At 36.1% G+C, this 132,718-nt stretch overlaps 11 protein-coding genes across 12 annotated transcripts; 8 read left to right on the top strand and 3 right to left on the bottom strand.

Moving 5' to 3' along the window:
• The first annotated feature begins 13,407 nt into the window (after positions 1 to 13,407).
• Positions 13,408 to 14,456, top strand: LOC125777294 (uncharacterized). Its single transcript, XM_049451729.1, has 2 exons — positions 13,408 to 13,939; positions 14,028 to 14,456. Exons 1-2 carry the CDS (start codon positions 13,762 to 13,764, stop codon positions 14,429 to 14,431), a joined length of 582 nt encoding a protein of 193 aa, XP_049307686.1. The 5' UTR covers positions 13,408 to 13,761; the 3' UTR covers positions 14,432 to 14,456.
• A 7,750-nt stretch (positions 14,457 to 22,206) lies between these two features.
• LOC105228568 (uncharacterized) lies at positions 22,207 to 23,068 on the bottom strand. The gene has a single exon (XM_011208449.4). The coding sequence runs from the start codon at positions 22,869 to 22,871 to the stop codon at positions 22,398 to 22,400; it is 474 nt and encodes a 157-aa protein (XP_011206751.2). The 5' UTR covers positions 22,872 to 23,068; the 3' UTR covers positions 22,207 to 22,397.
• Positions 23,069 to 28,099: 5,031 nt separating this feature from the next.
• On the bottom strand, positions 28,100 to 28,855 carry LOC105228615 (uncharacterized). Its single transcript, XM_049452714.1, has one exon. The coding sequence runs from the start codon at positions 28,853 to 28,855 to the stop codon at positions 28,100 to 28,102; it is 756 nt and encodes a 251-aa protein (XP_049308671.1).
• A 5,976-nt stretch (positions 28,856 to 34,831) lies between these two features.
• Positions 34,832 to 35,444, bottom strand: LOC125777298 (uncharacterized). The gene has a single exon (XM_049451739.1). The coding sequence runs from the start codon at positions 35,341 to 35,343 to the stop codon at positions 35,026 to 35,028; it is 318 nt and encodes a 105-aa protein (XP_049307696.1). The 5' UTR covers positions 35,344 to 35,444; the 3' UTR covers positions 34,832 to 35,025.
• Positions 35,445 to 42,988: 7,544 nt separating this feature from the next.
• LOC109579771 (TATA-binding protein-associated factor 2N-like) lies at positions 42,989 to 43,471 on the top strand. Its single transcript, XM_019991488.3, has one exon. The coding sequence runs from the start codon at positions 43,083 to 43,085 to the stop codon at positions 43,389 to 43,391; it is 309 nt and encodes a 102-aa protein (XP_019847047.2). The 5' UTR covers positions 42,989 to 43,082; the 3' UTR covers positions 43,392 to 43,471.
• Positions 43,472 to 50,142: 6,671 nt separating this feature from the next.
• On the top strand, positions 50,143 to 50,718 carry LOC105228577 (TATA-binding protein-associated factor 2N). The gene has a single exon (XM_019991490.3). It carries the CDS (start codon positions 50,219 to 50,221, stop codon positions 50,528 to 50,530), a length of 312 nt encoding a protein of 103 aa, XP_019847049.3. The 5' UTR covers positions 50,143 to 50,218; the 3' UTR covers positions 50,531 to 50,718.
• Positions 50,719 to 63,188: 12,470 nt separating this feature from the next.
• Positions 63,189 to 121,457, top strand: LOC125777301 (uncharacterized). Of its 2 annotated transcripts, none has more exons than XM_049451742.1 (2): positions 63,189 to 64,094; positions 121,419 to 121,457. In XM_049451742.1, exon 1 carries the CDS (start codon positions 63,279 to 63,281, stop codon positions 63,576 to 63,578), a length of 300 nt encoding a protein of 99 aa, XP_049307699.1. In that variant the 5' UTR covers positions 63,189 to 63,278; the 3' UTR covers positions 63,579 to 64,094; positions 121,419 to 121,457. The 2 variants fall into 2 exon arrangements, with proteins under 2 accessions (XP_049307699.1, XP_049307700.1); XM_049451743.1 differs by lacking the exon at positions 121,419 to 121,457 and adding an exon at positions 96,258 to 96,294.
• LOC125777628 (uncharacterized) lies at positions 69,798 to 70,106 on the top strand. The gene has a single exon (XM_049452713.1). It carries the CDS (start codon positions 69,798 to 69,800, stop codon positions 70,104 to 70,106), a length of 309 nt encoding a protein of 102 aa, XP_049308670.1.
• LOC125777297 (histidine-rich glycoprotein-like) lies at positions 84,198 to 84,724 on the top strand. The gene has a single exon (XM_049451737.1). It carries the CDS (start codon positions 84,289 to 84,291, stop codon positions 84,610 to 84,612), a length of 324 nt encoding a protein of 107 aa, XP_049307694.1. The 5' UTR covers positions 84,198 to 84,288; the 3' UTR covers positions 84,613 to 84,724.
• Positions 95,348 to 96,294, top strand: LOC125777299 (uncharacterized). Its single transcript, XM_049451740.1, has one exon. It carries the CDS (start codon positions 95,434 to 95,436, stop codon positions 95,743 to 95,745), a length of 312 nt encoding a protein of 103 aa, XP_049307697.1. The 5' UTR covers positions 95,348 to 95,433; the 3' UTR covers positions 95,746 to 96,294.
• Positions 120,567 to 121,063, top strand: LOC125777300 (uncharacterized). Its single transcript, XM_049451741.1, has one exon. The coding sequence runs from the start codon at positions 120,659 to 120,661 to the stop codon at positions 120,956 to 120,958; it is 300 nt and encodes a 99-aa protein (XP_049307698.1). The 5' UTR covers positions 120,567 to 120,658; the 3' UTR covers positions 120,959 to 121,063.
• Positions 121,458 to 132,718: the final 11,261 nt, after the last annotated feature.

The raw sequence follows: 132,718 nt of genomic DNA, 5'->3' as shown, positions 1-132,718 counted from the left end.
CGGTCCCTTAATTGGGAAGGTGCCGCTGCCCAGCTGGTAGATGTCCTCGTAAAGATAAAGGCTAACATCACCGCCGTCCAAGAAATGCGATGGACGGGACAAGGAGAGAGACGAGTAGGTCCTTGTGACATTTACTACAGTGGCCATATAAAGGAGCGCAAGTACGCTGTGGGATACGTGTTGGGAGAGAGACTCCGACGCCGAGTACTATCATTCACTCCGGAGAATGAACGTCCAGCCATAATCCGCATCAAAGCGAGGTTCTTAAACATATCGCTGATTTGCGCCCACGCCCCGATGGAAGAGAAGGACGATGTGACCAAGGATGACTTTTATGAGCGCTTGGAGCTCGCTTATGAGAGCTGCCCCCGCCACGATGTCAAAATTGTGCTTGGCGACTTCAACGCCAGGGTGGGTAAAGAAGGTATCTTTGGCACTACGGTCGGTAACAGGCCCGTAGCCAGCTTTTCATTTCGGGGGGGGCTGAAGTAAAGACATATATAAACTTTAAATTTTCTGTTTATTAAAAAAACAATATAAATTCATATACATATTACTTAAATTATTTGGTAGTTGTAACTTAAATAAGTAATATTTTTCTTTTCTTCTTGTTTGCCATATCATTAATTACTTCATCTGGATCTATTTTAATATCCCAGTGCACTGCAATAACAGCAAGTGCACTCAGCCGCTCATTGCCCATCACACTGCGTGGTAAAGTTTTTATTCTTTTTTAAGTTGAAAAAGTTCTTTCAACGCAAGCGGTCGTCACTGGAAGAGTTGCTAAAATTGTAAGCAGGTAGTGAATATTTTTAAAATACGTTGCATCGCAATGTTGGAGTAATTTCAACACTTCTATGGTTGGATCTATTGTTGATAAGCTGGCACACCACAACCGATACTCTGATTTTAATGCTGTCATTGATATTTGCTCCTCGAAGTAAATAGTTAAATTTTTTAATTCTTCGGCATTATCAATTGCAGCAAAACCTGGGAGTAGTATTTGAAATGACGAGAGTATATCCTCATTCACTAATAAACGTTCTGTCATGTTTTGAATCAGAGCATCAACGCATGAAATAAATATTGTAACTCTGAAGTTGCTTTCAGGGGTTGTGCAAGGTGGATTAGCACGAGTAGTTTGACGCGAAGTCACTCTAGGCACTACAAGATCTGTGTCAAAAAGATCTTTAGACATTTGTGATGCTGTTTGGAAAATATCGTTGAAAAAACCATCCGCTGTTTCTCTTATCAGGTGCAGAGTTCTTATTAATTCTTTGGCTCGGTTCATTGCTGATACAAAATCCATAGATTTTTCTTGGAGTTGCACAGACAGTGGCAGCGTTAAGGGGGGAGCCTGCTTTAGAAGCTTCAAAAAATCGATTATTTTTTTTTGCTTAAATCTCTTTAAAAATAATCTAAGAATATGCCACCAAAGTTTTAAAGTGGAATTCGAAATATTTGCGAAGCTAGAAGGGAAAGAGCGACCGAGCGTCTAGCGGATATATGAGCGTGCAAACTTTGACGCGCGATTTCTCGGTTTTTCATTTTTACAATTTTTTTAAATTGGCGGGCAAAATTACAAAAGAAGTATTCAACCAATCGTATAAAACCAAAGCTTATTAGATTCAGTATCTTATTACCTCCTCTGTGAACCTAAAAAGTTCTTGAAAACAAAATTCTAAACTATTTTTTTAGTAAAATGAAGTTAGGTTTTTTGGTGAAAAATGCAACTTTTTTTTTCAAATCTAAAAAAAACTTTGATTTTCGCGTTTTTTTTGGGTTTTTTTTAGGTTCACATAGAAGAAGGACTAATGAAAATTAATTATCCATTTGAATTTTTTGTTTCAGACAAAAATTGCGACCTACATTTTGCCCGCCAATTGGACACTTCAATTGCGCGGTGGTGCACAAAAGTAGATGAAAGTGGGCTGTATTCCGATATTTTAAATTTTAAAAAATGTTTTTTGTAAGTTTAAATATGTAATAAAATGATGTAAAAATTTCATTACATTTGCTTGTTTTTTCTATCCTAAAAAAAATCACGAAAAACTGCCTTTTTTAGACGAAATGGACCATGTCTTACTCGAAATTATTTCCAAACTTAGTACAATGAATTTGAAAAGCTCCACAAAGCTTATAATGCTTTCATGCCTTTCTATAAACCTTTTTTTACTCTAGCCCTCTAGCCCCCCCCCCCCCCCCCCTGGCTACGTGCCTGGTCGGTAAATGCAGCCTCCACGAGGAAACATCCCCAAATGCGTTGAGGCTGATCGACTTCGCCGGGGCCCGAAATATGGTTATCTGTAGTACCCAGATTCCAGCATAAGAAGATACATCAAGCTACCTGGCTGTCTCCGGATCGAAAAGCCACCAATCAGATCGATCATGTTGTGATAGACGGAAGACACGCCTCCAGTGTTTTAGATGTGCGTGCGCTCCGAGGTCCTAACATCGACTCGGACCACTATATTGTTGCAGCCAAAATTCGCACCCGCCTCTGTGCAGCAAAAAACGCACGCCAACAAACACAAGGAAGGTTCGACGTCGAGAAGCTCCAATCACAACAGACAGCCGAACGATTTTCTACTCGGCTTGCACTCCTGCTCTCTGAGAGCACTCGTCAACAACTCGGTATAAGAGAACTGTGGGACGGCATTTCAAACTCCTTACGTACAGCTGCTACCGAAACCATTGGTTTTCGGAAAGTGCAAAAGAACAGCTGGTACGACGAGGAGTGCCGTGTCGCAGCGGAGAGAAAACAGGCTGCCTACCTCGAAACGTTCAACCACAACATGTGCGGGATGGGATAGATACCGAGAGTTGAAGAGGGAAGCGAGACGCATTTGTAGACCGAAAAAGAAAGAGACCGAAATGCGTGAGTCGAAGAACTTGATAAGCTTGCCGACAGGGGTAATGCTCGAAAATTCTACAGAAGGTTTCAAGACCGGAGCATACTCTTGTAGAACCCCCCAAGGTGATCTAGCCACCGATGCCCAGAGCATACTTAAATTATGGAGGGAACGCTTCTCCAGCCTGCTGAATGGCAGTGAACGCACAACACCAGGAGAAGACGAACGCGATACCCCTATCGATGACGATAGAGCAGACGTTCCATTGCCCGACCATGAAGAAGTTCGAATAGCAATTGCCCGCCTGAAAAACAAAAAAGCGGCAGGGGCCGATGGATTGCCAGCCGAGCTATTCAAACACGGCGGCGAAGAGCTGATAACGTCAGATACAGCCGATTTTGTGACGTGGCGTCCGTGTTCACTAGAATTGTCTTCCAAACTTTAATCGCGTTTTTCTCGAAACTACTTTGTGGTGGTTGACATGATATCTCAAGTTCTACTGAACCGATTCCTTTGAAATTTGGTACAAATCTTTTTTATACAATGCTCTATCGTGTCTGCCTTGGATTTTCAAAAATTTTGAACGCACCGTTTTTTTTGAAGCCCACACTCCACCGGCCCGTATCTCGACGAATTTTGGTTTTTTTTCTTGCATTTTTTTTTTTATATTGTTAAAATGTCAATAAAAAACATACATATAAAAAATGGGTTAGTAAAAATGTTTTTAAATTTTTTTATCATAATTTAAAAAATTCTTAATGTTCATACGTCTATACCAAAATACCTCCTTAAGCAGTTAAATAAAGTACCACCCATAATCGCAGAGACTAAAGCAATTTAGATGTTTTACAAATTAACCACTTTGTTCGAAGACAAATGCAATGAACACATTGTTGTAAGTGTTTAAGGAAACCAAGTATATATATTAGGGTGAGTCTAAATCGAGTAATTTTTCGCCTGTTACTCTTAAAACTAGGTTAAGTTCTTAGACACCTTTAAGAAAGTCACCCCAAGTATGAGCTCTTAATTGTGACGTGAATATCCTCCACTTTACAGTTTTCTATTTTTTTTTATTATGAAGAAGAAAAACCCAAAACTCGCTTCAAACTAACTCGTTTTAAAGTTTTTCTTAGTAAATTGAATGTTCTGCAAAAAGCCTCGTACGATTTTTTCGTAAACCTGAACCTTGTTAGTTGAAGTTTGATTATTTAAGGTAGATTTATATCCTCTTGCAACCTGTATAATAGTTTTTTTCACCTAACGGTTGTACGTATTACCTTAAACTAAGTGAGACAGAGATAGGGTTATAAATATACAAATATATAAATGATCAAGATGGCGAGAAGAGTTGAAATCCGGGTGACTGTCTGTCTGTCCGTTCGTCCGTGTAATTTAAATATCTTTATGAAACTTGCTATGCGGGCTTCTTAGTATAAAAGAAATTATGAATACGTAGAGCGGAGTAATTGGACAACTAGCACGCCCACAAATCGACATTAACCGAAAGCCTATGAATTGATATAACTAAGCACTAAATTAAAATATAAAACTGTAATTTAGCAGAGAGGATCGCATTAGCAAGGGGCACCTGTGAGTAAATATTTTGAAAAAGTAAGCGTGGCCCCGCTCTCTAATAAGTTTTATATTTCTTAAATTATTAAAGCTACAACAACAAAATAAGCTGAGCACAAATATTATAGGAACTCCTACCGGCAGTGTGAAAATGGATGTAATCAGAAGATAAGGCCGTTCACTTCACTTATAACGGTACTGTTAAAAACTACTAAAAAAAATGAATCAATAACTAAGTATACCGCAGACATGAAATGTCTGAATATGTGATCAAATTGAAAGGATAATTTTGTCAATTTCATTTCTTTTAAAGTAGTCCCGTCCCGCTGCAATACACTTATGCCAACCAATTTTCCAGTCATCATAACACTTGGGCTTTTTGAGTAAGGCTGTATGCAATTTTCATAGATATTTTAATACATACCATCTATAAAAATTCTATGAAGCCTTACTTAAAAATCCGAATATCTAGAAAAGTATTAATGATAGAGATTTTGACCTCGAACCTTTTTTATAGCAAATATAAACATATGCGAAATACATACAAAAAAATGCGAAATTCTTGGAAAAATCGGGTTTAGTACTACCTCGCTGGTGTGAGTTACGACTTTGTTGCACTAGGCACTTTTGTAGAGTGAAAAATTCTGAGAAATATGCGTCTAAACTCAAGGCGATGCCATAAAATACCTCTGTTCTGTAGCAATTTAAAGATAAAAACTCACAATTGTAGTGTATTTTCTATGGAAAACTTCTATAGGCTTTGGTCCAGTTCTTAATGTTAATACATATTAAGGGCTAAAATTTTCAGGGATTTTTTTAGGGTATTTCCAAGAAAATTTCGCTGTGCCCAAAAAATAAGGTGACATCGTATTTATTTTGAAAATTCTTTACTTATTCTTCCAAATCAATTTCATCCCCTTCAAAGTAATCCCCTCCCGGTGCAATGCACATATGCCAACGGATTTTCCAATCTTCGAAACACAGGATGTAGTCACTTTCCGAGGTGGCCTTCAGTTCCGTCTTCGTCGCGACTTGAGTCTCCTCTATCGTATAAAAACGGTGTCCCCGGAGCGGTCTTTTGAGCTTGGTGAACAGCCAGAAGTCGCACGGCGCTAGATCAGGTGAATACGGTGGTTGTGGAAAGATATGGGTTGAGTTTTTGGCGAAATGATCACGAATTTTTTCCAAAAAATTCAATGTTTTCGGTACCAGTCGAGATTTGACGCGCTTGAGGCCCAAAACATCCTTCAAAATGGTATTGGCTGAGCCTTTCGATATGCCAACTTCATCAGCAAGGTCTCTAATTGTTAATCGACGGGTTTTCACCATCAAATCTTTGATTTGTTGAACGTGAGCTTCGTCGGTTGAGATTGATGGTCGCCCTGGACGCTCTTCGTCTTCGACACGTTCACGGCCGGCTTGGAACTCACTATACCACTTATAAACATTTATTTTAGACATACCCTCATCACCAAAGGCTTTCTACACCATACTCAGCGTATCCGCAGCAGAAAATTGATAAACCCTTAAACAAAATTTAATGCAAATTCTTTGCTCAACAAATTTCGACATCGCAAAAAACGAAAAACTCAATTTTAGCAGCTCACAAAACTACACGTATCTCAAACACGAATGAATATTTTGACATGAAATTTGACATACATGTGACTGACAGTACTACCAAAAAAGGGATAATTCTCCAAATCCTTCGACACGCGCAGTTTAAATTCAAATGTCACCTTATTTTTGTTTTGTAACGGGTGATTTTGTTGAGGTTAGGATTTTCATGCATTAGTATTTGACAGATCACGTGGGATTTCAGACATGGTGTCAAAGAGAAAGATGCTCAGTATGCTTTGACATTTCATCATGAATAGACTTACTAACGAGCAACGCTTGCAAATCATTGAATTTTATTACCAAAATCAGTGTTCGGTTCGAAATGTGTTTCGCGCTTTAATTTTGTTCAGCGATGAGGCTCATTTCTGGTTGAATGGCTACGTAAATAAGCAAAATTGCCGCATTTGGGGTGAAGAGCAACCAGAAGCCGTTCAAGAACTGCCCATGCATCCCGAAAAATGCACTGTTTGGTGTGGTTTGTACGCTGGTGGAATCATTGGACCGTATTTTTTCAAAGATGCTGTTGGACGCAACGTTACGGTGAATGGCGATCGCTATCGTTCGATGCTAACAAACTTTTTGTTGCCAAAAATGGAAGAACTGAACTTGGTTGACATGTGGTTTCAACAAGATGGCGCTACATGCCACACAGCTCGCGATTCTATGGCCATTTTGAGGGAAAACTTCGGACAACAATTCATCTCAAGAAATGGACCCGTAAGTTGGCCACCAAGATCATGCGATTTAACGCCTTTAGACTATTTTTTGTGGGGCTACGTCAAGTCTAAAGTCTACAGAAATAAGCCAGCAACTATTCCAGCTTTGGAAGACAACATTTCCGAAGAAATTCGGGCTATTCCGGCCGAAATGCTCGAAAAAGTTGCCCAAAATTGGACTTTCCGAATGGACCACCTAAGACGCAGCCGCGGTCAACATTTAAATGAAATTATCTTCAAAAAGTAAATGTCATGAACCAATCTAACGTTTCAAATAAAGAACCGATGAGATTTTGCAAATTTTATGCGTTTTTTTTTTAAAAAAAGTTATCAAGCTCTTAAAAAATCACCCTATATTAATGATCAGCGTGCTGAGCTGAGTCGTTGTATCCATTTCCGGCTCTCTGTCTAGATATGCGATAAATAGTCCCTCACTTTTGGAGATATCTATTTGATATTTGGTATAGGTCAAAATTTTTATGCTATAAGAAATACACCTGTAAAGGTATATTATATATGTATATGTAGTTTAGCGATTATGGCGAAGTAACTAAAGTTGGTTATTGTCTACGTTATTTTATTAAGTGGCATTTTTAAAAGTTCACATATCTTAAAATTTTATATTAAAAAAAATGTCAAAATAATTTAGTTGTTTCTACAAAAGGTATTTCAGAGATGTACTCGTATGCATGTTTGTCGACCTATGTTAGTATGTATAGGTGTATGTATGTAAGTACACAGCCCCAGGCGTTATTTCTATGTGTTTTGATTTCCCTTTCTTTGCTTACGAGAGGTTTAGACAATGCGCATAAACAGGTATTTCAATAATTCATAAATGACGTCGCTTTTGTTGAAGTTGTAAACAAAAATCTCAAGTGGCAAAAAGCCATTTGTTCGGAAGCAAGCTTAATTTGAACATTTAAGATACTGTGGAGCAAATGTGTTGTAATTTTTCTTTTCCAAAATTAAACAATTGTAAGAATGTTTGGTATATTACGAGAGGAAAGAAATAGCAAGAAAAGCTTCTTTTTTCTATGTATTTTATGAATAGCGTGATTAAAAAGAAAATTTTTTTTTTAGTAATAAGGGCGTAATGCGGGGCTAGAACTTATGATCAAAATATTCGTATACAACTTATTTAGCTATATCTTACTTAATTGTGAGGCCAATGTTTCTATAATAACAACATATGTAATAACAAATTAAATTGTGTCTTGAAATGTCCATTTTAGAGTTAACCAAAGTTCGAAATGATATATTCGTTAGATTTTATAAATTTTTGTTATTCTTATCGAAGCCACATAAGGAGAGGATTTAAACTGTTGACAAACTTATAATAGTTTTAAAAAATACTTTTCATAATTTTAATATTTTCAAGTACCAAAGAAATAGTCTGTATTTTTTACCCAATACTTCCTAGTTATTCAATATATTTCTTTTATAATTCGGTATCAGGGTACAAAAAGAAATATTAACCATCGAACATCGTTCAATTATTTTTCGTAAGTTCGCATTATCGCTGTGAAGAGTGATCCGTCTTCGGCGGTTGGTTTTCCTAATTTCTTGAAAGACAACTGGCAAACAAATGGCTGCACAACTTTCAGAATTTACTGTTTTGCAGTAAGTGGTATGGTAGCGACATACTCAGCTTTTCCAAAAACAACCGGCAACTATTTGGTTGAGACTGCTTCGTGTGCGAACAACTTTTGTTGCATTTGGCTCATCTTGAGACACCTATACAGTTGACTGCTGTTTACTTTCGGACTCGTACTCGTAAATTCACGATTCATAGACGTGTTTCGAAACAGCGGCAAAATTCAAAAATTTGGAAAAAGCTTTCAGTAATAATTATTTGCCGTGAGCCAGTGTTTTTTATTCCTAAAAATTATTCAAAGAGAACGCGTTGACGACGAACAACGTCCAGGACGGCTATCACCATCAACTAATGACCAACACGTCAAACTATAAAGGAATTATTGCTTCAGAAACTAAAAAAATTTAAAGTAAGATAGGTTCCAAAACACTAAATTTTTCGAAAAACAATATCATGTTAACGCCTGTGAAACAATGCTTTCCAAAAACCAGTTTGTCACGAAAGATATTAATACTAGCGATGCGTCTTGGGTTTATGCTTACGACCCAGAAACAGACGATTAATTGATCGAATATCGGGGCAAAGTTGAGCCGAAGCCGACGTCAAAGCAGGTGAAAATTCAGAGTTATGTTAACAGCTGTCTTCGTGTAGTCCCAGGCTCAGGCGATCCGAATTCCTTCCGACCAGCCAAACCGTTAACAATGAGTACCATTTAAGAGTTATGGATTGTTTAGGCGAAGCTATTCGTAAAAAGAAGGCGGAATTACGGGCCGACAACTCTTGGGGTTTGCACCACGATAATGCAGCTTCACATACTGTATTGGCTCTTCGTGGGTTTTTCGCCAAATTTTCAACCAGTATCGTGCCGCAAGCTTCGTATTCGACTGCGGAAACCGTTTTGAGTCAATTGAAGACATTAAACGTGAATCGCTAGGCGCATGGAAGGCTATTCCGTAAATTGACTTTAACAACTGTATCGAGGAAAAAGCACTGTCGCAAGTGTGTTGGAGCCAAGCCAAGTGGGATTATTTTGAGGCAGACGACATAAATTTTCAAGAATAAATTTAGAATTTTAAAATTATGAACAAAGTCTACTATTTATGTTCATATTAGTATATGGACAAGTGAATCAAAAGTAAAAGTTTAACTTTTCTATAGTTACCAGAACTTTTTATCAGCATATAAGCATTTCAGTTTGGCCCACTGTACTCAATATTTATTGCAGCTAATTTCCGTACCTTTTTGTTTGGCTAAAACAAATCTCATTTAATGATACCGAAATGGTACTACAAAGTACTATTGGAGTATTAAAAAAGCAACAACAACAGCTTTAAGTACAAAAATCACCGAATTGAATATTCAATGGCAAAATCAAAGTAATTGAACTCGAAGAAAATGATCTTGAGTTCAAAATCATGACTATGCGTTATTGCGTTAAATTTTAAGCTACTCGAGGTATAAATAAAATAGCGGCTAACGCGTGAGCCTTAGTTTGCTCGGAATATTGAACGCATAAATTGTAAAAAATGCGATTGGGGAATTTTGGTATTTTGCTTTTAAGCGCGGTTTTATTATCGGCTGTCAGCGCCTTCACAGAAGAACCATTGGAGAATGTTGCTGCCACAGATCAAACACAGGTGAATGTGACCACGCTATCAGTGGAAGAACCTGTACTGTCCGGTGAAGCCCAGCCAGCAGAGCAGTTGTTGGCGGAAACTGTAGAACCACAAGGTCACGAAAATGCTGGCGAACGTAAGGCGCGACAATTCGGCTTTGGATTTCCGCCTCCACCACCACCACCACCTTTTTATGGTGGTGGCTTCGGTGGTGGTTTTGGCGGTGGTTTTGGCGGTGGTTATGGTGGCGGCTTCCAACGAACCCGTGTCGTTACGCGCACCCGTGTAGTGAATCGAGTACGCGGTGGTGGATTCTATGGAGGCGGTGGCGGATACTTTGGTTAAAACGAAAAAATGTGTGTAAATAATAATAATTGTGATACAAAAAGTGTGATTAAATAAAATCTGAAAAGTAATTATCTGTACAAATATAATGCATTATTCTTAAATAATTACTAGAAATAATAAATATGTAGTTCTTCTGTAGAAATTTTTGTTAAGTATTTGTCAGTTGATACAGTTGTTGGCGCAATCTTAAGTTCAAGTTGCTAAAAATTGTGGTGGTGTAAATATGGGTTGTCGAGAGTACAGAATTAGATATGGCGACTTAAAGTTGGATCTGCTAGTTGAAGGTGAAAGTAGTGAATCTTAACCTGAAACTGATTACCTTGTTTTTAATTGTAATTTCTTAACTCAACCCTCCAGTTTATTGCTTAATGCTAAATCTGCTGACGATTTCTTTGAACAATTAGTGGCTAATGTGTGTGAACAATCGGTAATGGTTGGGACCTGTTGATGAATCGAGCGGATTGATTTCATTTCCCAATAATTTATGTAACTTTATCTCATCGAAAGACGAATTTATGAACTAAGTGTTCACAAACATCTTTACTAACCACAAAAGCTGCTAAAAATAAAAATGCAGAAGACAGAACTACGAGTTCAGAATGAGGTCATCATTAAAATACTAGTTTGTATTCCCTAAAAAAGGACTTAATAAAATCCAAACCCCGTTTATTTGTTTCGTACAAGGCAAAACAGAGTTCGTCGGGTTTTCTAGTAGTACATAAATATTGGCAAATTTTGAATTAATTTTATTTAGATTGGACGACAAAGAATATTGTGATCAAGAAAACCTATCCACTTAGTGTCATTAAAATATCTCACATACATATATACATATGCATATGACATAAAAGAAATTAGCGAAAAGAAACATATTGGTAAGTGGAAGTTTGTTCGGGAAAAATTTTCACCTAATGTATTATTTTCACCTAATGCAGTAGAGCGCTTACGCAATTGACTGAATAAATAAATAGTTTTTTCTTCTCGCAGTTGGAAGTACCAAGCGAAATTTCGTTGATCTCCACCTAAACTTTTCAACGGAGCTGCGGACCACCAGCCTATACCGCATATAACACTTTCAAAGCTAGAGCACTTCCGTCTATTCGGACGACATAACCTAGCCAGTGGAGTCGTTGTCTTTTCAACGAATAAACTATTCTAAAGTTGTCAGTTATACGACACGTCCATCGTTCCATCGTCTGCTTTATTCGCCATCTCCAATGCTCAAAGAACTATAAGTTTTCCGCAATATCTCTTTCTTGAAGACTCCTATTGTCGTCTCTTTTACACTTCTGCACGCAAATAATTGGTTACTATTTGACAGCAGGACATATAATTAATCACTATACACTTTGGTTTCGGCGAATGAACTCATAAAAGCACATCGTCGATATGTAGAAGAATTTGGTGCGAATTATGATTAGCACTCGTCGACCAGGGTGAATGACAGAACCCTGCGATGGAATCCCTCTCAAACCACAAATTCAACACTAAATGTGCCTTCCTTTATATGGTCGCTGCATTAGATTGAACACGGACCAGACTCCCGCGGGTCTTCCCCTTCCCTCACTTTGGGTTCCAAACTTTACGCACAACCGCATCGGGTTCGACTTCTCACTTTAGCTCGCCTTCAAACAAATATTTGTTTGCTACCTTGGGGATGCTTGTTCTAAGATCAATAGTTGTAATCTGTTTGAACCACTCACAGGTGAATGGCAAAACTTTCTTTTAAATTTCACTATGTATTATTAAGATAACTCTATTGGTCGATATGTTCTTAATAATGGGAAATAATATCCGTCATAAATAAAAAAAAAATTCTATATTGGAACTTGATTTTGATCGGTCGGTTTGCATGGAAACTATATGTTATTGTGGCCCGTTCTGAAAGATTTGTTTAAATATTGTAGTAAGGCTTTAGGTAATAATCCGTACCAAGTTTTGTAAAGATATTTTGTTTGTTAAAAAGTTTCCACACATAATTTGATTCCGATCGTTTAGTTTGACTCCGACAAATGGATAGTTTCTTGGTGAGGAAAAGAACGTGCGCAAAACTTCATATCGACAATTTAAAAAAATTAGGGATTCGTTGGAGTATATACAGGGTTTTTCCGAAAGTAATAGGACTGCGTCGATTAAATAAAAAATATTGAATCTTAAAAACTTCTCCTTCTGCCAGCGCCATTTCCAAGCATTGAAGACGTCACGGAAGGCATTCTCAAAATATTTGCCTTTCATCGGCCTTTTCAGGCAAGGAAATAAAAATAGTCCGGGAGGGTCCACATCTGGGCTGTAGGGCGGCTGCGGAAGCGTTGGGATGCCGGCCTTGGTTAGGTAGCTGTTCAAAAGAAAGGCGGTATGAGCCTGGTCGTTGTCGTGGTGCAACTTCCAATCGGCTGCGATGTCTTGTCGCACCCGATTGATCCTTCGTTTGAGTCTCTTGAGGACTTTCACGTAAAACTTGGCGTTAACGGTTTGCCCAGGAGGAAAAAATTCATGGTCAAAAAAAAAAAAAACAGTGAGCATTGTTTTCACTTTGTAGTTCCTCATTCTTCCCTTTTTTGGGCTAGGAGACGCCGGCGTGAGTCACTCGGAACATTGCCTCTTTGTCTCTACTTTGACTTTGTCAGCAACATCTGGGTAAGCCTGTAAAATAATATCAAACGTCACTGTCGCAGATTTACCGAGTTTCACACAGAATTTAATCGCGTAACTCTGCTTAAAACGCTGCATTTTAGGCTGCATCACTCACAGAAACACGTCACGCGAAAATGTTTGTCCTGACTCTCCAGGTGCTCGGAGACAACTTACCGTTCGTTAGCTAGGAACGCCCTCTACCGAATCCAGTTGGGGCGCGCACGCTTCGAAGTACAGTGGCGACGGAAGAAAATTAGTCCTATTACTTTCCGGACAAACCCTATACAGACAGACGGACGCAGATAAATCGACTCAGTTCGACATGCTGATCATTTATATATGTATTTTGTAGGATCTATGACGCTCCTTTCGGTATTTTACAAATTTCGTGGCGGATTTATACGGGTATTAATTACCCTATTCATGGTATAATAAATAACGCCTCCATGATTGTTGGCATCATTGTGGTGATGAATGTATTTGAGACATTTTTTTATTTATCTTTATCACTTTCGTAACATTAAACAATTTGCTTTTCATCTTAACGGTATGCTAATATAAATTCAATGCTCCATCTACTTTTATTTCCACCAGAAACAACACACATACTAATTAGAAATATTTGGAATGCAATTAAAGAAAGCACTTCTTAATAAAATAGGCTATCTCCAATCCATTTACATTTTACGACCACTTAATAAAATTTCTACAATGTCTCAAACAATTAAAATTTTCTATATAAATAGGAGTGATCTATGATGAATGGTGCCATTTGAGAGAAGAGTAGACAACTTACTTGCATTTCTCAAATGTTCGAGAAAAGTGTGCTTAAGAAAACTTTGTTTTTATTGTTATTGCTCTTGGGTACCATATTTCAGCCGAGTCATGCTAAAGAGTTGGATAAATCGAGGTCACTTAGAAGAGAAGTACAAAGCTTGACAGCGAAAGCCAGAGAAGTTCGCGCTGACACTTCGTCAGATGAAGATTGTAAGTCATTACAAACAAAACAGTATTAATTTTACTTTTAAAAATAGTTAAGCCGAAACTATTTGCTTTTCTCATATTTTGTTTGTAGCTACCGAAAAAATATTCGACGGAATTCGTTTCAAATTAAAGAGCTTTGCTAGCAATGTACGTTTAAGGACCCAGAATACTATCAAGTATTTCGCAACAAAAACATCTATGATGAATTCCACAATGCTTCATCGAAATGACACCGATGGCTTGCTGAGACCACCATTCAAGCGTTTAAGAACGCGTTTGCAAAAGCGCCGGAAAAGTAACAAAAACCAAGCTCTTGTGCTAAATATGGAGCCAGCAAATACAACGGCTATTTACGAACCAATTAGAGTAATGGACACAGGCTTAGCAATTATTGGCACGGTTATGGATTCAACGGCAATATTTGCCAATATAACCAATTCGAATAGTACAATGCTCACAAGCACAATTAATATGACAAATATTAGCAGAAAATAAGTGGATAAACAAGAGAATTAATAAAATCTGCTCAAAACTTAAATATTTTGTCAAAAAGACATAATCAAAAAAAAAATATAATAATCGGATGTAAAAAAAAAAAATATTTATAAAATATCAAAAATTCCATAAATCATGTTATTAACTTTTCTCGCTAGTGCGAATTTCATTTTTCATTATATAAAACCGCAAACTTATAAAGGACAAATAAAAAAGTTTTGTGGTTATTATTATATGAAGTTTACTAATAGCATATTCCTTAATTTATTTGAGAAATTTTTACAGGGAGAAATGAAATATAATTCCAACCACAGGTACGATATCTAAAATATTCGTGTCGGATTGTTAGCCTGTATGCGGGAAAAGTAACTGGAGGTGCGAATAAACTTATATTAGTGGTTTGGGTTAGGACAGATTTGATCCACATTCAGCTGGTGGGCAAAAAAAAAGAAGACTTTTTCATTTAAATTTCGCGCGAAAACACATTCGTCGACATATTTTTTTCTCGATTGGTATGGCTGTCAGTGACAACTGTGTCATATTTCATATCAAAACAAGAAAAAATGTTAACTTCGGCTGCACCGAAGCTAATATACCCATCACAGGTGCATTGCTTTTAGTAACTATGTGTCCAGTTGGTATGGAAGCTATATGCTATAGTAAGCCGATCTGAACAATTTCTTCGGAGATTACAAAATAATCTATACCAAATTTCGTGAATATATCTTGTCAAATGTGAAAGCTTTCCATACAAGAACTTGATTCCGATCGTTCAGTTTGTATGGCAGCTATATGTTATAGTAGTCCAATATCGGCAGTTCTGACAAATGAGCAGCTTCTTGAAGAGAAAACGACGTTTGCAAAATTTCAAAATGATATCTTAAAAACTGAGGGACTAGTTCGTATACGAGGTGTGTTCAAAAAGTATCGCGAATTTTGTGTTTTTTCAAAAATTATTTATTTATTCATGAATATCTATTTTGTCCAACGGTTTTTCCAATCTTCGAAGCACTTCAAAAAATCATTTTTTTTATCTTCTTTTGCTCCTCCTTCGATGCCGTCTTTATCTCGTCAATAGAAGCGCAACGTCGTCCTTTCATGGGCCTCTTCAGTTTAGGGAACAAGAAAAAGTCACAGGGGGCCAGATCTGTGAAATACGGTGGATGCGGCATCATTAGTTTTTGGCCAAAAAGTCGCGCACAAGCAACAATGTGTGTGAGCAGGGGCGTTATCGTGGTGCAAAAGCCAATTTTTGTTCTTCCACAAATCCGGGCGTTTCTGGCGGATTGCTTCGCGCAAATTGCGCATAACTTGCAGGTAATATTCCTTATTGACCGTTCTTCCCTGTGGCAAGAACTCATGATGCACCACGCCCCTGCAATCGAAGAAAACTGTCAGTTACGATTCGCGATACTTCTTAAAGACCCCTCGTATATACAGACAGACGGACAGACAGATGGGCATGGCTACTCACGACTCAGCCCAACATACTCATCATTTATGTATATATATACTTTATAGGTGTCCGACGCTTCCTTCTGGGTGTAACAAATTTCGTGACAAACTTAATATACCCTGTTCAGTCACGAAACGTATTATTATTGGCGAAGAGTTTTGGGTCAATCGAACGAATATCCTGGCAAAAGTGAGCCAAAACTGAAAAAAACAGGTCTTGGCAGATCAAAAATTAAGGTTATGTTGACAGTTTTTCGATTCGAACGGCCAAACAGTTTACATGAAATACTAAGTATTTGAGTTTACCTGAAGCTATTCGTAAAAAGAAATCGGAATTATGAGCCAATAACTCTTGATTTTTGCATCACGATGACTCTTTGTGCGTTATTCGTCAAGGCTATTCCGGAAATCGCCCTTAACAACTGTTTCGAAGATTCGAAAATCTTCGGCACAAGTGTATTTGGGCAAAGAAGGATTACTGTGACGGTGACGACATATATTTAGAAGAATAAATTAAAAATTTCAAATTTATGAACAAAGTCTTACTCTTTTTTGCTCATAGTACTACTAGACATATTCATCTAAGTAAACTGTTTAAAGTCAACTGGAAAGCCTAAGAAACTGAACATGTGTACCAAGAGTCATGACAACATGGCAGTTTTAATAACTCGATCTGAATTTCTTCAGAGACTGTTCCATTGGTTAGGTCAATAGCCTTCGCCAAATTTGAAGATTCTCTTTTGGCCTTAACAGAAATATTTGTTTTTTACATTACGTTTTTAAGCATCCTGGACCTATATTCTTAACTATTTCCACAAAAAAAGGCCAGGGAGTCGAATGTCACCACTTATTGAAATCAGACTTCCAGGGAAATTTTGTTACTCTAACTTAATTCTATGATAAATTAGTGGGGCATGGCAAGCAATTTTATTGCAATCAGCAAGGCAGACATGAGAATCAGTCAACATCGACAGTCTCATTTTGTTTGACTAAATATGGCTCAAAGCAAGGGTCAATAGCGCAAATCTTAATAACATTCAGTGGATCTCTGCCCTGCTTGTCACCCTGAAAAAAATGCTAGTGTTAATTAATCCATATATTTAAGGAAGTAGGTACTAAATCAATTAAAACGAAATTTTCGAAATTTTATAACATTTTACTACAGTATATTTCATACACATATGTACATATAAAAATTATTTTAACTATTACTAAGTCGGGTTTCACTGGGATACTAAATAAGATGTTTGCACTCAAATCAGTTTGCTGCAGAAGTTATTGCTGCCTTCGCTTACGGCTCTTTTACCATATTTTGCCGAAGAAAGGTTTAAAGCCGCCACCAAAGCCGCCTCCTAAGCCCTTCAAACCGCCCAGTCCACCGAATCCACCAAGGCCGCCGAAGCTCTTAAGGCCACCAAGTCCGCCGAGTCCACCCCAACCACCGAATAAATTACCACCAAAACCGTGACCACCGCCAAGAAGCAAACCCAAACCGCGTGCCGAACGCGCCTTTCCATCGTTATCCGTCGCATCCACTGCAGATTGATCCGCATTTTCAATATCTAGCAAGCTAAGCGGCGCCGTTTCTGCTACATCAGCCACCTCCACAACTGGCATTTCCACTACTGCGACAGGCACAGCACGCGTTTGACCGGCGAGGCAGGCGAAAAATACCACAAGAAGCGCGTAAATTGTTACTGATTTCATTTTGTAGATTTTTCTAAAGCGTTCACTTTGTGTTATATAATATTATTTCACTAAACGTTACGAGTTCGGGTTGGTTGCGCGCGTTCAAGACCCTTTATCACCGGTGTCGTATGCAGTTTTGTTGCTCAAAAAGTGCGTGATGGCTTTTATATGGCACTTTTGCTGCTCGCTGCTGTCGTATTTTCTGAGCAATTACTTTCCTAGATCATTTCCCGACCATTGTTACCTACCGGCAGAAGTACTCAAACATAATACATAAGTACTTAAGTAGATGTGTATGGTAAATATGCTGTGCCTATTTGCATAGTAGCCACGCCAACATTTCTATCCATGGAATCCATGCTGCTGGCTGTCGGAGCGAATCGTGGCACCACGTGCGTTGCGGCCAAACTCGGGTGATAATTACCAAGCCAAATATTTGCGGACGCACGGGCAGCAAAAATGTTCGAGCGTGGTCGAAAAAGCAGAAGATTTACTTTCATTCATTGACGCAGCAAACAAACCATAACTGTAGCCATTTACAAATTCCCAGTCCAGCGCTCATTGATCAGATTTGCCTGTTTCCAGGGTGTTGGCAACAGACCAACATTTGCTCACTCGGCTCAGCGTTTGAGTTGCTGATCAAATTGAGCGCAAATGGCGCTTGCTTTTGAGTGTGTTTCGATATCATTTATGCACTGTTCATTTCACAATTACGCCCGCGTACTTATTGTTGTTATACTTATCGCAGTTTCTCGCCGGTTAACACGATTATCAAACTGTTATTGAGCGTTCGTTGTGATTTTCAGGTGAAGTTCATTTTATTTAGTGCCAATTTATTGACTTTGCTAGCCACGCATAATCAATAACATTATTTTTCTTTGTAATAAATCATCACTCCCTGAGATTTTTCAGATGAATAGGCACATGTCAGTTCTTTTATGTAGTTAGTGGTTGATGAAGTACACGTGACCTTGAGTGAATATGCTTTATTCATGAGGCTTGCTAATTTTAAACGCAATTCGCAACTATTTATTGCATTTTTTTCAATGCGGAGTGTCAAAAGTTCGTAAAAAGATTTGTCGCAATTTGTATGAATAGGTCGCAATCTCTCTGCAAAATTCTTAGAAAAATGTTACATATGCAATGAATATTCGTTACTAAGCAAATGTGTCAGATTTTACATCGACATTCGGCAATGCTCAATTTTTGATTGGATTCGCATGAATGCTTACTGTTCCATCCTTAAGCTTAAGTTCATTTTTATATAAACCTTAGTAGTAATTATTATTGGGATTGTCAAAAAAAGTCTTGCGGTATTTTTATTGAATTAAATTCGTGTGGCACCCATACATCGAGCTTCTTAGTGACTACAAGATTCTTCAGTGGTTTATAACGGTTTATGACTACTATGTCGGTCTCTTTCGACCAACTCAGCGATTTCATCGCAATTTTCGACGACAGGCCTTCCGGAGCGTGGCGCATCTTCAACCACCTCTACACCAGAACGAAAACGTTGAAACCATCGTTGTGCGGTGGAAATGGAAACTGTATCGGGTCCATAAACTGCACAAATTTTATTGGCGGCTTGAGATGCATTTTTGCCTTTATCGTAGTATTACTGTAAAATATGCCGTATTTTCTCTTTATTTTGCTCCATGTTTGCGACGCTATAACTCACGAACGACTTAAAAGAAAGAAACGAACGTGAAATGAGCTTTCCAAAAAGGTATAGCGTGACCCGTTGCGGCGAATAAAAACTAGAACTACGCGCTTTCAGCGCCAACTAGCGAAAATACCGCAAGACTTTTTTGACAACCCAATATAAGTTTGATATGGACATCTGTGCCAAATGTCACAGAAAATATAAGCATTAGTGTTTAGTACACGCTTGTCTTTCCGAAGTATATAAATTGCATTGGCAATTTTTACGATGAGTGAAATTATTTAATAAAGAAATTCAATTAAATTTTGAGTGCGGAATCAATTAATGATGGAAGGATGGAGTAAGTGTTTTTGTTTACTAAAAATTATTCAAAGATAATATTATTCAAAGAGCGTGAACGCGTTGATAACGAACTACGTTGAGGACGGCCATCAACATCAATTGGTGATTAACACCTCAATAAAATTAAGAAGTTGAAGCCAGAGAATCGACAACTACGAAAAGGTCACAGATCTTACTAGTAGCTTTGGAATATTCGAAGGTTCAGTGACAACCATTTTGAAAGATCATTTGTACCTGAGGAAAGTGAAAGCGTAATTGGTTCCAAATCACTCTTTTTTTGAAAATAGCGTCGAGTTTGCACTACGATAATGCATCGCTGCATACCCATTGATTCTTCGTGAGTTTTCCCAATTTTCGAGAGCTGCCCCAATTTTTCAATGAAATGTTATCCACGTTTCAAAGCATTCAATTCACTGCTTTGAGTTGAAAAATATGAAATTGTGAAAATAATATCAGCAATTTATTATTAAAATAAAATGATATTCCTAACTTTTGTTTTTTTGTATTATAAGTTAAGGTTTTTTTGAATTTTATTGTAAAAAAACCAAAAATAATTTTTACCATCCATTTTATTATTGGTACATCTAAAATTAAAAGAAAAAAATATTACGTAAATATATATATAAATCTCGCGTTTAAATGAAGAAAAAAAATACAATTTTAATTATTTAGTTAGCTTATTATCATAAAATAATCCGAAAATAGTCCAGTTTTATAATAGGGCCTGGGGTGTTCAGTACTGTCCTGAATTTTCGAAATAAAAGGTTTTCATTACAATTCACCATGCTACTAAGATAAAATTATTTCTATTATACATAGTATAGTCTAACGGTCTATTGGACATGACTAACTAGACTGCCTGCCATGTCTGTCTGTTTCTAATCTCATTTAGTTATATGTACATTCGCGTGTGTGAATTCATTTCATTAGAAAGAGATATTGTATATTAGAGAATAAAGTAATAGTTTAATTGTGTCTAAATATTCAATATATACGAGGTATGACAATTAAGTAATGAGACTGATTCCATAAAAACCGTATATTTGAAAATTATTCTACAACTTTGCCATCCCCAAACAAAAGTAGTCCACTTGGGCAGCTATACAGCGTTTCCAGCGCGTTTTCCATGCTTCGTAACATTTTTGGAACGCTTCGACTGGGATGCCCGCGAGTACCCTCGCCACGGCCGCCTGGATGTCCGTAATCGACTCAAAATGGTTTCTTTTAACCACCGATTTTGTTTTAAGAAACAAAAAAAAAGTCATAGGGTGACATGTCGGGCGGCTGTTGCAACACGGCGATCCCTTTAGAGGCCAAGTACTGGTACACGCTGAGGGCGGTGTGGCACGGCGCGTTGTCGTGATGAAGGATCCAGTTACGACCGATGTCTGCGCGCCGTGTTGACTCGTTTTCGCAATCTTTCGAGTACTTGGCAATAGTAGACTTGATTCACAGTTTTTCCCGGTGGAACGAATTCTTTGTGGACGATTCCACGGCTATCAAAAAAGGTACATATATCATATATAGCTGACTTTACTCCATATACATATATATAAGGTATGCTTATTTGTTTATTAAATTGCTTGAAAATCCATTTCTCTGTCCCCAATGATTTTAGTATATTTTAACCAGACGGGAAGTAACATAAAGTAATAAAATTAAGGGAGGCTACACCAAATTTAATTGTATTCATTAACGATTTCATCGAGCAATGAAGTTGAACACTTTCCTACATTTTTTAGTATTGCTAACACTTAAAGGTATTTAGCCGGCTTTGATCCTTGCAAGTTGCAAGAGTATAAAATGTTCGGTTACAGCCAACATTATTTATTTACCGCACGATCAAGTTTTTTTCTCTCTCAATATCTGCAATGATAAAATCAACCCGGTGACAAAAAAATTGGGAATTGTACTAAAACACAAAATATTTAATAATTCATCAATATTTATTTTGTCGCCTTCGAAGCAATCTCCACCAGATGTAATACACTTATGCCAACGATTTACCAGTCCTTGTAACACTTTTCATAAGCACTTTTTGAGATGGCCTTCATGAATTCCACGGAGCGGCAAACTCTGCTTGGAGAGCAAGAAAAAATCAAACTAATCTGGTGAATACGATGGTTGATTGATGGTATACATTGCTTTTTTGGTTTTTCGCATTCGATCATAATCAACACTCGATTCGATGGTGTATTATCATCGCGGAAAATCTATGAATTGTTAGTCCACAATTCCGCCGTTTTTGATGGATGCTCTGATGCAGACGCGTCAATACGGTAAAACAGAACACTTTATTGACCGTTTGTCCCTCCAGAACAAATTGATGATACACCAAACCAGGAATATCGAAAAAATCAACGATCACCACCCTGATATTTGTACGGCTTTGGTGTGTTTTTTTCCGGCTCGTAAGTTACAATTGGAGTTAGGAATAACCCTAAGCTTCTACCAACATTTGTGCAAAAATGCTTAATAAAATAATCTTTCAAATACATCATAATACTTCATAGTAAGAGTCAAAAAGCAATAATTATGTGTATCTTATGGAATGAAGTCGTGTATTTTATGAATAAAATTGTTTAAATAAACAATTATTCGCATAAATTTTCTAATTAGTTTATACAAAAAAATATACTTAAGTTTTAGCATTTACATTTAGATTTCATATTTAAATTTCGTACAATAAATAGTTACAATTATTGACACAATAATTATTCTTATAACAAACTAACTACCGCTTAATCAATACAAATATTTGATAATCACTACAACATAACTCATACAAACATGCCTACACTATATTCCGTTAATTATTTAACGTATTTGATTGCGTTTTCTCCTAGCTTGCGTTTTCGAACGATTCAGAGTCGACTTGCGGTTATTTCTCGATCTGTACTCTGTATGCGCAATTGCGTTCCAGTCGTTTTCCGCTGTCAATGCGCCAGTGCGACGTGCGCCAAAATGAGCCGAACTTTCCGCACGACGCTTTTCATCGCGCAAAATACCGCTTGCTGCACGATTCGAGTCGATGAAGCGTTGTTGGAATTCATAAAAGCGATTATTCAATTGGACTTCATTATTTTCACCGGCCGCTGCGGGAAATGTCGCAAATTGTCGGGGTCGACGTATATTGTCTTTGACGAAGGCGCGTGACCAAATGACCGGATCCAAGCTGGCGTCATAACCCTCATGATCGGCTTGCCAGGGATATGCCGCACCCGAGGCGATGTAATTACAGCAAAACACAACAACAAATATCACAAGCGTGCACTTTAATTCGTATGACATCGCTAATTAATGCAAAACGAGTGACGACGCGAATTTCGTTAGAACTTTAGCGCGAACACACGACAAATTGCTAACGATTTTTGATTAATTTTTGATTTTTGCTTGAAATGTTTGAGTCTGACGCCTTTTGGAATAATTTTTGTTGTTAAGAAACCATGCGCTTGTCTTGCGGTTTTGTGGGAAACTGTTACATTTCAACTGCCGTCGAGTATTCTTATATATGTTTTCATTCAACAGCTGCCATACGCATGTGTCTGTATGTATGTATGTACTGCTGTGCCAAGGGAGTTAATGAAAATTCCGGTCTTACTGGCTACAAATGTATTGGAAATAGATTATAAATGTTTATGGATTTCTCCAAAACCCTGCTGTTCTATTTACTTTACAGTGCTATTTGCTTTCGTCATGTTCTAACTACCTGCGCGTGCGCATGCGCTGTTCTTTTCTCACACATATTTTATTGCACCTTAAGGCAGGTAAGTGCCTACACACGACCACGGCGCGCAGTTATTGCGTCGTTAGAACATTGCAATAGTCAAATAGTCGTAAAGATACCCGATTGAGCGACAGCTGTGTGCGTCACAGTGTTGTGTTTGGAGATTTATGACCTTTTCTATTTGGATTTAGTTATTTGAGCAGCGCGGCAATCTAATCCTTATCCTGGCGCAGACGCACGTTGAATAGATCACGTAACTGTGCTAATGTCTCACAGTAGCACAAAATATTTTTGGCTCTATATGAGTACATTAAGAGAAGGAGATCCGCTTCTTCGCACACCAATTGCAACCATCAATTCAAAATCTAAGTCTACTGCTATCAGTTGTAGTTGCTGTTTTCGAAAAGAAACCTCTTCACATTCCGCTGCACTCGATTTTATCGCCAAATGTGCTCCGTGGACTCCGCTGACCGGCACTAGCAACAGCGGTTGAAGTGGTTTCGGTTAGCTGCAATTAGCAGCTCAGCAAACCGGTGTCACCAGCCAGCAGACTCATGAGTGTCAAATGGCAGACAAGTTAGTTCGAAATATGACGTCTTTAATGGATTATCGCACATTCTATGGCAACGTCAGTTCCGCAGAGTGTGATGACTACACTGAAAAAAATTTGTTGGTTCATTAAGGCGGAATAACTTCTCAATTGCCTACTCAGTCCGAAGTAGCAGAGTCATGTGTAGAAGTTCACGCAAGTGAGGAAAGTTCATTGAGTGCCATACACTAGTTAGAAATGATTCTTTCACACATGCTTCAAGCAGTTCACGACTTCTGGTCTTAGACCAAGGTTCTTCTGGGGAATTAAAATATGAAGCGGTACCACCCCTTCCCACGGTTGTGCGTTGGGTTTAGGACCCGCCACGTGAAAAATTTCCCAAAGAAAAAGAAACAGCAGCTGTGGAAAAGATACCTCCCTGCTCTTGATATATTCTGAATTCTTCGACATCTGACAGCTCCATTCTTCAGGTGTGTGCCGCCACCATACTGATACCGGTATGTATTCCAATCATGTTCCTATAGTTTGTTCTATCGAGTTATCGAGTGCCAGTAGGAAGTTTGTACATTTCCGATCTACCGTTTTTCGCATGAAACTGCAAAGGTCTTACACCCAAGTTGATCGAAAAATGATTACAGAGCTTGCTTATTTTACAGCAACTCGAGCATATCCATGCAGCAAATTTAATTGGAGAAGTTATAAAGGCGCTTGGTAAAGAAAGGGGTTAAATCTGCGATTAAAAAGTGTAAATTAAATTAAAATCATTAACCGTTTTTTTATATAGTATTATTAGTATGTGTGAGTAAGAAGGAGATTACAAAGTACATATGAATCAAAGTGAAACTGATACAGTACAAATTTTGCAAATGAAGAAAGTTCGAAAGGCTTCAAAATATTTCGCAAATTAATAGAAGCTTTTGATTCGATCTTGTTCTGCTAACGCTGGTAGAGAGAGGCTCACAGCGAAGAAGACTATACACTAAAACTTATCATCTACTATCAAATCTAAGAATATCAGTTCGACTTAAGCTTTCGTTAAAAGTTAAGTACTTGAAATCGGTTACATATTTGTATATATGTATTTTCGCTTTCATGAAATCCTTTTTTGTGACTGGCTGATAGCGCCGTTTATATATTTTATAAAGCTTCTCTGTTATAGTAAATTAACCGATTTTTTCTATAAGCTAAAAGTAAACAGGAAATTAGAGCCAGATGAAATTATAGCCATGTTCTAGGAGTCAGAATATTTTTGAGCAGCAAACTAAAAGTTTGAGAATTCGCCTCAGCATCGAAGTGACTCTAGAAAGTTCCATAGTTTGCGACTTTACATAGAAAGCTCAGCCAAAAATTATTTATGGCAGTACCATTTCTACACATTATTTCTCAATAACTTCGGTAAAGAAAAAATAAAGGCTTTCAACTTCACTCAAGAGCTTCAAAGTTCACGGTTATAGAACAAAATCGTTCTAACCTAAGAAAATCTTTAAATATAACGGACTGAATCTCAAAGTTCTACAACAAAATATTTTTTTTACTTCTATGTATGTGAGGAAAATGTATTTTAACATATAATTAGTTAAGAAATATCTTTTAGTTTTTGATGGGCCACGACCAGGTGCCCCATAGTTTTCTACCACGGCTTAAGGGTGCGCAAGGTAGTATTTAAGACAGTGGCACCACAAAAGAAGGCCTAGATAATATCCTGCCCGCAACTCTAATCATCTAATATTACAAAAGAAACTAAGCATAACTTAGATCTCGAAATAATTGAGATCTTAGACAGAGAATAGATTCATAAGTGAATTGATTCATATAATACTGTGGGCACAAAGTAGTAAGACTTTTTAACTAAAATTTCGCGAAAATCAATTCGTCGAAATATATTTTTTCAGCTCCAAATGTCACATAAAATGTTTAAGTTTTGTGTGCGGAATCAAATTTCTGGTGTCGAAGCTTTCAGAATGTTGGAAAAGACTTCGGTGATAATTGTTTGTTACGAGCAAGTGTTTTTGATTACTACAAACATCAACACGTCAACAAAATGAAGGAATTGGGGCTAGAAAATCAGCAATATATTGTCAGAGATTTTATTGTCATCGTTGGAATATCAGGTGGATCAGTTAAAACCATTTGAAATATCTTTTGGACCTAAGAAAAGTGAAAAAACAGCGTCACGCTAACGTCTGTGTATTAATGTTTTCCGACTACCAGAATGCCATGAAACGCACTATTATTGACGATGAGTCTTGAATCTAAGCTTACGATCCGAAAACAGACGATCAGTCAGCCGGAAATCGGGGCAAAGGCGAGCCGAAGCCAAAAAACACGTCAAAGTAGGTCAAAATTCAAGGTTATGTTGACAATTTTTTTCAGTTTTATCAACAAGGAGTATTATTTGAGTATTGTGCGTCGTTTGCAAAAAAAACTATTCGTAAATGAGGTCGTAATTGTGGGCCGATAAATTTTGGTTTTGCATCACGATAATGCACCGTCACCCACTGCATTGATTCTTTGTGAGTTTTTTTGCCAAATTTTCAAGTAATATCAACCGACCGTTCCGGGGAAACCCTTTTGAGTTAAGTAAGTGGTTCTCAAAAGCAGTATCGGATCTTACTAATGGTCAATTCATGGGAGGGGTTTTGGAGTTATTTTTCTTGTAGTGAATAAAGTGCTAGATTAAAAGTCATTTACAACTAAGAGTAATGGGTTTAATAGTATAAACTGAAGTCCTAAGATGGAAAAGCGTACTTAATTGGTGGAAGGTGAAGATTTGTTTAACATATTTTCTCTTTTCTTTTTTTTGAAAAAGATAGCAGTTCTAAGTCCGAAAGAAGTAACAGAGCCAATAAACTTCGTGCCGTCGTACTAATAAAAGCTGATGAAAACAATTTGTAACGAACAATATTAAGGTACCCATTACTAGCCACATGCACTGGGGCAAAGAATTCGAAAACAAGTTTGTCACTCTGAACGTTAGAAATTTCCCGTTTAAGATGGAATGAGTTGTTAAATAACAGTGAAATTTCAAACTGGTTGCATTGCAAGATGCAAATTATAAGAGCTGAACTCGGCTGGGTGCATGAAGCAGGCGCCGGATCATGCAATATGCATTAATATATGCAAGCAACATACGCAACATTGTGTTGCTGTTGTTGTTGTTAGGCAAATTCAACATTGCCATTGACATTCCCGTTGATGTGGGCTTTGAATTATATAAGACAGTGTAGAAATTGGCTAAAACTAGACAGACAAGAAGCGCAGAGCGCCACAGGCAAATATCAAGCTTGCAACATGTTATTGGTGTGGCAAAATATGTAGGTCAACTGATGCGCTGGTGGTAAGGTGACGAATCCTGTTAGACTGCAGAAGAATCCGGCAGAGTATAAAAGCGCTTGCAACATGCCACAAAGCCAACAGTACGCGCTGCGTCCACATTCGCAACACTTGCAACATATTTGTTGTTGTTACCACATATTCGGCAATAAAATGAAGTTAATTTATTTGGTGTTTCTGCTGCTGCCTATTTTAGAAGCACGCGCAGCTGTCTTCCAGCGACGCTACATACGCCAAGCAGGACGCTATGGCACCTCAGGCGGGTATCGCCCTAATCTCGCCTACAGCAGCAGCAATCATAGCGGCGTCAGCGCTAATGGCGGTGGCATAAGCAGCAGCGGAAATAGTTATGGCAGCGGTAATGTTAAAGTGAGTGGCAATGGCAGTGGAAATGTGCGCCTGGCCTATGCACCCGCCGGTGGCGCCATCGCCAACCGGCCGCACAGCGGCATTGGTGGCTTCAAGTATGGCGGGCGTCCATCGCCGGGTAGTGATTTCGTCGTGAATGCCTTAGGCGCTGCCGGTGCTGGACCCAGCGGCGCATACTCAGCCAATCATCCGCAGGCGGTGTACAAAAATGTGGCTGGACGTCCGCAGGCGAATACGCTTTATCGCGTGGGACCAGGCGGTGCGTTGGCGAGCGCTGGCCGACCAGTAGGCGGCGGTGGAGCTTATCAAAGTGGCTAGTTTGGTTTGGATGTTTGGTAAACTTTAAAGACAGTTGTGTTGTACAAATGATATTATATTTGATTATAAATAAATTATTTTGCGTATAAAAAGTCTGGAAAATAAAACTAAGGTTTCATAAATAAATTAAATAGTAGACGGATGTTATGATTTCTTCATAAGCAGTCTGCCCTAAGCTCATTCACATTTTATGCGAATTTTCTACGTCGCACTTCGACTTCCCTACAATAGTGGATAGCCTTGGAAACCCTGTCCATAACCACCCATTTGTCCGAAAATTCCCGACGGGAAGGGATATGCTGCGCTTAGCTGCGGCTGCAGCTGGGAAGCTTGTCCTTGTAGCGGCGTTTGCGTTGGTGGCGGCAACTGATTGCCGTTGCCAGTAACACCTTGGAGATTGGCCATATTCACGAGATTATCCAAGCTATTGGCGCCGGCTACCGTTGGTCCGAAATTGTTTTGCAGTTGAGGTAAAGCGCCGAACATATAGTTGGCGTACATATCGGGTCCATTGAATGGGTAAGGTGGCAAGTTGTTGCCCACATAGTTGCCTGTGGCTGGATAGTTCAAACCAGCAAGATTTCCCAGCTGTAGTGTGTTCACGCCAGGCAAGGCTCCATTAGCACCAGCTGGAACGCCAGGCGCGCTGCCACTTAATGGAAGACCTAATAAACCCATACCCGGTGCGCCGGTATAACCACTGCCGCCATAAGCAAGTCCGCCATAGCGCGGGTATGGCATGAGGCCAACAACTCCACCGAAACCAGCCAATCCTTGTGGTTGAGTCAAGACTTGTGCTGCGCCATTCAGTAGCGGACCACTTAAAGTTTTCACCTCCGCTTGCGTTGCGCCATCGCTGTGCGGTTCTTTGGTCTGACGCGTAGCACGCTCGTCGGCTGGTTTAGCCTCACAACAGTGATTTAGTGTCAAAACACCGATACAAAGGAGTAAAACTGCAATCTTCTGGTTTTGCTGCATGTTGCTTTCTTCAAGGCTACGTAACGTTTACTGTGCTAAGCTTCGGCAGCGTTTTGGCTATTTATTGTGCTCAAAGAGCTCTTTGCTTACATTTCTTTCGACTTTTCGGTTGTAAAACTTTCTTCGAGCCCACTCTTTGCATCGCCTGCTGTTAATCCCATTTTTATCGAGTGAAACTAAGCGGTAATAAAAGTGAAATATTTTCTTCCATTCTTCTGTGTATTCATCGTGCACTTCTTTCTTCCAGCCGTACTTAAAAAGCTGCTTACGTGGTGTGCTTTGCTTCTCAATGCTAGAAAACGAAAAGTTTTGTAATCGTTTTATAAACAATTCACACCTCACGTCTAATGGACGCGGCAACAAGGTGCCAATTGATTTGGCCCTCATTTTGTGGGACATCTCTTGTTGAAACCAAATTTTATTTCCTCCATTGTCCAATAGAGTGGTAATAAATAAATTTTTAAGCAGTCAATAAAAAGGTTTTATTGCAGTTTTGTAATCTTAATTTTCTTTATGAGTAGAATCTGTTGCTGTTTAGGCTTTACAGAACTCGGTGCTACTTCTTTCTGAGCAATAATGTCTTCAATTTTAAGAAATTTTATTGTTGTCAGGTTTTATTATTATAATAACAGATGCAAGTTGAATTGACCTAATTTTCGGAAACTGAATTTTTATAGTTTGGCGTCTAGAAGATGCTGTAAGCAACTGCATTAGAATCATCAAATTATATAGCCTCTGATTTGCATATACCTATTATTAGAGCAACTACTGCGTTTCGTAGAATGTATACTATAGGGTGATTTTTTAAGAGCTTGATAATTTTTTTTAAAAAAAAACGCATAAAATTTGCAAAATCTCATCGGTTCTTTATTTGAAACGTTAGATTGGTTCATGACATTTACTTTTTGAAGATAATTTCATTTAAATGTTGACCGCGGCTGCGTCTTAGGTGGTCCATTCGGAAAGTCCAATTTTGGGCAACTTTTTCGAGCATTTCGGCCGGAATAGCCCGAATTTCTTCGGAAATGTTGTCTTCCAAAGCTGGAATAGTTGCTGGCTTATTTCTGTAGACTTTAGACTTGACGTAGCCCCACAAAAAATAGTCTAAAGGCGTTAAATCGCATGATCTTGGTGGCCAACTTACGGGTCCATTTCTTGAGATGAATTGTTGTCCGAAGTTTTCCCTCAAAATGGCCATAGAATCGCGAGCTGTGTGGCATGTAGCGCCATCTTGTTGAAACCACATGTCAACCAAGTTCAGTTCTTCCATTTTTGGCAACAAAAAGTTTGTTAGCATCGAACGATAGCGATCGCCATTCACCGTAACGTTGCGTCCAACAGCATCTTTGAAAAAATGCGGTCCAATGATTCCACCAGCGTACAAACCACACCAAACAGTGCATTTTTCGGGATGCATGGGCAGTTCTTGAACGGCTTCTGGTTGCTCTTCACCCCAAATGCGGCAATTTTGCTTATTTACGTAGCCATTCAACCAGAAATGAGCCTCATCGCTGAACAAAACACGCGCGCGAAACACATTTCGAACCGAACACTGATTTTGGTAATAAAATTCAATGATTTGCAAGCGTTGCTCGTTAGTAAGTCTATTCATGATGAAATGTCAAAGCATACTGAGCATCTTTCTCTTTGACACCATGTCTGAAATCCCACGTGATCTGTCAAATACTAATGCATGAAAATCCTAACCTCAAAAAAATCACCCGTTATATATGTAGTAATAAATAAAAGAAGACGTGAAATTTTGATTTTTTCGTTTTGTTAATTTTGTCATTACATTTTCGATTTTCTCCTTTATTGTAAGATGCATAATGACCTCTATTGTTCCGTCTCTTTTCCAAGATATTAGTTATCGCAAGTTTTCGAATAAGCAAGCTAACACGATTATTTCGGCCATATGCGTAGAACTAAATCAAAAATCGTAATCGGCCATCAGCTTACATACAGTGTTATTTTTTGATATAAAGAACACTCGAGTCATATTAAGGTTATTTAAGGGGGACAACAACACCTTTGTGAAAATCTTTGTTTTGAGGTTGATCGGTTTGATCCTGTTCAAAATATAGGAACTATTCTTTTTTTAAGTGAGTAGCAACAGATCACTTAACTTAGATAATAATTTCACTTTATTTTTATGATATGATTTTATTTATTACTTTAATATATGCTCTTTATATAGTACTGGCTTAATTAGTTTACAAATTTCAGTAAAATCATATATTGAACTTAATAATGATTAAACACAAAGTGTAATCCAAGAATCCAAGGTCTTCCACCGAAATTGCTTGATAAGATTTACTTTGCTTGAGAATTACAAAACAGTATCCAGCAAATTCTTTTAAATTTAATTGTCTTAATTCTGAGCTAAAAATATCAGTAATGAAATAGATTTTATCAGGGCTTTCTTGGATATTAGGCTTTGAATTCTCGCTATTGTACAACTTAATTTCTAAATAAGTATGATTCACACGATCAATACAGAAATATTTGAGTTTAGGTTAGCTTAGCTGTTCGCACTCAATACACTGAAGATTAGATTTGACCCGAAAGAATTCATAAATATTTTTTCTTAGATTAGTGCAACATTTTTTAAGTTTGCGAACTAATCACTTATTTCTTAAAATATTAATCGGAAATTTTGCACACATTCTTTACGCCCTAATATTCATTTGTCGGAATTGCCGCTATCGGACGACTGTAAGATATAGCTACAGTACAAATTGACCGAACATAATCAAGTTCTTGTGTAAAAACCTTTTTCATTTGACAATTGTAAAAGTAGCATATTACTAGAGAAAAAAATTTTATCAGATTGCCAAACACCCATAAAAGTCTGGCATATTTATATGTATGTATATCGCTTTTCCAAATATGGGAAATAAAACGTCTGATTCAGTATTCAGTACAAAATTAAATGAAATTAAGAATTTGAATCTCAGAATAATTCATCGCTTTTATTGTGTTGCCTAAAAGTATGCTACGAAAAACTAAATAGCGCGTTTTTTACTTCCGCTCAGAATCTACGCACACGCTATTCGCGACATGGAAACGAATTGAATACTAAGGCTGACTTTGCATACATTTTAATTTTTTTTTACAAATTTTACAATAGTACAAGTTTCAAAGAAGTGGACACACGAGCTCAAAAACCTTTTTATTACAATTAGGCTGATCATGGAATCAGATTTTCAAGCAAAAAGGAAAAAGCGCTTGGTCTTGTGCCAGGGGATTTTGCAGAAAATTAAGGACACCGATCCAGAATTTCCGTTTTCCTCAACTTCATGGTGACTTACAAACGTATCAAAAAGAGGAATAGCACCTCAGGTGAAGCGGCGACGTCGTTGGGATTTTACTATGAACTGGATGAAGTGTATGGGTTACGGAGTGATGTAACTGTGCTGGAATGTAATGTAGACTCTTTTGTCCTCGTTACTTAACGATGTAACGAACGAAAATGCAGAGTCAGCAGATTCCCCGAACAAATGAGTACATTGATGCTCCTCCGACACGAATACGAGTTCGAAATGTTTTGGACTTTTTGGAAAAAGAAGCTTCATATGAAAAGGAGATGTTGGCTACAGGCAGCTACAAATTGTCCTTGTAAGGTAACATCAGATACGTTTCTAAACGATAAGCTGCATCATCAAGCAAATGGCATTCTGGAGGAAATGTGTTTCTTTTCGGTTGTAGTAGCTAATACTATCCTTCGACGGCTGCAGGATTTTTACATGTATGCCATCAAAACATCCCACAACATATGGGAATGGGTGTGTTCGACAAGACTCAGATTTTTCCATTTTTCTATAACTTTTATTCTGTACTGATAAGTAGTTACAAATGCTATAATCTGCTTCTGCGCAGAAATCAGTTGTATGTACTAAAAAAAGCCTCTGTAACAAGCGCCCATTCCAATAGGAAAGCGGTCGCTAACTTTGCGAAAGCAATTCTGATGGGAAAGCTTCCATATTGTCATATAAAGACAGTTCTTCAACGGGATTCCGGGATATCCAGTAGCCATTTTATTCTACAAAGGTTCGAACAGACAATGTAATTTCACGAAATTTGGAATTGGAATAAATACATATGTACATATGTTCTTTACGATGTAAATTTTTGTAACGTATTCAAATAACAGTGTTAAAAAATAGTGTGAAAGTATATACTATACTGTTAATTATAAATAATATTAAATATTGTATTAATGCAATGCTTTGTCCAAAATTTCAAGAAAAACATTAAATCTCAAATCCTTCAACTCTTTGGTTACCTTAACTTAACTTATCGCAATCAATATTGTGCGGACGCGATCTACGTTAGTTTAATGTCACACGACTTTCATAACTTATATTATTAATTCGACTAAAACTGGAAATAAATTGGTATTTGGTGAGCTAATGAACATGATATTATCGCCATTAATGTTGAAATAAATTCACAGAGATGTATAGAACATAATATCAAGTCATTAACTGAAGACTTAAGACACAAACTTGCCATCACTTGAGAATTCGCTATGAATTATGTAGTGATGGGAAGGAAAAAATGCAAATTTATTACATGTTATTTAATATTTGCAAACAGCTTGTGCAGATACTGAGTGGAAGTAAAAAATAGGCGCTATGTAGGTTTTCGTAGCATACTTTCGGGCAGTCCAAATAGCATTTAAATGAAAATAATACTAAATGCAAATTTTCTATTTTTTATGCAGATTGACATTGCAAATGAATGGAATCGGACTATGACTTTTACGAAATATTCTCAACTTAAAGAGATTCGAATTCTTAATTTTATTTAATTATGCACTGAGTACTGAACCATACATATATCCCATATTCGACATCGAACAAAGGCAGCAAAAATTAGAGAGAATTTCTGATTTAAATTTTTATTAAATTTTTAGAACACACATGTTGATTTTTGGCAAAGAAGTCGAATTTGATATTTTGTTAACTGAATTTCATATTAAATTTTTTTACTCAAGCCATATGTTACAGGTATAGTGGTTCGATTTGATCAGTAGTCAAATAAATAAGTGTTTTATACAAGAATTTGAACCTGCTCGCTTAATTTGTACGACAACTACGGCTCCGACAAATGAGGGGCATTTAAGGAAAAAAAGTATTCAGAATTTCCGATCAATATTCAAAGAATTAGGCGACTTGTTCAAAATCAGAAAAATCGTTGCGCCAAACTAAGAAAGAACTATTTATCGATTCGCCCGAATCAAAGCTGATCTTCACATACACTGATTATATAACTGCTTGTGATGATTGTCTAGTGTGGTACTGCTAAGTCAACCTCAGCTCAAATAATGTTGTGGTCGTGTGAACCATACTTTATATATAATAAAGTTGTGTAGTAGCGACAAGTAGGAGCCTAATATCCAATTTAAAAATGTGCTTCAAAAAGGTTTGTACTTTTATAGAAAAGTTTAAGTGTTATCGGCAAATTTCGGTGGAAAACACAGAATTCTTAATGACACTTTGCGTAAACAATTTCAGTCATCGAATTTTCTTCATAAGAGGCTGTTCAATTATAGGAACCGCCGATATTGGACGACTGTAGCTTACACAAGTAATTGAAATACAAACACAAGAATCAAAGTCACGCTCACACGAGATATCTTCACGAAACTTCACATAGAGTTTTATACAGGACGAAGAAATTGTTCAGATTGAATCACTTTAAGCAAAAATTTTTCCTACAAAAAGAACGGTTGGAATCAATTTCTTGTATGGGATTATTTGGCTATGCGAAGGATATTTTAGTTTCTCGTTTAAAATTTTTGGGCTTCCCACTTTTTGCTTTATTTTAATCAATTAATGTCATTTCAAAATTATAAACGTTTCCTCTAAAATTCATAACCGAGTACATACTATAAACTATAGGTCTTTGTTAACGCAGTAAATATATTTTTTAATCTTTGGTCTTTTAAAATGTATATATGCTTAAACAAAATTTTAATATTGGATAAGCTGATACTAAAGTTGAATACATTTTTTTATTTTATTTATTTTTTAACAGAAAACACAACAAGTTATTGTCTAAATTTTATTTTTGAAGTTTCGTAAATCACATTTTTAATTTCACAATTCAAATCAGAGATATACATACATATGTATGTATATTTGTCTTGTATATTTGTTGTCATCTTAACCATAATAACCACCACGACGACCGCCATAGCCACCAAATCCACCGCGGTATCCACCATATCCACCACGATATCCACCATAACCGCCACGATAACCACCATAACCACCACGGTAGCCACCGTAGCCACCGTAGCCTCGCGCCAAGCGATCGCCTTCGTTTTCATGTCCTTGCTGCGCGTCGACATCGAACAATGTTAACGGTTGTTCGGCTGTCTCTAAAGTGAGCACAGCATTATCGCCGACGGGATTACCACTAGTGCCGACCAGCAGCGCCATGAACAGCACCAGTATTAAGCAAACGCTGAAGGCACGCATTTTCACTGAATTATTTTGTTTTAGGAACGGTTCTGTGTATTCGTTAAGAAAGATACTCTAGGAGAGTTGCGAACCTTTTGATTATACTCGGAATAGCGCATTGCGTTTATATACAAAATTACAGTGGATATTTGACAACACTCAATACAATATATGTGCATATACGGTAACAAATCAATTTAATAAACTAAATGAAATAAATAATCAGCGAAATGTACTTTACTTGAAATGAAATCTCGAACGTGATTGTTGTTCTGTAGAGAAAATATACAAGTATAGACATCGAAATTGAACAGGCAAAAGTAATGAGATGCGCCTAGCAAGTTACAGACTGTCATATCATGCAACTGCAGCAGCAAAAACTCAAACGGCGAAAACAACTTTTAGATTTGGGGGCGTCTGTTGTTTACTGCCAATACCTCAGCTGAGCGGTGTCATCTTCTCATTTGAGGCGACTCGGATTTTCGCTCTCTATTTAGTGATGCATCACCGCTATCACCTGCCCAGGTCAACAACACAACTTATACAATCGCATTTAATTGACGTCTATTAATGAATGAAAACGATCGGTTATAACTTACTAATGCTCCTTGTGATCCGTATGGCGCGCATATTACTTGAACGTCTCAGTAATTTCTGAGAAATGGTCAATGCAAGCACGACAAAATATTTGTGGGATTTTGCTTTAAGCTACACTCAGGGTGACAAATTATAAGGTATTAATTCAGTCACTTGTTGTTGTACTATTACTAGTTTTTGTAATACTATTACTAGTTTTTGTAATTGTCAGTAGTAAGTAAAATGATAACTGGATAATATTCGATATTAAAACGGCTCATGATACATGACGAGGACTTTTCAATCTGACACTCGACTTAATGACATTCAGTTGTCTTCATTGATAAACAACATTTTAATTTAGATGGTCCTGATGGCTTTCAATACTGTTTTCACGATTTGTAGAAAGATGAGCATATTTAATTCTCCACAACAGCCGAGAAGGTGAAGTCATAGCGTGGGGGGGTCATCACTTTTTATGAAACAATTGACTTGATTTTTATCGATCAGAAGATGAACGGCGATCGCTTCAAAACATTATCGGAGCCCGTAATTCCAAAATTAGGTGATCTTTTTAAACAAATACCTTGCATTTTTCAAAAAGACAATGCTCCTATTCATAACGCTTGAATAGTAAACTCGTTTGTTATGAGTCAAAACATTAAAGTTATGATCTGGACTCCATATTCTCCAGATCTTAACATAATCGAAAATATTTGGGGCTTGCTAACACGGAAGGTATACGAATAAGGAAAGCAGTACGAAGATAAGGAAACATTAACTGCAGCAGTTCAATGAGCTTGGAGCGAGATTTCCTTGACTTACAAATTACACTTAAATTTGTGTGTTCCTGTGTCATTCTATGAAAAATCGGATATGTGAAGTTATTACTAACAAAGAAGGCTATAATCATTACAGAAATATTTTTCTATTTCTAATAAAACAGATATTAACACGAACATAAAAACAGATGTTCTAAGTATAGTATATTATTATTGATGTCACTGGAGATCAACCGAACATCATTCCAGACATCGAATGTTATGGAAAATATCTACTATAACCAACCCATTTTGCTATTCCTAATAAAAGCGGACACGTGTTAGGCTTTCTTTTAATACAATAAAAATACCTCAAATGCAACATGAATGTTTCAATAATTTTATTCCAACATAATATATTGCGCACCTGTGTAAATGTCAAAAGTCGTGTAAACTCGAAGCAAGTACGCCTCGCACATAAAAGGTTATCTCTGATTCATGTACTGCAATTTTATTTTTCGGTCTCAAAATATTTTTCTTTACCATTAAATTTTGAGTAAAAAAATTGTTTACAATTTTAATAATAACGGGTGATTTTTTTGAGGTTAGGATTTTCATGCATTAGTATTTGACAGATCACGTGGGATTTCAGACATGGTGTCAAAGAGAAAGATGCTCAGTATGCTTTGACATTTCATCATGAATAGACTTACTAACGAGCAACGCTTGCAAATCATTGAATTTTATTACCAAAATCAGTGTTCGGTTCGAAATGTGTTTATCGACAAATTTTATTCAGCGATGAGGCTCATTTCTGGTTGAATGGCTACGTAAATAAGCAAAATTGCCGCATTTGGGGTGAAGAGCAACCAGAAGCCGTTCAAGAACTGCCCATGCATCCCGAAAAATGCACTGTTTGGTGTGGTTTGTACGCTGGTGGAATCATTGGACCGTATTTTTTCAAAGATGCTGTTGGACGCAACGTTACGGTGAATGGCGATCGCTATCGTTCGATGCTAACAAACTTTTTGTTGCCAAAAATGGAAGAACTGAACTTGGTTGACATGTGGTTTCAACAAGATGGCGCTACATGCCACACAGCTCGCGATTCTATGGCCATTTTGAGGGAAAACTTCGGACAACAATTCATCTCAAGAAATGGACCCGTAAGTTGGCCACCAAGATCATGCGATTTAACGCCTTTAGACTATTTTTTGTGGGGCTACGTCAAGTCTAAAGTCTACAGAAATAAGCCAGCAACTATTCCAGCTTTGGAAGACAACATTTCCGAAGAAATTCGGGCTATTCCGGCCGAAATGCTCGAAAAAGTTGCCCAAAATTGGACTTTCCGAATGGACCACCTAAGACGCAGCCGCGGTCAACATTTAAATGAAATTATCTTCAAAAAGTAAATGTCATGAACCAATCTAACGTTTCAAATAAAGAACCGATGAGATTTTGCAAATTTTATGCGTTTTTTTTTTAAAAAAAGTTATCAAGCTCTTAAAAAATCACCCTTTATAATTCTCGTTATAAGTAAATAGCAATATTGCATGCTTAGTGTCTAATAAAAAAATTCAGCGAGTTAAACGATTAGCAGATTTCTGCTTCGCAATTAAATGCTTAGTTGCTTTCATATGCCGACCGGATTAACAATTACTTTTGAGGTGCTTAAAAGCATAGAAATTGAAATTAAATCAAGCAGAGCAAAAAACAACAAATAATTATACTATAGCAATTGAACACAGATCGTTTTACTTAGACTTTTTACTTGGATGATTTATTGTTCGTAAAAGTATTTAATACAATAAGAAATAAAGATCTATCTATAATGCGTAATGAATAATATAATCATTAATAATTAATACATTGGGAATATCAACGACTTAACAACGACCGCCTTTAAACACATGTGGATTTCTCTTACATAAATTCGGCTGCTATATGACTCTTAAAATTGTAACACTTTGGGTGAAATCGGCGTATGACTAAGCATATTCCACTTATAACGGATGTGCTGAAAACTAATAAAAGTACGATAAGTCACTAACTAATACGTCGGGTTTGGAACATGCCACGTAAAAAACCCACCAATGAAAAGGAAACAACAGCCTCAGATAAGTGACCCCCTTTTGATGACTACCCTGCAAACGTGATAGGGCATATGATTTGAGTCCTCGTTTGAGTACATGTTGACATCACCGCTGTCCAATAAATGTGATAGACTGGACAAAGACTGAAGCGAGCAGGTCCTTGTGGCATTTTCTACAGTGGCCATATAAAGGAGCGAAAATTCGGTGAAGAATTCGTGTTGGAAGAGAGACTCCGTCGCCGAGTACTGTCATTCGCCCCGGTGAATGAACGTCTAGCCACAATTTGCATCAGAGCAAAGTTCTTTAAGATATCGATGATTTGCGCCCAAGGATGCCTTCTATGAGCGTCAAAATCGTGTTTCGTCGCAATCGTGCTTGGCGCCTTTAACGCCAGGGTGAGGAAGGTATCTCTGGCACATCGGTCGGTAAATTTAGCCTCCACGTGCAAACATCCCGAAATAGGTTGAGGCTGATCGACTTCGCCGAGGCCCGAAATATGGTTATCTGTTGTACTTGATTCTATCATAAGAAAATACATCAAGCTTCCTGCTGTCTCCGCATTGAAAACCACCAACCAGATCCATCGCGTTGTGATAGACGGAAGACACGTCTCCAGTGTTCTGAACGTGCGTAAGCTCCGACTGTTTATACTAATGTCTATATCAATGAAACATATTACGCCCGCGGTACGGAAATCGAGAAATTGTGTAACGGGAAATATCCAGCATATGACAAAGATGATGCCAAAGTAGCTAAGTGCTTGCTAAGATCTGAAATAAGTTACATGAATGCTGGACTACCAAAGGGCAGCGAACATGGAACTGAAAATTGCTACTTTTGCTGATACACTGCTCAATTATCCACAAGCCAGATTCCCTTTGAAGCAATCAATTTGGTACAAGAAGAATTCAAAAATATGCATACTTGGCCAGCTTGCTGGAAAATGTAAGCAAAGGTGAGTAAACCCTTGATGCTTCGTTTGCATTAAGGCGAAGCGACAGCCGACCCTTGCTTGCTTATTACAAGCGAAATACTAAAACACCTTCCTTTGAAGAAAAGCAGTTTGCTCAGCCCCCTTCCTCGACATTTCTAAAGCTTTTGATAAACTTTGACATGGCGGGCTTCTAAACAAAACTAAGACCAAACTTCTACCAAAAGAATATTACAATATCTTAAAATCATATCTTCACCTGAAATGCAAAATAACTTAACATCACTTTTCATAGGCTTGCAAGAGAAGCAACAAACAGTATAAAGAGAAAACCAATTAAGATATTGAAACAAAGTTTTCAAATCTGAATTAAAATGAAACTATAAGTATAGCTTAGATAATATATAAAGAAAAAAATAAGCAAATTTTATAGTAGGTGTCTTACGTTGTTTTAAAATTTTCATTTCTGAAACAAAACAACGTGTGATCAATCTAAATTTGTATAAAAATAACATATATATTTTTTTAATTTTAAATAAAAACAATTTTTCATATTTCATGCAATTTTTATTATTAATGTATACTGCTGGAATCAAAGGTTCTGGGTCCTGCATATGTTGCAATTTCTTCTTAGTTATTGTTAAACTTTGCGGGTGCAAAAGATTAGGCTGCTGAATTTCTAAAAGATCACGGGTCTGAACACTCGTAAAACCTCACTTACTTTGACTTTATAGCGAATCACTTTGATCATGGAGTCGCCAAACCGAACTCTGGCTGCCGTCTCTCTACCCATATATCGAGGGAGTTGTGGGTGGGAAGAAGCCGTTGGAGAAGAGGGACAGTGCGCTGACTATTGCAGTGTTTTTCAGGCCGATGTTGCAGCCATTGAGGTAGCAGTAGATTTACTACTTCGGAGTGCAGCCTCCTTCAGAGAACTGACCATCCACTCAGATAGCAGAGCTGCGATTCTAGCCTTGAACTTATTAACAATGAGATAATTCAGAGCTGATCGAAGACCTAACAACAGCGGAATCGCAAAAAGCTGTAAAGATCATGAGCTAGCACGAAAAAGCTCCATAGAACCGCTATCGGTAGAATGGGAGCGGATCTGCGCTCCCGTATCCTCTTCCATTGCTGAAAAGCTGGGCGTCAGCGCTGGGCCACCTTTGGAATATGCACTGTCGAAAAAATCTTTTGACCCAAGATCGTTCGCAAGAGATCTAGTGATCTCTTTGCCCTCAGTAAGGCTAGCTTCTCCCTAGTTTTGTGGCTTTTAACACGCCATTGCGCTATTGGCATCCACGCAGTAAGGCTGGGACATCATATGCAGAAGTTGTATGGAAGAAGATTAGGTGGAAACAACTCAACACTTCTTTCTTGCCTGTCTCGCGTTAAGGAGGTCAAGACTTAATCACTTGAGGGCGCATACCTTCAGACATCCCATCGAACTGGCGAGAATGAAAATTAAGCGCCTACGGAAATTTGTATAGGCTACTAAGCGTTTTGCTAATTTATAACTTCGAACACAGGAGTTCTTCTTTTCTATGGCTTCACAAAGGACTACATATAATTAGTAGTCCATGGGCCTGAACACAAAACAAGAGATGGAGTGAACATGTCAAAATGAAAAAACAAGAATTAGAAATAAAACTCAGAAACATGTATTGGCTATTGGGTAGAAATTCTGCCCTATCCACATATATGTAACTAAATTCTTGTTTATTGAGTCTAGCTTTCGGGCTGCTCAAACCCTATCACTGTCGTCCTGTCAAAGTCTCATTTAGAAAGACTTTCTAAAAATGTGAAGACTTTTAAAAAGAACCTGAATAAAAATAATGAAATTAGTATATCTTCTTGTCTAAAATGGAAGAAATCAGGGCAATATTTCCATGGTTTAATATAAAGGTTTACCAATACAGGAAGGTATTTCCTCGTCTTTGATTCTAGCGCTTTGCAAAAGCATAAAATATTCGTTCAAACTGGAAATTAACTTCTGTACAAGGTACTAGTTGTTTTCTAATTTTGAATATGCCTATATTTAGAGATATGCTTTTACATGATTTTATTCACATAATTCAAACAAAAACCAACCTTTTGTTTAGTTGGATCAAACAGGACGCAGTGTCCTAATTTTTATTGAAAACTGTTTAGTAGTTTAGGAACTTACGCCGCGCAAAACTTCAGGCGTAATTATTTTATATGTGCATAGATACTGTACAGGTAGTATTCGAATAAATTATCTGTTTCCCAATCATTCCTTTTTGCTTATTAACAACGCTGGATAGTGTGAAATTAGTCTCGTCGTCAACAATTGAAACTCAATGCATTCTTCAGGAAGTAATACTTAATCGGTAGTTCCGTGGGAAAGCCTTGAGTTGGGAGTAGGTTAGGTTTAGCGGATTAAAGTTTCGCACTCCGGCTTTCGATGCTTCCCCCTACTATAAAAAAAAATACTTCAGAACGTCCCGATTTAGGAGAATTTTTTTCAGGTGATACATGATTTAATGTGCCAATACTCAAATAGTACAAAGAAATTTGTTTCAGCTTATAAGCATTTCAAAAATAATTGCATGTTTTATGCATATATAGAAAATCTAATAATTTACTAATTTTCAGTCTACGTACTAACTATTAACAATTACTACAAATATTGGTGGTAGTACAACAACAAGTCATTAGACTAATTTAATAAAGTTTTGTCACCCTGAACTTATCTTAAAGGAAATCCCCACAAATATGCTGTCGTGCTTGCATTGACCAATACTCAGAAATTACTGAGGCATTCAAGTAAGATGCATGCCATTTGAATTACACGGAGCATCATTAAGTTCTAACTGATCGATTTCATTCACTAATAGACGTCACTTCAAAGCGCATGAATTGTGTTGTTGACCTGGTCAGGTGATAGCGGTGATGCATCACTAAATGAGAGAGCGAAAATCTGAATCGCGGCAAATGTGAAGATGACACCGCTCAGCTGGGGTATTGGCAGTAAACAACAGCCGCCCCCAAATCGAAAATTTGTTTTCGTCGTTTGAATTGTTGCTGTTGTTGTTGCATGACATGACAGTCTGTTAATTGCTAGGCCCGTCTCATTACTTTTGCCTGTTCAATTTCAATTTCTATGCTTGTATATTTTCTCTATTTTTTTTAGAAGAACACGTTCGAGATTTCAAGTAAAGTACATTTCTCTGATTATTTATATCATTATTAAAATGATTTGTAATGGTGTATGTACAGCTACTTTAGTGAGTGTTGTCAAAAATCAACTCCAATTTTGCTATATAAAAGCAAAGTGCTGTTCCGAATATAATCAAAACGTTAGCGATTCTGCTAGAGGAACTTTCTTAACAAATACTCTTGACCGTTCTTAAAACAAAAAATAATTCAGTGAAAATGCGCGCCTTCAGCGTTTGCTTAGTGCTAGTTTTGTTTGTGGCGATGCTGGTCAGCACCAGCGGTAATCCTGTCGGCGATAATGCTGTGCTCACTTTTGAGGTAGCCGATCAACCGTTAACTTTGTTCGATGTCGACGCGCAGCAAGGACATGAGAACGAAGGCGATCGCTTGGCGCGGGGCTACGGTGGCTACCGCGGTGGTTATGGTGGATATCGTGGCGGTTTTGGTGGATATCGTGGTGGTTATGGTGGATACCGCGGCGGATTTGGTGGATATGGCGGTCGTCGTGGTGGTTATTACGGTTAAAATGACGAGAAATATACGAAAAACTATAATTTATCTTTAATTTAAATTGTGAAATTAAAAATATGATTTGCCATACTACAAGAATAAAATTAACCAAATTTTGTCAATAAATTCTTGTGTTTTCTATTGTAATGTAACCACGCGATATTGTATAAAATAAATTTCATTCTTCTTCACTATCAGCTAATCAAATATTAAATTATATTGCTGCCCAGTGCATATATATTTTAGAAGACCAAAGATTTCATTTCCGAAAATTTAAACTTTTAGTACAGAAACTCCGGAAATAGTAGTATGTGCTGAGTTATGTATTTTAGAGAAAATATCTATAATTTTGAAATTATATTAATTGAAAAATAAAATAAAGCAAAAAGTAGGAAGCCCAAAAATTTTAAACGTGAAGCTACAATACCCTTCATATATAGTATAAAAAAGTATTCAGTAGTGGCTCGGTCTAAAGATTTTTTCGGAGATTGATCCATATTTCACGAAGATATCAAATGAAAATTTTTCCGATCTGAACAATATCTTCAGCTTGTATAAAGGTCTGTGCCAAATTTTGTGAAGATATCTCGTCAAATAAAATAATGCCTATACAAAAGCTTGTCGTCCAATATCGGCGATTCTGACAAGTGATCTGCCCCTTGGGTGGATGTGCGAAAAATTTCAAATGAATATTTTAAGAAATAGGAGACTAGTTTACGAAAAATGTGCTTTTCCACCGCTACTCTTAGTGGCAGTATCTTGAAGCATCATGGCATATACAGAAAAATTTGATGTGGGAAAATGTAGGCAGCTTTATTTTGTTTTTAATTAATTTACGTTTGATTTCGACTTTTGTTGTAAACTCAAGTATCACGATATTTCTCAAACATGGGTAATGGAGAATAACGATTCGGGAATCTTTGAAAATTTTGCGAAGTGTTTTGAGGAGTACACTTTATTACAAGTTGATTTCAACATTTCTAATGGATGGACTCAAAACATTTCGGTAAAGCGAAAAATGGTAATTGTTTTGAGTATTAAGCGTGGCGGTGCAATAAATGACACCAAAATACCTGATCCTTCTGTTGAAACGACGTCGAAAAGAAATTGCAAAAGAGAACTTACCTAAGTAATCTATAATATTCAACAGTCAAACCTAACCTTTCAGTAACAACAATCAAACCTTACGCATTTAAGTGTGGGAAGATTATTTTTTATTTAAGAATATAGTAAGGCTTCGCTTAAAGCATGGAAGACGTTCAAGAGCGTTTAACCAGCCTATCATAACATGTAAGTAAATAATGGGCACAGGAGGAGATGGATAGAGTCATATGTAAAAGACCACGCAAGTAAGAAAAGTTCTGTGAGCGCCATTCACTTGGAGTGGCCATAAACGTTTCTATTGCATATGGCTTAAGCAGCTCCCGACCGTAGGACTTAGACCAAGTATCCTGTGCGTAGCCAGAAAAAAAAAACGTTAGAAGGCGAGCTAAAGGGTGAAAGCGCTGGGTTTGAGACTCGTCACGTAAAAAACCACTGCCACCGAAAGGGAAACAACCGTCTCGGATGAAAGCCCCTCTTTTACCGACGACCTTTACAAACACATTCAGGATTTCAATTTAAGAGCATGCATCAGAAATGTCCGCTCCTTTAAATGGGAAGGTGCCCAGCTGGTTGTTGTCCTCGTAAGAGTGAACGCTGACATCACCAACGTCCAAGTAGTGTGATGGATTGGACAAAGACTGAGGCGAGTAGGTCCTTGTGGCATTAATTACAGTGGCCATATAAAGGAGTGCAAGTACGGTGTGGGATACGTGTTGGGAGAGACTCCGTCGCCGAGCACTATCATTCACCCCGGTAGATGAACGTCTAGCTACAAACCACATCAAAGCGTAGTTCTTCAACATATTACTGATTTGCGCCCACGCCTCGATGGAAGAGAAGGACGATTTGACCCCAAATGCCTTCTATGAGCGCTTGAAGCGCACTTATGAGAGCTGTCCCAGCGAATTTAACGCCAGGGTGGGCAAAAAGAGTATCTTTGGCACAACGGTCGGAAAATTCAACATTCCCAAATGGCTTGTGGCTGATCGATTTCGCCGAAAATCCAGAATAACTCTTACCAACAGGCTCTTCTTTCGACGAACAAAGATCTAACTCGATAAGTCACTCATTATTCCCGTTCTGCTATATGGTGAAGAGACATGGACGATGACAAAATCTAATGAGTCAACGTGACGAGTTCTCGAGAGAAAACTTCTGTGGAAGATTTATGGCTGGATCATGTCATACTTATGGATAAGGACCTGTCTATACTTGAAATCTCCAATTGGCACCATATAGCGAAAAAGAAGAGCGACTGGTGTGCTGTTATACAGAAGAAGAGGGGAAGATGCATAGAAATTTTGTTAGATAATAAATTTATTGAATATGTTTAAAAAAATAAAACTTAAAAAAAATTAAAAACGATATAAAGGAATATAAATACTTATAAAGACAATTAAAACTCTAAGTGAGTCAGAACATTCAGTTTATTTTGTGCTTCCAATTTTTTGCCCTTTTGTCAAGAAGGAATTTTTTGGCGTGACAATGAACGCAGCTCGCCTTGATATCCTGATCCTTTATATACACAAAATCCTATATACATATATCTCAATTTAGGTGTTGCGAAAATCGTTCAGTGAACAAACTTATAATACTCTCTAGCAACATTTTTCGTTTGTATAAATATTAGATAACGTAAGTGTTCTGCGAGATCAAATAAAATATATTCATTACAGATTTATCACAGAAGAGTTAAAATTTTAACAGTCATTTAGCAGTCGGATTCATTTAACATAAATGCAAACATTTTGAAAAGCGGTTAAGATCCTTGCAGTTGTTGGTATTCCCAAACTTTATTCAAACTTATCCTCGTTATTTAGGTCTTAATTAATTGTTTTACGAACTGTAAATCAGCAAAGCAAATAGTCTATATAAAGCGATCTGTGTTTAATTGCTATCCTATAATTATTAATTGGTTTTTACTCTGCTTGATTTAATTTCAATTCCTATGCTTTTAAGCACCTCAAAATTAATTGTTTATCCGGTCGGCATATAAAAGCATGTACGCATTTAATTACGAAGCAGAAATTTGCTAATCGTTTAACTTGCTGAATTTTTTAATTAGATTTTATTAGTTACTAGGCAAGCTATTGCTGTAAGGAAGGTTATATTATTAAAAATGTAAATAACCTTTTTTCCTAAGAGTATAAGTCTAAACAAGTATTTTCAGACCGACAAATAAAATTGCAATACTTGAAAGATAATTTTTTATGTACGAAGCCTATATACTCCGAATAAAGTCGACCTATCTTACTTATACGGATACAGGGTGAGAATTTATTATGTTGGTATGGTATTATTGAAAAATTAATATTTTGTTTGGGATATTTTTATTATATTAAAACGGCATCTTACAAGTGGCCGCCATAATTAGAAATATCAAATGGATCGAGAATTGCGAATCTTTGCTCTTCAAAAATAAGACTAGAGTAGCCAAAGCTGAAAACGAGGTTAGCCAATCAATGTCATCCCTTGGTGATGTCAGACACACTGCAAAGTTTTGTTGTAGAAACGGAATAGTTTGAATTATTGAAATCCGTAAATATTATAAAAAATATTAATAATTTACGAGCATTTGCGAAAAGACAAAGTGAGTGCGGTTTGAGCAAGAATAACTTCACAAAATAAACCAAAATAAACAAATAAGTTGATAACTTTTCTCGAAATGGGGCTGTAAGACGCAAAACGGCAAACAGGGGATAACAGTACGTTTTTAAAGGTCGCGCCCATTCTTCCGTGTTCTGTGTATATAGGTATTCCAACACAGCTATTGGATCACTTGCCAATTATAATCAGCTAGAACACATTATTTAATTTGAAGCATCGAAATTAGTTTGCTTTAAACAACAAACGTGACATTAGTATCTTTGAAGTTTGGTCACCGCAAAATATAGAACTCTACAAATTCAAACAATACAAATACAAATCTATTAAAACTACAAATGCGTATGGTAGATACCTCGAAGATACGTTCATTGCTTTTATTAGCTGTGGCTCTAACAATGATACTGAAATATTAAAATTTTTTGGCAAACCATGTCAAAAGTCTACAGGATCTGAGAAAATTGATTTAGATGACAACAATGAACTTATAAGACCTAAAAGACAATATATTCTAGACCTCCCATGTCGGAATTAATGTAGCTTTAAATTTATTTATACGAGGTGTGTTCAAAAAGTATCGCGAATTTTGAATTTTCGCGGGTTACGTATATTCGAATTTCGCATTTTTTGTGACGTTGTGTTGGTACTCATGTCACTCACTTATGCCGACAAGCTCGGCCATTTTGAATGTTCATTTAATTGTTGACAGCTGCTTTGCTTGCACGTGTTTTGAATCGTCTTCGATTTTTACCTATCCAAAAAATTGCACCACGATAACGCCCCTGCTCACACATCGTTGCTTGTGCGCGACTTTTTGGCCAAAAACAACACACTAATGATGCCGCAGCCACCGTATTCCCCAGATCTGGCCCCTTTGACTTTTTCTTGTTCCCTAAACTGAAGAGGCCCATGAAAGGACGACGTTACGCTTCTCTTGACGAGATAAAGACGGCATCGAAGGAGGAGCTGAAGAAGATAAAAAAAAAATGATTTTTTGAAGTGCTTCGAAGATTGGAAAAACCGTTGGCACAAGTATATAATATCTCATGGGGATTACTTTGAAGGGGAATAGATATTTATAAATAAATAAATAATTTTTGAAAAAAACACAAAAGTCGCGATACTTTTTGGACACACCTCGTATAGTATAAGCACATGAAATGAGAACATATGATATACTCAAAACGGAAGGAGCTTCAACAGCGACTATTACATAACGCTATTGGATCATATGAAGGACGGGTTCGACGACATACAGCGGCATTTAAAGAAGAATAAAGTACTGTTTCACCAAGACAGTGCACCGTGTCACATGTCAGTCAAAACGTTGGCAAAAATCTTTGAATTGGGGTTCAATTTGCTTCCGCATCCACCACATTCTCCAAATTTTCGTCGAATGAGGTGATCGTCAAAATTGAAGCCTATTTTGAAGCAAAGGACAAATCGTACTATAAAATGGTATCGAAAGTTGGAAGGTTACTTTAATCAGTGTATTACCATTGAAGGGAACTATGTTGAATAAAAACAAAACAATTTTTTCAATTAACAATGTTATTGTATATTATATATATTTTCAAGGTCCCAAACATCAAATATGTGGACTCTTTATATATGACTGTTTCTTTCTATCAAACTTATCGTTCGCTATATGATGTTTAGTATTGAAATTTAATGTAAAGTATGGATAAAATCGGGGCGATACATTCCTTCCCTATATTCCCCACAAACCTTATAAATAGTTATTTTCGAAAGGTCAATATGTGAAAAATCTTACTGAAATACAGAAATAAAATCTTTTAAAAAACTGTATAAATTCTTGACTAAAATGGCAGAAATCAGGGAAATGCATCCCATAGTGTAATATAAAATTTTGCCGACATTGAAAGGTATTTCCTCGGCTTTGATTCTAGCGAGTTGCAAGAGTTCGAAATATTCGATTACACCGGAACTTCCGTTCTTTAAAAGCTATTAGTTGTTTTTTCGTTTTTTTTTTTTAATTTTCTCATAATCACTACATAGTATAAAACAAAGTCGCTTTGACACAGGGCTTCACCCAGGATTCGTATATACAATAGATACGTACAAAAATAGTATACAGATAGTATTCGAATGAATTGCCGGTCTCCCAAAGAAGCCTTTTTACTATTTAACAGCCACACGTCGTATGAAATGTGTCTCGTCATCAACAATTAAATACAAAGAGTCCCGATTAAAGAGTTTATTTTTATCTGATCTATGATCATTACATGATTATGAATCAATATTCAAATAGTGCTATAAAAGTAGTGTCTGCACACGAACGAAAGGCAATTCCATTTTTGTGCATGTCTATGTAGAATATCGAATAATTTTCAAGTTATCATTTTACATATTGTTAACAATTACTACAAAAATTAGTAGTAGTACAACAGCGAGTGAGTTGTCATTATAATTTGTCACCCTGAACGTAGCTTAAAGGAAAACCCCACAAATGTAATGTGTTGCTCGCATTGACATATTCTCAGAAAATACTGCGGCGTTCAAATAAGCCGAATGTCATTTGGATTACACGGAGTATCATTATAGCTGATCAATTTCATTCATTAACAGACGTCATTTCAATACGATGCAAAGAATGCACGAGTTGTGTTGATGACTTGGTCAGGTGATAGCGGTGATGCATCACTAAATGAGAGCGCGCCAATATGAGTCGCCGCAAATGAGAAGATGACCGCTCAGCAGGGGTGATGGCAGTAAACAACAGCCGCCCCCAGAAAAATAGTTTTCGTCGTTTGAGTTGTTGTTATTGCATGACAGTTTGTAAATTGCTAGGCGCATTTTATTATTTTTGCCTGTTCAATTTCAATTTCTATAGTCGTATACACATTTTCTCTATAGTACAATAATCACGTTCGAGATTTTCCTCCATGCAAAGTACATTTCGCCGATTATTTATATCATTTAGTTTATGAAAACGATTTGTAATCGTATATGCACAGATAGTTTAGTGAGTGTTGACAAAAAGCAAATGCAATTTTGCTATATAAAAGCAAAGTGCTATTCCGAGAATAATCAAAACGTTAGCAACTCTTCTAGAGGAACTTTCTTTACAAATACTCAGAACCGTTCTTAAAACAAAAAATAATTCAGTGAAAATGCGTACCTTCAGCGTTTGCATAGTACTGGTGGTGTTCGTGGTGATGCTGGTCGGCACTAGCGGTAGTCCCATCGGCGATAATACTGTGCTCACTTTAGAGACAGCCGAACAACCGTTAACATTGTTCGATGTCGACGCGCAGCAAGGACATGAGAACGAAGGCGATCGCTTGGCCCGGGCCTATGGTGGCTATCGTCGTGGTTATCGTGGCGGTTATGGTGGATATCGTGGTGGATATGGTGGATATCGTGGCGGATATGGTGGATATCGTGGTGGATATGGGGGTCGTCGTGGTGGTTATTATGGTTAAAAAGAGAGAAATATACGAAAAACTATAATGTGAATTGTGAAACTAAAAATATGATTTGCCATACTACAAGAATAAAATTTAAAAAAATTATTAAAATAAATTGCTTTTTTTTCTGTTGTTAAATAATCACGCAATAATGTGCAAAATAAATATTATTCCACTTCAAAATCAGCTTATCCAATACTAAATTGTTGTTTCAGCGTATATACATATATTTTAGAAGACCAAAGATACGATTTCAGAAAATTTGATCTTTTAGTACAGAAACTCCGAAATTGGTAGTATGTGCTCAGCTATATATTTTAAAGAAAACATCTATCATTTTCAGATGATATTAATTGATTAAAAAAAAACCAAAAGGAGGGAAGCCAAACAATTTAAAACGAGGAACTAAAATATTCTTCACATATAGTGTAAAAAAATGTTCCGCGTAAGTGCTTGATTTGAATATGCTATAGTGACTCGATCTAAAAAAATTCTTTGGAGATTTAACCGTTACCTTGAACAATAATACAAATTTCATGAAGATGACAAATAAAAAAGTTTTCTATACAAACACTTGATTCCGACCGTTCGTTTGAAATAACAGATATTTGCTTTAATGATCCGATCTGAACGATTTCTTCATCCTGTTCAAAATTAAAAAAAAAAATTTCGTGAAGATATCTTGTCGGTTAAAAACCATACCACCAAAACCATACCAAAAATTACAGACAGATAGGCAATGCAAAAATTTAAATCTGTAAACAATTTCATATCCAACATACAGTCAATGAAAAATAGCGTAAATGTTCCAAAAATCGGTGGTATTTTTATATCAAAACCGCCTATCGAATTTATTTAGATGAGTGAAGCCACACTCACTATTAGATACTTATATTTCTTATTTGTAGTTAAACGAAAATGTGCTTATCCTCCACTAGTCTCACTGGCAGAATCTTAAATCATCATCTTGTATACAGAAGAATTCAATTTGGGAAAATGTCGGTAACCATGACAATTATGACACTTTATATGTTTTCGCTTAACGGCACTTTGTGGAAGTGGCAGTGGTTCGATTACGCCGATTTGAAATACTAAACTCTCTTGGGTGCCAAGAAACGCGTTTACAAAGCTTCGCTAATGTATGAGGGATACACACGTGTTAAAAAAAGGTCAAGAACCGTCCAGTCATTGGTATTCCCAAAATCTATTACGTATTAATGATTACATTGTTTACTAGCTGACTCCGCAAGCGTTGTCTTCCGTGAAATTGTGTGTTTTGAAATGAAAAGAAAGTTGAATTTATATTGTGTTGGAAATCATTTATTTGCGATTTTTCTACATTTTTTTTCAATGTAACGCAGCATACAGAGAAGATGGTTTTCCAAGTCGTGAATACGCCACGTACATCTGACCGTGTGAAAAACATGCCATTTCCAGATTTCTGCCACACACTTCCACACGATCGGAATTTGCTTGGCGAATACGATATAAAATGTCTTCGGCAATGCCATTTTTGTTTGTATCCTATAATTGATACTATTAATTGATCTTTGCGAAAAGTGTGCGAACTTCAGTAGCATGCGAAGTGGCTATCGCATCATCCATCGTTTGATTCCAGTGAATATCATGTTGAAATTGCTGGCATGCTTCTCAAAAAGTTGCACCCACCGTACCTCGGAAAACGTTTACGAATTGCAAAAGTAAATATCCTACAAAGTGCTTCATTGCAGTTCACGTATCGACCGATTTGGTACTTGCTGATCTCATCTCGTTCAAGGCCAATAACCGTCATATTACTTTCTTTGGTGACGTACTTGCAAACATATTTGATTGATTTCACCAAACTGTAATACTTAATATTGATATGAGTTTTGAATTCAACAGCGGCGAATATGGTACGATCGATGTGTTGTTGACTTCGATATTCACTTCTCTAAATTTAATGTTCCGCCAATGTCGTTTGAGCGACGACGATACAGTGGATCATCCAAGTAAAAACTGTGAGTAAAACGATCTGTGTCTAATTAAGATCCTATAGTTATTTGTTGGTTTTGCTCTGCTTGATTCAATTATAATATCTATGCTTTTAAGCACCTCAAAATTAATCGTTAATACGGGCCGGCATACGAAAGAGATGCATTAATTTGCGAAACAGAAATCAGCTAATCGTTTAACTCGCTGCTATCTAAGTACTTGTACCGAGAATAAGATTTTTAAAATTGTAAAGATTTTTTTTTACTCAGACTTTAATTGTAAAAAAAATATTTAAAGACTGAAAAATAAAATTGAAATAAATCAGAGATAACCTTTATGTATGAGGTGTTCTTACTCCGAGTTTACACGATTTTTCACACTTATACAGGTGCGCAATTATATATTTTTGTATGAAATTATTGAATCTTGTACGTTATATTTTTATGAAAACAGCAACAAAAGCAAACTGGTCTAAACTTTGCTTCCAAAAAGTAGTCGGGAGTAGCCAAATCTGAAGACCTGTTTAGACAATCAATGTCTTCTCTTTGTGATATCTGAGACCAATGGCACATTCCGTCACAAGGAGAGATTTTTCAATCAAAATTATACTGACATAATGTTAGTTTCCGAAACACATGAAATCAGAAATTATTATTAGTGATGTCACTGGAGATCAACCGAAAATATGAGACAGATAATCATTTAGTTATCTAATTTACTTATTATCAAATAACACATATTCACAAACAAAAAACGAAATTATTCTTTCAGTTTGCAGTAAACAAATCAGACACCATTGAAGTTATAGATGATCAGGCAGGATCAAACTTTGAAAAAATAGTGTATTCAAGATACTCTATCTTACGCCCACAATATGCTGAAATTCGACTATAACTTTTCAAAGAATCAGACACTAAATATGTGGACCGCATTGCGTATGGGTGACTTTTCGCCGTAAATATCGGTCAATCCGTGAGATATGTTATTTCCTTAATAATAATATATTCTTATGTCAAAATACAAATTGGCTAAATGAGCACCTGACCCCCCTCTTAATGCAATACATCTACACCCCACACATACACACCATACTCAACACGTCATCTCTTCATCCCACACACACCAACTCAACGCATCATCATCTACACCTCACCTTTTATACCACACCCGAGGAGACCAATCACAATCAACAAAAGGGACTGGCGGACGGCGCCCAACCCTCTTTCTTATTCGATCCGTGCGCCTACACGTAACCGACAACATTCGCTAACACGTCCCATCGTTTAAATCCGTATAAAGGTGTGTGCCGGTAATTTACACAAATAAATAGATCAGTATGTCTTCTTGTCTAAAATGGAAGAAATCAGGGCAATACTTCCCATAGTTTAATATACAATTTTAAGTTTTTCTTCGGCCTTGATTCTAGCGAGTTGCGAGATTATGAAATGTTCAATTACACTATCCTACATTTTCAGTTGAATCAAACAGAACACAGAGTGCCAAATTTTATTAAAATCTGTTCGGCGGTTTAGGAGCTTACGCCGGACAAATCGCGATACGTAATTCTTATATGTATATGTGGATAGTTAGTATATAGAAAGCTTTCGAATGAATTTCTCAAATATGTTCTTTTGTTTAAAAACGGTCACGGACCCTCCAGTCGTTGGTATTCCCAAAATCTATTAATAATAATTTTTTATATTATTCATTACACATTGTAGATGATTTTTATCTTTTATTTTATTATATACTTTTATGAACAATAAATCATCCAAGTAGAGAATCGAAATTAAGCGATTTGTGTTCAATTGCTATCCTATAATTATTTGTTGTTTGTGCTCAGCTTGATTCAATTAGAATATCTATGCTTTAAAGCACCTGAAAATTAATAGTTAATCCGGTCAACATATGAAAGCATCAAAGCATTTAATTCCGAAGCAAAAATCTGCTAATTGTTTAACTCGGTGGACTTTTTATTAAGACTTTATTAGTCAGTAAGCATGAGCAATTGCTGTCACTTATTAAGTGAAATCTATGTACGAGTATATAAAAGAAAGTCGTGTTAGTTACACCATTTATAACTCAAGAACGGCTGAACGGATTTGGCTGAAAATTGGTGGGGAGGTAGTTTAGAACCAGGGTAAGGCCATAGGATACTTTTCATTTCTTTATATTAGAATCAAATACAACTCATGAAAACAAAATTTATATTTTAAATCATAAGCATTTGTTCAGAATTCATGTTTGTTGGAATCATTTGAATATATGCGTACAATTTTTAACAGATTCTTCCTCAAAAATATTACAATTGCTAAATATTGGGAATAGTAGAAAAGAACTACAACCAAGTACGCAGTGAAATTGATTATAACTGGCTCAGTAATCAGTCGTTGACGTGCATCCCAAAAGACTGATGTCATAACCTTTCCAGCCGAATATTTCGTCTTTCCACCAGAACCGGTTCATCATGTGCAGTCCACTAGAATGACTGCCGTTTGGACTCCAGTTGGAAATGACGAAGCTATGTTTTTATTGTCACACACCGACGCAAGAATTCTGTTTTATTACGATTAAAGAGCACTCAAACACTTCTCAGAATCAGTTATTCGTTGTTTTGTTGGATTATGAACTTGCGAGGCACCCACTTTGCACAGAACGTTCGCCTCTTTACAGCATCATTGTCCTCGGTGCTCATTTTGACTGTTTCCAGCTTAGCAAATATCTTTTCAACGGTGAATTTCCCTGAGCCCAAACTCAACAGTAAAGATGGTTGTAGTAGTTTACGTATGTATCAGCCAAAATGAAGCGTGGACGGGTCCTCTAGTATATTATAAAAATTGTAAATAATATTTTTTTACTGTGACTTTAATTGTAAAGAAATTGAAATAAATCAGAGGTAACCTTTTACGTGCGAAGTGTACTTACTCCGAGCTTACACGATTTTTCACATTTATACAGGTGCGCCATTTTTAATTTTGGTATGAAATTATTGAAAAATTTACGTTATATTTTATGAAATCAACAACAAAAGCAAACTGGTCTAAGCTTTGCTTTTTAAAAAATCTGCACAAAGTAGTCAGGAGTAGCCCAATATAGAGATCTGGTTAGCTAAGTGCTTGCCTAAAAAAGGAATTATGTTTTTACGCTTATCTATAGTTCCGTTTTAAAAATTGGCCATTTCTCTACTCAGCGGAAGTGTGCTGAAGTTGTTAGTGGTACAACAACAAGTGAGTGAGTTAATACCTTATAATATGTTACTCTGAGCGTAGCTTAAAGGAAACCCCCACAAACATGTCGTCGTGCTTGAGTTGACAAGTTCTTAAAAATGTGTTTTGTTATACTACAAGAATAAAATTAAAGAAAGTTTGTCAATAATTTGTGTGTTTTTTGTTAAAAAATAAACACGAGATATTGTATACATTTTTTTTCTTTCTCATCATCAGTTTATCCAGTATTAAAATATAGTGCTGTCTTTTTGAGGATTTAAGAAAACATTGATTAACATAGTACAAAACGTGGAAAGCTAAAAAATTTAAAATTTCTGGGGACTGGGCTGGAGTTTTCAGCACTTTTGGACAATTGTAGAGTGCTCACATTCGTGTCGAATGTGCTGTATGCTTTGGGTACTTAAATGTACTTGCAATACCCATTTTTTCAGTCGGTCGCAAATTTGTAGGACACATTGCGTTTTTGAGATATTTGAGAAAACTTAAAATTTTACTTGCTGTACCATTTTCAATGACACTAACTGTAGTCGTATCTTTCACGGTCGGACGGACGGACGGACAGACAGTCACATCTATAATACCCTATCTTTTTTCGAAGCTGAACTCCTGTCGAAATTTGGATAATATTTAAAAAGTTTATCTAAGATTTCAGTTATGGTGGTCAAACTGCTTTTTCCAAACACTACAAAAACTTCTGCTCTTCTTCGAAATCACTACCGACACGCACAAGCACAAGCACTTTATTTTTCAGAACAAGTTAAATTTATTACAAAACAATTAATAAAATACAAAGAAATTAAAAGTGATTAAAAAAATACCGTCTTCGATGGTTTTTTTTCTTTTCAACACCCAGAGATGAACAACTCGACCCTTCCTGACCTAAATCGTCTTCAATTTCGTCGTCGGGTTCTAGCTCAGGACAATTTCTACAACAAGGCTTCATTTTGTTTGATGCATAGACGGAACAAATTTTCTTGTTTGTTATCTGGTACCCTGAGATGTCTTCCAAAAAGTAGCGATAGTTACCTACAACTTTTCGAACAACGTATAATCCTCGAAACTTAAGCTCAAGTTTTCTAGATTCACATGTAAGATGATTTAAATTTATAGATGGACGTAAAAGATTGAGTATAGCGTTTGCTGTATGGCACGTAGCGCCATCCTGCTGGAACCAAATGTTGTCCAAGTCTTCCTCTTCAATTTGCTTGAAAAAAAAATCGGTTAACATTGCGCGATATCGCTCACCATTGATGGTTACGGTTCCTTCTTCATTTTCGAAGAAAAGAAAATGAAGATAATTCCACCAGACCAAAATCCGCACCATACAGTGATTCGTGCTGGGTGCTTTGGCTTTTCGACGATTACGTGCGAGTTTTCTGTGCCACAAATGCGCCAATTCTGCTTGTTAACGTAACCATCGAGGTGGAAATGAGCCTCGTCTGAAAAGATGATTTTTCTGTAGAATTGACCATCTTCGGTCAAACGATCTTCTGCCCAATCTGCGAACAGTAGATGGCTTTTTCCAGTGACCCATTTTCGTAAATTTTAGACTTTTTACTGAATATCTGTCACTTTCCGAATGGTATATACGTTTCCAATGTCGAAATATAGATAATTAAACTTTAAAACGTTAGATGACCCACCCTATACAAGCTGGTACGTTTTCAGTGGCTACCAAATCGTCTTTAACACATATTTTGGCATTTTGTTGACGCTTATCGAATCTCTGCTTACCTTTTTCTCCAGAGGACAGTGTAGAGCGGTCCTCATCAATATCATCATGTACTGTAATTGATTGGTGACTATATCTCGTAACGTAAAGTCGAAAACAAGTTCATTCGGATTAAAACCTGATGTTGTATTACGTCGTGAGGTCGTGGTTCATTAGATATCTTTCAATTTGAGATCCCAATCTTTCGGATTTTCAGTTGTTGTTCTGAGGAATGTTAAAATGTTTTGGTTGGACGCTCTACTTGACCATTAGTGCGTGGAGTACCTACGGCGACTTTCGTGTGTTGAATGTTAAGGTTACTGCAAAACTCTTCAAAAGTTTTTGACGTAAAAAATGTACCAACATCATTTACTATGTGAGATGGTAGGCCACAATAGGATGACATTTCATTTAGCGTTTTTGTATCACGTACGGCTTTAACTATTAAAAATTAGTTGAAAGCGTCAGATACGGTCAATACGTACGAATTTCCCTGTTTGCTGCATATAAATGAACCCATATGATCCAGATAGTTGCGATAAAATGGAATTGGCTTGATAGAATCAAAATGCATAATAAAGGGTGATTTTTTAAGAGCTTGATAACTTTTTTTAAAAAAAAAACGCATAAAATTTGCAAAATCTCATCGGTTCTTTATTTGAAACGTTAGATTGGTTCATGACATTTACTTTTTGAAGATAATTTCATTTAAATGTTGACCGCGGCTGCGTCTTAGGTGGTCCATTCGGAAAGTCCAATTTTGGGCAACTTTTTCGAGCATTTCGGCCGGAATAGCCCGAATTTCTTCGGAAATGTTGTCTTCCAAAGCTGGAATAGTTGCTGGCTTATTTCTGTAGACTTTAGACTTGACGTAGCCCCACAAAAAATAGTCTAAAGGCGTTAAATCGCATGATCTTGGTGGCCAACTTACGGGTCCATTTCTTGAGATGAATTGTTGTCCGAAGTTTTCCCTCAAAATGGCCATAGAATCGCGAGCTGTGTGGCATGTAGCGCCATCTTGTTGAAACCACATGTCAACCAAGTTCAGTTCTTCCATTTTTGGCAACAAAAAGTTTGTTAGCATCGAACGATAGCGATCGCCATTCACCGTAACGTTGCGCCCAACAGCATCTTTGAAAAAATACGGTCCAATGATTCCACCAGCGTACAAACCACACCAAACAGTGCATTTTTCGGGATGCATGGGCAGTTCTTGAACGGCTTCTGGTTGCTCTTCACCCCAAATGCGGCAATTTTGCTTATTTACGTAGCCATTCAACCAGAAATGAGCCTCATCGCTGAACAAAATTTGTCGATAACAACACATTTCGAACCGAACACTGATTTTGGTAATAAAATTCAATGATTTGCAAGCGTTGCTCGTTAGTAAGTCTATTCATGATGAAATGTCAAAGCATACTGAGCATCTTTCTCTTTGACACCATGTCTGAAATCCCACGTGATCTGTCAAATACTAATGCATGAAAATCCTAACCTCAAAAAAATCACCCGTTACTTTCGGGTTTACCTGTGCGTTGTTTCTGGTAACAGCATTTAAATACATGCTGCTAAATAAGTTTTAACGTATTTTCTCATTTGCGGAAACCAGTATGTCTGTCTGATACGTTGAATATTAATTTCTAGCGCTGTATGTCCTGCTTTGTCATGGCAAAACTGTTCAATGCGCCAGCGAAGCCCATTTGAGATCACAAATTTTGGTCCATCGGGCTCTTTGCGATATAATCGATGATTGCATAGCTTGGTACTTTTAGAGTTGCATTATTTGGCGATGTTACGTTACCTTTCAAGACGTTGATAATTTCAAGTAATTTTTGATCTTGGAGTTGTATCGTGAGAGTCTTTAGCATTACTGAATACTGTAAGAACGAAATCTGCTGGATCGACTTCGTTTGCAGGTTGATCGGGTGCTCGACTTAAAGCATCGACATGCTGTAAGCGACTACCTTGACGATGTACAATAACGAAATTGTATTCAAGTAGTTTGAGCCACCATCAAGCTATTTAAGATTTTAATTATTATATTTATTCTCTTTTAAATGAGAAATCGGTTACGATTTGAATTGTTTCCCCAAGAGAAGATTAAAACTTCAAATGCGTTAGCAGTGACAGCAACAATGTTGCTGAATTATTAGAACTTTTTGACACATCATGTCAACTGTCTTCAACAATGAAACATATTACGCCCGCGGAAGTACGTATCGAAAGCCAGAAATTGTTTAAAATATCTCCAAGAGAAAAATAAAGTGTAGCTAAAAGTAGCTAAAAAGGGAATTATGTTTCTTACACTTATCTAAAGTTCCATATCAAGGCTTAGTCATTTCCTTACTTAGTCTACTTGATCGTGCAAAGTTTAATCCTGCTATATTAATTGCTTCTTAATTTGAATACTGGAAACTTAACGAATCAAATGGATTTTAAAATTGTGCTATATGGGAAGTAGGCGGGGTTATTGTTCGATTTCGCTCATTTTCACAACGTGATGTAAAATAAAATGACATAATAAAAAAATGCCACGTACCAAATTTTGTCGAAATTGGTCAGTCGGGTCCCGAGATATGGGATTTCACCAAAAAGTGGGCGATGCCACGCCCATTGTCCAATTTCCGCACCGACTCTTATAAAGCTTTCTTATACCATCCTGGCGGCGAATTTTTACATCCCTGACGCGTTTGGTTGTTGATTTATCGCGTTTTTAGTAGTTTTTAATAGTACCGTTATATGGGGAGTGAACGGGGTTTTCATCCGCTTTCATTCATTTTCACACTGTTGGTAGGAACTCCTATAAATAAGAGTATATCCGTGTTGGCAGAACTTGGTTGTTGTAGCATAAGTGGCTTAGGAGATATATACATTACACTTATTAGAGTGTGAGATCACGTCCACTGTTTCAAAAAAACTTCCCACAGATGCCCCTTGCTGTAGAGATCATCTGTACCAAATTACAGCTTTTTTTTCTTAATTTAGTGTTTAGTTATGGCTTTTTATATGTTTTCGGTTAATGGCGATTTGCGAGCGTGGCAGTTGTCCGATTACGTTGCGTATCCAATTTATTGACTTTGTTTATGTATCATACTTGTAGCTCTGTTTGTGCGAATTTGTTCGCTTTTTTCCCAAATCACCGCCATTCGCAGGAAGTGTTGATTTTCTTTGTCCAGTTCATCGAAAACTCCAAAAAGGTGGCGAAGGTGCTGCTCCAAGGGAAACGACGTGCCTACTATATATTAACGACGATCAGCATCCGTGTCAATTGCAAGAAGAACTTGCTTCTATATTGGGAGTAACCCTCAACCCAAATGTCTTGATTCATTTATGGTATCTCAAAATGAACATACACAGTTTTACCGTAATGGTATTCGAACTTTGCAGGAATGATGGTAAAAATTTGTCAGTAGCGATGACTTTCTTTTAATACACACGTGTTTCAAAGCGGTCAAGGATCCTCCAATCGTTGGTATTTCCAAAATGTATTAATTATAAATGATTATATTGTTCATTACTCACTATAGATAAACCTTTATTATTTACTTTTACGAACAACAAATCAGCCAAGTAAAAAGTCTATGTAAAACGATCTGTGTTCAATTGCTGTCGTATAATTATTTGTTGGTTTTTGCTCTGCTTGATTAAATTTCAATTTCTATGCTTTTAAGCACCTCAAAATTAATTGTTAATCCGATTGACATATGAAATCATCTAAGCATTTAATTGCAAAGCAGAAATCTGCTAATCGTTTAACTCGCTGAATTTTTTAATAAGATTTTATAAGGTACTAAGCATGCCATATTGCTACCTACTTGTAAGGAGAATAAGATTTTTAAATATGTAAACAACTTTTATTACTCAGACTTTAATTGAAAAAAAAATTTATATTTTTTAACTGAAAGATGAAATTGAAATATCAGAGATAACCTTTTATATGCAAGGCGTTCTTACTCCGAGTTTACACGACTTTTCACATTAATACAAGTGCGCAATTTATTATGTTAGTATGAAATTATTGAAAAAATCATGTTATATGTGAGATATTTTTATTGAATTGAAATAAAATCTAAGGTGTGGCCGATTTTATTAGGAATAGCCGAATCGGTCGTACTTTTTTCCATAACATTCGATCTCTTGAATGATGTTCGGTTGATCTCTAGTGACGTCAATAATAATTTACAATACTTAGAACATATGTTGTTTAGTTCGTGTTATTATTTGATTTATTAGAAATAAAACAAAATTATTTTAGTAATGAGTACAGCCTCCTTTTTTAGTAATAACTTCATATATCCGATTGTTCACAGTTCTATGTTTCCATATATTCATATTGATTTTTACCATTTTATATTTTCCGTGCTAGCCAGCTCCAATTATTTTCAATTAGGTTAAGATATGGAGAATATGACATTAACGTTTTTACTCGTGGCAAACGACTTTACTACTCGAGCGTTATGAATAGGAGCATTGTCTTGTTGAAACATTCAAGGAATTGGTTCAAAGAGATCACTTAATTTTGGAATTACGGACTGCAATAATGTTTTGAAGCAATCGCCGTTCATCTTCTGATCGATTAAAATGAAATCAATAGATTCATAATACCTTTCCGGCTGCGGTTGTGACCTAAATATAGCTCATCTTTCTTCAAATCGTGATAATAGTATTGAAAGCCATCTAAATTAGAACGTTTTCATCAATAAAGACAACTGAACGCCAATCATTAAGTCGAGTGTCAGTATATGTATGTATGTATACTTATTCACGTTTATAATTGTGGCTTTTCCCATTTTTTCTTTAAATATAACTCCGGAACAATTTATTTGTAAATTTTTTTTGTTTAAGACAAAGAAATTGTTCGAACAAAATTCGAACTTTGAAAAGAAAAGCATATTAGACAATACGAACAAGCATGATTATAAAATTGAAAAGAATGTTGGTGCGTTTAAACTAAGGCCAGCATTGTATGTATAAATAATATATATACATATATAGAGCATCGAATCCACTTGCCCATATGAAGAGTATCGAACATTTTCCAGTTATTATTTTACGTACTACTGACAATTACTACCAAAACTAGTAATAGTAAAACAACAAGTGACTGAGTTAATACTTTATAATTTGTCACCCTGAGCGAAACTTAAAGGAAAACTCCACAAATATGTTGTCGTGCTCGCATTGACCAATTCTCAGAAATTATTGAGGCGTCCAAGTAACACGCTTGCCATTTGAACTGCATAGAGCATCATTGAGTTATAACTGATCGATTTCATTCATTAACATACGTCACTTCAAAGCGCATGAATTGTGTTGTTGACCTGGTCAAGTGATAGCGGTGATGCATCACTAAATGAGAGAGCGAAAATCTGAATCGCCTCAAATGAGAAGATGACACCGCTCAGCTGGGGTATTGGCAGTAAACAACAGCCGCCCCCAAATCAAGTATGTAGTTGTGTTCGCGGTCTGAGTTGTTTTTATTGCTATTGCATGACACGACAGTCTGTAAATTGCTAGGCGCATCTGATTACTTTTACTTGTTCAATTTCAATTTTTATACTTGTATACACATTGTAAATTCTATATTTTTACAATAAGCACGTTCGAGACTTCATTTCGAGTAATGTACATTTCGCCGATTATTTATTTCATTTAGTTTATTAAAATGATTTGTAATTGTTTAGTATAAGCAAAGCTATTTTACGAAGTGTTGACAAAAATTAATTGCAATTTCAGCATATAAAAGCAAAGCGCGATTTCGAGTATAATCAAAACGTTTTCGACTCTTCCAGAGTAGCTTTCCTAGCAAATACTCTGGACCGTTCTTAAAACAAAAAATCATTCAGTGAAAATGCGTGCCGTCAGCGTTTGTTTAATAGTGGTGGTGTTCGTGGCGATGCTGGTTGGCACCAGCGGTAATCCCGTCGGCGATAATGCTGTGCTCACTTTTGACGCAGCCGATCAACCTTTAACCTTGTTCGATGTCGACGCCCAGCAAGGACATGAAAACGAGGGCGAACGCTTGGCACGGGGCTACGGTAGCTACCGTGGTGGCTATGGTGGTTATCGTGGCGGTTATGGTGGATATCGTGGCGGATATGGTGGATACCGCGGTGGATATGGCGGTCGTCGTGGTGGTTATTATGGTTAAAAAGAGAGAAATATACGAAAAACTATAATGTGAATTGTGAAATTAAAAATGTGATTTGCCAAACCACAAAAATAAATAAATTTAAAAAAATTTTGTCAATAATTTGTTGTGTTTTTTAACAATAAATTATTACGGGATATTGCATAAATTAAAATTTATTCCACTTCAGTATCAGCTTATCCAATATCAAACTGTTGTTTCAGCGTATATATCTTTTAGAAGACAAAAGACGCCATTTCAAATTTTCATTGAAGATTTTAGTAGAGAAACTCCGAAATTGGTAGTATGGAAGCTTTAATAATTTCTAAATTATATTAATCGATTAAAGTAAAGCAAAGAGTGGAAAGCCAAACAATTTAAGACTAGAAACTAAAATACCCTTCACATGGACAAATAATTTCATACAATAAATGAATTCCGACTTTTAATTTTGTATGGCAAATATATAGTATACTTAAAGTTATCCGAACTGAACAATTTTTTCGGCCTGTATAAAAGTGTGAAAGTTGTGTAAAGGTATCTCTTCAAATAAAAAATGCTCATAAAAAAGCGAGATTGTGATTGTTTGGTTTGTATTTCAGCTACTCGCATATATTACAGTATATAGGTGGTTCCGACAAGTAAGAAGCTTCTTGGGTAGGAAAGGTTTTGTGCAAATATTTTTTACACAATATATTATTCATGAATTCTAGGTCTTCCACCGAAATTTCGTGATAATAAATACACTTTTGTAGAAAATTACAAAACTTTATTAAGCAAATTCTTTTAAATTTAATTGTCTTTATTCGAAGCTCAAAATATCAGCAACGAAATAGATTTTAATGGGGCTGTCAATATTGATATAAGGGCTTCTTGGATGTTAGGCTTCGACTTCTCGCGACTGTACAGTTTAATTTCTAATTAAGAATGTTTAACACGGCCACAACACAATTATTTGATCTTAGGTTAGCTTAGCTCTTCAACACTTAATAGATAGACATCCACAGACACACATTGAAGATCTGATTTGACCCGGACGAATTGATAAATATTTTTTTCTTACTGGAGGACATAGCTGCCTTACAAATCAAGTTGACTATTAGTTAATAATAAATAACATTAAATTTTTTTTTGTATTTCTGCTTTGACTATGTAATATAAATTTAAATTAGAAATTTTTTAAGACGTTTTTCTGAATTCTAATTTTTGCTGCCTTTTTTGATGTCTACGCCATTTCTTACAAACAAGCTGTGGGGGAATAGAACATTAGTTGCACTTGTGTTAGAATGAATTAATACTGTGCCAGACACACACATCAAGACTTGCACATATGTACATACAAGTATATGCTTTTTCAAATATTGTTCAGAATTTAGGGCAAATTTAAATTAATTAAGTACTTAAATCTTCTTATGTTGAGAGAAATTTACATATATAGAAGTTTCCAGTATGTAGGCTATTTTAAATGAATTTGTAGAGGGGGCACAGTCCGATTCCATTCATTTGCAATACCAATCTGCATAAAGAACAGAAAATATGCATTTAGTATTATTTTCATTTTAACGCTTTTTGCACTGCCTAAAAGTATGCTACTAAAACTTAAATAGCGCGCATATTTTACTTTCGCTCAATATCTGCACAAACTGTTTGCAAACATTTAATAACATGGAATGAGCTTGCTAAAATTTCATCATTTCTCTCAATATATGTACATACAATTCATTGCGCATTCTGAAGTCAGAGCAAGTTTGTGTCTTAAGTCTTCAGTTTATGACTTGATATTATATTATGTTCTATATATGCCTGTGAATTCATTTCAACCTTAATGGCGATAATATTATGTTTATACTAAGCTCACCAAATACTAATTTATTTACAGTTTTAGTCGAATTAATAATATAAGTTATGAAAGTTGTGTGTCAGAAAACTAACAAATATCGCGTCCTCACAATATTGATTAAAATTAGTCAAGTTACGGTGAACAAACAGACGATTAATTTGAGATTTGATGATTATCTTGAAATATTGCACAAAGCACACATACATTAATACAATCTGGAATATTATTTATACTTAAAAGTATATTATATACATTAACGGTGCTTTTTAATACGGTGTAAATGTAAAATACGTATTTATTTTTCTATAATTCGTTACAAAAATTTACATCGTAAAGAACATATTTACAATATTATACTTGTATAGTACGAGTATTTTGCTGTTAAAGTACAGCAAGACCTTGATTAAAGCGTAGAAGACATACCTTCAAAGTATAGTGTAATGCAAAAGAGCTAGGCTATTATAATCATATCACGTAAGTAAGTAAATAATGGGGTTAGGGGTAAGTGGATAGAAAATTTGCTTGATATTAAATTTAATAACCCTCGTCGAGACCAACGGGTCTGGCCAGGCATATTTTGTTTTTAACTGTTATTTAAATATATTTAGAGTATAGCAAACGACTTGCGCTTCCAGGTAGCTTTCTAGAATTTTATTGTCTATAGAATTCAGAAAAAAAAAAATCAAGGATCGTATCGAAAAGGACGAAAAAGGATATTATAATATTACACCTTAGTCGAGACCAATGGTGCTTGGCTAGACCCCATATATTTTGTATGAAAATATATGAACTTTGGTATGTTTCTATCACTTCGCACGGTTGATTTATCTGTTTTCATGTTCGTTACATGTCCAAATTGGTTTGTATGTTTATCTAGGTCAAATACTTTAGCCGCTAGAGCGTTTTAAAGGTTAAGAAAAATGTAATTTTTCTCAAAATGTTACATTTTTTGTGAACGCTATTGCCACGCCAAGCGTGAACAAGGCAGTCAATTTGATTTCAATCAAATCGAGAGGTAAGAAATTTCAAAAATGTATCTATATTGTACATATATGAGCGTAAATACAACACGTATTTCCATACAAATGTATGTAAACACATAGGGGCCTAGCCAAGCACCATTGGTCTCGACTAAGTGTATCAGACCGTTGGTCTCGACCAGGGATAATTTTCTTTAAAAAATAAATCTTAGCAAAATAAAAACAATATAAATGAATATACTTACAAAAATAATTAAAAGTCTAGGTCAGTCAGATCAATTAGTTCATTTAGTGTTTCCTTTTTTTGCATTTCTGTCAAGAAGGTTCTCGTTTGTAATGTAATTTGCGTTTTTCTTTTGCGTCTTACGTTTTGAACTAAAATTCTGTCGAAATTTGGATAATAAAATGCGCCAAGTCGTTTCATACGGCCCAAGCTGCGAATGGCGCCGAATCGACTTTCTACGGTCTCCGTGTACACTCCCAGCTACGGGTGCCTTATTTGCGAATATTACGCTGAGCGAAGCGCTAGAAACACCTTCTTTATAGAACGTGAATTTTCGTTTCGCAAGTCTTTCCATGATGATGTCCAGTCAAAGAAAGCGGCGACTGACGCACATTGGAAACTTAAAAAAGTTTGCGGAGGTGCTGCCCCATGTGAAAGAACGTGCCGTAATTTCTATATTAACGACCGACCGCTTGAAATAAGGCCAAAAACCTACGAAAACGTTGCACGATGAGGATCCGCGTCAATTGCAAAAACAGCTTGCTTCAACATTCGGAATAACCTGCCAAGCCATTTCAATGCGGCATGTCAACCCTTTCAGCCCCAAAGGACTTTTTAAACAATGTCACACATACATATACATATAGAAGTTGTTTATAAGCAACTTTGGGACTGAAAGGGTTAAAAGCGGTCTCAATACCAGGAAAGGCACAAAAAAATTATGAAACATGATCTGGCACAGAAGCAGACGAGATCGAAAAATAATTTGATTTTTAGATGGTATTGTGATGAACAGTTTTACAGTAATAGTATTCGAGTTTTACCAGAAAGATTGGATAAAAATGTGAGGAGTGATGAACACTTTTTCGAACAGTCCAACATTTACCATTTCCTAACAATAAAATTTGCATTTTCATTAAAAAAAATAGCAATAACTTAGTTGCACACTGAATAAAAGACATTATTTGTGAAAAGGCTTATTTCAATAACGTTACTGACTCTCAGTTCATATGCTGTAAATTGAAACAATAAGATTTTGTTTAAAAATGTGTAATTGTTAAATTGCGAATTTTTGATGAATTCTACACGTAAAATTTCGTGAAAAATTTATATTAGTTCCTAATGTATATATAGGTGTTCACTTAAAAAAGGGCGGTTCCATGCCCACTGTGAAATGTTTGTTCCCCGTCTTATGAAGCCAATCCATTCCATATAGGATGTATAATTTAATGCTTCGGACGTATTAAGATGATAATTTTCTCTAGCAAATATGGTTAACATAGCATTAGAGGTTTGTCAGATTAAACTTATTAGATGGGATTGATTACTCAGAGTTTAATTAAAAATTAATATTTTTAGACTTGAAAATAAAATTTAAATAAATCAAAGATAACCTTTTATGTGCGAAGCGTATTTACTCCGAATACTATATAGACGACTTTTCACATTTATACAGGGCGAGCCATTTATTATATTGGTATGAAAGTATTGGAAAATTGATGTTATGTTTGAGATATATTTCATCATTTTATTTTCTCTACAAAAGGAAATCTAGTAGGCGTTGTTGGCCAATCAATCGAAAGATGATTTCTTTGTGATATCAGACAAACTGATAAATTGTGTTAAAAAAGCGTAAACGTTAGCGATGGAAACTAGCTTGACCTTTTCTGTTCACAAATGCTTAAAGATTTTATTTTCATTGAGGGATTTCAATAAGAAAGCGCATCACGTCATAATACCGTGCGAACAGAAAAAGTAAGCTGGCTTCCATCGCTAAAGATTTCCATCGTTTATTTGGCTTCGATTGCGTGTATTTTCAAAACTTATAACATGAATAAAATGAATAACATGAACAAAATACGATGAAAAAGATTGAGCTTCACTAGCAAATGAAATAGAATTTAGAAATACACTACTTAACATGACGACTCTACTTATTAACAAGCTATGCAATAACGCTCTTGAGCAACAATAATTTACACATTAATACCATCATAACAACCAAGGCATAACAACTACTGGATACGACAGTTTATTTACCTTTCGCGGTATTAGATTTTTTGTAGGAGATGATTAAAACGCTAAACACCGCTAGTGGAACTCAAGTGCTACAAATCGAAAAGGTGAAAAGCTTTATAAATGCATTATAAAGAATAATTTAAAAAACCCAGCTATTAGTTAAGTATTAAAGAAGCTTGCGGCGGACAAAACAATACGTCCTTATACGTATATGTATGTATGTATATAACACGTAGTATTCGAATGAATTGTCTATTTTCCAGCCATGCCGTTTTGATTGTTAATAGCCACAGATCGTGTGAAATGGGCATTGTCATCAACAATGTGATTTATGATTACTATATGATTATGAATCAATATTCAAATAGTGCTACAAAAGTTGATGCACCCTCTATACATTGCAAAAGCAATTTCATTTTATTTACATACAAGTTTATATAGAATATCAAATAATTTACTAGTTATCATTCATCGTACTTTTAACAATTACTACTAAAATTAATAGTAGTACAACAACAAGTGAGTGAACAGATTATAATTTGACACCCTGAACGTGGCTTAAAGGAAACCCCGACAAATATGTTGTCGTGATTGCATTGACCAATTCTCAAAAATTTCCAAGGCGTTCAGGTATTCCGCATGTAATTTGGATTACACGAAGCATCGTGAACGATTTCATTCATTAATAGACGTCAATTAAATGCGAATCATAAGTTGTGTTGTTGACCTGGCCAGGTGATAGCGGTGATGCATCACTAAATGAGAGCGCGGAAATCCGAGTCGCCTCAAATGAGAAGATGAGACCGCTCAGCTGGGATATTGGCAGTAAACAACAGCCGCCCCCAAAGCAAGTTATTGTGTTCGTCATTTGAGTTGTTGCTGTTGCATGACATAAATTGATAGGCGCGTCTCATTACTTTAGCCTGTTCATTTTCAACGTTCGAGATTTCACTCCAAGTAATGTACATTTCGTTGATTATTTATTTCATTTAGTTTATTAAAATGATTTGTAATAGTATATGCAAAGCTACTTTACGAAGCGTTGACAAAAATTAATTGCGATTTCAGCATATAAAAGCAAAGTGCAATTCCGAGTATAATCAAAACGTTTGCGACTCTTCCAGAGGAACTTTCTTAACAAATACTCAGGATTCTTAAAACAAAATAATTCAGTGAAAATGCGTGCCTTCAGCGTTTGCTTAGTACTGGTGATGTTCGTGGCGATGCTGGTCGGCACTACCGGTAATCCCGTCGGCGATAATACTGTGCTCACTTTTGAGGCAGCCGATAAACCAATAACTTTGTTCGATGTCGACGCGCAGCAAGGACATGAAAACGAAGGCGATCGCTTGGCGCGGGGCTACGGTGGCTACCGTGGTGGTTATGGTGGTTATCGTGGCGGTTATGGTGGATATCGTGGCGGATATGGTGGATACCGCGGTGGATATGGTGGATACGGCGGTCGTCGTGGTGGTTATTATGGTTAAAGTGACAAGGAGTATACAAAATACATACATATATACCTTTGATTTCAATTGCGAAATTAAAACTGTGATTTACCATGCTACAAAAATAAATCAAACAAAAATTTGGAAGCATTTGTTATGTTTTCTGTTACAACAAATAAGGAAGGGCTAACTTCTGGTGTCACCGAACATTTTATACTCTCGCATGATAAAGTGATAATGGAGATCTCATTATTCGTTATTTACATACTTTTTTTTTATTTTGCTGAAAAATTAATTAGAATTAAATTCTGAGAGATTTACCGATATTTTCGGTGAAAAATTAGGTTAGGTTAGGTTAGGCACTGAGTTCTTCGTGTTCGATATCAGGGACCTTGAAAAGTTATAGTCCGATCACGACTATTTTTCCACAAGGGATACCTCAGCTCAAATACCGTATTTGTGTAAAGTTTTATTCCTCTATCATCATTGGTTCCTAATGTATATTTTATACAGAGAAGGCATCAGATGGAATTCAAAATAGCGTTATATTGGAAGAAGGCGTGGTTGTGAACCGATTTCGCCCATATTTCGTACATGTCGTCAGGGTTAAGGAAATTTTATATACCGAATTTCATTGAAATCGGTTGAGTAGTTCCTGAGATATGGTTTTTGGTCCATAAGTAAGCGACGCCACGCCCATTTTTCAATTTTTAAAAAAAACCTACGTGCAACTTCCTTCTGCCATTTCTTCCGTAAAATTTTGTGTTTCTGACGTTTTTTGTTAGTCGGTTACCGCACTTTTAGTGATTTTCAACATAACCTTTGTATGGGAGGTGGGCGTGGTTATTATCCGATTTCTTCCATTTTTGAACTGTATATGGAAATGCCTGAAGGAAACGACACTATAGAGTTTGGTTGACACAGCCATAGTAGTTTCCGAGATATGTACAAAAAACTTAGTAGGGGGCGGGGCCACGCCAACTTTTCCAAAAAGATTACTTCCAAATATGCTCCTCTCTAATGCGATCCTTTGTGCCAAATTTCATTTTAATATCTTTATTTATGGCTTAGTTATGACACGTTATAGGTTTTCGGTTTCCGCCATTTTGTGGGCGTGGCAGTAGGTCGATTTTGCCCATCTTCGAACTTAACCTTCTTCAATTTTTACTCAAGTTACAGCTTGCACGGATGGACGGACAGACGGACGGACGGACAGACAGACATCCGGATTTCAACTCTACTCGTCACCCTGATAACTTTGGAATATATAACCCTATATCTAACTCTTTTAGTTTTAGGACTTACAAACAACCGTTATGTGAACAAAACTATAATACTCTCTTTAGCATAAAAATAATCACGCAATCACATTTTCCAATTTTAAATTGAATTTTGCTTTTATAAAAACTATTTTCATTAACTAATACAAGTTTGTACGGTTTAAACTATTCTAAAATAATATTAAACGGCAGTATTCGAGTTTCATTTTAATAATAGAAGTTAATATACAAATGTGTGGGTACAAACCCCACAGTTGTAAACAATATGAGATGCTGTGATGGAAATAGGACAACTTATGAAAGTGTCCGTACACTGTAAGAGAGTTCAACAAGAATTATAACAACTACATTATGAAATTTTGATATCTCTTTCTCCGATTCAAACTATTTGTTCCCGTTTTATAAGTTTTTGTAATTTATGAAGGCTGGTTTTTCATGGCGAATATACTCATTCAGACCTTCCTTGATACTCTACTCCACAGCACCTATAGCGTCTGTGATGCGCACTGTGCAGCGCCTCTGAGGATGCGCATGATACACTAGAGTAAATGTGGTCAATAGTGGCTCAAATATATAGTGATATCTTGATGAAACTCGATATGCGGGTTCTGTAGAACAAAGAAAATAACGAGTACCTGAAAACATATAAAGTCTTATAACTAAGCACTAAAATAAGATATAGAAATATGTAATAAATATGGCTAAGAGGATTTCAGTAGCAAAGTGCACCTGTGTGCGGAAAACTTTGAAGAAGTGGGCGGGGACCTGTCCTCTAATACACATCTCCTAAACCGCTGAAGCTACAACAAACAAATTTTGCCTACCACAAATATTATTAGGACTCTTACCGAAATAGTGAAAACGTATGAAATCGGAAGATAACCCGTTCCTTTCCCATATAACGATACTGTTAGAAACTACTATAATGGGATAAAATTTTAATTAATTACTTTAAAGTATACCACTTTATAACCAGAGCGTGTACAAATCCAACCAAAACTGTTCAAGGCCCGCACAACCTGCGTTCCAAAGTAAACAGGACTTAAAAAAAAGAAAAAATGGTTTCTTCGGCAATATAAATTTATTTTATTCAAACTAGTCTCCTTCTGCTTCAATACAGCTTTTTGCACGGCCCAAAAGCATGTCGAACGAGTGTTTTAGCTCGTTGGCCAGTATGGCCGCCAGTATGCCGGTGCAAGCCTTTTAAATGTCCTCTACGTCTGCATAACGCTTTCCTTTCATGGCTAAATGGAAACGGAAAAGCCGCACGGTGCAATGTCAAGGGAATACGATATAATTGATAATCGGTCACAAGCGTCGATCGATGAGACGGATTCTGAAAAATTTTTAGTCGTCACCCCTTTCGTAAGCCCAAATGTTTGGTCAAAATGCGATAAATCCATGTTTTGTAGATGCTCAATTCCATTTCCATGAATTTCAATGATAATTTCGACTGGTTTTTGATAAATTCACGCACAGTTTCTATGTTCGAAGTTCATTTTCGAACCGATAACACAAACATACTGAAACTTAAAACGCAATAACTTCATTTCCAATCAATGAAACGTCATGAACTTTTCACTGGACAATCTATAAAGATTAGAGGTATTGTATACCTAATACGAAGATTTTCAAAGTAGCTGATCCTATGCTGGATATATCGGCCAATATTTGAGTTATCTCGATAAAAATTTCAGAGCACTTTTTGCTCATCTTTGTGCCTAAAATAGATCAGAATTGAGTGAGAACTTGGTCCAGCCTCCATATATGTAACTATTACTATTTTCGAACATCCAGCTGACTTTGCTCCATATGATTGGTGATTGTTTGTGCGTTACCTTAATGAAACCCAGGAAACATTTTTTTTAGTATGTGGCGTGCTAATAGTTAATAGTTAACATATTCGGTAACACCCAACTTGGCTCTCCCTTACTTGTTGTGTTTAATTTTTTTGTATTGTAAAAGTCACCATATTTCTACTTCATTAAATTAAGCACCAAAGAGTAGTTAGTACTTAATTAGTTTCGAATATTACCGCCAAATGAGAAATGATTGTATTTTCAAGTATGTCTATTTTCTGAGTAAACATAAGGCTCAAAATTTCCCATTGCATGAAATAGTGTCATAGAATCCCTTAGGTCAAGAATATCATGATTTCAGAATTCAGCCGTATAAACATATGGACAACAGCGAAGCTACATATATAGTTTTGTTTTTTCAATGGTGTTCTAAACTTCTACACAGGTTTATTTCATTGCGTGATTGATCACACCAAGAAAGATTCCTCCGAAATTATCTCTTTAACATATTAATATATAAGTATTTTAGATTCCAAGGACCTTATGTTTGGATTGATTGTACTTCTGGTTCTTTCTTTATGGTTTTAAATTTACGGTGACTTTAGTGTTACTTATTCCACCACTTTGTGGTCTAACTTTCAAGGATATTTCAAAATGATTGTGGAGGAAATATAAACAGACAAAGTAACCACAAAATCCCAAGAAAACACTGTCAGGAAATAAAAAGCCCTAAATACCTTATACAGATATATCGTTTATTCTATAAAGTTTTTTTTTTTTTGCCAAGTATCATATTTAGGAATATCGTGTCATTACTAGAAAACTATTAGTCCTTCCGATTTGTCCGCTTAACCGTAAATAGGGGCAGGATAGGCTGGTTGGTAAACTGGATAGGTAGCAACAGGTACAGGAGCAACGGTGCGGTATACAGGGTACACAGATCTATAAACCGGATAGCTGACATCGTAGCTAACAACGGGATAATAGCCACGCTTCTGACGCACATGTGAATCCGTTACTGCCGCTGCATCTTGCTCCAACGTTGCCGCGTTGATGTCCTCACTTCTGGCCGGGTAGCCGCACGCCGACGCCAAAAGGACGGTGAATAGCACAAATGCAAACAATTTCATGTTGGAATAATTGAAGATGTGTTTCTAGTTTCTCAAAGTAAATAATCTGTAGAGTGTCGAAAGAATTCTAATGAAGCATCAGCGCTGACAAACGGAAAACCGAATTTTGATATTTTTAGGCAAGATTTTTTTTTTTAACGCATTTTTATGCAAATAAAATTTGTAGTTTTGGAATTCTATTTAGAACTTTGAGGCAACTTCTTTTGAAATTGCAGATATTGCCTTTTTTGTGAATGTGTTTTTTCAAGTGAACAATGGCGCCAACAATGAGTGGAATAAAATACAAGAGAATTGTAAATAGTGTATTAGCATTGTTTTTGTAAATAATAGTTTGTTTATAGGTCCAGTCGCAAAGTTTGAGTTTATTTTTAGTTCATTCAAGCTAATGTTCTGAAAATTCGGAGGTTCTAATGCTATTCAAAGCTTAAAGCTTTTTAAATGGCCTCAGGCTTAGAATTCACGAAAACAATTAAAATACATATATTGATAATAAGGAAGTAATACGATTTTAATTCTGTCTTAATACAACCGGAATATCCAATAAGGAATTTATAAATTCTGCTCTCACCGTTAATTTTTCTGCTATAAATGAGGCTATGGGCGTAGTGTAACGACACGTAAATCAGCGACGCGAAGCTCCTACTCTCATGAAAACTTCATATCATATAATATAATTCTGGCATTTGTAGTCAAAGATCCACATTTTATAGCATTGAACGAGATAATTATTTCGATTTATGACACATATAAGTTCATGGATCGATTTATGGATTAATTTTAATTATATTGGGAATTTGCTGCGCAATGAATTGCGGTAATGCTTTCCGAACCAAAATTTTAAACGCTTTAAATTCAGAAACGTTGTTTACATAAATGATAATCTTGAACGAAATTAAATTTATTTATTTATTTATTTATAATAATTCATATAACAAAAGTAGTTTTATTATATAAATACATAAACGCAGCACTGGCTACGAGGCCTTCAGCCTTGTAATTATAACTAGGTAAAAAATTCTATTTGCTAAGGGTTAGTAAAGGTGTAAGTTGCTTAAATATATTTTAACAAATCGTTGGTTTTTAAGAATCTATAAACAATCATAACATTTTTTTCTGAAGGTTCACTTAGTAGTTTTATGAGATCAATGTTGCCAGAGTTGTGGGCTGTTGAGTGAAGCATCGGACAGAGTGTGAGTAAGTGTTTGATAGAAGCGGTGTCCTCGCAAAGGGGGCAAATGGATGGGCTTTTACCCGATAGTAAGTGGGCGTGTGTTATGATAGTGTGTCCAATCCTTAATCGAGTATATGTCTTCATTGCGCTAGTTGGAACTGTTGACGAGTAGATTATTCGATTTCTGGCTGGGTTTATGTCCGCGTAGTGATGTTTAAATGTTTTCCATTCGCTTGCGTTTTTTAGATGCCTTTTGTGCTTAATAAGGTTAGAAATGTCTTGCTTGGATGAGGCATAGTATGTTAAGGCAGGAGTCCTGGCTACATTTTTCGCAGCGAGGTCTGCAAAGTGGTTGCCTGAAATACCGGCATGGCCAGGGATCCACATTACTTGGATTTTCTGAGGGGCACCAATGACCGCGTCCCTGATAACTTCTATTATGGGATTGCGATTGGAAGGAGACGTTATTGCAGACATACACGATTTGCTGTCTGTACAGATGAGAAACTTTCCTTTAGTCTTTTTTGTGTGATTAACTGCGTGAAGGATAGCAGATCCTTCAGCGGTAAATACTGAGCTCGTTGAGGGGAGAAGCCAATTGCAAATAATTTCTCCTGTGGCAGTGACAACTGCTAACGAAGTGGAATCGATTGACTTGGAGCCATCCGTAAACAATAGCTTCCAGCCATTATTTGTATAATTAGATTCCAGTTCAGCAAAGGTTTGTTGAAAGACTACGTTTGGTGTGTTTTGCTTGGACAAAAACAAAAGCTTATTCTGTAGGATTTTGTCATTGATCAGCCAGGGAGGATGTCGTGTGGTGGATTTGCATTTTGCGTTACGTAAAACATTATTTTCTTCAGCGAAACTTAAGCATCTCGAAATAGCCGATTGTATTCTTGGAATTTTTCTTTTTTTCGTGGCATGGTTGATAGTTGCATTTAGTAATGGGTTGGTGTTCTCAGCCGTTTTCGCAAGAATTTGGAGCGAAGAATCTATAATTCTATCTTGAATAGTTGGTAAACCAGATTCAGCCATTATCGTTTTTATTGGCGAGGTTGGAAACGCCCGGAGACTTCGTCGTATTGCGCAGTGGTATGGTGCATTTAAAAGGTTGATACTGCTTTTGGAGCAATTGCCATAGATGGGGAGCCCACGAAATTAAATTAAGATTTCGGCTGTAGCGAAACTATAATGAAACGTTTTTTTTTTGGATTATATTGGGAAGTCGAAAAAGTCTTTTCGTCTTTTGTCAATAGATGTCGTTGCAGTCGTAAATCTCCAGTGCTACAAAGTTGGAGTTGTTCAAAACTGAGTGAAAATAATGGAGAAATTCGCTAGTTTTGACATTTTTGTATAAAATTGGGAAGAATGAGAAGAAAAAAGTCGATGAAATTTTGAAAAAGATTGACTAGGACCATCACATAAGCAGCCATGATATTGCTAAGGAATTTAATATTCATCCTCAAATGATTTTGAACTGTGTAAAAAAGGCTGGCTACAAAAAAAAGCTCGATGTTTGGGTACCACATGAATTGTCTATGAAAAAATTAATGGACTAAATTAACATCTGCGATTCTTCGCTGAAACGTAATGAAATCGAACCATTTCTGAAGCGAATGGTAACAGGACACGAAAAATGGATCAAATACGACTATAATGGGCGAAAAAGATCACGGTGAAACCCAACAAATGGTCGCAAAGCCTGGTTTGATGCCACAAAAGGTGGAGCGGTGAGTGTTTGGTGGAATTGGAAAGGAATCGTATACTAAGAGGTTATGTAGCCTGCTCGAACGATTGACTCTATATTTTACTGTCAACAACTGATGAGATTAAAGCAAGCAATCGAAAAAAATAACCAGAACTGATCAAGAGAAAGGGCTTCGCCTTCCATCAGGGCACCGCTAGACCACACATATCTTTGATGACTCGGAAAAAAATGGAAGAGCTTGGCTGGAAAGTTTTGATGCATCCACTATATAGCCTTGACCTTGCATCATTGGACTGCCATTTGTTTTGGTCAAAGCAGAACTCCCTTAATGGAGTAAAGAGAAAAATTACTTGTCTCAGTTTTTCGCCGAGAAACAAGAACAAGACATGTAAATCAATTTTCTTCTTTTTGAAGGGTTTTCCACACAGTTAATTTATGCTTCCAGAAGTCTATTTTAGCAGCTTAATTAAGACTTACTCTTGTTTAGATACAAAATATCTGCATTAGGAAATACTAATTAATGGAAGTTGGTAAATTCATAAAACAGGTGGCCCATGGAAACGTTCTTAGAATAGTTTGGCGAGACATCTCCCATACAGATCAATTGCACGAGCTATACATACTTTGTTGTTGCTTTTAAACCCCCAAAAAAAAGGCTCTGCATTTATTTTAATGGTATGTACAAAAAATAGTAACATTCAACTCAGTACACAACAGTACACAACCAGTTTATATATAAAGGCTTTATTAAAAGATACTGATCAACCCTTTAGAGTTAATTCTTATTGTAGACATCTAAAATTAGACTCCAAATGTTCCGTCGAAGTTTCTCGCATTAGCCCCTAAATATAGTCGACCTTCATGTATTATATCTTGTTGGAAGCGTTGCTGGACAAGTTCTGGAGTATAATCTTGATATTCTAATTGATGTCGATGCTTTGATATAGGCAGTTTTTACACTACGTAGGATGGGTCTGTTGACCGAAGACAAGTTTGACCTGGATAGTAAGTTTGAACATAGATATAATGTCACTTTTAACTATTATTTTCATGATTACCTGGTTCCAAGTAATTCGTATAGCCAATTGTTTTATATTTGTTTTCTTTTTTGCCCAAACTAATAATAGTCTCACACACTTTATACACTACTAGCTTTTTACCCGCGGCGTCGCTCGCAGTGGAGCCATTAAATAAGTATGAGAGATAAAGGGTAGGGGTATAATAATAGAAATGAGTCAATATGACAACTAAATTTTATTGCTTGGCTGAGATCAACAATTTTTAAAAAATACTACAGACAATGAAGTTTCAACACCTTAAAATATGCGTATTGAAATGCAACAACAAATGTTAAAATATATTTCACCGTAACAAAAATTAATAATTCTGAATTCTAACAATTTAAAAAAATAAATTACAAAGTATTAATCTAGGATATTTTTGTAGACAATGTTAAAAGTTTTCCCGCGGGGTGCAAATATGTGTGAATTCTGGGCATTAGATACACGTGAACAGGCTACATAAAGTTGACCATGAGAGAAGCATGGGTTTTCTAAATTTCCTGCTACCAGTAATGTTTGTCCTTGTGCCTTGTTTATAGTAACAACAAAGCTAAGCTTGGCGGGAAACTGAACCCTTTTAAATTTGAATGGAAAATCGGTGGGAATAATTGGTATGCGAAGTATTATAACAATATTTCCCTTACCGACACCGTTACCGTTAAAATAGTAGCACCAATTATGTTCTGTCCCAATTTTGTTATCCGATGCTTTGTTCCATTACATAATAGAGGAGCATCTAGATTTCGCATAAGCATTACTGGTATATTTAGTTTCAATTGAAGTTTATGTGACGGTACACCCGACAGTTCAAGTGAATTTAAAAACTCCACAGGATATGAAGTACTTAGTTCCGTATCTATAATTGTATTCATTGACAAATATTCCTTCATTCTTCCTTGAACCTCGTTTAAAATATCAGTGTTGATCCAATTTCATTTCTTGGTGCTAATATTGCTCTTGCACACAGCCACTGATCACTACACAAATTTTGTTGCAATTCCGGAAAAACATTAGTAATGAAAACCACATCACTTTCTACTAAATTACAAAGTTCTCTTGACAGTAGTATATAGCCTTCAACGTCAACAGCTAAACAACCATCACCAATTTTCAACAACATTTCTGCGTAAAGTCCTGAATCCACGTCATTTTGAAGATGCACTCTCATATTTGTTTTCAAGCGGAATTTTTCAACTGTCGACCATAAGCGTGATGATTTTATACACGCTTGAATTTCATCTGCTGGTGTCCCCCTCTGAATCACTGGGAGGGTTTGACGGAAATCATCAGTCAATAAAACTACCATGCCATTTTGGATATACCAGATTTTCGCTTCCGAGGCATTTTCTAAGAAAAGCAGAGTAAGAATTAACATCAGCGAGTAAGATCTAAAATAATAAAATAACTGCTAACCACAAAAATTTCAGATTACCGCAAAAATTTGAATAGTTTTATACTGCATGTAATGACAGAAGAAAATGACAATAAATATAGAAAAATTAATATTATTATGTTAATACAACTGTAACAAATAATTTCGACCAAATTAGTTATCACAAAAACGGTACTCACGGACGTTTATTTAGATCATTAAAAGAGAAATAATTCTTTCATACATAACTTTTGTGTACCTTGAGCCGCTTTGGCAACGCAAGAAACGGAAGCCCTCAAAGATCAATAATTTCCCGCGTTTTTTACACATTTACCACAGTTTCTTCGCTCCTATTGTTCGCAGCGTGATGCTATATAGCCTATAGCCTTCCTCGATAAATGGACTATCCAACACAAAAAGAATTATTCAATTCGAACCGGTAGTTTCGGAGATTAGCGCGTTCAAACAAACAAACACTTCAGCTTTATAACATTTTATAGTATAGATTTATGTGGGACCCAAGATTCATCTTGATTTCGCACAGGAAATCCAAGAAATTTAAGGGGTCAGTAGGGTAATCTTTTTTCAATTTTTTTTTTTGCATTTTCTGTTCCCTTATATAATTAGAATTAATATAGACCATTGGAAGGTTTCGAAAAAGTCCCAAAAATAATAATACCGCTCGACATTCGGAGTGCCCGGATTGCACACCTCAAACTTTAAACGTGTTTTTCTCAAAACACACTTTTTTAAACTGTCGGACATAATTCCGGTCGAACTACTCAACCGATTTGCTTAATTTTCTTTGCAATGTTCACAAAACGCATGGCTATCGTCCCTATATTTTTTATAATATAATGTTATGTATGAAAAAATGTATGTAAAAAAAATTGGGGAAGGAAAAAATCGTTAATTACTTTTTTATTTATCAAATTTTTTTTCTAGTAGGGACGATATCCATTCACGTACTTTTTAAGAATAAATTGGGTGTTTGTGTTTCAGATGATCCATACATGAGAAATCGCGTCCGCCAGTGAAAAAACGCATAATATTCACTCACTCATTTCTCCGATAGACGTCATCAAACAATTCCGAAAAAATTTGTTTATACACTCCACGGTAAACCTCATGATATGTGAAAATAGTTCTATTGTAGAATAAAAGTTTTATGAAAAAAAAAATGTCAAAAAACAGGCCAGATTACCCTACTGACTCCTTAAATATTTTTAGATTTCACTGAAAACCGAACGAAATGTCGGGAAACCTATAAAATATAAGCAGACAATTTTTAAGAAAATTCAAACCTTTTTCTTTAATGTAAAAAAAACTGATACAATTAAGTTCTGAATATGACATCATTCAAATCGCCTCCATGACTTTTTTTGCAGGAACGAATTCGATGAACCCAGTTTTCGAGTGCTTTTTCCACTAAATCAAGCCGTCATGAATAGCAATTGTTGAAGAGAAACGACTTCAAATAACCTCACAAGAAGTGGTTTAATGGTGTTAAATCACTAATTCTTGGAGTCGAATCTCCAAATTTTTCTCGTAATAATTCGGTTGTTGCATATGCGGTGTGGTATGTAGGTTCCTTCTTTTTGGAACTAGATATTGTCAAATCAATTTTTTTTTCCTTCGTCCAAGTTCTACGTTAAGGTTTTAACAAAACTCGTATTTTTTCGCTTTAGATGATGCAGTAAGGAGTTATCAAGCCAACACGGGCGCATCTTTTGTCCGAGAGGTCACCGAAATGGCGTCGCAAAGGCCGGCTTTAAAATTTTTTTTCCGAAAATTTTAGGACTTCTTTTTTAATATAGTATGTTTGTAACAATAGCAAATGCTAATATAATGTTTAATTTTTTATATGAGAAAAAAAAAGTTGAATATAGGCTGATTTTTACCCGAGGAAACTCATGTAAACCCCTAAGAGAGTCATACCTTTTGTATTTCAAAAACGGTGTAACCGAATGGCTTGAAATTTGTTGAGTACAGAAAGTGTCTGTAGAAAATCTCAAGCAAATACAAAAGTTATCCCGTCCATGAGAACAGAGGAATTTCTTAGGTCTTTTATTGTTCTCCCGGGGCCTCTATGTGCTCTTTATGGCTCATGGTGCATGCATCCCACATATCAATGAGGGGTCCAGCAATAGCCTACCAAGAGGCACATTTTTGCGGATAGAATATGTTGATTTTTGTTCAAAAGTTATGGATAGCGGAAGTTTAAAAGTTGAATGAGTAGTTTTTCAATCGTTTTGAAGAGCTGCAGCAATTCCTGACTAAGCAACTGCTATCGCTATCTTTCCTGATTGTCTTAGAAATGTCTTGCCAGTGCCAACTGGCGTATCCAAAAAAAAAGTTTTTGTTATTATTCATGCTATCGATTGTAATTTCGAAAGCATATTTTTGATCTGGGACTAATTTTCGCAGATTTTCATTGACAAAAGCGTTCAAATTATTTGTATTATATTGATTGTCATTGTGTTTGTAGCTCTGTTTTCTTTACGAACTAAGGAAGGCAGTCCAAATTCGCTTAGATTTTTATCATTTAGTTGCAATAGCTTATTTTCAATTTGTTTAAACCTTCGTTATGTACATATGTATGTCCTCACAGTATGGCAAGATAAAATCTTGGTTTTGCTGTTGTGGTCTATGTATAATATCTTGAAATAAATCGTCTTTGAAATTTTCCCATAATTTTAATGGTTCCGAAAGTTTTCAAAATAAAAGTATGACGACAAACAACTCCCTTTTCTGGTAAACCTCTGTCACGGCAAGCTGGCTGATAGGTTTTTTCAAGAACTCCGTCTACGTTTTCTAAATAATCGAATGAGGTTGGACCGCATACGTGATGTACTAACATCTGAAGGAAAAAACATTCTGAAGGATTTTCTGATTTTTTTTTTTTTGTTTATAAACCATTCTCATTGGACTCACTTCAACATGGTTCAGGCCATTTTTCGTTCCATGTAACAGTTTAGACAAAAATCCAATTTCTTTTTATATATTAGATGATTATGTTGTTCAACACCTCGTTATTTAGATCTCATTTAACAGTAACAGAACAGTAGACCTTCCAAGTAGAAATTCTAATCAAAACTGTGTTTAGTTGCCATCGTATAACTATTTTTTGCTTTCGGCTCTGCTTGATTCAATTTCTATGCTTTTAAGCAATTCAAATTTAATTGTTAATCCGGTCGACATATGAAAGCATTTAAGTATTTAATTTGCTAATCATTTAACTCGCGGAATTTTTTAATTGGATCTCATTAGTTACTAAACATGCGCTATTGCTGTCTACTTATAAGGAGAACTTTTTCATTAAAATTGTGAACAATTCTTATTGTTCAGAGTTTAATTTTAAACAAATAATTTTTAGGCTGAAAAATACAAATGACGCGTAAAGGGTGGGTCATTTAATATGCCGGTATGCATTTATTAACAAATTTACGTTATGGTTGAGATATTATTACCAAACACATTTGTACACCATTTCAACACGTTGTTTCGACTTTATTATATTAAAAAACTTCAAATATTTTTCCATAACTCTCGAGCATCTTTACAGGTGTAGCGCATTCTCTTGAATGAACCAGATTTGAAGGCCTGAACATCCAATCAATGCGAGAACGATAAACGAACGTTAGACGAAAAGGAATGGACTTAATTTTAATAATAAGTCATAATCAAAAGAGGCTGTGAATCAGACGGAGATAAATTATGACAAACAAGTACTCGGAAATTGTAATTAAATTAAAACGTTTTAAAAAAAAAATGTATTTTGCTAAGTTGGTAGGACAGTATTTAGTCTTTAATTTTATGCCAAATATGAGTGCGACCAGTATGTTTTAAGTCGGTATACCTCAGTAGTGCGTTGCGATTTGACAATGATAAAAATATCTATCAAAGAATTTGCCTCAAACGAATATTCCGAAATGCGTTTTTGCTCGACTGGTTCCGATAAAGCTGTTCAACTCAAAAACTAATTTAATGTCAAAGTCATAGTCAATATTGAAGTACCGAGATAAAATTTTGTGCACCCTGCATGCACTTTCAAAATAATTTTAATTGTTGCGCACTTCATAAATATCGAACAATTTTCTAGTTATAATTAACAATTAATTATAACAATTTTTACTAAAACTGGTAGTACAACAACAAGAACTGAGTAAGTTAGCTCATTATACTTGTAATATGTCTTGTAGAAGGAAAACCGTGAAATCATGCTGTCGTGCTACTTAGCATTGGCCAATTCTCAGAAATTACTGAGGCGTTCGAGTAAGCCACACGTAATTTGGATTACACGGAGCCTTAGTCAACTCAATACGATGCAGAAAGCGAATAAGTTGCGTTGTTGACCTGGTTAGGTGATAGCTTGATGCATCACTAAATGAGAGCACGCAAATCCGAGGCATCGCAAGTGATGGTTTGAGTTGCCAACTATTGACTGTCATATCTGTTAACTGCATATTATCTCTATTTTTTTAGAACGATAATCGATATTTAATTGCAAATAATTTCCCTGAATATTTATATAATTTAATTTATTAAGAAATTTTCTAATCTTAAATGAACAGCTATTTTTCTATATAAAAGCAAAACGCTATTCCGGGTATAATCAAACCGTTAGTGGCTGTTCTAGAGGAACTTTCTTAGCAAATACTCAGAACCGTCCTTGAAAAACAAATAATTTAGTGAAAATGCGTACCTTCGGCGCTTGCTTAGTACTGGTGTTGTTCGTGGCAATGCTGGTCGGCACCAGCGGTAATCCCGTCGGCGATAATGCTGTGCTCACTTTAGAGACAGCCGATCAACCGTTAACTTTGTCCGATGTCAACGACCAGCAAGGACATGAGAATGAAGGCGATCGCTTGGTCCGGGACTACGGAGGCCACCATGATGGGCATCATGAAAAGCATCATGACAAGCATCATGATGGGCATTATGAAAAGCATCATGAAGGGCATCCTGAAAAGCATCATGAAGGTCATTATGAAAAGCATCATGGTGGACATCATGGTTAAAGTGACTACAAATTAAAAAAACATACATATATTTATCTTTATTTTGAATTGTGAAAGTAAACATTTGATTTAACAAATTATTGAAATAAAACTAAAAAAATCTTGCAAGAATTTTTGTGTTCCCTTTAAAAATAATCACAAAATATTATGTAAAATGAAATTTAAAACTCTTCAGTATCAGCTAATCCAATGTTAAATTAAATTGCTATCTCAATGCATAGATCCTTTAGAAGATCAAGGATTTCATTTTGGAATATCTCAACAGTCTTAACGAATCCCTAAAGTTGATAGTACGTGCTGAGTTTTAGTGGATAATATAAAATTGAAAATATGTGGTAAAAAAACTTAAAAAGACCTAAAGATATATGAAGGTAATTTAAAACTATAAACTGATAATGCGTAAAAAGCAGAAAATTCGAAATTTTTGAATTTTAAATAATTTGTTAACAACTAACGTTCAATAAAACGTTAACATCGGCTGCACCAAAGATGTGCTTAACAGCGTAACTAGCTGAGCTGAACCTGTAGTACATCCATCTAAAACATCATTACTGGTGGCTTGTCGTGGAAGTGAATATGACTTCGAAACTGTTCGCACAAATGTTATTTCAAAAAGGAGCCGAAACCATAAAAATCAGGAATTTGAATTATACGCCCCACAGCCGTTGTCCTGCGTGAAATTATGTACTTATTTTGAAATGAAAAGAAGGTAAAATCTATCATTTCATTTTTTTTTTAATGTAACGCAGCTTTATAAACAACATTTTTTTGTTTGTGTTCCGGTGTACAGAAAAGATGGTTTTCCAGCTCGGGAGTATGCCACGTATATCTACCCGTGGTTAGGGTTTTTCACTTTCGAAAAATCGATTTTTTTATCTTATTGCTTAACATTTCAAGAATATTTCCTTCAAATTTTAAGTCGATAGAAGTAATATTCTTAGAGTTATCGTCTTATTAGTCTCCTGGCCTTTAACGCTCTTACTCTAACAGCTGAGGGCGGTCGGCATAAAAGTGCAGCTGCGGACGCATTTTTCTCAAAACTACTTTTTCAAAATCCGTGTTCACTGTCATTTCAAAACTACTTGATTGATTCGTTTCCAACTTTGAACACATTTTTAACATACAAAATACCGCCCCCAACGTTTATTAAATAATTTTTTTTTTCATTAAGGTTGTTTTCCACCCACAAAATGGCGGAATTTTTAGTGGAAAATAACAGTTTACATTTTAGATGGCCGCCAAAAATTTTTTAATGCAAAAAAAAGTTATCAGAGAACGTTGGGGGGAAGAATTGTTTATAGTCTAACTAATTTTTCTTTATTTTTTATTTTCTGATAATTTCCGGCCGAGTTATAGTGAACACCGCAAATTCTTTTTTTCTCAAGACGTTCTGGGGAAAGCACTGCTACCGGCTTATGCCTCAAAATTTCTACATGAAAAAATTACATTGTCAAAAGTGTGCTCTACAATGTACAAAAGGTCCGAATAAAATTACTAAATCCAGATTTGAGAAATAAATTCGCAAAAAAAGTCTTTTTTTTTACCTTGAAAAATAACCGCCACGTTGCTCCTTTGGTGACGTAATTACAAGCGTATTTTATCGATTACACCAAACTGCAATATTCAACATTATATAAGTTTTGAATGTGAATATAGTACGATCCGTGGGTTGTCAACTTCGATATTCACTATTCTAAATTGAATGCTGAATGTTCTGCCATTGTGAGCGACGCCGATAGAGTGGATATCTATCATTTCTAGTTTGGGTTTCCGAAAGAAAAGCACGTGGATAGTGTTTCGTGCATTTATTGTCAGACATAAAGACCGAAGTGGGATTGTAGTGTCTACAAGGTCCATGAACCATAATGGTTTTCGCCACTTCGTATAGTACTGGGACTTTCTTTGCATCAGGAATTTCAGCAGAAATAATTTCATCAATTTGATCTGGTGTAGCCACCGATATTAGGGCGACCTTTTCGCAATTGATCACTTTGTGTGAAACACACATAAAGTTTTCAATGAATAATTTTCAATAAATAATAAATAGCCGAAATAAAAAAGCAAGCGACCGAAAATGAAGGATTCAAATCATTTACAAATCAAAATATTGAAAAACAAAACCAACAAAATTGAAAAAAAATTTGTATGGAAAAAAGTTACCTTTTCGAGTTATCCAATTTTCCGACTTTTCCTCATGAATAGTGTAAGGTACTTTTATTTCAAAACCTTCCCCGATCCACAACGAACAACCTCTGAAAATTTCATCAAGATTGGTTTAGTTGTTCTCGAGTATTAGCGTCACTAACAAACAAACATTCATTCGTTTGTATGGGAAAAAGAAAAGAGCTGTTTTTAGGTGTTTTCCGGCAATTATTCGAATTTTTCTCGCCGTAAAAACCATCTTCGAACCTCAACGAACATTTAGAAAAACGAATTGGCCAAATTGGTCTAGGCGTTATTGACTTATGCACTTAGCAACACATTTTGCGATTCATTTTTATATACATACATACATACATAACGCCAAACAAACATTCGGATTATTCCCTTTGGAAAGCTGCAAATAACGCTAGGAAACCAATATTGTAGAATGCACTCCTCAGAAAGCCAAACGGATCCTGGGCCAGAAGCGACGAAAAAAAAGCGAAAGTTTTCTCAGAGAAACTAACTAAAACATTTAGTCCTTTTGCGTTCAATGGTACTCTACCGCAGCTGGAAGAATCGCAATACGTGGGAGGCAGTATCCTCATCGCCATGATTTCTACCCTTGTCGTCATCTGAAAAATAAAACAATGACAGATTTTTAATGAGTACGAATGTCGCTATGTCATGAAGCAGCAAAACTAAAAAAAAAATCATAAAATGGCGGCTACTCAAAAAAAAGATCGATTTTTTCACTAATTTTTCAATTTTGTCGATTTTTTTTTAATATTATAAATTACAAATTTTTATTTTTTGCTACTTCTAGTGATAGAGATATATTTATAGAATATTCATGCCAAATTTCAAATAAATCGACTGATTAGATCTTGAGATATTGTGGCTACCGCATCAAAAGAAGGAGTTTTAAGAAAAACGCGTTTAAAGTTTTACGTTATACGATATTCGCTCAACCGGTCTAGTTACCACGTCACTAAAATGGCTATACCTTTGAAAATAATTTGAGTTTTGAAAAATCCTTTTAGGGGGATATTTTTGAATATCAAAACTATCGAATTATGAAAACAAATTTTCGATTTTTTCAAATTTCTAGACTAGAATACCCCCTTAAATTAAGTATCTTGGTATGATGTTGGATTGCAAAGTTGAATTGGAAGGAGCATATACAAAAAAAAGTTTCAGAACTAAAACTAAAATACCTCAAAATAAACTGCTTGATCGGCAAGAAATCACCCTTAACAACATCAAATAAACTCCTAGTCTACAATCATACTTTGAAGCCTATTTGGACATATGAAATTCAACTATTATACATCGAAGAGGTTCAAAGATTCCAAAACAAAGTTCTGCGAAAAATGGTAAATGCCCCGTGGTACATACGCAATTCGGATCTGCATCGTGATCTTCATTTAAAAATGGTTCGGGAAATCATTCGCGAAACAGCATCGAAACATGCAAAAGGGTTACAAAAACATATAAACAGTGAAGCCCGACAACTAGGAGAGACTAGAAATAGCAGGCGCAGATTGAAAAGAACTACGTTTCATGATCTATTACGAATCTAAGAAAGCAACAAATATCAATATTTTTAGTTGTTACATACAGTTTATAGTTTTACTTTATACATTGAGAAAAATATTGCTTGTTAGTTTAAATTTATTACTAGTTGCAATTTCAATGAAATGTAGAACCATTATTTATTACGTTTCAAAAAAAAAACAAGAAGGTTGCACCGAAGCTAAATACCCTTCTCAGGTGCATTTCTGTTAGTAACTATGTGTTCAGTTTGTATGGAAGCTATACTTATGGTCCGTTCTAAACAATTTTTTGGAGATTATATTGTTACTTTTAGCAGCAATCCATGTCTAATTTCGTGTAGATACCACGTCAAATGCCGAAGTTTTTCAGATAAGCCCTTGATTCCGATCGTTCGGTTTGTAAGGCAGCTATATGCTATAATTAACCAATCTGAACAATTTCATCACAAATTACATTGTTACCTTAGAAAATAATCTATACCAAATTTCCATTCAAGAACTTGGTTCCGATCGTTTAGTGTATATGGCAGCTATATGTTATAGTGCTCCGATACCGGCAGTTCTGACAAATGAGCAGCTTCTTGAAGAGAAAATAACGTTTGCAAAATTTCAAAACGATATCTTAAAAACTGAAGGACTAGTTCGTATATATACAGACAGATAGACGGACAGACAGACGGACATGGCTAAATCGACTCAGCTCGACATACTGATCACTTATATTTATACTTTAAAGGGTCTCCAACGCTTCCTTCTGGCTGTTACAAACTTCGTGACAAACTTAATATACCCTGTTCAGGGTATAAAAATGTTAAGGTTACTGCAAAACTCTTTTGACGTAAAAGATGTACCTCTATCAGTATGTCCAGCTCGGTTATAGCAAAACTGTACAATGCGTCATTGTAGCCCTTTTGGGACCACAAATGTTGGTCCATCGGGTTCTTTGCGATATAAACGACGATTGCATAGCTTAGTATCTTTAGAGTGCATCGACATGCTGCAAGCGACTACCTTGACGATGTATAATAACGAAATTGTATTCAAGTAGTTTGAGCCACCAGCAAGCTATTTTAGATTTTAATTACTTACGCGCTTTTAAATGAGCAATCTGTTACGATTAAAACTTCAAATGCGCATGGTAATACCTCTAAGATACGTTCACTGCTTTTGTTAGCAGTGACAGTATAAATGTTGCTGAAATATAAGAACAATGAACCATATTACGCTCGCGGAAGTACGTACCGAAAGACCAGAATTTTGTCTAACAAGAAATCTCCAAGAGAAAAAGCGAAAGTACGTATCTAAAAAGGGAATTATGTTTCTTACACTTATCTATAGTTCCATATTAAGGCTTAACCATTTCCTTACTCAGTCTACTTGTTATAGTATCCAAACATGGTAAAGTAGAGACAACGAACTCACTTCATATATACTAATCAGATGCTTCTATTTACCAAAATAATTTTAAAACAAGTAAGGAAGGACTAAGTTCGGGTAAAACCGAACATTTTATACTCTTTTAACTTTCAGGAATCAAATCAAGGGAAATACCTTAAGATGTAAAACGTCAACCTGAGGATCAAAATCCAAGCAATTTTATATTCATATACATTCATACTATATATACATAACTCATATGCCGACAGACACAAAAGGTTTGTTAGAAAAACGGAAACCATTATATTGGTTGTCAAAAAAGTCTTGTTGTATTTTTATTGATTTTTTTTTTAATGAAATTGAAATGAATTTTTGATGACTCATGCCCAGCTCTTAACCGATGCTACGGCTGCTACTATGCCGGTCTCTTTCGACCAATTCAGCGATTTTATCGCAATTTTCGACGACAGGTCTTCCGGACCGTGGCGCATCTTCGACCACCTCTACACCAGAACGAAAACCTTGAAACCATCGTTGTGCGGTGGAAATGGAAGATGTATCGGGTCCATAAACTGCACAAATTTTATTGGCGGCTTGAGATGCATTTTTGCCTTTATCGTAGTAGTACTGTAAAATATGTCGTATTTTCTCTTTATTTTGCTCCATGTTTGCAACGCTATAACTCACGAAAGACTTAAAAGAAACGACAATCAATCAAACACGTGTTAGCGCGTGAAATGAGCTTTCCAAAAAGGTATAGCATGATCCGATGCGGCGAATAAAACTAGAACTACGCGCTTTCAGCGCCAACTAGCGCAACCTAATATGTAGTATATGGAAGTTGGGATAGTATCGATCAAATTTTATCTATTTTTCCCAATATTACATATTGTTAACATGGCACATACTGAAAGCCTAATCATATAGAGTAAAGTCAGTCGGACGTTCGAAAATCCTGATATATGTATATATAGGGGGTAAGTCAAGTTTTCGCTCAAATTTATTTATTTTTGGCACAAAGGTACACGGTTATGAATAAAACACGCCAGCTCATTTTCATTGAGATAATCTACATATTGGCGACATATCCAGCATAAAGTAATCCCGAGGTTCGAAATTTTTATATTAGATATACAGGCACTAAGGGATATATTGGTCCGATTCAACACATTTTTTACATACAGACATACCATTGTCAGAGAAGTACTATCCCCGAATTTCTAACAAAAGTCATCTATAGGTACCGGGGTCTAAATATTCGGTACCAAGGGGCGTAAACAGTTTTTGTTGGATTTAAACAATTTTGGTCATAGGTGGCATGCACTAAGGGCATAACTCGTGCAAAGTTTAATCCTGTTATATTAATTGCTTCTTAATTTGAATATTGGAAATTTAACGAATCAAATGTAATTTAAAATTGTGCTATATGGGAAGTAGGCGTGGTTCAATTTCGCTCATTTTCACAACGTGATATACAATAAAATTACATAATAAAAAAAACGTCACGTACCAAATTTTGTCGAAATTGGTCAGTTGGGTCCCGAGATAAGGGATTTCACCAAAAAGTGGGCGGTGCCACGCCCATTGTCCAATTTTCGCACCGACTCTTATAAAGCTTTCTTATACCGTTCCGGCGGCAAATTTTTACATATCTGCCGCATTTGGTTATTGATTTATCGCGCTTTTAGTAGTTTTTAATAATATCGTTATATGCGAAGTAAACGGGGTTTTTTTCTGATTTTATCCATTCTTATACTGTCGGTAGGAACTCTTATATATAATTCGTGTTGGCAGAATTTGGTTGGAGATATATACCTTAAACTTATTAGCGGGCGGGACCACTCCCACTTTTTCTAAAAATTTTCCCACAGATACCCCCTGCTAAAGCGATCCTCAGTACCAAATTACAGCTTTATATCTTAATTTAGTGTTTAGTTATGGTTTTTATATGTTTTCGGTTAATGGCGATTTGCGAGCGTGGCATGGTCCGATTAGGTTGCGTATCTAATTTATTGACTTTGTTTATGTATCACACATGTACCTTTGTTTGTGCGAATTTGTTCGCTTTTTTCCCAAATCGTCGCCATTCGCAGGAAGTTTTGATTTTCTTTATCCAGTTCATCGAAAACTCCAAAAAGGTGGCGAAGGTGCTGCTCCAAGTGAAACGACGTGCCTACTATATATTAACGACGATCAGGATCCGTGTCAATTGCAAGAAGAACTTGCTTCTATATTGGGCGTAACCCCCAACCCAATTGTCTTGATTAATTTGTGATATCACAAGATGAACAGTTTTACCGTAAGGGTATTCGAGCTTTGCCCGAATGACGGAAAAAATTTGTCAGTAGCGATGACTTTACTTTTAATACACACGTGTTTCAAAGCGGTCAAGAATCCTCCAATCGTTGGTATTTCCAAAATATATTAATTATTAATGTCTATATTTTTCATTACTCATTATAGATAAACCTTTATTATTTACTTTTACGAACAATAAATCAGCCAAGTAAAAAGTCTATGTAAAACGATCTGTGTTCAATTGCTATCGTATAATTATTTGTTGGTTTTTGCTCTGCTTGATTAAAATTCAATTTCTATGCGTTTAAGCACCTCAAAATTAATTGTTAATCCGATCGACATATGAAATCATCTGAGCATTTAATTGCAAAGCAGAAATCTGCTAATCGTTTAACTCGCTGAATTTTTTAATTAGATTTTATAAGGTACTAAGCATGCCATATTGCTATCTAGTTGTAGGTAGAATAAGATTTTTAAATATGTAAACAATTTTTATTACTCAGACTTTAATTGAAAAAAATGTATATATTTTTAAACTGAAAGATGAAATTGAAATAAAGCAGAGATAACATTTTGTATGCGCGGCGTTGTTACTCTGAGTTTACACGACTTTTCACATTTATATATGTACGCAATTTATTACGTTAGTATGAAATTATTGAAAAATTCGTGTTATATGTGAGATATTTTTATTGAATTAAAATAAAATCTGGGGCGTGGCCGTTTTTATTAGGAATAGCCAAATAGGTAGTACTTTTTTTCCATAACATTCGATCTATTGAATGATGTTCGGTAGATCTCTAGTGACGTCAATAATAATTTACAATACTTAGAACATTTTTTGTTTAGTTCGTGTTAATATTTATATGAGTTATTAGGAATAAAAAAAAAAATATTTCAGTAGTGAGTACAGCCTCCTTTTTTAGTAATAACTTCATATATCCAGTCCTTCATGGAATGATACAGAGAATTGATGTCAGTCAAAGAAATCTCACTCCAAGCATATTTTATAGGCAGGTAAAGTTACCGTATCCTTTCTTTTTTGTGTTTTTTTCAGTGTTAACCAGCCCCAAATATTATTTTTATTAGGCTAAGATATAGAGAATATGACATTAACGTTTTGACTCGTGACAAACGACTTTACTACTCGAGCGTTATGAATAGGAGCATTGTCTTGTTGAAACATTCAAGGAATTGGTTCAAAGAGATCACTTAATTTTGAAATTACGGACTGCAATAATGTTTTGAAGCAATCGCCATTCATCTGCTGATCGATAAAAATCAAGTCAATAGAGCCACAAGCCCTTCTCGGCTGTGGTTGCTCATCTTTCTACAAATCGTGATAATAGTATTCAAAGCCAACTAAATTAGAACGTTTTTCATCAATAAAGACAACTGTACGCCAATCATTAAGTCGAGTGTCAGTATATGTATGTATGGATACTTATTCACGCTCAGAATTGTGGCTTTTCTCATTTTTACTTTAAATATTAACTCCAAAACAATTTATTTGTAATTTTTTTTTGCTTAAAGCAAAGAAATTGTTCGAACAAAATTGGAACTTTGAAAAGAAAAGCATATTGGACGATACGAACAAGCATGATTATAAAATTGAAAAGGATGTTGGTGCGTCTAAACTAAGGCCAGCATTGTATGTATGTACTCGTATATACAGAGCATCGAATCCACTTCTCCATATTAAGAGTATCGAATATTTTTCAGTTATCATTTTACGTACTACTGACAATTACTACTAAACTTAGGAATAGTACAACAACAATTGACTGAGTTAATACTTTTTAATTTGTCACCCTGAACGTAGCTTAAAGGAAAACTCCACAAACATGTTGTCGTGCTCGCATTGACCAATTCTCAGAAATTATTGAGGCGTTCAAGTAACACGCTTGCCATTTGAACTGCATAGAGCTTAATTGAGTTATAACTGATCGATTTCATTCATTAACATACGTCACTTCAATGATATGCATGAGTTGTGTTGTTGACCTGGTCAGGTGATAGCGGTGATGCGTCACTTAATAAGAGCGCGAAAAATCCAAGTCGCCTCAAATGAGAAGATGACACCGCTCAGCTGAGGTACTGGCAGTAAACAACAGCCGCCCCCAAATCAAGTAGTTGTGTTCGCGGTTTGAGTTGTTTTTATTGCTATTGCATGACACGACAATCTATAAATTGCTAGGCGCATCTGATTACTTTTGCCTGTTCAATTTCAATTTCTATACTTGTATACATATTTTCTCTATTTTTACAATAGGCACGTTCGAGACTTCATATCGAGTAATGTACATTTCGCCCATTATTTATATCATTTAGTTTATTAAAATGATTTATAATCGTATATGCAAGGCTATTTTACGAGGTGTTGACAAAAATTAATTGCAATTTCAGCATATAAAGAGTGATTTTTTAAGAGCTTGATAACTTTTTTTAAAAAAAAAACGCATAAAATTTGCAAAATCTCATCGGTTCTTTATTTGAAACGTTAGATTGGTTCATGACATTTACTTTTTGAAGATAATTTCAATTAAATGTTGACCGCGGCTGCGTCTTAGGTGGTCCATTCGGAAAGTCCAATTTTGGGCAACTTTTTCGAGCATTTCGGCCGGAATAGCCCGAATTTCTTCGGAAATGTTGTCTTCCAAAGCTGGAATAGTTGCTGGCTTATTTCTGTAGACTTTAGACTTGACCCACAAAAAATAGTCTAAAGGCGTTAAATCGCATGATCTTGGTGGCCAACTTACGGGTCCATTTCTTGAGATGAATTGTTGTCCGAAGTTTTCCCTCAAAATGGCCATAGAATCGCGAGCTGTGTGGCATGTAGCGCCATCTTGTTGAAACCACATGTCAACCAAGTTCAGTTCTTCCATTTTTGGCAACAAAAAGTTTGTTAGCATCGAACGATAGCGATCGCCATTCACCGTAACGTTGCCTCCAACAGCATCTTTGAAAAAATACGGTCCAATGATTCCACCAGCGTACAAACCACACCAAACAGTGCATTTTTCGGGATGCATGGGCAGTTCTTGAACGGCTTCTGGTTGCTCTTCACCCCAAATGCGGCAATTTTGCTTATTTACGTAGCCATTCAACCAGAAATGAGCCTCATCGCTGAACAAAATTAAAGCGCGAAACACATTTCGAACCGAACACTGATTTTGGTAATAAAATTCAATGATTTGCAAGCGTTGCTCGTTAGTAAGTCTATTCATGATGAAATGTCAAAGCATACCGAGCATCTTTCTCTTTGACACCATGTCTGAAATCCCACGTGATCTGTCAAATACTAATGCATGAAAATCCTAACCTCAAAAAAATCACCCGTTAAAAGCAAAGTGCTATTCCGAGTATAATCAAAACGTTTGCGACTCTTCTAGAGAACTTTCTTAGCAAATACTCAGAACCGTTCTTAACACAAAATAATTCAGTGAAAATGCGTGCCGTCAGCGTTTGTTTAATAGTGGTGGTGTTCGTGGCGATGCTGGTTGGCACTACCGGTAATCCCGTCGGCGATAATGCTGTGCTCACTCTTGAGGCAGCCGATCAACCGTTAACTTTGTTCGATGTCGACGCGCAGCAAGGACATGAAAACGAAGGCGATCGCTTGGCGCGGGGCTACGGTGGCTACCGTGGTGGCTATGGTGGTGGCTATGGTGGTTATCGTGGCGGTTATGGTGGATATCGTGGCGGATATGGTGGATACCGCGGTGGATATGGCGGTCGTCGTGGTGGTTATTATGGTTAAATGACGAAAAATATGTTAAAAGAAATTGATCTGTGAAATTAAAAATGTGATTTGCCAAACCACAAAAAAAAATAACTTTACCAAAATTTTGTCAATAATTTGTTGTATTTTTTAATAAAAAATTATTACGGGATATTGCATGAATTAAAATTTATTCCATTTCAGTATCAGCTTATCTAATATTAAACTGTTGTTTCAGCGTATATATCTTTTAGAAGACCAAAGACGCCATTTCAAATTTTCATTGAAAGTTTTAGTACAGAAACTTCGAAATTGGTAGTACGGAAGCTTCAATAATTTCTAAATTTTATTAATCGATTAAAATAAAGCAAAGAGTGGAAAGCCAAACAATTTAAGACTAGAAACTAAAATACACTTCACATGGACAAATAATTTCATAGAATAAATGAATTCCGACTTTTCATTTTGTATGGCAAATATATAGTATACTTAAAGTTATCCGATCTGAACAATTTTTTCGGCGTGTATAAAAGTGTGAAAGTTGTGTAAAGATATCTCTTCAAATAAAAAATGCTCATAAAAAAGCGATATTGTGATTGTTTGGTTTGTATTTCAGCTACTCGCATACATTACAGTATAAAGGTGGTTCCGACAAGTAAGAGGCTTCTTGGGTAGGAAAGATTTTGTGCAAATATTTTTTACACAATATATTTTTCATGAATTCTAGGTCTTCTTATGAAATTTCTTGATAATAAATACTTTTCTATAGAAAATTACAAAACTTTATCAAGCAAATTCTTTTAAATTTAATTGTCTTTATTCGAAGCTCAATATATCAGCAACGAAATAGATTTTAATGCGGCTGTCAATACATTGAAGATCTGATTTGACCCGGACGAATTGATAAATATTTTTTTTTTTTACTGGAGGATATATATATATATAGTTAATAATAAATCACATTAAACTTTTTCTGGAACTTCTGCTTTGGCTATCTAATATAAATTTATATTAGAAATTTTTTTAAGAAGTTTTTCTGAATTTTAATTTTTGGTGCATTTTTTTGTTGTCTACGCCATTTCCTACAGACAAGTTGTGGGGGAATAGAACATTAGTTGCTAACACAAGTGCAACTAATGTTCTATGAATTAATACTGTAATCAGATTGCCAGACACTCACATGAAGATTGGCATATAAGTATTTACAAGTACATATATGCTTTTTCAAATATAGTTCAGTATTCAGGGCAAATTTAAATTAATTAAGAACTTGCATCTTCTTATGTTGAGAAAAATTTACAAATATAGGGTGATTTTTTAAGAGCTTGATAACTTTTTTTTAAAAAAAAACGCATAAAATTTGCAAAATCTCATCGGTTCTTTATTTGAAACGTTAGATTGGTTCATGACATTTACTTTTTGAAGATAATTTCATTTAAATGTTGACCGCGGCTGCGTCTTAGGTGGTCCATTCGGAAAGTCCAATTTTGGGCAACTTTTTCGAGCATTTCGGCCGGAATAGCCCGAATTTCTTCGGAAATGTTGTCTTCCAAAGCTGGAATAGTTGCTGGCTTATTTCTGTAGACTTTAGACTTGACGTAGCCCCACAAAAAATAGTCTAAAGGCGTTAAATCGCATGATCTTGGTGGCCAACTTACGGGTCCATTTCTTGAGATGAATTGTTGTCCGAAGTTTTCCCTCAAAATGGCCATAGAATCGCGAGCTGTGTGGCATGTAGCGCCATCTTGTTGAAACCACATGTCAACCAAGTTCAGTTCTTCCATTTTTGGCAACAAAAAGTTTGTTAGCATCGAACGATAGCGATCGCCATTCACCGTAACGTTGCGTCCAACAGCATCTTTGAAAAAATACGGTCCAATGATTCCACCAGCGTACAAACCACACCAAACAGTGCATTTTTCGGGATGCATGGGCAGTTCGTGAACGGCTTCTGGTTGCTCTTCACCCCAAATGCGGCAATTTTGCTTATTTACGTAGCCATTCAACCAGAAATGAGCCTCATCGCTGAACAAAATTTGTCGATAAAAAATTTTCGAACCGAACACTGATTTTGGTAATAAAATTCAATGATTTGCAAGCGTTGCTCGTTAGTAAGTCTATTCATGATGAAATGTCAAAGCATACTGAGCATCTTTCTCTTTGACACCATGTCTGAAATCCCACGTGATCTGTCAAATACTAATGCATGAAAATCCTAACCTCAAAAAAATCACCCGTTACATATAGAAGTTTCAAGTTGTAGGCTATTTTAAATTAATTACAGGGTCCATAGTCTGATTCTATTCATTAGCAATTTTAATTTTAACGCTTTTTTGCACTGCCTAAAAGTATGCCAAGAAAACCTAAATAGCGCACATATTTTACTTTCGCTCAATATCTGCACACGCTGGTTGCAAACATGAAATAACATGGAATAAACTTGCTAAAATTTTATCATTGCTCTACAATTCATTGCGCATTCTGAAGTCAGAGCAAGTTTGTGTCTTAAGTTTTCAGTTTATGACTTGATATAAAAGCCAAGCTGCAAACGGCGTCGAATCGATCTTCGTGTACACCCTCAGCTACGGGTGCCTTATTTGCGAATATTACGCTGAGCGAAGCGCGAGAAACACCTTCTTTATAGAACGTAAATTTTCGTATCGCAAGAAATCGGCGGCCCCCATGTAAAAGAAAGTGCCGTAATTTCTTTATTAACGACCGACCGCATGAAGGAAGGCCAAAAAACGAAAACGGTGAATCGGAGACAATGCACGCTAGTTAATATCGTTTACACGATATGAGTTCAAGAATTTAAACAATTTTATTTATACGCCGAAATGCGTGCCTTTATTGATATTCTTAAGAACTGAATTTTAATATAAGATCTTACAGCTATTTATACTAATGAAATGCGGCTGCTGTTATCTGCATGCGACTTCTTTGTTGTAATTCGATATCTGCTATCTTGTTATTACTTGAGATGCGGAGTTGGTTATCGCAGTGGATTATTCCATTGCCAGATGTTTGTTGTTTACATGTTGAGAATGCCTTTCTAGATAATGCATGTTCATTTCTATTGTTCGACTGATAGTGCATGTCAAAGCGAGTTCTATCGGTTTACATACATAGTTCGCCTTTGTTCGGAATGTATATTAGGAGATAAGATGTATGTGAGTGTGTGTGACCCGGAGCGAGGCTATGTCGTTAACTCCCCTCCTACTTAAAACGGAGCGTCCTCGCTATGCTGCTACAGATTGTTGTTGTTGAAGACGATTCAATTCGACTTCGTATATTTCGTCAATTTGCCTTTGTCTGTGAAGCATTCTTCTATTTACGCGATATCGGCAGAGGTGTACCATACCGTAAGTGGTGACTACTAAAGTAAGGAATCCTATTATGATGAAGAACGTAAAATGTACTGGATTTTCTACAATAGGTATCAAAAATGTTGAGAGTGTTTGGATATTGCTGAATTTGTATATTGAGTTTGAAGAAAGGATACGGAGTACTTCAAGTTTTTCGTTGTGTTGATTGTGTATTATTTCTCTGAGTTGTCTTTGATGATTGTAATATGTCATGTTATCGATGTTCGTGGATTCATTGAAGTGTATCAATTTAGGGCCTGATATATGCATGTTGTTCCAAGTATGCTGGTAATCTGTCAAAATGTATCCATTCTCTAGGATGCGAAGTGGAGCATTATTTTCGTGGGTTGTTTCGCATTGTGCTGTTTTGTCTTCTAATATTTTTATAGTACAATTGTCAGCGGGTTCTGATTTACAAATAAAGTTACCCATATAATTTCTACATTTAGATATTCTTTGATAATCGTTACACTTTGCGATCTTAGGGTCTAAATTAATTTTACCATGCTTATATGCTAAAGGATATACATTAAATAAGCTACATTTAGTTTCAAGGATAGGATATTTGTATATTGTTATAATTGTTTGTTGTAGGTAACATATATGAATGTCGGCATATTCTAATATATTAATTATTGGAAGATCTAACTTTTCATGGTTTATTAAATCGTACACGTCTTTCAAATTTAATGTGCCAGAATAGAAATTATTAGTTTTTGCAAAATTTATAGTGTTAGTTATTGATTTGAGTTCATTATAAACTTCTGATATAACAATGTTTTCGGTTATTGCTTTGGGATCAAGGCTTTCGAGTATTCTTTCGAACTGTGAATTAATTAATTTTTGCTTATTATTATTCTCTATTAGCAAATTAAGTGAAGTTTTTATTTCCACAAGGTCATCGTGGTCTGGTGTGCCCGTGATGAATTTTAACATGGAACCAAGAAAGTTAAGTGATCTTTTGGATCTATAAATATTGGGAATGAGTTGAGTTTTCAGAGTTTCGATTTTGTTTACTAAAATTTGAGTTTGGGGTTGGTCTTCTAGATTGAATGATGATTTCATTATACTTTCGTATGGCGCCAATATTTTTGAGAGATTGGATATGTGATACAAGAAAGCTGTATCCTGATAAATGTAAACAGGATCAGTTTCTACTAGTACATATTTCCTATGGCTTAAATCTATAATATTGTCGCAAAGTGCGATAGAGAAAAGTAAGGTAAATACTATTCCGTACATGCTTTTGCTCTGATATTGTCTTTATGGATAATTACTTTTTTATTGGTCGTTATTGTTTCTCCGTTGTCTTTTTTTACTATGTGTTTCACGTATTTTTTTCCGTTTTTGTTTCGTCTATGCGTTTTTGAATATATTACCTCTCCTTCTTTGTATTTGAGCTGTTTCCGATTACGGTTATGGTATCGCAAAACTCTCTGTTGGTTTTGTTGAAGACGCTCTTTGATGCCAGGGTATTCCCTTTGATTGAAAAACACGTCCTCGGGTTTGTGGTTGGTTACCGAATGGATTGTTTTGTTGTACTGTCGGACTGCTTCAAATATCTGATCGTCAGGAGCCGAACTGTGTTGATGCGCTAATACTTTTGCGAGTTCGATAATTGTGCTATGCGTTCTTTCAACTTGACCGTTTGTTCTCGAATGATAGGCTGGAGTTTTGGTATGCGTTATTTGTAATCGCTTGTATATTTGTTGTGCACATATGCCAGTAAATGTTGACTCGTTATCAGTCATTACAAAATTTGCGTTTGGGTATATTTGTGACAGTATCTCGTCAACATATTTGTATGTGTCTTTCTTTGATGGTATTTGTCTCAAATGGCAGAATTTGGAATATTTGTCGGTTGAACTAATGTACATATTGTTGCTCATAAAAAATAAGTCTAAGTGTATGTATTCGCCTACTTTGTTCGGTATCGGTGCTGATCCTATTGGTTGTTTATTTGGTCGGCGTTCATACTTGTTTGTGAGGCAGATTTCGCAGTTTTGTACTTCTTTTTTACAAGCGTCACGTATGTTTGGCCAGTAGTATCTGAGCGAGATTTCCTGTGCGTTGTTTTTGTAGTTTCTGTGAGCACGTCTGTGTGTGTCTTGTATGATCTGTTCTTGTTGTTCGGTTTCGTTAATATCGTCCACCAATTTTTGCGCAATCGATACAGTTGGAAATGTGTTGATAATGTCATTTTCGACGTAAAATAACATTTGCTCGTCTATTTGTATAGCATTAGTTATCTTTGGTCTAATTACATTTTTTAGTCTATCTAGTAATACAGTTTTCGTATTAAAAAAGATCGTGTGTCGGCTGTTAGAAAATATGTTTTGTGAGAATATTTCGATGGGGTTCTGATCTGACCGTTTTACAATAATTTGGTTTCTAAAGGAGTTTACTGGTTTTTGTACTCGTTTGAGTCTTTGTGTTGGTGAGCTTTGTGCTGAATGTTGGGAGTCATCAGAATTTAAAGTGTTGTTTATTTGCTGACGAGAAAGGGCATCAGCGACCACGTTCTGATGTCCGGGTTTGTAAACGATTTTTGCACCATATTCTTCAATGAAATTTTTCCATCTTTTTAATTTTGTATTGGGGTTTTTTTCTGATATGCAGAATATTAGAGATTGATGGTCGGTGTATATTGTTAAATCTGCTATACCATACAAGTAGTTGCGTAGTTTCTGTAGTGACCATACAATTGCGAGTAACTCTTTCTCATTTGTGGAGTAATTCTGTTCTGTTTCACTGAGCGTTCGTGAAATAAATGATATGGGTTTTTGGTTTTGGGATAATACGGCTCCTATAGCGTAATTGCTAGCATCTGTGGTTAATTCGAAAGGTTTGTTAAAATTTGGTTGGAAGAGTTCGACCTGGGCTTGTAGTTCTTCTTTTATTATGTTCAGTGCTTTTAGTGCAGGTTCGTCTAAAGTGATTTTTATTTTTGCACTTTGATTCTTTGATATGCCACCGTTCTCTCCTCTGAGGAACGTAGTTAGTGGTTTGACGATGGCTGCAAAATTCTTTATAAATTTTCTATAGTAACTTGCGAGACCTAGGAAGGATCTGAGTTCCTTCAGTGTTGTAGGAATAGGGAAATTTTTAATAGTCTGTATTTTTGTTGGGTCAACTGTAATCTTGTTGTATTTAATTATATGCCCTAAGTATTCAACAGAGTCTTTGAAAAAGTGAGATTTTTCGTTAGAGATTTTCATATTGGCCTGGTGAAGGGCATTTATGATTATGCGGATGTGTTCGATATGTTCTTCAGGAGAGGAAGAATAAATGAGAACATCGTCTATATAGACGTACGCGAACTTCCCGATATATGGTCTAAGGATATCATCCACGCATCTTTGAAAAATAGATGGGGCGTTTTTCAGGCCGAATGGCATACGAAGAAATTCGTATTTAGCTCCATTTACACTAAAAGCCGTTTTTTCCCTGTCTGATTTATTAATAAGGATCTGATGGAAACCAGACTCTAAGTCTAGAGTTGAAAATACTTTTGCGTTTCCTAAATTTTGTATGGTCATAGCCACATCAGGTATGGGGTATCTATCTGTAACAGTTTGATTGTTAAGTTTCTGAAAGTCTACGACCATTCTGCGCTTAGGTTTCCCTTGTTCATCGGTACCTTTTTTTGCGACTGTCCAAATGGGAGAGTTATACGGACTTTTGCTGGGTTGAATTATTTCATTTTCTAAAAGTTTGTTAATTTCTTTGTTAATGAAATCGCTATCCGACATAGGGTACGGATATTGCTTGGTCCAAATAGGATCTTCGGATTTCGTTCTAATGGTAGCTTGTACCGTGGTAGTATATGGTAGCACTTCATTTGTGTCTTCATTTCTTTGCATAATTTCTTCGATTTCTGCTCTATATTTTTCACTATTAACCGTATAATTTATTTTTTGCACAGATTCACTTTCTTTCTTGGCCCTATATTTATAACTGAGCGTGTACTCGAAAAGGTTGATTTCTGCTTTAATTTTCCTAAGACCCTGTTCACCCAGAAGCATATCGAATTCTTTTAATGCATCAGTTTCAAAAAATGTGAGATTATGTTCTAACAATGTAATTATTTTTTTTGATTTGGTTATTGAGTAACCATGAAGAGTTTTCACTTTTACAGGTTTAATTTGAATAGACTTACCTAAGTTACATTTTGTACTTATATAGTTGTTTGTTGCTCCAGTATCAATCAGGATGTTAATAAGTTTGCCTGTATCCCTGCAGTGGCGTTGCAGACACGGCAAATCGTTCATGCGCCTAAAAAAGCGCTGCCTGTTTCGTAATCATCGTTCTCGTATTCTGGTGTAAGCGATTGTAGTTCTTCGTCGCGTGTCTGGTTTACACGTTGACATTTCTGTTGTACGTGGGAATTATGAGATGAAGGATTTCGTTCTCTTTTTTGAGGGTTACCGCGAAATTGATTATTTGGAGGTAGCCCTTGTAATTGACGGTTATAGCTGTTTTGTTGTGGTTTGGAATGATCCTTATTGGGATTTGCGGATCTCGTGTATTGTTGTGATGAATCTACGTCCATTGGTTGATGCTGTTGCCGGGGTGCTGTCTGATTGTATTGCACCTGTACGTTAGGTTTGTACCTTTGTGGCTCCTCGTAATGTCTTCTGCTTGAGTTTTGGTACTGTGATGTATTATATTGTCTCTGCTGATTGTATTGCGGAACGTCGAATTGTGAGTTTATATTATCGTGGTATATCGTACTCGCGATAGCGTAAGCGGTTTCTAAGTCCTTCGGATTGTGACTGTAGAGGGTGCCGCTGGTATATTTGCTGTTCAGACCGAGAATGAATGTCCTCACAGCTTCCTGGTTTGCATATTCAATCATAGCTGATGGATTTCCTGGTCCATGATTATCCATCTCAACTTTAGTGAGTGCAAGATTAAGTGACTTGCTGACTTCGGAATGGAACTCTGCCAGAGTCCTTTTTCCATGCTTTATTCTTTTCATTCCTTCGAGCAAAACATACAGAGGTCTCTGGTCCGCATAAGTATAATCGAGACGGTTTATTATGGAATAAAAGTTGAATTTGGTGTTGTGGTTTATTAAAATATCGGCCGCCTCTCCTTGAATTTTGGAATGTACAATCGAGAGTGCCGTGTAGTACATGGGTGTAGTAGCGTAATTCTTGATGTTTTCCATGTGCGTCCAGGCGCGTTTTCTCCATGACCTATAATGGTTCATATCGCCTGTGAAGACTGGTAAGGTTTTGAATATTTCTCAGTTTATTTGTGATTCATCTGTGATGTTTGGTGTACAGTCCTGGTATTGGTTTGTGACTGTGACGTTAGGTGTTGCGTGGGTTTCCAACGAATTCAATCTTTGTTGAGTTTCAGTGAACGTTGTGGTCAGAGCAGCGATTTGTGCTCTCAAGCTTGCGATTTCTTGTGTTGTCATCTTGACGTCGGTGTTCAATAGGGGACGACGCAAATTGAACGGCTTTTGTCTCCTTTTTTGAGATTCTAGCGTGTTGGGATATCCGTTGATATAACGTTGCTTGACTGTTTTATCTATATATCAAGACTTATCCGTTATTCTTTTCCAGATTTTGCAGGAATATTAATTTTATCTTTGTTCAATTTTAAGCACCTTTTTCAAAGATCTAGTGCTGGAAGTCCTACTTCCCGTGGAATTTTTTCTATCGTTTTATTCAATGGATAGAGATGGCTTACAGACTGGTTGAGCCCCCAGTTAATATCGTTTACACGATATGAGTTCAAGAATTTAAACAATTTTATTTATACGCCGAAATGCGTGCCTTTATTGATATTCTTAAGAACTAAATTTTAATATAAGATCTTACAGCTATTTATACTAATGAAATGCGGCTGCTGTTATCTGCATGCGACTTCTTTGTTGTAATTCGATATCTGCTATCTTGCTATTACTTGAGATGCGGAGTTGGTTATCGCAGTGGATTATTCCATTGCCAGATGTTTGTTGTTTACATGTTGAGAATGCCTTTCTAGATAATGCATGTTCATTTCTATTGTTCGACTGATAGTGCATGTCAAAGCGAGTTCTATCGGTTTACATACATAGTTCGCCTTTGTTCGGAATGTATATTAGGAGATAAGATGTATGTGAGTGTGTGTGACCCGGAGCGAGGCTATGTCGTTAACTCGCGACAAGTGTATGTGAAAGCACGATTGAGCTACTGTATTCAACTTCGTAGGCAAGCAAAGCAAAATTTGGCGATCAGTTGACGCTAGAATAACCAACACAAGCATAACGTGCACACAGTCACGTTGGACAACACTGATCTAGATTCTAGATTCTAGAATCTAGAATCTACGAAGTTGAATACAGTAGCACAATCGTGCTTTCACATTGTAGTGTCTACAAGGTCCATGAACTATATTGGTTTTAGCCACTTCGTATAATACTGGGACTTTCTTTGCATCAAGAATTTCAGCAGAAATGATTTTATCAATTTGATCTGGTGTAGGCCACCACCCAAAAAGGAATGTGAGCGTGTGGCAAACCTCTCTTTTACCACTCAGCAGAGCACATCTAGCATCTAACAGCATCACATATACGTTGCTTCAAGATAAAGTACATCAAACATCGTAACTGTTGTTTGAAAACTCGTGCTGTGACATCGTGACGATCGCTTTCTGATTGACCGCGATCCGTAATTCCGCACGTATGTCACCGAATCCTGGGAGTACTTCTTGCCTTGCCTTGCCTTGGGCTGCCATACGTTGATGGCAAAAAGAAGGCCGACCGATATTAGGGTGACCTCTTCGCAATTGATTACTTTGTGTGAAACACACTTAAAGTTTTCACTGAATAATTTTGAATAATTTACTTAACACTTTACTTAGCAACACATTTTGCGATTCAATTTTATATACATATGTACATACATACATACATAACGCCAAACAAACATACGGATTATTCGCTTTGGAAAGCTGCAAATAACGCTAGGAAACCAATATTGTAGAATGCACTCCTCAGAAAGCCAAACGAATCCTGGGCCAGAAGCGTCGAAGAAAAAGCGAAAGTTTTCTCAGAGAAAGTAACTAAAACATTTAGCCCTTTTGCGTTCAATGGTACTTTACCGCAGCTGGAAGAATCGCAATACGTGGGAGGCAGTGTCCTCATCGCCATGATTTCGACCCTTGTCGTCATCTTAAAAATAAAACAATGACAGATTTTTAATAAGTGCGAATGTCGCTACTCAAAAAACAGATCGATTTTTTCACTAATTTTTCAATTTTGTCTTTTAGTGATAGAGATATATTTAAAGAATATTCATGCCAAATTTCAAATAAATCGACTGATTAGAACTTGAGATATTGTGGCTACCGCATCAAAAAAAGGAGTTTTGAGAAAAACGCGTTTAAAGTTTTACGTTATACGATATTCGCTCAACCGGTCTAGTTGCCACGTCACTAAAATGGCTATAACTTTGAAAATAATTTGAGTTTTGAAAAATCCTTTTAGGGAGATATTTTTGAATATCAAAACTATCGAATTATGAAAACAAATTTTCGATTTTTTCAAATTTCTAGACTAGAATACCCCCTTAAATTAAGTATCTTGGTATGATGTTGGATTGCAAAGTTGAATTGGAAGGAGCATATACAAAAAAAAGTTTCAGAACTAAAACTTAAATACCTCAAAATAAACTGGTTGATCGGCAAGAAATCACCCTTAACAACATGAAATAAACTCCTAGTCTACAATCATACTTTGAAGCCTATTTGGACATATGAAATTCAACTATTATACATCGAAGCGGTTCAAAGATTCCAAAACAAAGTTCTGCGAAAAATGGTAAATGCCCCGTGGTACATACGCAATTCGGATCTGCATCGTGATCTTCATTTAAAAATGGTTCGGGAAATCATTCGCGAAACAGCATCGAAACATGCAAAAAGGTTACAAAAACATATAAACCGTGAAGCCCGACAACTAGGAGAGACTAGAAATAGCAGGCGCAGATTGAAAAGAACTACGTTTCATGATCTATTACGAATCTAAGAAAGCAACAAATATCAATATTTTTAGTTGCTACATACAGTTTATAGTTTTACTTTATACATTGAGAAAAATATTGCTTGTTAGTTTAAATTTATTACTAGTTGCAATTTCAATGAAATGTAAAACCATTATTTATTACGTTTCAAAAAAAACAAGACAAAACGTTAACTTCGGTAGCACCGAAGCTAAATACCCTTCTCAGATGCATTTCTGTTAGTAACTATGTGTTCAGTTTGTATGGAAGCTATATGCTATAGTTAACCGATCTGAACAATTTCTTCGGAGATTACATTGTTGCCTTAGAAAATAATCTATACCAAATTTGGTGAAGATATATTGTCAAATGCAAAAGTTTTCCATACAAAAACTTGATTCCGATCGTTTAGTTTGTATGGCAGCTATACATATGTGCTCCGATACGGGCAGTTCCGACAAATGAGCAGCTTCTTGAAGAGAAAATAACGTTTGCAAAATTTCAAAACGATATCTTAAAAACTGAAGGACTAGTTCGTATATATACAGACAGACAGACGGACATGGCTAAATCGACTCAGCTCGACATACTGATCATTTATATTGGGTTGTCAAAAAAGTCTTGCTGTGGTTTTATTGAATCAATTCGTCTGGCACCCATACATCGAGCTTCATAGTAACTCCGAGCTTCTTCAAGTGGTTTATAACGGTTTGATGACTACTATGCCGGTCTCTTTCGACCAATTCAGCGATTTTATCGCAATTTTCGACGACAGGCCTTCCGGAGCGTGGCGCATCTTCGACCACCTCTACACCAGAACGAAAACGTTGAAACCATCGTTGTGCGGTGGAAATGGAAACTGTATCGGGTCACGTGTTACACGTGTTAGCGCTTGAAATGAGCTTTCCAAAAAGGTATAGCATAACCCGATGCGACGAATAAAACTAGAACTACGCGCTTTCAGCGCGCAAGACTCTTTTGACAACCCATTATACATATATACTTTATAGGGTCTCCGACGCTTCCTTCTGGTTGTTATAAACTTCGTGACATGACGATGTACAATAACGAAATTGTATTCAAGTAGTTTGAGCCACCAGCAAGCTATTTTAGATTTTAATTATTTACGCGCTTTTAAATGAGCAATCTGTTACGATTTTGAATTGTTTCCCCAGTAGTAGATTAAAACTTCAAATGCGCATGGTAATACCTCTAAGATACGTTCACTGCTTTTGTTAGCAGTGACAGTATAAATGTTGCTGAAATATAAGAACAATGAACCATATTACGCTCGCGGAAGTACGTACCGAAAGACCAGAATTTTGTCTAACAAGAAATCTCCAAGAGAAAAAGCGAAAGTACGTATCTAAAAAGGGAATTATGTTTCTTACACTTATCTATAGTTCCATATTAAGGCTTAACCATTTCCTTACTCAGTCTCCTTGTTATAGTATACAAACATGGTAAAGTAGAGACAACGAACTCACTTCATATATACTAATCAGATGCTTCTATTTACCAAAATAATTTTAAAACAAGTAAGGAAGGACTAAGTTCGGGTAAAACCGAACATTTTATACTATTTTAACTTTTAGGAATCAAATCAAGGCAAATACCTTAAGATGTAAAACGTCAACCTGAGGATCAAAATCCAAGCAATTTTATATTCATATACATTCATACTATATATACATAACTCATATGCCGACAGACACAAAAGGTTTGTTAGAAAAACGGAAACCATTATATCGCCACCTGAAATGCAAAATAACGTAACAACATTTTCGGAAATTTACAGAGGCATGAATGAAACATGAAATAAAATGGAACATGAGTGAAAACAAAATTTAATATTGGTTAAAACTGGTTTGTATCTGAGCGCAGGACCTGAAAATGTTGAACATATGTAATATTATGTTTGTAATTTGAAGTAGTGAAGCGTAATCAATAAGACACTCAATTTCGAATTATTTGATGATACGTTATTTTGCATTTCAGGTGACGATATGTATAATATGGTTGCATCGACCAAATTATATCCATTTTTCCCAATACCACATATTGTTAACATGTCACATACTAAAAACCTAATCATATAGAGTAAAGTCAGTCGGACTTTCGAAAATCGTGAAATATGTTGGGTAAGTCAAGTTTTCGCTCAAATTTATTTATTATTGGCACAAAGATACACTGTTATGAATAAAACACGCTAGCACTAAGAGAAATATTGGTCCGATTCAACATATTTTTTACATACAGACATACCATTGTCAGAAAAGTACTGTTGCGTCAAGCGACATATCTACAAATTTATACCTAAAATAAGAATAATAAATGAATTATAAAATATTGAATTATAAAAATTATGAAATATTGAATTGTTATAAATTAAGTTAAGAAAATCTATTATAAAATACTTACCCTAACAATGTTAAATATACTCACCTTAATCTATTACCATAATCTGTTACAAATATTGAACGAAAAGTTGAAGATTATTATACTTACCCCTTATTGATACATATTTATTTTACCACTAGTTTAAGCCGTTAGTTTTAAGATTTAGGCTTAGCAATTAATTTAAGAAATAAAGAACTGCTATTGTATCAGAACCATCGAGTCGAACGCACGCGTCTTAATTTTTATCGTAAATCTCGACAGGCAATTAGGTATTTTTTCACTTTATTCGCGCATTCCCAAGTTTTGTATTATCGCTTCCCAAAAACGCTTGAGATTTTTCATGGCGCCCGAGCAGGGACTTAGTGCGTGATCTAAGAATTTTTTATTTGACTTTCATTTTCGGTTTAATTAAACATTATCGTTTCTAATTGCCTGTCAATCGTTCGGTTTTCGGTCTTCGATATACATACCTATATATGTATATAATTCATACATATATATAGTGGAAGTGACCTAAATAATAAGAAATAAATAAAGGAAAAATAATCATAAAACATAAAATATAAAACACGAAACAAGAGTGAAAAAAGTGGCGGAAAAGTATTTAATACTTACATATGTACGTGAACACGTGAAGATATAGTGGCAAAATATAAACGCAAATATACATATTTGTGAAAACAAATTAAACCTGAAAAAACCTGAAAAAAAAACAAAGAAATAACAACATCACATACTTATATACAAAGAAAACACAAAGCAAAAACGTGTAGTGCAGTGGTACCAAAGTACATACAAAACAAAAAATAAATAAAACATAAAAATTAAAGAAGTTTTTAAATAAAAAGATAGAAAAGAGTGAAAGTGTTAAACACAGTGGAAAATATATGTGCATATACGAAAAAAGGCTAAAGAAGAAAAATATATTTAAAAATATATACAGCCATATCTACTTACATATATGTATGTATACAACGTTAAAGTGGAGTGAAGTGACATGTACAGCGGCAAATCTTTAAAAAAAGGAACATAGGAAGTGATAAAATAGAATACCTACATATACATACATACATAAATACGCGTATACGTGACGTGGAGAAGGTGCGGTACAGTGTGTTTCACGTTAATAACACAAAGTGATTTGAAATAGTCTCGGCTAAAAGTAAAAAAAAAAAAGAAAAATTAAAATTACATATACATTGTGTAAAAGTGCCGTATGACAAAAAAAACCGTGAAGTGCCGTTAAAAACTACCGCAACCGTAGCCGTAAGAGTGAAGTACCACTATTAAATACTTACCGCTTCCAGTGCCGCTATCAAATCCCGTAACTATATAGTGCCGCCAAGTGTCCAATTTTGCTACGTCAACTCTATCACATCGCTGCTACCATCACTTGCTGCTACATCAGTCGCTGCTACCATTAATCGCTGCTGCCATCATTCGCTGTTATCGCACCGCTGCTGCCATCAAACCGCTGCTGCCTTCGTCGCCGCTGCCATCAAGCCGCTGCTACCATCAACGTCGCTGCCGTCGTGGGAATGAGCTGCCGCTGCATTCTCTGCAAAAGGGACGTAAGCGCAGGCAAACAGCCGACGCACCAGGTAACGAGTGCGGATTATTGAAAGTGGTGCAAACAAATGAAAATTCAAATAAACAACAAAGTGCACACTTTCAGTTTTTGGCTCTCCCTTTTCACTTTATATTATATTGCCTTGTATTTATTATACAAACATATACATATATATATACATATCTTAATATATGCTCAGACATATACGAATTCAAGTGAATAAGGGATTTTGGGATTTGCGGTAGCCCTTTATTTTGAAATAAAGGTGATAAAATTATTAATTGCAAAATTAAATTTTCTCGTTTTTCGCAATTTTTTCGATCCGCGTTTGCAATTATCGGTCGTTTTTTCGCAATTTTTGTCGATTTTCGTTCGGATATTTTCCGATTAAATAACTTTTTTGTGCTATTGCTCATTTTGCGCATTTATCGGTTTGGCTTTCGATACTTGAGAATCGATATTATTTTTTTTCGTTTTTCGTCACCGATTCCAAATATATTTGTTGCCAACTTTTATTGCGATTAGTTTGGCTTTCGTATATTTGGGAATCGACATTTATTTTTCGTTTTCGTTATCGATTCTGGGTAGATCTGTTGCCAACCGTTATAGTCTTTTTTCGGAAATTTAATTTAAACAAGCAAAATGAGCAAGCCAAAGCCAACTCTCGCAAGCCTGTCTCCAAGTAAGGAATTGACGGACTTAAAATCGTTAAGACGTCAAAGAACGGTTGTGAAGAGTAGTATTTTGCGCATTAAAACGGGCCTTCTAGAAAAGACAATGTCTTTAGATCCAATCGAATTGGAATGTCGTCTAGATATATTAAATTCACATAGTGAAAAATTAATGAAGTGCCAATCAAAGATTGAAGAAATTGATGAAGACGACATGGCCCGAGGGGAGTTAGAGGACATAATCGTTGAAACGAAGTCCATAATAAAATCAATTTTAGCGAAAAATAGAACTTCACTTGCCGAAACATCTTTTGTAGCTTCTCACAGCTCAAGGCTCCCTAAAATGAATTTGCCGAAATTCAAGGGAGAATATTCAGAATTTAAAAACTTTATGAGTTTGTTTGAGAGCTTGGTTCATAATGATCCAAATATCCCAGATATTGAAAAATTTAACCATTTGGTTAATTGTCTATCTGGAGAGGCTTTGGGAACAGTTAAAGCGTTTCAGATGTCGGATGAAAATTATCCGAAAGCGTTGGCAAGTCTCAAAAAAGTTTACGATAATAAATGTTTGATATTTTTCAATACAATATCCAAACTTTTTGAGCTGCCAACAATCCCAAAGCCTTCTGCGCCTTCCCTGCGTTCAATGATTGACGAAGTGTCCGCGGTATATGATTCATTGCTATCGCTGGGCGATGAAAAACAAATAACGAACGCAATAATCATACATATTGTAATGACAAAGGTTGACCCTGCCACCCGATCCAAATGGGAAGAAGCGCTGGACTATGACAAACTGCCACTGTGGAAGGACTGTGAAGCCACCCTAAATAGGAGATACCAGCAGCTGTCAGCGGAAGGAGCATCACACTCTAGGACGAAGCCCATACCTACAAGCAGTGCGCATCATGGAAAGCAACAACATATGGATAGGACCAAATCGGCGCTAGTTGCTGCAAATACGAGGCAGCCTCTTTGCCAACAGTGCAAATCGAGGGATCACCATTTGACTGCCTGCCCCACCTTCAAAGCGCTTCCGGTGCAGCAGAGGTTCGAGTTCGTGAAATCGGTGCCCTTATGCATAAATTGTTTGCGTAAGGGTCACACGGTTTCCAAATGCAGAGCGGATCGTTGCCGTATATGCAATCGATCCCATCACTCGCTGTTGCACCAGTATCCAGTGTCCTTCCCCGCTGTACCTCATCCGCAACCATCAACCACACATGCCATGCATACAGCCAGTATGCCGGATCGGGTCATGTTGGCAACAGCAGTAATTCTAGTGAGGACCAGATGCGGAGATTACCTGCCTGCGAGAGCCTTGCTGGACTCAGGCTCCCAGGTCAACTTTATGACGGAGGACTTGGCACAAAAGTTGCGGATTCGACGTCAGCATAAAACATTAAGTGTAATAGGAATTGGCAATTCCAATACAAAAGTGGGGTCTAAACTAAGCGCGTTTGTCAAGTCGCGGTTAAATAATTTTGAATTTTCGGCGGAATTCTGGGTAATGCGATGCATTTCGGCAAATCATCCAGACCATAACATCAATGTTAATGGCTGGCAAATTCCGCACAATATTGAATTGGCGGACCCAGAATTCCACAAATCTAAAAAAGAGGATATCCTATTGGGTGCTGAAACATTTTTCGATCTTTTGGCTGTTGGTCAAATTAATAATGGTCCTAACCAACCAACTCTTCAGAAAACCCTTTTAGGATGGATTGTATCTGGCAAATACGCCAGTAATATAAGTTCTCCTCCCAGATTACATAGCACATTATGCCAAGCTGAAGAAGACTTAACGTCAATCGATTCAGTAGTCCAAAAATTTTGGGCTCTAGAAGAATTACCTTCAGAATCAAATGGCATCAAATTCACACCAGAGCAACAACAGTGTGAAAACTTTTTCGTTAATACTACTCAAGTATTGCCTTCAGGACGGCTTCAAGTCAGAATGCCCTTTAAAGCTGACCGTAAGTTACTTGGTCACTCATATGAAACCGCAGTTCGGCGGTTTCAGGCCCTGGAGAGAAGGACATTAAAAGATCCAGAACTTCGCAAAATGTATCTGGACTTTATGAATGAATATAGAGCATTGGGTCACATGAGCCCAACGAACAATAAGATCCCGAGTGAGCCACACTACTTCATTCCGCATCAATGCGTTTTAAGGCCCGAGAGCACAACAACCAAACTACGTGTTGTATTTGATGCTTCGAGTCGATCTTCAACTCAAATAGCGTTGAATGAACTTTTGATGGTAGGTCCAACCATCCAAGAAGAGTTATACTCAACTCTTCTTCGTTTTCGCTTACATAAGTATGCATTAACAGCGGACATTACTAAAATGTGCCGTCAAATAATTATGCATGAAGAAGACAGAAATTGTCAGCTTATTGTGTGGAGAGAGCATCCTTCTGAGCAAATTAAAATTTTTCGTCTCAACACCGTAACATACGGCACTGCGCCTGCTCCATTTCTCGCAACACGGTGTTTGCAAATGCTCAGTGATGCCAATACAATGAAATACCCACTCGGTTCATTGGCCATCAAAAGAGACTTTTATGTTGATGATTTATTAACAGGGTCCGAAAGTTTTGAGTCTCTAGATCTTTTGAGAAGTGAGGTAATTAAAATATTAAACTCGGCAGGATTCTCCTTAACGAAGTGGTTTTCGAACCACCCTAAATTTTTCGACAGTGATTGCACTGAAAAGTCATTAAGCTTCAATGACAAAAGTTCCACTAAAACGTTAGGAATCCATTGGTTGCCGAAAGAGGATTTGTTTCGATTTGTTTTAGATGACAATTTTAATGATCTGCGAGCCACTAAACGTAACATATTGTCAGTTTCTGCTCGCCTTTTCGATCCTCTTGGATTACTAGCCCCACTAGTTACCAAAGCAAAAATCTTATTGCAAGAGCTTTGGATCCAAAAACTAGATTGGGATGAGTCGATTCCATTGCGCCTTGACACTAGCTGGCAGAACTTTAAAGCCAACCTAATGCAGCTCTCATCTATAAGCATTCCTCGTTACGTAAACGTTGAGTCGAGTGCCATCTGCCAAATACATGGCTTCTCCGACGCCTCAATAAGGGCGTACGGATGCTGCATATACATACGAAGCCAATCTGCTAGTGGTATTAAATGCATGCTGCTTACTGCAAAGTCTAGAGTGGCTCCGCTGAAGACCAAATCTCTTCCGCGTCTTGAGCTCTCGGCAGCACATCTTCTTTCGAAATTATGGTCAAGAGTAGCGCCTATGTTGAGTCGACATTTCGAAAATATTACATTTTGGACAGACTCTGAAATCGTTTTACATTGGATTAAAACACATCCATCTTCACTACAAACCTTCGTCGCAAACAGAGTGTCCGAAATCCAAGAGTTGACTGAAAAAGTACATTGGCGACATGTGCCAACGAAACAAAATCCTGCGGATCAAGTGTCTCGGGGTTGTAACGTGGATGAATTGAATAATTCAATATGGTTTGGCGGTCCACAGTTTCTCCTAGAAGACCCTGCATTATGGCCAATTAATAACCACTTCCAGCTCTCACCAGAAGACGAAGCATTAGAGAAGAAGAAAACCACATTTACATTAATTTCGACTGCTGAGAAAAATTCAATATTGGACCTCATTGAAAAATTCTCTTCTCATAAAAAATTGCTTCGTGTGGTCGCATATATATTACGATGGATCAGGCGACCACCAAATTCCTCCAGGGGCCAAGATCTGACTTCAGAAGAGCTAAACTTGAGCTTTCTAAAAATTGCACAGGTGGTCCAACATTCAGAATTTTCGGATGTTATTCAAAAATTGCATAAAGGCACCACCCTACCCGCAAACTTGCAAAAACTCAACCCGTTTTTGCACGAGTACTCGGATAAGTCGCTGTCGTTCAAACTAATCCGAGTAGGAGGTCGCTTATTAAATGCACCTCTCCCATACGATGCCAAATTTCCGCTTTTATTAAATAAAAGTTCGCACTTCGTTATAACGTATTTACGGTTCCTGCATATTCGAAATCACCACGCTGGGGCTAAAGCGTTGGTTGCGCTTCTTCGAGAATGCATATGGCTAATTAATGCCCGAGAAGCTCGCAGTAGAACCGTAAGAAACTGTGTACATTGTTTTCATTACAAGCCGAAGTTGCAAAACCAAATAATGGGAAATTTGCCAGCCGAAAGACTTCGAGCACTACGGCCCTTTCTTATAAGTACTATCCCCGAATTTCAATTATATATCTCAGACATGCACAGATATTTTCTAACAAAAGTCAACTATAGGTACCGGGGTCTAAATATTCGGTACCTAGGGGCGTGAACAGTTTTTGTTGGATTTAAACAATTTTGGTCATAGGTGGCATACACTAAGGACATAATTCGTGCAAAGTTTAATCCTGTTAGACAATATTAATTGCTTCTTAATTTGAATACTGGATTTTAACGAATCAAATGGAATTTAAAATTATGCTATATGGGAAGTAGGCGTGGTTATTGTTCGATTTCACTCATTTTCACAACGTGATATAAAATAAAATGACATAATAGGATCTCCTATATATTGTTTGTCAAAAAAGTCTTGCGGTATTTTTATTGAACCAATTCGTGTGGCACCTATACATCGAGCTTCTTAGTGACTCCAATCTTCGTCAAATGGTTTATAACAGTTTGATGACTACTATGCCGGTCTCTTTCGACCAATTCAGCGATTTTATCGCAATTTTCGACAACAGGCCTTCCGGAACGTGGCGCATCTTCGACCACCTCTACACCAGAACGAAAACGTTGAAACCATCGTTGTGCGGTGGAAATGGAAACTGTATCGGGTCCATAAACTGCACAAATTTTATTGGCGGCTTGAGATGCATTTTTGCCTTTATCGTAGTAGTACTGTAAAATATGCCGTATTTTCTCTTTATTTTGCTCCATGTTTGCGACGCTATAACTCACGAACGACTTTAAAGAAACGACAATCAATCAAACACGTGTTAGGGCGTAAAATGAGCTTTCCAAAAAGGTATAGCACGACCCGATGGGGCGAATAAAACTAGAACTACTTTTTTGACAACATCAATATATTCGTGGTGGCAGAACTTGGTTGTTGTAGCATAAGTGGCTTAGGAGATATATACATTAAACTTATTAGCGGGCGGGGCCACGCCCATTTTTTCTAAAAGTTTTCCCACAGATGCCCCTTACTAAAGCGATCCTCAGTACCAAATTACAGCTTTATTTCTTAATTTAGTGTTTAGTTATGGCTTTTTATATGTTTTCGGTTGATGGCGATTTGTGAGCGTGGCAGTGGTCCGATTACGTTCTGCTACGAACTCGAGACATCTCAATTTTTACTCAAGTTACAGTTTGCACGGACGGACAGACAACTTTTATCGTTATCCTGATCATTTATATATATAAAAACCCTATATCTATTTCGAACAAAACCACAATACTCTGAAGCAACTGGTTGCATGAGTATAAAAACTTCAACCAAAAGATCGGAAGTTATTATATTAGCTAGCCCATATCATGATACATATGAAGGATAACTTAATTATATTAAAATGTTCCACACAATGAATTCGATAAATGGTTTACAATTTAGCGAAGAGTCAGAAATCAATATATATACGTATATATTATCGGAATTTCAGGGCTGGGAGAAAAACTGTACAGATTCCATTCAAAGAATGCATTATTCAAGAAGAAGAGAAATTTATTTCTTATTTATATAAAGTCTATTAAAATAACAAAAATAGGTATATTTAATCCATGGGGGTTGGAATAATTCGTAAACCGATTTCACGTATAGTACGAATATTATAACACCAGTAGTAGGTAGAAGAATGTAAGTATTGTTCCGATTTCACCTATTTTCCACTTTCTTTCCACAATTCCAGACAAAACAAATTCACCAATATTTTCGATAAATCCATAGGCACTGAGATCCACATATCCGGTATGTTGGGCACTGAAAATATCCAATTTCGACAATTTTAACTGTCATATAAAATACATATGGTAAATACATCTAAGTGTCCGCTATTTGTCAATAGAGAGTTACAAACTTAACCTAGGCATTTGAAAGAAAAAAATGCGTATCCAATTTATTGACCTATGTTTGTGCGAAATTTTCCGCTTTGTTCCCAAATCATCGCTATTCGCAGGAAGTGTTGATTTTCTTTGTACAGTCAAAGAAATTGGCGGGTGAAGCATATCATTAACTCCAAAAAGCTGGCGGAGGAGATGCTCCAAGTGAAACAACGTGCCTATATAAATGACCGATCGCGTGATGGAAAGTCAAAATCTTTCAAAGACATTGCACGATGAGGATCTGTGTCAATTGCAAGAAGAGCTTCCTTCTATATTGGGAGTAACCCCCAACCCAATTGTCTTGATTAATTTATGGTATCACAAGATGAACAGTTTTACCGTAAGGGTATTCGAGCTTTGCAGGAATGATGAAAAAAATTTGTCAGTAGCGATGACTTTACTTTTAATACACACGTGTTTCAAAGCGGTCAAGAATCCTCCAATCGTTGGTATTTCCAAAATATATTAATTATTAATGTCTATATTTTTCATTACTCATTATAGATAAACCTTTATTATTTACTTTTACGAACAATAAATCAGCCAAGTAAAAAGTCTATGTAAAACGATCTGTGTTCAATTGCTATCGTATAATTATTTGTTGGTTTTTGCTCTGCTTGATTAAAATTCAATTTCTATGCGTTTAAGCACCTCAAAATTAATTGTTAATCCGATCGACATATGAAATCATCTGAGCATTTAATTGCAAAGCAGAAATCTGCTAATCGTTTAACTCGCTGAATTTTTTAATTAGATTTTATAAGGTACTAAGCATGCCATATTGCTATCTAGTTGTAGGTAGAATAAGATTTTTAAATATGTAAACAATTTTTATTACTCAGACTTTAATTGAAAAAAATGTATATATTTTTAAACTGAAAGATGAAATTGAAATAAAGCAGAGATAACATTTTGTATGCGCGGCGTTGTTACTCTGAGTTTACACGACTTTTCACATTTATATATGTACGCAATTTATTACGTTAGTATGAAATTATTGAAAAATTCGTGTTATATGTGAGATATTTTTATTGAATTAAAATAAAATCTGGGGCGTGGCCGTTTTTATTAGGAATAGCCAAATAGGTAGTACTTTTTTTCCATAACATTCGATCTATTGAATGATGTTCGGTAGATCTCTAGTGACGTCAATAATAATTTACAATACTTAGAACATTTTTTGTTTAGTTCGTGTTAATATTTATATGAGTTATTAGGAATAAAAAAAAAAATATTTCAGTAGTGAGTACAGCCTCCTTTTTTAGTAATAACTTCATATATCCAGTCCTTCATGGAATGATACAGAGAATTGATGTCAGTCAAAGAAATCTTGGTCCAAGCATATTTTATAGGCAGGTAAAGTTACCATATCCTTTCTTTTTTGTGTATACCTTAACCAGCCCCAAATATTTTTTTATTAGGCTAAGATATGGAGAATATGACATTAACGTTTTGACTCGTGACAAACGACTTTACTACTCGAGCGTTATGAATAGGAGCATTGTCTTGTTGAAACATTCAAGGAATTGGTTCAAAGAGATCACTTAATTTTGAAATTACGGACTGCAATAATGTTTTGAAGCAATCGCCATTCATCTGCTGATCGATAAAAATCAAGTCAATAGAGCCACAAGCCCTTCTCGGCTGTGGTTGCTCATCTTTCTACAAATCGTGATAATAGTATTCAAAGCCATCTAAATTAGAACGTTTTTCATCAATAAAGACAACTGAACGCCAATCATTAAGTCGAGTGTCAGTATATGTATGTATGTATACTTATTCACGCTCAGAATTGTGGCTTTTCTCATTTTTACTTTAAATATTAACTCCAAAACAATTTATTTGTAATCTTTTTTTGTTTAAAGCAAAGAAATTGTTCGAACAAAATTCGAACTTTGATAAGAAAAGCGTGTTGAACAATAAGAACAAGCATGATTATAAAATTGAAAAGAATGTTGGTGCGTCTAAACTAAGGCCAGCATTGTACGTATGTATATATAGAGCATCGAATCCACTTGCCCATATTAAGAGTATCGCATATTTTCCAGTTATCATTTTACGTACTACTGACAATAACTACTAAACTTAGTAATAGTACAACAACAAGTGACTGAGATAATACTTTATAATTTGTCACCCTGAGCGAAACTTAAAGGAAAACTCCACAAATATGTTGTCGTGCTTGCATTGACCAATTCTCAGAAATTATTGAGGCGTTCAAGTAATATGCGCGCCATTCGGATCACAAGGAGCATTAGTAAGTTATAACCGATCGATTTCATTCATTAATAGACGTCAATTAATCGCGATTCATAAGTTGTGTTGTTGACCTGGGCAGGTGATAGCGGTGATGCATCACTAAATAAGAGCGCGCAAAATCCGAGTCGCCTCAAATGAGAAGATGACACCGCTCAGCTGAGGTATTGGCAGTAAACACCAGCCGCCCCCAAATCAAGTAGTTGTGTTCGCGGTTTGAGTTGTTTTTATTGCTATTGCATGACACGACAATCTGTAAATTGCTAGGCGCATCTGATTACTTTTGCCTGTTCAATTTTATTTTCTATACTTGTATACATATTGTCTCTATTTTTACAAGAGGCACGTTCGAGACTTCATATCGAGTAATGTACATTTCGCCCATTATTTATATCATTTAGTTTATTAAAATGATTTATAATGGTATATGCAAGGCTATTTTACGAGGTGTTGACAAAAATTAATTGCAATTTCAGCATATAAAAGCAAAGTGCTATTCCGAGTATAATCAAAACGTTTGCGACTCTTCTATAGTAATTTCCTAAACAAATACTCTGAACCGTTCTTAAAACAAAAAACAATTCAGTGAAAATGCGCGCCTTCAGCGTTTGCTTAGTACTGGTCCTATTCGTGGCGCTGCTGGTCGGCACTAGCGGTAATCCCGTCGGCGATAATGCCGTGCTCACTTCAGAGACAGCCGAAAAACCGTTAACTTTGTTCGATGTCGACGCGCAGCAAGGACATGAAAACGAAGGCGATCGCTTGGCGCGGGCTTACGGTGGCTACCGTGGTGGCTATGGTGGTTATCGTGGCGGTTATGGTGGATATCGTGGCGGATATGGTGGATACCGCGGTGGATATGGCGGTCGTCGTGGTGGTTATTATGGTTAAAATGACGAGAAATATACGAAAAACTATAATGTGAATTGTGAAATTAAATTAAATTTGTTGTGTTTTCTAATAAAAAATTATTACGGGATATTGCATGAGTTAAAATTTATTCCACTTCAGTATCAGCTTATCCAATATCAAACTGTTGTTTCAGCGTATATATCTTTTAGAAGACCAAAGACGCCATTTCAAATTTTCATTGAAAAGTTTAGTTCAGTTATGAATTTTAGAGGAAACTTCAATAATTTCTAAATTATATTAATCGACTAAAATAAAGCAAAGAGTGGAAAGCCAAACAATTTAAGACTAGAAACTAAAATACACTTCACATGGACAAATAATTTCATAGAATAAATGAATTCCGACTTTTCTTTTTGTATGGCAAATATATAGTATACTTAAAGTTATTCGAACTGAACAATTTTTTCGGCCTGTATAAAAGTGTGAAAGTTGTGTAAAGATATCTCTTCAAATAAAAAATGCTCATAAAAAAGCGAGATTGTGATTGTTTGGTTTGTATTTCAGCTACTCGCATATATTACAGTATATATGTGGTTCCGACAAGTGAGAAGCTTCTTGGGTAGGAAAGATTTTGTGCAAATATTTTTTACACAATATATTATTCATGAATTCTAGGTCTTCTACCGAAACTTCTCGATAATGTATACACTTCTATAGAAAATTACAAAACTTTATTAAGCAAATTCTTTTAAATTTAATTGTCTTTATTCGAAGCTCAAAATATCAGCAACGAAATAGATTTTAATGGGTCTGCCAATATTGATATAAGGGCTATATTGGATATTAGGCTTCGACTTCATGCTATTGCACATCTTAATTTCTAATTTAGAATAGTTAATACGGCCAATTATTTGAGCTTAGGTTAGCTTAGCTCTTCAACACTCAATAGATAGACATCCACCGACACACATTGAAGGTCTGATTTGACCCGGACGAATTGATAAATATTTTTTTCTTACTGGAGGACATAGCTGCCTTACAAATCAAGTTGACTATTAGTTAATAATAAATCACATTAAACTTTTTTTGTATTTCTGCTTTGGCTATCTAATATAAATTTATATTAGAAATTTTTTTAAGAAGTTTTTCTGAATTCTAATTTTTGCTGCCTTTTTTGTTGTCTCCGTCACTTCTTACAAACAAGCTGTGGGGGAATAGAACATTAGTTGCACTTGTGTAAGAATGAATTAATATTATAATCTGATTGCCAGACACCCACATCAAGATTTGCACATATGTACATACAAGTATATGCTTTTTCAAATATAGTTCAGTATTCAGGGCAAATTTAAATTAATTAAGTACTTAAATCTTCATATGTTGAGAAAAATTTACAAATATAGAAGTTTCAAGTATGTAGGCTATTTTACATTAATTTGTGGACAGGGTCATAGTTCGATTCCATTCATTTGCAATACCAATATGCATAAAGAACAGAAAATATGCATTTAGTATTATTTTCATTTTAACGTTTTTTTGCACTGCCTAAAAGTATGCTACTAAAACCTAAATAGCGCGCATATTTTACTTTCGCTCAATATCTGCACAAACTGTTTGCAAACATTTAATAACATGGAATGAACTTGCTAAAATTTCATCATTTCTCTCAATATATGTACATACAATTCATTGCGCATTCCGAAGTCAGAGCAAGCTTGTGTCTTAAGTCTTCAGTTTATGACTTGATATTATGTTCTATACATGCCTGTGAATTTATTTCAACCTTAATGGTGATAATATTATGTGTATACTAAGCTCACCAAATACTAATTTATTTCCAGTTTTAGTCGAATTAATAATATAAGTTATGTTCTGTTGTGCGACATTAAACTAACAGATATCGCGTCCGCACAATATTGATTAAAATTAGTCAAGTTAAGGTGAACAAACAGACGATTAATTTGAGATTTGATGATTATCTTGAAATATTGCACAAAGCACACATACATTAATACAACTGGAATATTATTTATACTTAACAGTATATTATATACATTAACGGTGCTTTTTAATACGGTGTAAATATAAAATATGTATTTATTTTTCTATAATTCGTTACAAAAATTTACATCGTGAAGAACATATTTACAATATTATACTTGCATAGTAATTTACTGTTAAAGTACAGCAAGACCTTGATTAAAGCGTAGAAGACATACCTTCAAAGTCGAGTGTAATGCGAAAGAGCGCTTAACCAGGCTATTAGAATCATATCATGTAAGTAAGTAAATAATGGGGTTAGGGGAAAGTGGATAGAAAAATTGCTTGTTATTAAATTTAGTAATTTTCTTTAAAAAATAAATCTTAGAAAAATAAAAACAATATAAATGAATATACTTACAAAAATAATTAAAAGTCTTGGTTAGTCAGATCAATTAGTTCATTTAGTGTTTCCTTTTTTTGCATTTCTGTCAAGAAGGTATGTAATGTAATTTGCGTTTTTCTTTTGCGTCTTGCTTTTTGAACTAAAATTCTGTCGAAATTTGGATAATAAAAAGCGCCAAGTCGTTTCATACGGTCCAAGCTGCGAACGGCGCCGAATCGACTTTCTTCGGTCTCCGTGTACACTCCCAGGTACGGGTGCCTTATTTGCGAATATTACGCCGAGCGAAGCTCATGTGAAAGAACGTGGCGTAATTTCTATATTAACGACCGACCACATGAAATAAGGCCAAAAACCTTCGAAAACGCTGATTCGAAGATGCTGCACGCTGAGGATCCGTGTCAATTGCAATAAAAGTTTGCTTCGACATTGGGAATAACCTGACAAGCCATTTCAATGCGACATGCTAATAGCCGTCTCAATACCAGAAAAAGCACGAAAAAAATGGAACATGATGTGGCTCAGAAGCAGACGAGATCGAAAAATAGTTTGATTTTTAGATGGTGAACAGTTTTATCGTAATAGTATTCGAGTTTTACCAGAAAGATTGGATAAAAATGTGAGGAGTGATGAACAATTTTTCGAACAGTCCAACATTTACCATTCCCTAACAATAAAATTTGCATTTTCATTAAAAAAATAGCAATAACTTAGTTGCACACTGAATAAAAGACATTATTTGTGAAAAGGCTTATTTCAATAACGTTACTGACTCTCAGTTCATATGCTGTAAATTGAAACACATAAAATTTCGTGAAAAATTTATATTAGTGCCTAATGTATGTATAGGTGTTCACTTAAAAAAGGGCGGTTCCATGCCTACTGCGAAATGTTTGTTCCCCGTCTTATGAAGCCATTCCATTCCATATAGGATGCATAATTTAATGTTTCGGACGTATTTAGATGAAAATTTTCTCTAGCAAATATGGTTAACATAGCATTAGAGGTTTGTGAAATTAAACTTATTAGATGATAATGCTACGCCCACACTGTTTCATATTAGAACTGCTTTATCTTAACTTAGTGCTTGGTTATGACACTTTATATGCTTTGGCTTAACGGCACTTTGTGGTAGAAGCAGATTCGGATCACTGCCCCGTTTACAATAACGCAATTAAACGCATTTAAAAAGCTTCGTTAAAATATTTTATTATTATACTTTTATGAAAGATAAATCTTCCAAACAAAAAGTTTGAGTAAAGCGATCTGTGTTTAATTGTGATCCTACAATTATTTGTTTGTTCTTGCTCTGCTTGATTAAATTTCAATTTCTATGCTTTTAAGCACCTAAAAATTAATTGTTAATCCCGTCGGTATGTGAAAGCATCTTAGCATTTAATTGCGAAGCTATTACGTTTCACTAGTTCTTGAGCATGCGCAATTGTTGTCATTTATTAGGTGAATTATATTATACAAATTGTGAAGAATTTTGATTACTCAGAGTTTAGTTAAAAATTAATATTTTTAGACTTGAAAATAAAATTTAAATAAATCAAAGATAACCTTTTATGTGCGAGGCGTACTTGCTTCGAGTTTACACGACTTTTCACATTTATACAGGGCGAGCCACTTATTATATTGGTATGAAAGGATTGAAAAATTGATGTTATGTTTGAGATATATTTCATCATTCGATTTTTTCTACAAAAGGAAATCTAGAGTAGCAAAATCAGTAGGCGTTGTTGGCCAATCAATCGAAAGATGATTTCTTTGTGATATCAGACAAACTGATAAATTGTGTTAAAACAGCGGAAACGTTAGCGATGGAAACTGGCTAGACCTTTTCTGTTCGAAAATGCTTGAAGATTTTATTTTTATTGAGGGATTTTAATAAGAAAGCGCATCACGTCATAATACCATGCGAACAGAAAAAGTAAGCTGGCTTCCATTGCTAAGGATTTCTATCGCCTATTTCGCTTCGATTGTTCAAAACTTTAACATGTCGTAACTAAGCACTGTATCCAAAGATATTTTATGATGCTTACAAAACCATACAATGAATTACAAAGGGCGGTATACTTTACTAGTTTAGGTAATAAGTTACCTAAATTAAATTGCGCAAATAATGAAACAAATAACAACTCTAAGGAGACTTATTCTAACTTTGCTACTAGCAAACCAAATAGAATTTAAAAATACACTACCTAACATGATGACTCTACTTATTAACAAGCTATAACAAGCTTACAAAAGATTAGCAATATGGCGGAACAAATACAACTCTCTTGAGCAACAATAATTTACCCATTAATATAACCATAACAAGCAAGGCATAAAAACTACTGGATACGACAGTTTCTTTACCTATCTCGGTATTGATATATGATTAAAACGCTAAACACCGCTGGTGGAACTCAAGTACTGCAAATCCAAAAGGTGGAAAGCTTTATAAATGCATTATAAAGAATAATTTAAAAACCCTGCCACACAGTAAGCCAGCCGGGCGAGTGATCCTTTCAAAATTCCTGACCTTTTAGTTTTTGCTGTATAGAAGGGTACTCACACTCAGTTATTGTATGCCGTTAGCGCTAAATATCGAAGTTCTGATCACTCATAATCTATAATCAGCTATTAGTTCAGTAGTCTAGGAGCTTGCGGCGGACAAAATATGACGTCCTTATACGTATATGTATGTATGTAGATAACACGTAGTATTCGAATGAATTGTCTACTTTTCAGCCATGACGTTTTGATTGTTAATAGCCACAGATCGTGTGAAATGGGCATTGCCATCAACAATGTGATCTATGATTGCTATATAATTATGAATCAATATTCAAATAGCGCTATAAAAGTTGATGCAGCCTCTTCACATTGCGAAAGCAATTCCATTTTATTTACATACAAGTATATGTATATAGAATATCAAATAATTTACTAGTTATCATTCATCGTACTATTAACAATTACTACTAAAATTAATAATAGTACAACAACAAGTGAGTGAGTTAACACATTATAATTTGACACCTTGAACGTGGCTTAAAGGAAAACCCCTCTAATATGTTGTCGTGATTGCATTGACCAATTCTTGAAAATTTCCGAGGCGTTCAGGTATTCCGCATGTAATTTGGATTGGACATGATCGCTTTCATTCATTAATTCATCCACTCAATACGATGCATTAGTTATGTTGTTGACCTGGTGAAGTGATAGCGGTGATGCACCACTAAATGAGAGAGCGAAAATCCGAGTCGCTTCAAAGGAGAAGATAAGACCGCTCAGCAGGGGTGTTGGCAGTAAACAACAGCCGCCCCCAAATGGAAAAGTTGTTTTTGTCATTTAAGTTGTTGCAGTTGCATGACATAAATTGATAGGCGCGTCTCATTACTTTTGCCTGTTGAATTTCAACGTTCGAGATTTCACTCCAAATAATGTACATTTCGCCCATTATTAATATCATTTAGTTTATTGAAATGATTTGTAGTCGTATATGCAAAGCTATTTTACGAAGCGTTGACAAAAATTAATTGCAATTTTAGCATATAAAAGCAAAGTGCAATTCCGAGTGTAATCAAAACGTTTGCGACTCTTCTACAGGAACTTTCTTAACAAATACTAAGAACCGTACTTAAAACAAAATAATTCAGTGAAAATGCGTGCCTTCAGCGTTTGCTTAGTACTGGTGCTATTCATGGCAATACTGGTCGGCACTAGCGGTAATCCCGTCGGCGATAAAAATAATCACGCAATAATCAATCATTCCACTTCAGTATCAGCTTATCCAATTTTAAATTAAATTGCTACTATAACGGGATAGAATTTTAACCTTGTAATTACTTTAGAATACACCACATTATAACCAGAACGTGTACAAATCCAACCAAAAATGTTCAATGCCCTAGGTATCCAATATGAGGACCCCAATTTTTTCCGAAAATAGCGGCCAATGTATGCAATATAAAATTGAAATTCAGATATAATCCTTTCTCAATAATAGTAATTATGTGCGTCAAGGATCGGTTGAGTGGGGTCAATATTTCCCTCAACCATCATATACCTAATATAAAGGTTTTCGAACTTCCAGCTGACTCTATGCTGGACTTGAGTTACCTCGATGAAAATTGCAGAGCGTGTGTTGCTCATAACATTGTATCTTTGAACCTAAAATAGATAGGAATTGGGCGAAAACTTGGTCTAGCCCCCATATAACCATTACTATTTTCGAACATCTAGCTGACTTTGCTCCATATGATTTGTGATTGTGTGTGCGTTACTGTTTTTGTATTGTAAAAGTTGCTATATTTTATTTCATTAAATTAACCATCAGAGAGTAGTTAGTATTTAATTAGTTTTGAATATTACCGTCAAATGAGAAATGCTTGTATTTTAAGGTATGCCTATTTTCTGAGGAAATCTAAAGCCTCAAAATTTCCCATAGCATGAAAGAATGTCATGATTTCCGAATTCAGCGGTGTAAACATATGTTTTGTTTTTTTTTTTTAATGGTGTTCTAAACTTCTTCTTAATCTTACAGGAGCAATTTTATTTCTACATATTTATGTCATTGCGTGACTGATTTTTGGAAGAAAGATTCCTCCAAAATTGTTTTCTGTTTGGACTGATTCTGGTTCTTTCTTTATGATTTTAAATTTACGGTGACTTTAGTGTTACCTATTCCACCACTTTATAGTCTAACTTTGAAGGATATATCAAAATGAAGATACATCGAGGAAATATAAACACACTTAACATACCTGAAGCGCCAAGAAATCACCGTCAGGAATTAAAGAGCACTATATATAGGGTGATTTTTTAAGAGCTTGATAACTTTTTTAAAAAAAAAAACGCATAAAATTTGCAAAATCTCATCGGTTCTTTATTTGAAACGTTAGATTGGTTCATGACATTTACTTTTTGAAGAAAATTTCATTTAAATGTTGACCGCGGCTGCGTCTTAGGTGGTCCATTCGGAAAGTCCAATTTTGGGCAACTTTTTCGAGCATTTCGGCCGGAATAGCCCGAATTTCTTCGGAAATGTTGTCTTCCAAAGCTGGAATAGTTGCTGGCTTATTTCTGTAGACTTTAGACTTGACGTAGCCCCACAAAAAATAGTCTAAAGGCGTTAAATCGCATGATCTTGGTGGCCAACTTACGGGTCCATTTCTTGAGATGAATTGTTGTCCGAAGTTTTCCCTCAAAATGGCCATAGAATCGCGAGCTGTGTGGCATGTAGCGCCATCTTGTTGAAACCACATGTCAACCAAGTTCAGTTCTTCCATTTTTGGCAACAAAAAGTTTGTTAGCATCGAACGATAGCGATCGCCATTCACCGTAACGTTGCGTCCAACAGCATCTTTGAAAAAATACGGTCCAATGATTCCACCAGCGTACAAACCACACCAAACAGTGCATTTTTCGGGATGCATGGGCAGTTCTTGAACGGCTTCTGGTTGCTCTTCACCCCAAATGCGGCAATTTTGCTTATTTACGTAGCCATTCAACCAGAAATGAGCCTCATCGCTGAACAAAATTTGTCGATAAAAAAGCGGATTTTCTGCCAACTTTTCTAGGGCCCATTCACTGAAAATTCGACGTTGTGGCAGATCGTTCGGCTTCAGTTCTTGCACGAGCTGTATTTTATACGGTTTTACACCAAGATCTTTGCGTAAAATCTTCCATGTGGTCGAATAACACAAACCCAATTGCTGCGAACGGCGACGAATCGACATTTCACGGTCTTCAGCCACACTCTCAGAAACAGACGCAATATTCTCTTCTGTACGCACTGTACGCATTCGTGTGGTTGGTTTAATGTCCAATAAAGTAAACTGAGTGCGAAACTTGGTCACAATCGCATTAATTGTTTGCTCACTTGGTCGATTATGTAGACCATAAATCGGACATAAAGCGCGAAACACATTTCGAACCGAACACTGATTTTGGTAATAAAATTCAATGATTTGCAAGCGTTGCTCGTTAGTAAGTCTATTCATGATGAAATGTCAAAGCATACTGAGCATCTTTCTCTTTGACACCATGTCTGAAATCCCACGCGATCTGTCAAATACTAATGCATGAAAATCCTAACCTCAAAAAAATCACCCGTTACCTTAAGCACACATATTGTTTATTCTATAAAGTTTTTTTTTACCAAGTATCATATTTAGGAATATCGTGTCGTTACTAGAAAACTATTAGTCCTTCCTATTTGTCCGCTTAACCGTAAATAGTAGCAGGATAGGCTGGTTGGTAAACTGGATAGGTAGCAACAGGTACAGGAGCAACGGTGCGGTATACAGGGTACACAGATCTATAGACCGGATAACTGGAACCGTAACTAACAACGGAATAATAGCCACGCTTCTGACGCACATGCGAGTCCGTTACTGCTGCTGCATCTTGCTCCAATGGTGCCGCGTTGATGTCCTCACTTCCTGCGGGGTAGCAGTACGCCGAAGCCAAAAGGACGGTGAATAGCACAAATGCAAACAATTTCATGGTGGAATAAATGAAGATGTGTTTTTAGTTTCTCAAACTGAACAAGCACTAGAGTGTCGAAAGAATTCTATGGAAGCATCAGCGCTGAACCTCAGTTTTATACTAAACAAACGGAAAACCGAATTTTGTTATTTTTAGCCAAGATTTTTTTTAATTCTTAACGCTTTTTCATGCAAATAAAAATTTGTAGTTTTGGAATTCTATTCACAACTTTGAGACAACTTCTTTTGAAATTGCAGATATTGCTTTTTTTGTGGATATCTTCTTTGAAGCGAATAATGGCGCGAACTGCGCACTTCGCCAACAATGAGTGGAATAAAATACAAAAGAAATGTAAATAGTGTGTTTTCATTCACTAGCGCATCTGTTGGTATCTAGTTTTGCGAATATGTATTAGCATGGCTTTTGTAAATAATAGTTTGTTTATAGGTCCAGTCGCAAAGTTTGAGTTTATTTTTAGTTCATTCAAGCTAATGTTCTGAAAAATCGGAGCTTCTAATGGTATTCAAAGCTTAAAGCTTTTCAAATGGCCTGAGGCTTAGAATTCGCGAAAAAAATTAAAATATATTAATAATAAGGAAGTTATACGATTTTAATTCCGTCTTAATACAACCGGAATTTCGAATAAGTAATTTCCAAATTCTGCTCTCGCCGTTAATATTTCTGCTATAAATGAGGCTATGGCCGTAGTGTAACGACACGTAAATCAACGACGCGAAGCTCCTGCTCTCATGAAAACTTCATATCATCTACATATCGTCACTTGAAATGCAAAATAACGTATCATCAAAAAATCCGAAATTGAGTGTCTTTTTGATTACACTTCACTACTTCAAATTACACACATATGTAATATTACATATGTTCAACACTCTCAGGTTCAGCGGTCAGATATAAACCAGTTTTAACTAATATTAAAATTTTGTTTCATTCATGTTCCATTTTATTTCGTGTTTCATTCATGCCGCTTTAAATTTCCGAAAATGTTGTTACGTTATTTTGCATTTCAGGTGACGATATGTATATCTATATCTGCTATCTTCTTCTTCTATATAAATAAAAATGAACCGCCAAAATGTACATATGTATGTACGCTCATAACTTTCATACGACTGAACCAAATTTGATGATTCTTTTTTTATAATGTTCGTTGAGGTTCAGAGTTGGTTTTTGCGGAGAAAAAAATTCGAATAATTGCCGGAAAACCCGTGAAAACAGCCCTTTTCTTTTGCTCATACAAACGAATGAATGTTTGTTCATTAGAAACGCTAAGAGAACGGCTGAACCAATATTGATGAAATTTTAAGAGGTTGTTCGTCGTGGATCGGGAAAGGTTTAGAAATGAAGAACCTGTATGTCTTTCATGAGGAAAAGTCGGAAAATTGAACAATTCCAAAAAGTTAATTTTTTTCCATAGAAATGCTTTTATTCATTTTTTTCAATTATACCTATAAATCTTTCAAATTTGGCGTTTGCTTCAAAAATTTTTGAAAATTATTCCGTGAAAATGTTATGTGTTTTTCACACAAAGTGATCAATTACAGCTTGAAATTTGTCACGATGCCACGAATAGGTTGCGGTGTTCTTTTTAGCATCAACATACATTAGCAGCGCAAGGCACATGACCGAGCACTCCCAGGATGTGATGACATAAGTGCGGTATTATGGTCAATCAGCAAGCGATCGTCACGATGTCATAGCAAGACTTTTCAACGTTATTCAAAGTTATGTCAATGTTGAGTATTGCAGTTTGGTGTAATCGATAAAATACGTTTGTAAGTACGTCACCTCAGGAAGCAACATGGCGATTATTGGTCTTGAACGATACGGTCGATACGTGAACTGCAATAAAGCGCTTTGTAGGATATTCTCTCAGTTAATTTGGAGAATAACCAAAGAGAGTATTTCAACCCAGAGAATACAGTACAGCCAGTGGAAACATCGCCAGCAACAAAATTAACATTGAAGAGTTTTTTCTTAACTTTCGTGAGTGATGTGTTTGTGAGAACATTGCTCTATTCGAAAATTCCTGGGTATTGTACATGGAATGCATCGTCGAAGAAATAGTTGCGCAAAAAGCAAGGCCAACCAGTAGATGGACATCCAGGTGTGTTATCATCTAATGCATTAGGACGAATTTACACAATCCACGCGAAAAAACGACGATTATTTCTACCTTCGGTTGCTATTGATTAATGTACGCGGTTCAACTTTATTTGAGTCATTGCTTACTGTGAATGCTTCGATGTGTGCAAGGAATGAAAATGAAGTTCGCATACTTTTCGATATAAACATCAACATTGTCAAAGACATTTTACATCGTCTTCCCTAAAAATTGGAAATGGTAAAATTTCAGTTGATACTTCCGGTGGTTCGGTATCAATTCCATCTTCCCTTTAGCAATTCGCGGGAGATGAACTTATCACAAATGTTCGGACATTGGCCAAATTATCGTAACTACGATTCCTTAAGTGCACGCGCAATGTTAGCTGCCAAAAATACCGATGTTGTTGACTTAAACTGGAAGATTCAAAGTCAAATTCCGGAAGACTTTCGCTCATACAAATCGATCGATCGTCTTGACTATGAAGACGACGCCGTGAATTATCCAGTGGCATTCCCAAATTCTTTGGAGAGACTTGGTATGCGACCGCATCATTTGCGTCTCAAAGTATGATCTGTCGTTATTATGTTTCGCAATCTTCATGCGCCGACGCACCTATCGAATACAAGGGGACAGAATTCTTGATCCTACGAATTCCTTTGAGTTCTAACGATTTGCTATTTCAGTTCAAACGTATTCCGTTTCCAGTGAAAATTGAATTTGAGATGACAGTCAACAGGACCTAAAGATAGTCGCATAGTGTGATGCATAATTTTGGAAATGCTATGTTTTTCACACGGCCGCGGCGTGC

Source organism: Bactrocera dorsalis, chromosome 3 (genome assembly GCF_023373825.1).
Source record: "Bactrocera dorsalis isolate Fly_Bdor chromosome 3, ASM2337382v1, whole genome shotgun sequence".
In the NCBI taxonomy this organism is placed as follows: Eukaryota; Metazoa; Arthropoda; class Insecta; order Diptera; family Tephritidae; genus Bactrocera; species Bactrocera dorsalis.
Note: the sequence above shows the minus strand (reverse complement) of the source record. Positions and strands in the feature narration are given on the sequence as shown.

Excerpts from the sequence above, each read along its gene's own strand:
- LOC125777294 (XM_049451729.1), top strand. The coding sequence starts at position 13,762 with ATGTTCGAGAAAAGTGTGCTTAAGAAAACTTTGTTTTTATTGTTATTG. Across the intron at positions 13,940-14,027 it reads CACTTCGTCAGATGAAGATT|CTACCGAAAAAATATTCGAC; the intron begins GTAAGTCATTAC and ends TTTTGTTTGTAG.
- LOC105228568 (XM_011208449.4), bottom strand. The coding sequence starts at position 22,871 with ATGTCATACGAATTAAAGTGCACGCTTGTGATATTTGTTGTTGTGTTT.
- LOC105228615 (XM_049452714.1), bottom strand. The coding sequence starts at position 28,855 with ATGCAGCAAAACCAGAAGATTGCAGTTTTACTCCTTTGTATCGGTGTT.
- LOC125777298 (XM_049451739.1), bottom strand. The coding sequence starts at position 35,343 with ATGCGTGCCTTCAGCGTTTGCTTAATACTGGTGCTGTTCATGGCGCTG.
- LOC109579771 (XM_019991488.3), top strand. The coding sequence starts at position 43,083 with ATGCGCGCCTTCAGCGTTTGCTTAGTGCTAGTTTTGTTTGTGGCGATG.
- LOC105228577 (XM_019991490.3), top strand. The coding sequence starts at position 50,219 with ATGCGTACCTTCAGCGTTTGCATAGTACTGGTGGTGTTCGTGGTGATG.
- LOC125777301 (XM_049451742.1), top strand. The coding sequence starts at position 63,279 with ATGCGTGCCGTCAGCGTTTGTTTAATAGTGGTGGTGTTCGTGGCGATG.
- LOC125777628 (XM_049452713.1), top strand. The coding sequence starts at position 69,798 with ATGCGTGCCTTCAGCGTTTGCTTAGTACTGGTGATGTTCGTGGCGATG.
- LOC125777297 (XM_049451737.1), top strand. The coding sequence starts at position 84,289 with ATGCGTACCTTCGGCGCTTGCTTAGTACTGGTGTTGTTCGTGGCAATG.
- LOC125777299 (XM_049451740.1), top strand. The coding sequence starts at position 95,434 with ATGCGTGCCGTCAGCGTTTGTTTAATAGTGGTGGTGTTCGTGGCGATG.
- LOC125777300 (XM_049451741.1), top strand. The coding sequence starts at position 120,659 with ATGCGCGCCTTCAGCGTTTGCTTAGTACTGGTCCTATTCGTGGCGCTG.